Consider the following 116,783-nt stretch of genomic DNA (forward strand, 5'->3'; position numbering starts at 1 on the left):
TTTATTGACAGAATAATTTTGTTTCTCCCGAATGAATCCTATCAGTGAAATGTTTGCCCTATCACTTTTTGATCATCACTTAAATAAGGGGGGCGCACTTTTGAAAGGGCATTAAGTACCAAAATGGTTTTATAAACGTTTTTTAAGATCAGTATTAATGACCAGTATAATGGTTAAGTAAGGTAAGTATAATGGTTATTAGCATAATAGTTATGAAATATCCGTTTTTTTTTGTTTTTTTTTAAATATATGTAAGAAATATACATATGACCAGAGTTTATCGTAAAATTTCAAAGAAAAATAAGTTTTTCAAATGTTGTGATGACGTAAATAAAATCTAGAAATTTGGATAACTAAAGTTCAAAATCGGAGTTTATCTAAAAGGAAATTGTTAAACATTTTGAATACTCCTTTTACTTTATTTTCCTTCCTTAAAAAGGAAAAAAATGAACAAAACGTTATTTATATTGTCTATGTATTTGATCTTAAACTATGTAATGAATCTTAATGCTTAAATATTTCAAGGCCAAAAAATGAAAAACTAGAAGGAAAGAACAAAAATGAAAACTTAAGGATAAAATAAGTAGAACATTGAATTTCAAATAATGATCAATAAAATCATAGGTGCAGTATCGTTTCTTATTTAAAACTATCTTGTTTCAAGCGATTATGCACATTTTATATTCTTTCTTATGTTTCGCATATTCGACATAATTTTTTAAATATCGAAAACAAATTTGTAAATACTTTAATTTTTTCAGTTTTCACACTGTTTCATATTTTTAATTAACCCCTAAGGAGAACATTAACTTAAAGTTTGCATTCGCGCCTCTGACTAAAAATTGAGAACTTCGTTCAGCCATTGGCTAAGACATTTAGTGACGTAAATAGTGGGATGGGCTGACTACAATTTAATTCTGCTCTACTCTTCCTGGAGGTGTTCTGTCTCTTACTTCTTCTTTTCAGAAACAATTTTCCAAGAACATAACAGCTAGGCAATACTAATTATTGCTTGTCTTAAATCATATTAGAGTTTTTAGAATTTTAATTTATCTAGGAGAAAAGGTAAGAAAATATTTCATTTCTAGTCTTCTTTTTTTTTTAAATTTCTTTTTTGAGTTTCAAAAATATACCGAATAATCACATCCAAAAATATTTAGAAACTGAGTAGAATAAGTTCAAGGAAATAAATTATTTGGAAACCATGGTTACAACCTATCAACTGAATTCCTAAAAATGGTGTGTAATTAAAAACTATAAATTTTACAATAACCTCATAAATATTTAAACTTTTTTTCAATTTTTCCTGATTGTGGCCATTTTCAGATATTAAGATTAAGATTAAAAAAGATTTAGATTTAAAACAAAGAGATTCAAAACTTAGAAGAAATTTTTTTTTATTTATCTTCGGTGATTTTTTTTTAAATTGAAAAAAAGAACAGTAACTGATTAAAATATTAAAGAACGATGTAATTTTAAAACTGTTTAAAAGTAACTAAAAACCCTTGATGGATGTCAGATGTTCTATTCCAAATAACCGATGCAGTTTTTTTGTTGAAAAAATTACTGAAACAAATTTAAAAATTATTTTTATATTGTTTCTTTAAGTTACGGTGCCAGACCATATTTTCTAGATAGTGGCTACCTCCCACATTTTGAGAGTCAAGAATCTAAATTCGTCGAAGAGAGGTATGTTTTTTCCTCGAAGGAACGTTTTTGTGTTTCATTTCAGAACTTAAATTATCACCTACAAAAATTAAATACCAGATGTAAGGGTTACCACAAAAAACATTTTTTTTAAATTGAATTTATAAATTGAATTTAGTTGAAAAGTCTTCATTATAGATACTTTTATCTTAACTTGCCCATAAAAATTTAAAGCTGAATTTTTTTGTTACATAGTTTTACATGCTAAAACTTTGACGATGATCACGTGATTTCATTTACCGTCATCCCTATTTCTCTTCAACTGAAATTTTCACTTTATATTCAATTAATTCTTTTACAATTTAGGTACTATCCAAGTTGCCCTAGAAAAAAAGTTAAGCATTAATATAGCTTCGCTATAAGAAAAATTATCTTAATTTAATCTTAATAATTTGAAGCACAAAAAGCTATTTCATTTCTTGAAAGAAGTATGCAGGCTCAATATTAAATGGGATTATAAGATCAAAAATTATTTAATAAAGTTAGCTTGGATTAAGAAATTGGATTACCATATATTTTCTTCTTGAAAAATCTTTCGCGACGCATACAAACGTCTTTTCACCTGTTATTTTACCCACCGTAACGTAAGGATTCCCTTTATGAAAAGAAAGTTTTATCCTTTCCTACTGAAGATTTCACAATTTTTTTTCTTCTTTTGTTTAACTGAAAACGCTATACAAAAAACAATATTTCAATATCTCTTTTCATATCATTTGCAAAGCCCTATCACCACTTTCCCCCTTCGACTTTGAGAAATTTACATGATTTTCTTCATCAAAAATTTCCCAAATAAGTAATTTTTCTAACTATATACATTGCAAAAAAAATTTTTATTGTAATATTGCTCATTAGATATGAAGTAAAATTATCATTTTTATTCTATTCTAGAAATTTTAATCACAAACACCCATCTTTACTATTGCGTCTACGCCTTTTTCAATAAATATTTGCAATATTTTGCTATCATTTTTTGATCAATTGAATATTGATTTCGATCACCAAGATGGTTAAATTTTTATCTTTTTTTATAGGGATTAAACATATAAATTCATGGCTGTCATTACACCTTATGCAAAGCATTTTGCAATTGTAATTTTTTTTTATTTCTATCTTTTTAAACTCATGAATTTAAACGAAATAATTTTATTCAATTATTGTAAAGTACAGATAATTTTTTAATTTTTTTCAAATTATAACTATCTTTCTTAGTACCATTTTTCTGCAGAATTATAAAGGTGTTTAGGTGTGTACTCGTTTCGATATGAAAAAATACAAAAACTAATTTAAAATAAATATTTATTATTCTGATTTTAAATGTTTTTCTTTTAACTAAAATATGTAATGTCACACTTCATCGTACCACTTCTTTCCCCCGTGTCACAGTTTCATGTACCCCTTTCCTCCTCTTTATTGACCGCCAACTGCAATTTTCTTCATCTGCTTTAATACAGTAAGAGAGTACAGCGATGCACATTTTTTTTTTCAATTTCCAAAATTGAATTCATTATCTTATTATTTCTTACTGTAAGTACTTAAAAGAATATTAATGTTTATTCCACAGTATTTGATATATTTTATTAATATTTCGTTTTGTCTATTCTTTCTCAACTGTCACTTAAAATGTCTCCACTTAAAATAATTTAATGAGCATGCTACTGAGAAAAACATAAAACAAAAATGGTTTCTTAAAAAAATAAAAATTGCTAACTTTATTCCGATTGTGATACATATGTGTTCCACATCTTATTCCTTAAACAGCAACTGCAATGTGCACATTTTTCAAATTTGTGTAAAAAATATAAACATTAAGGGTCGCAAATTAACATTTAAGCTAAAAGGAGAGGAAGCAGTTTTGACTGCTGAATCACTTTTAATGAAGAGGGGGAAAAATATTAAAACCTGTTTGATTGCCTGATTTATATTAAAGATGCTTCTTACAATCCCCTTTCAACTTCTTTCTCTTTACCTGAGAGGTTTGATGTTTTTATTCCCATATTCTAAGAGATTTTTTGCATTTATATAGTCGTTTTTTTCCCGAATCATAAATAAGTCTAAATCTGAAAGTGAATATAACCTTTAGAATCAAATTATTTTCACAAAATCACTATCGAAATCTGATATATCTTTATTAAGGAAAGCTGTTGATTCCACCATAACTTATTTATAAGTCTAAATCTGAAACTGAATATAGGCCTTAGAATCGAATTATTTTCACAAAATCACTATTGAAATCTGATAAGTCTTTATTGAGGAAAGCTGTTGAGCAAAACATTAAATAATGTTTGATTGCTGGTTGAATTTTGAAGGTATTTCTAATAAACATGTTTCATAACTCCATCGCCAGCAATCAAAAAGGGTTTTTTTTCTGTTCATGTGCTTTCCATAACAGACATTTGTAATACTTCAATAATATTATTTTTATTACCTAAATATTAATTTATGATCTTCAACATGCTTTTATTTTTGTCTTCTCTTTTTGAAAGGATTAAACGTATAAATTAATGGTGGTCATTTCCGAACACCTTATGTAAAGTCATTTAACAACTGCAATTTTTTTTAGCTTTATTTCTACTTGTTAAATATATGAGTTAATGTGACCGAAATAATTTTATTTTGTTTTCAAAATTATGTTTCAAATGTTTTTGCTTTTCGGTTTTATGTTTCAACTAATAATGTTGAAATGCCATTTAGGAGTGAAGAAAAAGAATTTGATATATATTTCTCTTCCAACATAAATTTAAAAAAGTTTGCTAGGTTTAGACATTTTAACTACTGCAATTTAAGCGGTAATTTTCTTTAATTTTGTGTTTACAATGTCGTAACTATGCTTCTCATGTTTCTTTGATGAAAAAATATTTTGTCACGAATCTTGAAATTTTATTTTTGAAATATGACTTGTAAGAGGTTGAAATTATATGTATCTAGATAAAAAAAAATTTCTTGCAGGTTATAAAAGGAAATATTGAAATTTTTTACCTTTTCATTTTTGCTATTTGTTTAAAATACAACATTTATATTTATATAAATAATATTAATAACCATTTTCTGCATGCAGCGTATCATTTATAAAGCAAAAAAATACTTTTTATTTATTTTATGCGTACAATACAGGATTGTCTAAATGATTCATCCTATTTTAAAGGTTTGAAAAAGAATATGACGTACTAATACGTACAAGAATATGACGTACTAATGGCAAAAAGAAAATGGACGCTGAATAACTTTTGATCGAATGATCGGATTTTCATATACTAAGATTTAATGATTTGAGGGGCTAACCTTAATATGCTAATGAACTAGAGCAGATGCTATTTTAAATTACGAAATCAGACACAAAAACATACCGTTCTTTGAATAAACAGACCTTTATTTCGACGGATTCGGTTTCTTGACCCTTAAATTATGGGAGATAGCCGCTAACTCAAAAATAGAGTCTCAATGTCTCAATAGTTTTGCCTGGACAGCGGTCGAAAGATTGGACTCTTGAATATTAATTTCCCTTTTGCAAATTTCGCCATATCTCGAAAAATCTTTAAACAAATGTAAAAAAAATTTGCACGCAATTATAAATATCATTAAACCAAAAGTGATTTAGTGCAAATATTTATTTTACGTAATTCTATGTTATTTTTCATTGTTTTATTTAATAATAATCGAAACGTATTTTGAATTGTAAGATGTTCAAGCTTTTAGATGATAATTTAAAACAATTTAATTTTTAATGTCAAATTACATAGTTTGAAAGATAGCGATCGATTTCTTTCTGAGCAATAGAATTTAAAAAAAAAAATCAAATATTTAAATTTTGATTTTTCAAGAACATATGTTCAAATCGACCAATTTCCTTCTCAGGGACAACATTGTGTTCTGGGAGATGAGAAATTGGTTTGCCATTGAGTTGCGTGTCTGGTGACCACACACATTGAATATTTGTAGTTTATATCAACAACTTGGTAGCCGTGTGTAGCTTTACATGCACCTTAAAAAGTTTCCCCTCTACTGATTACGGTCATTGATCGGTAACAAGTGTTCCGGTCATTGAGTGCTAACGCCATGCTCGCGAAAGTTATCGTCATTTCGGGCCTTGATGTTGTTTGAGAGTCAGGTGATTATTTATTTATTTATTGTCCATTTAAGGCGAACTGTGGAACGAGACGAAATTTTGCAGCATTTATCCTTGAGTGAGAGAGTGGCGTGTTCGCTGTTTAAGATCACCAATATAGAGGATGTGTGACGAAGATGTTTTGGCGCAGGCTGGGATCGAACCTGGGGCCTTTGTGTTCGTAACCTGAGGCTATTATCACTATTATAAAGGGTGAAACTACCTATTTGAGTTAAAATGCTTTATGTTATGACCATACATATTAACGGTCAACTCTGCTAATTTTGCTGAAGTTCATAGCAGTTGCAAGCATTGGTCTTTTTCTCAAAGAATGGAGTTCTCAGAACAAATTAACGCCCAGCCATCTGAATTTTGCGGAAATTCCTAAGAGTGTGTATTGCCCGTCTTTGTAAGTCGTATATTGGTAAATAAATTGTCTTTTAAACCCGATGAATTATTTAGGCAAACCCTGTCTAATGAAGATTTTCTTTAATATAATTTTGGTTCAGTCAATAAACTTTCAATAATTGCAAAACATTCGGAAATATCGGTTGATTTATTCCTGAGATGTGGGAGTAGCCAAGTTAAATAAAATCTTGTCTTGCGGTGTAGACATATAAAGATCTAATGAAGTGGTTTTTAGATATAACAACTAAGATGATGTTTTAAAGGAGGCGTTTTAATCACTACTAAAGCATTACACTCTCAGAATTATAGTTTAAATATTGAATCATAAATAAAGTAGCTTGACACATTACCATACAAATTTTCTGTCATTTATGAGTTAAATCACACCATGTTTATTTTCAAATTAAACCACATTATTGTGAAACGTATTGGTGATTCATCAAAATTTATGATGCACGGTAAAAAAAATGGATACTCAAATTTCACGAAACTTTCTTCGTTTCTGACGAAACTGTTATCTGATGTATGCTCCGAGCGAACATTTCGTTAAAGAGATGAAATAAAAATCGTCACTTCTTTGAGGAAATTAATTTCGTCAATAGTAAAATATATTTCGCCATTCTATTTCCTTTCCCCCCCAAAAAAAGGGAAAAGAAAAAAAAACTTAATATACCTAACTTTTCTAATAATCAATTAATCGTGGGGACCATATAGTTTGTCATCTATGTCATCTTAATAACACAAGAAAGACAAATAGAACAGAGATATAAATTTGCACCCATACTCGTTGTGGGATTAGAACCCGGGATAGACCAAGCATAGGATGCTACCAAGCTATCATAATTCAGGTCGGTTGGCTTCATTCCTCACTTTATTTTCGATTATCTAGTCCTCATCCCAGTTTAGTCATTACAGTTTAAAATCTACTACAATGCACTACGATGAGGTTTCGAGTTGAGGAAACATTTTCGTCCTATATTTGAGAGTTCCCGTTTCGTCACAAACGTGATTTCGCGACAAAATAATTTTCGAAATTAACTAAATATTGCTACATATTGTTAAATACAAGGATTGCAGAATCGTCAGAAGTGAGAGTTTTACTTTGGAGAGTGTATTCAAGAGTGCAAAACTTGTTCTTTTAAAAAAAACACTTTCTTTCAAAATGACATTAGTAATAACATTTATTTGCATAGTTAATTATCTTGAAGCACATGTCAGCAACATATGTCACACTTCATATGCATTTGATAAAGCAATTAATTATTAAAAACATGAGAAAATATTTATTTTAAGGTAACAGCGTTGGCATTCACAGAAGTGATAACATTTTTTAAAAATAGTATTCTGACCAAGAGTAATTAGGGTTATTAACCTCATTATGAGTTTTGCTCTTAAATTTGCTCTTAGAAGGATTATCATCGATAAATTATAAACTAGTTTTTAGAAACTAAAATTAAACGTAGGATGGTTAAAGAAACGATGACTTATAAAATTATATTTGCTTTTAACCTAATTTGGATGTCTTTAGCCTTTAGTTTTAAAATTCATCGTATTTTACCCTTATATGAAGCATAAGAATTCGTATAAATTATTTATTCCTATTTGATTCAGTATGATGTTTTCTGATGGTTAATTCATAAATATGTATCGTAAAAAACTGAAATGACAATTAAACTGTAAGTTTTTATTCTCCTAATGAATCGTGAAAACATAAAAAGGCTAATGATAAATCTGAAACATATTTATAGAATACTTAACATTTGGCAATAAAAATACTCACAATACATGCAGGCAGGTTTTATTGTCTTTTATTTTAATTACGGAAAAAAAGATATACATTCTAAGTTTATGAAATCACGTGTCTGAAATTAAGTGCAATGACGTCACAAAGGCAAAATGTCCAGTTTTGACGCATCAATGGGTTCGATTTGTCTTTGAATCGCAAACCGTTTTCGGATTCTTCGAATACACTTTGTCTTTAATGGGATGCTATACTAAGGCAGAAGGGCCGGGATAGCCTGGTCGGTCGGGCGCTGGGCCCATGTCCGAGAGTTCGTGGGTTCGAGCCCAGCCGGCCGAAGTAAAGTGACTGATGCACGTTAAATCTGTTGAGTCGCAAAAGTCCTCCATGTTCCCATAACAAATCAAAATATCTGGGCGTACTGGATTGCAGGTCAATCGTTCTCAGATGCAGGTCAAAATTACGATCTGTGGATGAAGGAATGGGTGTAGGAATGGTTCCACCCAATAAACGGTTGTGACGTATGGTGTGGCCGAAGTCGAATTCTTGGCCATAGATAGCGCCACTGGAAAACAAGAACAATCGCAACCCTCTGCCTAGACAGGCATACGACAACAACAACAACACAAATAGGGCAGAAAATTGTCATTGCAAATTCTATTACACCGCCATAGCTAATTGAAAATAAAAATTTTAGAAAAAGTAAGTTCAATCAAACCTAAAGTAAGGAGATGTTCTGTTCCAATAATTTGCTTGCATTTTTATATTTTGAAATTTTTTTCAGCAATTGAAACTTCATGGCTTACTCTAGCTTTGTCTGAACACACTTTTTCTAAAATTTTAATTCTGAATTAGTTAAGGCGGTGTTATAGAATTCGCAATGAAAACTTTCTCCCTCGGTATGGCATCCTCTTAAGATTTTCCCACAGAAACCAGTAAAACCTCAAATTCGTTGAGTTTCATGTTCAAAATTAAGGTGTTTTATTTGTAGTTAAATAAGTGGGAATACTTTTATGTTTATTGTTGTCATTAAACAATGTAAAAATAGCAATGGTCAAAAGTTATAACAATTAGAGTTTGATTACTTAGCATGTTTTGTCTACTATTTTGGTACGATCCCATATTAGGATAATTTTACTAAACTTTTTAGATTTGTTAATATTTTTTTCCTTTTCACTGCGATGCTCTACAATTTTGCAAATTCGGCCGTTTCTCAATAATTTATACCGGTAACATATTCATTGCGGGAAAAAAATATTGAACCACCCTGAATAACTTTGGATCGAATGATTGGATCTTTACGAACTAGCACTCAATCTTAATAGTTTGAGGGGCTGACCTCAAAAATACTAATTAATTAGTGCAGATGACATTTCAAGTTACAAAATTAGATACGAAAATTTACTTTTTCTGAATAAACATTTTATTTTCAAAGGATCCGCATTGTTGACCCTCAACATACAGGGAATAGCCGCAATCTGGGAAATATGGTACCAATAGTTTGGTCAGACGAGAGATCCAAAATTTGAACCCCTTAATGTTAATTTTATTTTTACGTATTTCGCCATATATCGCCATACATAACTTTTTAAACAAAATGAAACATTTTTGCACACAATAATAAAATTCATTTATCCAAAGAAAATTCCATACAAAAAACAACTTTCAGTAAATAGTTATTATTTTTTATAATTTTATTTCCGAATAGTCGAAAACTGTTTGAATTTTAAGGCATACAATTCCTTGCATAATTTAAAAGAATGTAATTTTACATGGCAAAATTCAAAGTGTAAACGAAATCTGTCAAACAAAACCTGATAAATGAAATTTTAAAAATACGACTTCATTTTCAATTTCTCAGAAACTATTCCACCAATTTCGCTGACTTTTGTTTGTAATTTCCCATATAAAATTACATTCTTTGAAATGATTCTTTGAATGCCTTACAATTCAAAACCTTTTCAACTATTTTTAAATAAAATAAGAAAAAATAATGAATATTTACCAAAAAATTATTTTTGCTTGGGATTATCTATGTATAAACAAATTTTATAATTGTCTACAAAGATTCATAAATTCTCTTAAAAAGTTTTCGATACATAGCGAAACACGCAAAAAGTAAAATTAACAAAAAGGGAGCCAGACTTTTGGCGTCTCTTCTGTTCAAAATATGGAAACCATATTTCACAGATAACGGCTATCCCTTGTATTTCGGGGGTCATTAATCCAAATCCATCGAAAGAGAGATATGATTGCTCAGAGAAAGTACGTTTTTGTGTCTAAATTCGTAACTTAAAGAATCGTATGCACATATTAATTAACATATTTGAGATCACCCCCTTAAACCATTAAGATTGAATCCTAGAAAGGGAAAAATCCAATCATTAGATCAAAAGTTAATTAGGGAGGTCCGTTTTTTTTGCTCACTATACATTATATATAGTAATTATGTGTATCATAGCAATTGTTATGTTCTGAACTTAATATTTACATAAGTGTTTCATGTTAGGTACCTTCCTTTATTGTGAAATGTTACCATTTATCGAGAAACTAATATATTTGTGCAAAACTATTATAATAAAAAATTGAAAACCTGAAATTGTTTTATTTTTACAAGAACTTGAAAAAAAAGATATGGTTTTTATGTTTTAAATTCTGATGTATTTAAAATAAAGCTTAAGTATAAATTAATTTCAGTCAAGTGTTCTGATTTCTCGTGTTTGAGAGAGAAATTTGATGCAAATGACATTCGTAAATAGTTCCGGAATTCTTATAAGAGAAAAATCAATCTATGTTCGTGACTCATTCAGGAATTTTCTTCCCACGCACTGCTTTAATTTTTCTTGGACAATAGAGCATCTTCCCCTCCCTCCCTAAATACCTATTAAGTTCTAACCAACTATAGAAAATACTCTTTTAATTAAAAATATGATAATATTTATTATTTTCAAATTAGCGTCTGAAATTTCTCTATCTGAAGTAAAAATTGGTAAATGAAAAATAAATTTTAATATTTTAAGTGTGATGGAAGTGGTCTGGATAGATTTCTTGGAAGATATATTTATTCTTTGAAAATGAAAGTGATAAGTTGGATTTGATGTGTAACTTTCAAAAAATCGATAAAGCTTTAAATCTTAATATCGTGACCTTTAACCGTAATCGATTTTAAATTTGCTGTATCATTAACACTATTCTAAGTTGAACTGTCTTTCTTTTAAATTGGAATCAGAATCTCATGTAATATTGAATTCGATTATAGTTTTGTTTAAAATTGCTAGCGCTAAAATTTTGTTCAGTATTAAAGTTGCAGCAAATTGAACTATTATGATACAAATTGCTTCATTACAAGATCCAACATATAACTACATAATGCCAAATTTAACCGACATTACACATTCATGCAAGAAGCATTACATACAGGCATTATTCAAGTTGCTACACTATCTGGCCAATGATATGGACTTAGAGGTCCTTGAGGCCCATATTAATGTGATGTTGGTCCCACTTTTGCGTCGATGACAACCTACACACGTCTGGAAAGACTGTCTACCTGCTTTTGATAGGTGCAGGGCCGTCTTTAAACTATTTGAGGCCCTGGGCACATTAGGATCATGGGGCCCCTATGACCTTGAGAAAACACTATTTAGTTACAATAGATAAAGAAAGACAAACAAGGTTCTAAATTTATTTTTATTTAGTTACTAGCTATAAAAAAATAGGAAATATAAAAAATAATCTACAAAAGTAACTCGCTTAACTTAAAATCCTTAGATTAATTCTATGTTGATTGCAAAGGTACCCTTCTAGATTTAAGATGAGCAAAATCGTTAATCACTTCTTCAAAATCTATGGTATTGAGAATATCACATTCTATGGACATCAGCGACAAACTATTTAATCTCTCTTGAAGCATTGTACTTCTTAATTCATTTTTTATTCGTTTCAATTTGGAGAAGGAGCGTTCTCCGCTGCAGTTAGTTACCATCATGCTTAAAAATATTCTCAATGCAATTTCTACGTTAGGAAATGTGTCTTCAATTTTGTTTTGCTTTAATAGATTATATACTTCCTGTACACTGTTAGATGCTTCATTTTCACTCTGAACATTTATTAAGTATTCTTTTAAATGTTGACATTCTATTTCTAACTCTTTTTCATTTACATCTTCGTGATAGATTTGAGAAAATTCTTTGCATCCTTGTCGTATCTCTTCGGAATTCAGAGTTTTTAAGTGAAAAAATAAACTAAAACGTTGACTGACGATCTCATATGAACTTTGTCGCTGTTTTAGATGAACACTCAAGGTATCGATTATTGGGAGAAAGGTTTCTACGTTGAATCGCTCTTTTCCATTCAATTGGACTGATGGCGCAGAGCCATCAAAAAAACTCTGCCGTGAGCTTCTACGTCTTGTTCTTTGAGATAGATCCTTGTAGTCAGATTCTGGGTTATTTTCTTTGGCAGATGATTCGAAGTTATCAAATTTATCCCTGAGGTTAGTAATAAAATCATAAAGTGAAGTCAACAAATTGGTTGCAACGTCCAGTGTTATTGTTTCTTTCTGAAGATAATTACTTGTTTTGTCTATTCTTTCCAATATAGTGCTCCAGATTTCCGTCAGTATAATAAATTCTAGATTTCCCATTTTTCTAGACAGACTAAGGGCTTCGTCTCTTGTTTCTCGTGCCTGTTCAGTATCGTTTGCGATGGTGATTAAAGCTTCTAATATTCTTTTATAACCCCCATGCAAAGCACTTACTGCATCAGCTCGGGCTGACCATCTGGTTTGTGAAAGACTCTTAACAACTTTGTTTGAACCTAAATGTTCTGTTAACATATTCCATCTGTGGGTAGAGCCCGAAAAAAAGTTGTACACTTTCTGAACTATTTCAAAAAACTGTGATGCCTCCGGTACACACCCAGCAGCATGGACACCTACCAAGTTTAGTGAATGTCCTGCACATGGTATAAAGGTGGCAAATTCACATTTTTCCTTGATTCTTGTTTGTAGACCACTATACTTTCCCGACATATTTGAAGCATTGTCGTAGCTTTGTCCTCTGCAATCTTTTATGGGAATATCATGTATCTCTAAAAAATTTAAGATGGTCTCCGCTAAATACTTAGATTTATGTTCTTTAATAGGTATAAATTTCAAAAACCTTTCAACAGGAACACAGTCTTTTACGTATCGAATGATGAAAGTTAGCTGGTCAATATGAGACAGATCGGGCGTACTGCCAACGCTTATGGAAAAATATTTTGCTGATTTAACTTCATTTATAATTTTTTTTAGAACCTGTTTTCCCATTACTTCAATAAACTCATTACAGATATTTGCTGATAAATAAGAAATGTTACCCTTTCCAGGATTCCCAAATTTTTTTAAGTGATCTGCAAGAAATGGATCAAATTCACTCAATAATTCCACACAACCCAAATAATTTCCATTGTTTGGAGATCCTAGGATTTCATTGTCGCCGCGAAATGGAAGCCCTCTCGATGCCAAAAATTTTACAACAGCTACAATCCGTTTAAGTACGTTTCTCCAGTAATCCACTTCCTTTTGATTTTGAGATAATAAGTCTATATCTACTTTACCAACCGCTTTACTTCGTGCCAGATAAGTCATCATAGATTGCTTATGCGCTGGGCTATTTTCATGTGTTAAAATTATGTGATTAATATGCTTCCAATCATTACATCCATTCCGAGAGCAAAGATTAACATCAGTTGGGTTAAATAAGCAGCATGAAAAACAAAATACAGAGCATTTGGAAGGCGAATACAGCAACCATTTTCTTTCGACGCTTTCATTGTTCTTTAATTTGCGAATAAATAATGCTTTGTTGAAATATCTCGTTACTAATTTATTACCATCTTTGTATGTTCTGGATGCCTCGGAAAAGTCAGAATCTTTATTTTGAAAATATACTGGTCCCTTACGAATTAAAATTTCGCGATTTATTTCAACAAACTTTTCGTGAAAATAATCGGCGGGATCGTGCGATATTAATTCTTCTGTGTTGGAAAACTGCTGTTCAATTGACACAGTTGGAGTTGTCGGTTTTAGTGAAGTCACTGAAGTCGTTGCACTTTCGTCGTAGGAATAGTCGCTTTCTGATTCAATCTCTTTTTCAAAATTGGAACATGAAGGTTTAGAAATTCCCGCAATTTGTAATTGAGCTGAGTCATCATGTGGAACATTTATGAGTTGATTGCTACTTACAGAAGTTTCTCCAGTAGTAGTAGTAAAATATGATGTTAATTTTGGTAACTTTTCAATTACTTCTTTCTGATGTAGAGCTTTTTTCCTTTTTTCAGATCCACTAGGATATGACCGTTTCGACATTTTATATTATAATTCACTATTTAATTAATTTTATAACGAAAATATTCGCTAACACAAAACAGACAAAACGACGATTTAATCAAACAATACTATTTTTTTATCAGAGCTCGAGCACAGTCAGTAACAAACTAACAACTACAAACAAAACAAACGCCACAACATCGCAGACAAATACTTGAAGGGAATTCCCGTTCGTCAAGTCAAACGACGATCGGGAATCGGGAATTCCCCTTTTTTGTCTTTGGTATTACGAATGACGTTCGAATAGGTTTCTTTAAGACATAAACCACACCGCATCAAATAATTCTTTTTTTAATTTAATAATTTTTTTTAAAATTGTATTCTTATACTTACATATAGGTATTTAAATTAACCTAAACATACTAATATCGGAAAAACTCATTTTTGAGAGAGAGTGGAGTATTATACCCTGTTTATTTATTAGTTTGATCTTTCTTTTTGACAGATGTCAAATCTGAAATCGATATAACTTTGCAACGACGAACAATATCTTCTTATTTTAATAATATTAAAAATTGATAATAATCATAAGAATAGACACACAACATAAAAGTACCTGTTAAGGACTCAAGCATTTTCCGAAAGTCTTAAGTGGTTTTTATTGCTTCGAGGTAAAATTTAAATAGAAAAACTGAAAACAATGGTTTCTTACCTACCCAATGTTTTTATGTCTAGTGCAATAAAATTGATTGACGAATGAATTTATTTATTTTGAATAGTTTAAAACATACATACAGCCACATATTTAGCCAACACATTTTTTACACCAATAGATATTTTCTGTTTCCCATCACTGACCCATCTGTCAAAAAGTTCAAGCTATGTTGTACAAGGTATAGCTATCCGCATGCGGCAAACTAAAGCTAATATAATAAGCGTAGGTATTGTAGTAAGTCATTATCATCAGATTTTTCAAAATTAATGTTTTTCGGTAATAATGTATCGGTTATCATTTGGTAATCTGGCAGGAACTAGGGGGCCCCATTCGATCGCGGGGCCCTGGGCACGTGCCCTTAGTGCCCAGTGGGGAAGAGGGGCCTGGATAGGTGGCCATAGGAACTGACTTCCAGGTTTCCAGCACATCTAAAGTGAGTACTTTCAGTGAGGAGGGTCGATTTGACTGACTACTTAATCTGGGCTCTAATTCCTCCCAAATGTGTTCTATGGTATTTAGAGCGGGGCTCTGCGAAGGCCAGTCCAGTTTTTGAGCACCCATTTTATCAAACCACGTCTGTGCAAGCCTCGATGCATGGATTATCCTGCTGGAAGAGAAACGGGCCATCTTCAATCCATCGACCATCTTCGATCTACAGACTATCTGTTACCACATCAATCTGAATATCGGTGCGCTTGAAGCTATGATCGGGTTTTGAACTCCAGTTCTTAACAGTAACTGCTCAATGCTTAGCATTGAGCAGTTACTGTTAAGAACTGAATTAACACCTAACTGCTAATTCCTTACTAGCTTACTTAATAAGTAACTGTTAAGAATTAACACCTAAACTACAGTGGATCAGAAACAAAAATTTGCAAAATATTGATTATTTAAAAATAAGAAATTACTTTAAGGATTTTTTTAACTTAACAAAACGGTATAAATTAAATAAACGTACAAAGCGCAAAATAAAAAAAGAATCACCCCAGAATAACTTTTGATCTAACGATCGGATCTTCACGTTCTAGAACTCAATCTTAATGATTCGAGGGGATGATATTAAATATTCTAACTAATTAGATGAGACGATACCTTAATTTTCGAAATTAAACCTTTTAAAAAGTTTTATTTTTTAAATTTGATTTCCTAAGAACAATTTTTTATTTCAGCATGAAAAATTGCATTATTTAAGATATTGTAAAAAATTGTATACTGTACAATTCAAGCTTTTTTTTTTACTATTATTAAATAAAATAGTAAAAAGTCATAAATATTTACTAAAAAATATTTTTTGCTATGAAATTATCGTTTGATAAACTAATTTTATAATTGCGTGCAGGCATTTTTCAAATAGCTGAAAAAATTCTCGAGATATGATGAAATATGCTTAATGTATAATTAACATCAAGGGGTTCAAACTTTGGATCACTCTCCGGACCAAACTATAGGGACCATATTCCCCAGATTCTGAGGTCAGAAATCGAAATCCGACGAAAAAAAGGTATGTTTATTTAGAGAAAGTACTCTTTTTGTGTCTGATTTCACAACTTAAAAAATTGTCTGCATTAATTAATTAGCATATTTTGGGTCATTCCATAGAACAATTAATATTGAGTCCTGAAACGAGAAGATCCGTTCATTAGATTAAGAGGGATAGTTATTAAGCGGGATCCTTTTTTGCGGACTGTAATCCATTTTGAGCACTATAATTCCATTAATAATAATTCAATTGTTGTATAGAATTATATAAATGTAATTATTCACAAGTTTTATTCCACAGGTCTGATCTTATCACATATCCTGTATTTCCGCAGGTGATTGCCATAACGAAATGCAGTCGCTATCAGCCCATTATTTTTAGTATAATTTTAGCAGGAAAATATTGGGTTATGTGTTAGAGTAGTATTGGAATTACTGAGAAGAAATTAAAAGAAAAAAATTGAAGGCTTTTCTATTGAATTATTAATTTTTCTTTTTTTGAATACTTTAGTATGTATTTTATTTAAGTTTCAACTGGTAAGTGGAACATACTTTATCAGAATGAAACGTCCAAAACAAATAACATTTTCATCTCATTTCTTAAAAGCCTACGGGTTTCTTAAATTATTGATACTTTGCTCACTGAAAATAAATACAAACAGCACACATTCCAACAAAAATCCAAGACTATAAATAGAAATACCTAAGAATGCTTAGAATAGATTGTAGGCGGCATTCTTTCCTGATTTTTAGCAGAGAAATATTCTATAATGTATAATGCTTCGGAAATATCTTTAAAGTGCATATAATTTATTCACTGCAACTTTTACTCAAAGAAATCGATAGACGCTGATATTAGCTGAAAAGAAAATGAGCAAGGCCCTAAATTGGATGCAATGCATTTGTTTAAATATAAATGCAAAAATAATTTTAACGTGGATATTTTCCATCTCTAAATATTAAATTAGAGTTTGAGCAAACGATATTTTTCTCATATTATCTGTATTTATTAAATAAAATCTTAACTCTAATAGAATCAAGGACATTTAATAGGAATTTTTAATTGAAATTGATTTAATTACTATTTGTATTTTGCCCATTCCAAATCAACCCATGGCCGTTGCCGTTATGTCATACATTTTCATTGAAATTTTTTGTGTGATAAATTTGCACGATAAAACAATTTCTTTCAGATTTTTCGGACCAAGACTACGATTGGAAGTACATTTCATTATTTGAATTAATTTAAGAAAATGGCGTATATTCAGATGATGGCTCGTATGTTAAAAATATCCAAATTTTTTTTATTTATAAGACATTATATTATTTTTTTTATTTATAAGACATATAAGATTTTTTTATTATAAGGAAAAGAGTCAACAATTTGTAATTAAGATTTTAAAATGCTGAAAATACTTAGATATTTTTTTTTAAAAAAAAAGTTTAAAAAGTAAAGAAGTAAGTTTTAAAAAGTAAAACCAATAAATGAATTGAAATTAAGGAGTAATTGTGTAATTAACATTTATGTCTAGTTAAACGGCAAAAAATTTATTTCAAAACCTAAGTCTTCAAATCAAATTAGTTTTAAAAATTGTAGAGAAGCAATTATTCGAAAAAGAGTGTTTAACATTTTGAAATTAAAGTTTGCACAGGTGTTAAACTGTATGTTATTTCAATCTTATTCTCTCATGATTTTTTCAACCATTAAAACATCATTCATTAATCTGGTTAAAAATATTAAAAAGGATTAATTTTTTTATATTGAAATTCGCAAACTAAGTAATGTTTGGTATGCATTGGAAGGTTTTTAAATGTTAGCTGAATACTCATTTTTTGTACGGGGTGAAAAAAAGTAAGTGATCAATAAATTAGTATTAATCAGCACTACAAAACCATACGCAAATCTGAAAGATATATACCAAAACAAGTACTTAAGCTTAAACAATTTCGTTCTTTTATTATTTTTTTACCCTTCCCGGTAGCTTTACGCTATAAGATGAAGCAAAACATGTTTTTAGAAGTTCAATCCTTCAAAATAAACATTAATTACAATCAGTATCATTTGGCAATGTTATTGCTCTAAGTCAACTCTTTGATATTAAAAAATTACCATGATCAACAATTTTCTCTTGTACCGTGGGTCGTAAAAATTAATTCCATTCGGTGAGTCGTAAAAATCTATTTTCAAAGAAGTATCTTAATGCCAATCTTAGTATATTTAGTACTTATTGATAAAAAAAACACAAATTAACATAAAAGCAGTACCTATTGCAAAAATTAACTAAGCGATTTTGGTATATATAGTAATAAGACGGAGTCACTATTAATAATTGTACAAAATTTATTTTTTCATTATATTTTGATCTTTCACTGAAATTAATTAAGCATCATTGACGGCTCAAGGGATAGAGCGCTCGCCTTCCAATGAGATGAACCGGGTTCGAATCCCAAAGATGGCTGGTTGATAAGAATTCCGCATTCGGCTTGCACCGACATCAGTGCAGACGTAAAAGATCCTCAGTGGTAGACGGATCATGGGCTAGAGTCCCCTTGCCGTCAGGCTAACAGTGGGAGGTTTTCGTGGTTTCCCTCTCCGTGAATCGCAAATGCGGGTTAGTTAGCGGGATAAAAAAGTAGTCCACGATGGCAAATTTCTCCCAATACTTGATCCAGGAGTTTCCTTGTCTTCTGGATTGGGTTCAAAATTACAAGGCTATGGAGTACAACATAAGTAGTCGTAAATCCAAAAAATTGGGTCGACTGTTCAACGACTGTTATAAAACGAAATTAAAAAATTAATAACAATATGGTAATTTTTATAGTTTACATAAATTAGGAATAAGTACCTTTTTTCTATTAATTTATCATTTTAATACGAAACTTTTTTTATTTCAATTCGTAACTGCTACAAAAATTAACTAATTTTATTTCTCGAAAATCATTAGTAACGACATTAATAGTTTTATAACCATTTTTGACGATCGAAATAATATCGGTACATATATTTTACTGCTTCAGTTTCTAGGGATTATTTATTTAAGACCCGTACTTATTTTGAATACCGTAAAAAATATCGCCAAACTATTATTGACGCCAGTAATGCTTATTTAGATGTGGTATTAAAATACTTCTGTTGCCGTTCAAGTTCCTTGCCGCTGTAAGTACTGCTGTTATGAGAACCTATTATGCCAAGGTGCATGAAATAAGTACTGTGGAAATTGATTTTATATCACCCTCTTAAATCGATGAATACCATAACATCGTTATTCTACTCATTCCTGGTACCTAATATACAACAACTTTTTTTAAAATTATTTGTAGTATTCTGGCTCGGCTTCATAATATTAGATTTACCATAATCTGAGTTAAACGTTCAACTCACTAAAAGAAAGATTAATTATATATATGGTATAATTTAAAATTTAATATTCAGAAGTTACCAAAATTTTAATATCAACATATAACTTTACTTCTATTTCATTAGTTCTTATTGAGATTTCATTAATCGCAAGTATCAATAAAAGAAACTCGTGATTTCATATACCTTTTACAATACGAAATCGGTGACGTTACCACCTTACATCGTCGTGAAACCAAAGATAAATAATTCAAAAGAACGTGTGATTAAACTAATTTTTGATTGATTCGAAGTTTAATTGGATGGATTAAATTGATTAGTTGTAAGTCAGAAAATATGCATAGCAAAAAAATTCGCCGATTCAGTTTTTCTTCCAAATTTTACAAATAAACGAAAAATTCCGTGCTTCATTTTCCTTACTTATTTAAACACTAATAAGTTTAATCATTACGAGGCAAAATCCGATCATTTGACGTCTGGGTGACTAGTTATATTACATATGTTACTTTTCAGACGATGTCTTCGTATTCAGAATTCTAAACAATATCGTGAATCTAAAAACTGTAAATGCCTACAACTTAAAGTTCCGCAGTGGACTGAATCCCACGGTTCCCAGTGGAACACCAAAACCACGCATCACTGGCAGTGGTCAGTAAGCGGGTGGGTGACCACTTTGATCAGCCTGCATAGTGAACGAGGGTACACCGGTATCGGTTCTCGTTAAACTGTCATACCGTAAAGTGCTCGACTACACACGTAGGTCATCGGGCTACCAAAGCAGGGGAGCCGCTCCTATTGCACAGGATAAAAATTTCGATGGCATGTCTTCGGATCATCCTCAGGGATGTTTCTCAGACCGTCGCCAATAGCCCATTGTACAGCTCTAGTGTGACGTAAATTTAATACCTACCTACCCTACAACGTAAATTTACTACTCCTATTACAATTTTATACCACCCGTGGCAACCTTGTAAGAACAATGGCTGGCTTTTAAAGTCTTTTTTTTTTAATTTTAAAAAAGACTAATTCAGTATACTGTTCCAAGATATTTATGCAAATGATTTATATTTTAAAAAAAGACAATGCTAAAAAAGTTTGAAAAATGGAATTAAATTCTTCGTCAATTTTCTTAAATAGCTGTGTCCATTTTCGTAAGCATTCATTTCGAGTTGTGTCCATTTTTCCCATTTCCTGTTGTGTTAAAACTCACCGATGATGTGCTTATAGCTCTTTTCGTGATTTGTTCCCTGTATAGTCAAAAATATTAAAAATGCCAATTATTTTATTTTAATGTAATTATCTATTTTAATTATTAAGTTAATTAAATATTTTATTTTAATTTTTTTAGCAAAATGTGTCCCGTGACCTTCTTGTATTTTCTATTGGTTTTTACAAGTCTTTCAAATCAAGCTCGCATTTCGGCAGCAGAATATGATGCTGGTCTCGATGTTTTTACGAATGATGAAAGAGAATTCGAAGATGAATATCAGCTACCTCTTGACAAGACTTACTCTAAGATACTGGTGAATGTTCTTAAAGATATGAATGGTTCGAACAAAGAATATCTCTTCGAAGTTCCACAAACAGTTCGGTTTAATAGAAAGGAAAGCGGCGATGATATTAATGATATACACCCCATCATGACAAAAAGAGGATTAAGCACTTTCGCAAAATCGAACCCAACAATATATTTCAAGTATAAACCTGAAGATTCCAAATTTTTTAAAACCTTTGTTCGTGGAAAATTCGGTGCTTCAGGATACTCCTTTGGAAGACCGAGACCACTTCGGTGGGGTTGAAAAATGATGATTAAGTGTTTAAAGAAAATGATGGTTTTCTAAATAAATCATCCTTAACACAAATGTATGGATTTGAGTGTTTTAAATTTTCTCTTTTAAAAACTGCCAACAATAGACTTTTCAGTACTTTGATTACTTCTGAAGTGTTCGAAGTTGTTCATGCTCTAACTAAGATGTAAATGTTCCAACATTTTTCAAATAATGGTTTGTCTTGATATTTTTTCTCATAAACTAGTTTTAGTTAAACATAAATTATTAATCCAATATATTGCATTTTGCATCCAGAAATTCTTGCTTCATCGATGGATTTATTTTAAATGATTTCTGTTTGATTTAAGCAATTATTTTAATAATTTATTTAAACGAATATATGTTTAATATTCAGTTTATTCAGTGTGACAATCTTTGTATCAATGCGCATTAAATAAACTGTATTTTTCATGATAAAATAATACACAATGCTTTTTTTTTAACTAATATTTTTAAGTCACAAGTAAATGTTTTGTCTGCGTGAGTTAAGCAAAGCTAACTTGAACAGTAACTTAACTGTTACATATATGACTTTCTCTCTACACACCATCTATCCTAAAAAAACAACAACAAGCACTTGCTGTCCTCCTCTGATGTTATAGCAGAACGGGATTATTTCTTTTTTTACAGTCTTTCCTCCATAATGCATTCGACGTCGTCTTCAGGAAAATTTAAACATCTTCATTTCAGATAATAAATTAGTACTTCGTCCCACAGTGCATCTAAAAGAGCAACTGCGGCCACTTGGAAGCGCATTGTTCGCCATCGAAAACAACAAAAAAATAAGTCGAAAGATGAAGTAAACTAAAAAAGTAAATAAATAAGTAAATATAATAAACAAATAGAAATCAATGCAGGCGAGTCCTGGAAGTTCAACCTCTGCACATACTGCTCCCTACCGTTGAGAACACGAAATACAGTCTAGAATAAACTCATACTAGACAGGGCCTGATTATCTCCTAAGCCCAATAGGCACGTGCCTAGGACCCACACTTTTTGGAGGACCTCAAAATTTAGTAACCACAATATTACTTTTGGTCCACAATATTACTTTTTAAAAAAGAAATTACTGAAAGAAACAGTTTATCTCAAACAAGGCATTTTTTATTTCAAATTTCTTTATTGTGATAAACCAAACTTGTGTAAACATTGCACTAATCAAATTCGAAAGTACAGTTGAATTTTAATTGTTGCAATTTTTACTCCAGCGGCTTAAGTAAATGCAACGAGAATGCATATTCTCAAAATCTCTTACAAATGATTAGTGTCAACAAGAGCTAAAAGCTTATTCTTAACAAATATGTAAAGCTGCAAATGGAAGGGTACAATCTTTAAAATAATTCAGCTAATCAGTGATTTTAGGCAAAAATCTCTAATTACAATTGTTTGTGGTCACAAAACTATTTTTATTTTCATACAGCATTGCTGTGTTGTTTTATATTTTGCTTAAATATTAGATGCGTAAACTTTATTTTAGAAAAATAATCTTCAATTGTCTGCATTCAAAATTTTCTAGAATGTTTCTCTTGAATCATACAGTTCAATAGATTCTTTTTATTGTTATTACTACTCCTCAGAAATTTATTTTCGAAATATTTTTTTAGGGGCCCGGAAATTTGTGTGGGCTTTTGGGTCTGAATTTGTCTTGATCGGTTCCTGATACTAGAATAAACTGTCATAAAAGGAATACTGTTTGAGATAGGTTGGTAAAGTAGGTTGGTATTTGAAATACAAATTTGATCTGTATGATCAGGGCTGAACTAGATCAGTAACTTAAATATCACATATTACATATAACTGTCACTAAATGTTGCTTCTGTATGATGGTAATGCCCTATAATGTAAACAATGGTTGAAGCTATCTGCTTCAAAACATCGTACTTTTTTCTCACGAAAAGACACCATCATAGTAAAAACGACGCTTTTCAGAATATTGAAATATCAATCAAGTTCATTTTTTAATATACCTCTGGGGGTACTGAATGGGGGATCGATAGTTCTTTGGTTCAGGTCAAAATTACAATCTATGGATGATTGATTAGATTGGAGAATGGGCCAGCCCTATAAACGTGCGTGACGTATGGGTGTGGCAAAAGTCGAATTCTCGGCCATAGATGCGCCACTGGAAAGCACTTTGCCTTAATGGCCTACAAACAACAACAACAACACTTAATTTCCTTAATATGATATTTCTTAATCTTTTGTTACTAAGGGAACTAGGGCGCGTTTATTAATGTAGATGTTTAATATGCTATGTAATAAAAATAATAATTTTTTGTTTGGTTAGTAACACTAGCATTAATACCGTTGAGGTTTTTCCTTAGATAAAATTTAGGTAATGAGCTAGTATGTATAGAAACAATTAAGCAAGCGCAGCTCATGGTTTGAGTAACAATAAAAAGATCTTTTAAATGTCGAGGAAGCCTAGTACAGTTAAGCTCTGATTAAACAAATTAATTCATCAGGATATTAATTGTAATTTATTGGGACATAAATCAACACATTTTAAATGTGTTATTAAAATCGGAATTTTTTTTTTTTAAAAAATGATACTTACCTCATGAAATCTCTCAAAATATAGACTATTTAAAACTTAGAGTTTATATTTTTTTTTCAATGCTTTTGTTCAATGATGCTATAGTTTTCCTCATAAGCATTTTTGTGCTATTTTTTTAAAAGATCATATTATGACTGACCTTAGTAAATGAAGCATACTTGAGCATTTTTGAAAAAAAATTTTTTTTTTTAATTGCAAATCTGAGGATAAGTAAGAAATTTATAGCTAAACAGAATAATTTTTATCGTTTGTACTTTCATAAACTTATCTAAAATCAAAAAGTCTGAAATATATATATATATATATATATATATATATATATATATATATATATATATATATATATATATATATATATATATATATATATATATATATATATATATATATATATATATATATATATATATATATATATATATATATATATATATATATATATATATATATATATATATATATATATATATATATATATATATATATATATATATATATATATATATATATATATATATATATATATATATATATATATATATATATATATATATATATATATATATATTTAAAACTAAATTATTAATTTGTGGTTCACAGAGTTTTTCTTTTCTACTTACAATTTTAAGCTGAACTTAGTTAAAACTGCATTATTTCCAGTTGCGACATTCTTTAAAGCGTCATCCTAGACTTTTTTATTTTCACAATTTAACTGCACAATTTTACAATTTTAGTTTTCGCTTTAGACAGAATTATTTTTGATTGCACAAATCAAAAATCATTTTTGATTACATACAAAGTTTTTGATTGCACAATAAAAAAATCATTTTTGATTACATACAAAGTTTTTGATTGCACAATAAAAAAATCATTTTTGATTGCACAATAAAAAAATCATTTTTAATTACATACAAAGTTTAACTGCGAGATTGAACCATGATTTATTTTAATGTATTTTTGTTTTTTAAACAATTGAAAAAAAATATTCCACGTAAATTAAAAATACATTAATATTTTGCATACTGTAAAGGCTTTGTAAATATCGGGAGAAAATTCACGAAGTTATCGAATCGAACGATAGTAACTTCTCCTATACTACATCATTAATAACACACAGTTTTAGATTCACAGAATTAATTTTAAAAAAAAGAATTCACAATGTATGCAACACTACAGAATTATTATTACATGTTTAATTTTTTGTCTGCTCAAGATATTTTCTTTGAAAAACAAGTGTTTTTCCCACAATTATATTAGTTCTACCCCTCTAACTGATAGTTAATTATTGTATAAATTTAAAACCAGCTGTATAAACTGTCAACCAAAATGTTCGGGCAGCAAATGGTACGACTTCGGAGAGTCTTGAATGAGATAACTATATATTACACACAGTTGACCGGTGACGAAACAGCTCGTCTTACCATGCCCAAACGTTGCTGAGTTAACTCAAGTTAACTGCTGAGTTAACTTGAATCATATATTTCAATTCATGAAACCTAGGGCGATATAGAATATTCTACTTAACTTCCATGTTTAAATACACTATAATAGCCTGTGACATGAGCAAGTTTCTGAATAAAATTGCTACTCAACAAAGTGTTTATATGGAGTTGGTCTCCTTTTTGCATCAATGGCAACCTGCATTTAATCCAGTTTCTGATAAATGACCATAAGAATTGAATTCAGCTTTTCTATCACAACTGAAGTGAGCACTGACATTGAGAATGGTTGATTTAGCTGGGTAATTTGCGTTCTAATTTGTCTCAAAAGTCCAAAATGGTATTTAAGATTGACGCTCTGAGAAAGTTTTAGAACTCCTATTTTTTAAGCACTCATTTCGTCAAACCATGGCTGCGTGAATGAAAAGATGCGTGATGGAACGATTATTCACCAGGAAGTGCAATGAGCCTTTCCCAAAATATTTCTATAGAATTGGATGAGCAGCACTGTCCAGAATGCCCTCACACATTTCTAAATTGATAGATTCCATCCCCTAGAACTAAGGGATTTAGGGCAAACCATGAAAAACACCCCTACATGATGATGCTATAGATGGGATGGATACATTTGACTAGATAGTGTATTAAAAATAATCAATATTTTGAAGGAAAAAATTCACAACTTTATCATTTATTATTCAAATGCAGAAAATGTAAGAAAATTGACAATCAGATTTTTAAAAAAATCAACAAACAATTTCAAGAAACTTTTTCTATAGTAATAATCTAACAGAGTGTTTCAAACGCTAAAATATAAATTTACATTTGCATTCCAAAATTATGAATATTGCATACATTTTAATCAGCTATTGTATTGCTTTTATTTATTAACCCCACCTTAAAGGATGGCCTCGTGGGCGTCCACTTTGGATCATATTACGGAATTTCCTGTTCCTTGATCCATAATTTTTATCTGAAAGGAAGCTATCTCTGTTTGTTAGAAGGGATACTCCTCGCTTTGGATAATCCAGCGTAGCTAGTTTATCGACAGCGTCTTCAGCATCCTGGTTGCGTTGTTTGGATCTTCTGATGGCTGGAAGCAACTGACTGGGTTGGAATACCGATCGTTGATACAGCATAGGGGTGGATTTTTCCATTTCCATATTTCCCATTGACCAGCAGTCGGCTATTGTAAATATCAGTGAACTGCAAATAATCGTGAAGATACAAACAAAAAGCAGCATTTCTGGTGGGTGAATTAAACTTGCTCACAGAATTATGCTGAAATAGAGTAAGAAATATTCAGTAACTAGCTTGTGCGACAACAGAGAATAAACTATCAAGAAATAGGTGTCTGATGCAGCATAAAACTAAATTTTATTTATAAATAAAGCACAGAATTCGAATATGTTTTTTACTTTTATTTTGAGGTCACTTGATTGATTTCTAAGTTATATGCCCCCACAAAAAAAAATAGTTTGATACATATGATGGACAATTATTCAAATTTTTTATTCAGTGACGTAGATAAGTCAACTACTAGCTGAACTTAACCCACTGACGGTTCTCTACGTGAAAAGTTGTATATTAGCCTGCAGTTTTTTCTGCGTAGCAAAGCCAGTCTTTCTATGCTATTGTTGTTGTTGTTGACGTATGCCTGTTTAAGCAGAGGGGGTGCGATTGTTCTTGTTTTCCAGTGGCGCCATCTATGGCCAAGAATTCGACTTCTGCCACACCATACGTCGCATCCGTTTATAGGGCGGACCCATTCATACATCCATTCATTCATCCACAGATCGTAATTTTGACCTGAATCAGAGAACGATCGATCTCCAATCCAGTACCCCCAGAGGTATTGATTTGTTATGGGAACATGGAGGACTTTTGCGACTCGAGAGATTTAACGTGCATCAGTCACTTTACTACACGGGGAGTCTTCGGCCGGCGGGGCTCGAACCCACGAACTCTCGGACATGGGTCCAGTGCCCTACCAACCAGGCTATCTCGGTCCTTTCTATGCTATTAGATAGGGAAATAGTGTGTAGAAGTAAAATATTCTTTCAGTTTCGTTCCATTTGCTGAACCGCCAGTGGGAAGCGTAAATATTTTCATCACAATGCTGCCTCATCATTGCTCTGTATATAAACTAAAAGCGGTTCTAAAGCGTGCGAACAGGTTTTACCCTTTCTTTAACACGCATAAACAGAGCTTGTTACGTTATAGAATCGGTTGAACCTCTTTCATTTCTTCGAAGATCATCTTACTTATGAGGCAAACACACACATTCAAATCCAAGCAGTTTAGAGGCGTTGTGAAAAAGACGCGGCGAATAGAAAGGGCGGAAAGAAATATTAAAGTCATCGCGGTGTGAATAGGACGGAAAAAAATATTAAAGTCATCGATATGAATCAAACGAGAGAAAAAATATTATATAAAGCGGTGTGAATTGGACGGAAAAAAATTATTAAAGTCATCGCGGTTTGGCTGTGACGGAACGGATAAAAACAGGCGTTATTTTTTTTTTTTTTTTTGGTAAGAAATTTTTTGCTTATTATTTTGAAATTATCCCTTTATTTCCTCAAGTATTTAAATTGTTTTAAATTTATATATGTTTATAGTTTTTCAATTTTTTTTTTAAAGCAACCCATAATTGTATTACAAGTTATGACCAAATATCTATATATTGTAGGATATGCAGAGTAATTCGTGACGCAACCTTTTGTTAGTATAATTGTGCAAAGCAATTTTATTTAATAAAACAGAATTTTGTGCAACAGTTTGGAAATTTGTTTCACAAAATTGATGTTAAGTTATTAGGAAAAACGAATAAGTTAAGACGACCAAAAAAGCCAATGAAAACAAAAAAAATCTGAGAATGAGATGAGAAAACTAATGGGAAAAGTAATTAATCTGACAATCAATGAATCAGTGAATCGATGGATGAGAAAATGACGGAATCAGAGAATGAACGAATAAGAATGCCAATAAATCAATAATAACTCAACGAATCAATGGATTAAGCGAATGAATCAGCAACTCAATAAACCAATGAGAAATTAAATCAGTGAATTAATAAATCAGAAAATTATTGAATCAGCGAATAAAAAATCAACAAATGAGCGACAAAACAATGAGGGATATAAACAAAGGATCAGTGAATTGACGTGTTAAAAATCTCTAATTGGAATAATCAAGGAAAAGAAATCATCGATTAATTGTATAAGAAAATAAGCGAATTATTAAATCAACGCATTAGTGATATGACAAATACAATATTATGAGAATCAATGAATCTGCTAATCAGAGCAAAACAGTGAGTCAGGGAATCAATATCTCGCCGAAGTTAAAGAATTAATGAGGCTGGGAATTAATGACTAAGTGAATAAGCAAGTAGAAGAATCAGTTTTATTTTTTTGCTATTTTATTAATGTTGTACATTTACCGATTTGAAAATTTGTCGACTTCCTGATTCCATTTCCTGATTCCTAAAAACATTTATTCATTGGTCATAAGTTGACCGACTTATTCTTTCATTCATCTATTTGGTCAGTCACTAATAAATTCATAAATTTTTTTTTGTTCATTCACTTGCATATTATTTTATTCATGCTTTGATTTCCTGATTCATCAATTCGCTAGTTCATGGATTCAATGATTTATTCATTCATTGCACATGAATTTATTACCTTACTAATTCTGTCATTAATTCGCAATGTGCAGTACGAGACAAAAACAATAAGTTACTTACTACGGATAAGAGGATCGAAGAAAGATGGAGAGAATATTTTGAAGATACGCTTAACGCACACCATGTTGAAAATTCTGAGCAACTCCCAAATGTTACATTAAATGTAGCATCTACTGTAGATTTTTCTTTGGAAGATATCTCGCTGGATGAGGTACAGAGTGCCCTGAGGGCCACAAAACCAAAGAAGGCTGCAGGGAGAGACGGAATCGTGGCAGAGATGCTTAAGGCAGATTTTGAAACCGCTACAAGACAGTTGCAAAAGCTCTTCAATGAAATCTGGAGAAATGAAAGAATACCAGAACAATGGAAAGAAGCAGTAATAGTGAAAATTCCCAAGAAAGGCGATCTAACAAAATGCGAAAATTGGAGGGGCATTGGCCTACTTTCCATACCAGGAAAAATATTTGGAAGAATAGTTTTGAATAGACTAAAACATGAAATTTATGGAATTTTAAGAGAAGAACAGGCAGGTTTCCGCAGTGGAAGTGGAACAATGCAGCAAATCTTCACACTTAGAAATATCATTGAGCAAAGCTTAGAATTTAACACCTCTTTATATTTAAACTTTATTGATTTCAGTAAAGCCTTTGATTCAGTTAAGAGAGAGAAATTATGGGAAATTTTATCACTTTATAATATACCAGAAAAATATATTAACATAATCAAAGATATGTATGATAACAGCAAAGCATGTATAGAAGTAAATGGAGAATTAACTGAATTCTTTTTAGTAAAAACTGGCGTGAGACAGGGATGTGTTTTATCGGGATTTTTATTTATACTGGTGATAGACTGGATTATGCGAAACAGCTTGAAAGATGAAAAAAGAGGAATAAGGTGGAATTTCACAACTACTTTAGAAGACCTTGATTTTGCTGATGACATCGTACTTATTTCATCCAAATGTACAGACCTTCAACTTAAAACAGACAAATTCAACAAATATTCAAATAGTGTAGGTTTATTCATGAACAAGAAGAAAACTAAAGTAATGAGAATAAATCAAAAGAAAAATGACAAAATTAAAATCGAAAATCACGAAATAGATGACATAGAATCATTTAGCTATTTAGGTTCTATTGTAGATAAAAAAGGTGGAAGTAGCGAAGATATTAGACAGAGAATAATCAAAGCAAGAACATGTTTTAAGGGATTACATAAATTTTGGAGAGAGTCAAATATTGAAATAAAGACAAAAATAGTTGTTTACAAAGCTATTGTTAGAGCAGTACTATTATATGGCGCAGAAACCTGGAAACAGACTAAGATCGAAATACAAAAATTAGAAACCTTTCAAAACAAATGTTTAAGATTTATTTTTAAAATTTTCTGGCCTTACAAAGTATCAAATCAAAATCTATTAAAGAAAGCTAAAATAAAAACAATCGAAGATGAAATTAAAAAACGAAGATGGAGCTGGCTCGGACATATCCTTAGAATGCCCAAAGAAAAAATTTCATCTGTTGCGCTTACATGGGCCCCTGATGGTAAGAGAACAAGAGGAAGACCCAGACTTACCATCCAGCGCATGTTTTTGGGCGAATTAAAAGAATGTGGAATATCTGGCTGGGAGGAAGCAAGATCTATTGCTAAAGACAGGAGGCGTTGGAGGGATATGCTGGAGGCCTTAAGTGCCCAAGGCACGTAGAGGATAAGTAAGTAAGTAAGTAATTCTGTCATTTATTATTTCACTAATATTTCGATCTCTCATTAAGTAATTTAAACGATTCATTCAAATATCAAATGAATCTACTATCAGAAGTATGAAAACTTACACGTATACAAATTTCTGAATGAAAATCCGTTTCTTGTCAGTGTATAATCTCAACCAGTTAGGCATAAAATGAAAGTTAGATTAGATTGTATATATTGAAAGTTAGATTAGAATATTTTTAATTTAATTATCAATTCACTCAACTTCAATGATAGTTGTATTTTAAAATAAATGATGCTATAAAATTAATGGGGAGGATGCGCCGTTTTAATTGACTATGTTTCTTTTTTTAAGTTTGTTTAGTTTCCTTTGTTTTCTTCTTTATTTCTTTCATGAGTTTAGATTAGAACGCAGGATTCAAAACCGTTGTGTCTCCAAGCACTGAAATTCAAAAATATGAAGAAGAAAAAAAGAATTTCGTAAATTATTTGCTTGAAATATAATTTCCAAGTTTCATTGAAATTTATATCGATCTACTCGCAAAGCCTATAAATTGAATGACTTTGCATTTTTTTTAAAAATTTCACCTTTTGTATAAAACTAGATGAAAAATACATAAACCAGTGAGAAAGGCAATCTGTAATGAAATGCGAAGGTAGATGACGAACTCAGAGAGAATAAGGTTCGCCCTTTAATTTATATAGTCTACTTAAATTTGAGGCCGGGATAGTCTGGTCGGAAAGCGCTGGGCTCATGTCCGAGAGATCGTGGGATCGAGCCCCGCAGGCCGAAAACTCCCCGAGTAGTAAATGATGACTGATGCACGTTGAATCTGTCGAGTCGCAAAGTCCTCAATGTTCACATAACAAATGAATACCTCTGGGGGTACGGGATTGGAGATCGATCGTTCTCTGATTCAGATCAAAATTACGATGTGTGGATGAATGAATGGATGTATGAATGGGTCCGCCCTATAAACGGGTGTGACGTATGGTGTGGCAGAAGTTGAATTCTTTGCCATAGATGGCGCCACTGGAAAACAAGAACAATCGCACTCCTCTGCCTAAACAGGCATACGAAAGCAAGCAAACAAGCAATTAAATTTGAGAACGAACTAAGGCATAAAAGCATTTGCATATTTCTCTTTACTTTTTGAAACATAAATTCAAAAGAGTATTACTATAGTTAACTACGGTAATTCAGTGATTTTACGATAAATATTACTGTAAAAATTACGGGATGTCAGAGTGTAGGTGCTTTTTACAGCAAATTTGATCCGGATTTTTTTTTTATAGTGTAAGGATAAAAACAGTCGTTATAGTATTTTTGGAACTTTTAACAGAAAGCTTTTTGACAGCGTTTACATTTTTTACCTTGCTAAAATAATGTGACAACGAGTGACCTTTAATGCAATGACTTTTTAAAAGCATGAGTACAAATTTCTTTTATTTTTTATTTAAGAAATTCGTGAAATGTAAAATAGTCAGTCGCCTTTGAAAAGTATAAAAGGTTATAGTGCTTGTAAAGAAACATTCATACAGGGAAAGGGGGGAAATTATATGCGCAAGTTTGTGTCCAAAAGAAAAGTTATAAATCAATCTGCATAAAATTCTGCGTCAGCTTGACTCGTTTGTTTGTGTTAGTAAATATAGTTAAAATTTGACTGTATAATTCGTTCAGTGATCCAATATGGAAGAAGGCTGTTTAAAAGTCTGAGAAAAAGGCAATTGAAAATGTTTTTGCTCTTAAATAATAACCTGAACTTGATTTTTTTTTTAGCACTGCGAATTAGAACAAGAAACAAGACATCAAATGCTTTTGAGAATTTCGAAAGAAAATTTTGTTTTTCCAATTTGAAATGCAATGTTTAAAAAATGCAAATATATAAATAAAATATATAAATTCATCTTATTAGATTATATAGCGTTTCTACAAACAATTATTTCATTTTTTATCTCGTTAGTGACTGCGTAGAATTCAAAAATGTTTTTTTGTATTCAGCGCTACAAAATTGCAATATTAACGTTCGTGCAATGAAAAAATAATAGTAATTGAGCATATTTGCAACAAAAAGTATTTAAAAAAATTTTTATAAAAAAATAATACACGAACTTGATTTGAGCATTTTAACTGTGCCGGTAAATATATATATATATATATATATATATATATATATATATATATATATATATATATATATATATATATATATATATATATATATATATATATATATATATATATATATATATATATATATATATATATATATATATATATATATATATATATATATATATATATATATATATATACATACACCGAAGAGCCATTACATTATGACCACCCGGATAATGCAACATGTCATAAGGGTCGAACAGTCGAGGAACATTCCAGTGACTTTCAAGTCATGTCTTTGCCCTCAAATTCACCTGACCTTGATCCAATAGAGCATTTGTGGTCCTACTTAGAAAACCAAATTCGTGCTGCCACGCTACCCACTCGCAATGAGAGGGAATTGCAGGACCAGTTGGTGAGCGCTTGGTACCAGATACCTCAGACTACCTATCAGCACCTTGTGGAATCAATGCCACGGCGGGTGCTAGCAGTTTTGAAGGCTAAAGGTGATCCTACATGTTATTAGCAGGGTGGGCATAATGTAATGGCTCATCGGTGTATATATGCATATGCATAGAAAAATAATACATGTGCATACCTGCCAACTCTTACGCATTTGGCGTAAAATTTTTTTATATTTATAGAAGTAGTAAATATATACCATTTTTTTTTCCTTTAAGAGCTTAATTTTTAAATCATTTTGACCACCACTATTCTTGAAAAATTTAAGCATATATATTAGTATGTGTTACTATCATGATCTTCAAGTTAAGCTTTTTCAAATCCAACGTATTTTTTGTTTAAAATTGAAAATTTTAATTCCATTTTAATACCACTGGGAAAAATCATAAATGAAGGGATTAAAAGTTGACAGGTATACATGTGTTTGCCTTAAGCGTTTTAACTGTGCTGGTTGATAATTCAAGAACAGAGGAGTGAGGGACCTATTCAATTAATTGTATACTCGTTAAGAATAATTACTATAATTTTATCGGTGTGGTAATTAGGTGAAATCAACCATTGAAAGCATCTAACTAAACAATTATATATTGAACTAAACAAATTATGAAAATTAAAATAACTATAACAAACATATGATATTTACAACGATAATAGGGAAGAAAGGATAAATAAAGGAATGAGGCCATCTTATGTCCCCACCAGAGACATCCTTCCATTTCCCGACATGAAAACTCGACTGATTAGTATTAATTATCCACCCGCAGAATCTGCGTCTTGCTCCAACATTGGCTGGAGAACCTCATGGTCAGCGCCTAACTACAGCACTGTTGATCTTGAAGTTAATTATATTGTGGAAGATAATCTTAAATGAAATCATTTCATTGCAAGTGGGCAAACTTTTATTGAAAGTATGTATTGCAAGTGTGAATAAACAAGTGTGCAAATGTGTTTAGAGCGTGAATAAGAAGTTATGAGAAGTTACATAAGAAGTTATAAGAAGGAAAAATAAAATTTATTTTTTAAAAATATACAACTGAATTAACATTGTTTGATTGCATAGCATATAATGCACAATAAGTAAATTCATTTTTTTAATTACATAAATTTGTTACCCATGTTCTTCAAAAATAGCATCTAATTTCCTATGCATTTTCCTGCCACTGTTCGAGCTGCTTTAACTATAATTTACATAGATTTCAATTTTTTAAGTGAAAATAAAAGCTTTTTTTTGCCATTTAAATGTAATTTAAAATGGCAAAATACAACATTGGTCGAATAGTTCCTGAGAATATTCGAGACATGGTGAAATATGCAAAAAGTAAAATTAACATTAAGGGGTCAAACAAGGGTTTAGCTTACATGCTTAATGAGTGCTGATGTCTATGGTTTTTTTTAAAAGAAAAGCACAGTACAAATAGTCTGATACTGCAGTCTATTGTATATATTTAAAAAATAAACATCATTCTGTGTATGAGAAATAGATTGCTTTCATCTTTTTGACGCGTTCCTTTTGAACACCCCTTCCCCGAAATATCACAGACACGAGAAATAGAGGGCGAAATTTCACCTTGTCATTTTGACGGGAGCAAGAGGGATCATAAAAGCATTAAAAAGTGAAACTATATTTATAATTTATACAACACTTAAATTTAAAAATACTTGTTCTTAATATGAAAAGATAATGAATTATTTAAAAATTAAGCTAATAATGTAATTTTTGTAAGATATTTTGTAGTACTGTTTCATTAAAAGTAAAGCAAAAATAATACTTTTGAGCTAATAATTTAAATAATAAATTGCACAATATTTTTGCATTGTTAATTTTATTTTGAAAGAATTTATAGGTAACAAAAAAATGCAAAAATTGTGAGCTAACATAAAAATTAATTATTTCATCAATTATGTGAGGAGTAGGTGATAAAGTATATTATATGATAGTCAAAAGTGTGTAGATTAACTGTATTAAATATTGGTATTAAAAAAGTATTTCATCAATCATGTTTTAAATATTAAAAAGATGATTAACAGATGTGACATTTTAACTTGCTTTAATTAACAGTACAATAATTATTTCTTCAAATATGCGTGAAATGTTTACTATAGCTTCTTTTGTGATTTAGTGTGCGAAATAATTGCATTGGTAATTAGTATTAAAAATATATTCATAAATAATATTTTACTCATTTTGAATACCACACTTTGTAAGGAATCACTCATATTAAAAAATAATTTGGACCTAAAGCAAGATGCAAAATCTTACCTGTTTAGTCAAAAATTAACGCAGCGATTTAGTCACCTGTTACTTCTTCAAACACACAAATCTTAAAAGGAACAGAGTTCAGAACAGTTGTCATTCCTGAACCAATTATATTAATGCACTTCAGTTTAGCATTTCAGAATTCTTTTGACCCATAAGAAATAATCCTCTGAGAAAAAAAAACATTATGTAAAATCGTCACCCACTCTAGAAAATGGGTTCTTGTCGGTAAAATTTATTGTTTAAAGAAATTAAAAGAAGTATCAAGTTAGGCGCCCCTTAAACCGTTGATGGGTTGAAATGTTCTTTTGCTTACGTCACATGTAGGTTGACCAATCGGAAAAGCTGTTGATGAAACATCCGGAAAAGCTAAAAAGAACAGTGTGAAGCCTTTTCAAATGCTAAATTTATTTGAAGACTAAAAAAAAAAAAAAAAAAGCTTATTTTTCCTGTTGCGAGGTTAAGAAATGTTTTGTTTGTTGTACACATTTAAAATCTTAAGCAATCGTTATTTTTTTGAACCTTAACATCAGTGACAAGATTTAAAATGTTTTGCATTTAATCTGAACGAATATTCTTATTGAGCAAAATTTATTCTAAGCTGTTGCTTTTCTTATAGTCCACAAACTGGTAATTTTTCATTTTATATCACCTAAAAATACTTTAAGAGGAAGACGTTTCCTTTTACATATAAACACTTTAAAATAAATAAATTGACCATTAATAAAATAAATTGAATATAATAAAATAAATTGAATATTATTGTTTGAAGAATTGGTTCATAAGTTTTTTAGAAACAGTCTTAATTATTTAAAATCACTTTGAGTAACTCAATACGGTGCAATTATATTTAATATAATTAAAATATATATATCTGACTTAATATATATATATATAGTATATATATTAAAATATATATATATATATTTGACTTTTAAATACTATTTTAAAAACACATTAACATTTTGAATGTTTTCTTTTAATATAAAATGCATAATTCTTTGGTAGTATGAAAAAATAATATTCATTTATAAATAAATAAATATTTACGATTTAATTGTGTATATTTTTTGCTTTGATATTTTTTGTATAACCTTAAAATATTGTAAAAAACATAATTATTAATTTTTAAGTAATAAGATTCATACGATTTATTTAAGTAAACTATATGCTTGTATGATAAATGAGCTGGAACCTCACAGTGCTGAGTTTCTAGGTTTGGATGTAATTATTGTTATGAAGTTAATTACTGTTTTGTCCTTTGTAATTGTGACTTTTATGCTTCAATCTCATCCGTATGTGAACGGTATGAATGGTATAAGGGTGAACGCTTTGCAGACAAGTTGTTTTACAGTACAAAAAATAATAATATTTTAGTTGACGCAGTTTAATGCATTAGATTTCTCAATAAACATTTCCTTCTTTACAGCGTATTTACTAATTTACCTATCTCAAATGAGCGCCTACATTTAACTGTATAAGTTTCTAATAATTAATAAATAATTATGCAGATCTAATATTTATCTAATATTTATCTTAGATTTCTCAATAAACATTTCCTTCTTTACAGCGTATTTACTAATTTACCTATCTCAAATGAGCGCCTACATTTAACTGTATAAGTTTCTAATAATTAATAAATAATAATGCAGATCTAATATTTATCTACATCATTTGTGTTGATAATCTTAGTATTTTCTTTAAACTTTTCGAAAATTGAATATTACATTTAAATAGATATGATGACATACAATATTTTTATATATATTGGATATAATGTATTATAATATATAGATATTTAGAGTGAAGAAAATAAGAAATGAAACAATTTAAATAAATTCTGAATAAATAATCATGTTTTTACGCACCATTCCATGAAAAATTTATTATTTTTTGTAATTTTTTGTTATTTAATTTAATTATGATAGGAAATGCTTTGAATTGAAAATAGTATAAATATTGACACTACTTTAGCAAAGTAATTTTAAAAATCAAAGTTAAAATTTCTACGAGATTAATTTATAAGTTCTTAAGAAATAAAAGTATAAAAACACAAATATTTTTTTAAAATTTCATAGCACAAAATCAAAAATATTATTAATTAATACGATTTTTTATAATTTATTAATTAGTGTTTTGGTCTAATTTGTCGATTGTTTCTCAAGTATATATTATTTTGCTTCAGCTATTCCGTTTATTCAATGAATTACGAAGTTATACTTGCGTAAACATGCGGGGAAAATTGAGACTAGCTTCAGAAAACGAAACAAATTTCCGGTTTTGAATCATTGTTATTGTTTGAATAAAGTGGAAAATTGACATACACTTTTGTTACATAAATAAATAAGTTCTAATATTTGCGTTTGTACTGTTCCACAAAAGTACTTTTATAGAATATTTTCCTTCTTCATAAATAGAATTAAATTTCTTCATTTATATAAATTCTTCATTTATATCAAAAGAGAATATTTACTTTTTCCTATAATGACTTTAAAATCTTAATCAAGTGTTACATTATATCGAGTCATTAATTAGGTCTAGTATTATATAGTTTTTCTTTTTCATAATTGCTATAATTTCAGTATTTGAAATCCCTTTTGTAAAATTTCCTTCCTAATATAGATATTAGATAAAACAATAATGTACAGGGTGTCCCACGATTATCGGGACAACCTTTAAGAGGAAGTAAGGGACATCACCAAGATTCAGATTTGCATAGCAACCCATAGTCGGAAACGTCATCGTTCGACGCTAAATGTTGTTGTTCACAAAATGGATTAGACATGTTGAACCGGTCCCCTGGCCACCACGATCTTTTATTTGAGTAACATGGATTAACTGGGGTGTTCTGTAAAATGCTGAGTGCCCAACACCTTTGGATTCCGAAAAGTATGTAGTTGCATAAATCACCTGTGCTGCTGCAGAAATCAAACAAGATCCAGGTGTATTTGAGCAAACCTGCCAATTCATGGCTCTATGGTGCAACGCAGTGTTTCCCAAAGTGTGGTACGCTTACCCCCAGGGGTACAGAAAAAGTTCAGCGGGGGAGCGCGTTCTTATGTGAAATATCTGGCAACAAGCGAAAATTTAAAAAAAATTTATTTATAAACAAAGCTAGCTGTGAAAATTTACAATTACGCATTTTTCTATTGGCTATTTTCTGCAGAGTTAACAGTTAATAATTACTGGTGTCAACAACCAGTTATGATTTTTAACTTTCGGTTAATTTTTATAGTAAAAAATGCATTAACTTTTTTTATTAGTGGCACACAGCGGTGCGAAAAATTCAGAAAAGGTACGCAAAAGTCATAAGTAGAGCCCGGATTTTGATGACCTAAAAAATCCCAATTAATGCCCTTAAAAAGTGCAAAAAATGACTTTAAAAAGGGCGAAAAATGCCCTTAAAAATGCAAAAATTGCGCTAAAAATGCCTTATGACATGACTTTAAAGTAAAAATATTGAACTAAAATAATGTTTTACTCTTTAAAATTATTATGAGTCATTTCAAAAAATATAAAGCAATGCAATACTTGTTCTACGTTCATTAAAGTTTGAAAAATATGTTTTTTATCCTAAAATAACAAAAAAAAGGAAAATATATTGACTCCAAAACATTTTCATTTTGTATGGAAACTTTAATGAATATAACAACTTCCATCTCATATTACTAAATATCAGAATTACATTGGATTATTAAATTTTTTTTGATATTTTGAAATGTAAACGAGCGTCTCTTGTCTGAAAGTAAATTTTTATACCTGGAGAAGCTTCTTTCAACGTCTACTGATGTTATTGGTGCGTACTTGAAAAAGACGGTCTCACTTACTGACAATTCTTCTTCAATTTGAAAAGATGTTGCTTCACCTGTTAATATCCTAGAGATTTTCTTCACTGTTTGAAAGACAGTGTAATAATAAAAAATGATAAATAAATAATAAAAATTGGAAAAAATTAACAAAAATTGAAAAAATGTTTTAAAATGCAAAATAAGTCAAAAAATTTAATGAAAAATGCCCTATAAATCTAAAACAATGCTCTAAAGGACAAAAAATTTCCAAAAATGCAAAAAAATGCAAATGTCATCAAAATCCGGGCCTTAGTCATAAGTTTGGGAAACACTGGTGTAACGCATGCATCACCAGCAATGGTGGAAACTTTGAACATCTTTTGTGACATTTTCACATATCATCTAATCTCAGCACATGTAATAGCTTTGATCAATGAATATTTCATATGATCTCAGCCTTGTGTCTCTTAGTTTCTTATACCTGTTATACTATTTTTGTAATTAATTTGCATGCCAATGCTTTTAGTGGTTCTGTCAAAGATATTCAAGCAGTAATAAACTAACTATTAAAGCATATTCCTTGATTCAGCAAATAATATCCAAGCACTATAGATACACTATCCGGCCAAAAATACTAATGTATATATTAATATGTTGATTATCTTTTATATCTATGATAGTCTGATGAACACGCCTGGGAAATTTTTTCACTAATTTTTGATAGGTGGTATGAAGAATTGACTTCCAAATCGCCCATCACTGTTGAGTGATGATGGCCGATTTGGCTGACAACATAATTTGCATTATAATTCATTCTAAAAGTAATTTAAATTGGAAGTCTGAGAAGGCTAATTTAGTTTTAAAACGATCATTTCGTCAAACAGTAATGGCGCAAGTTTTTATGTGTACATAAAAGGGACCTTCCTCAAAATATTGCCATATAGTTGGGAAGTCAGGCATTCTAAACCTACTTCTCAGAGTTTATGTTTCCAGCAACTAAGGGATCCATGCGAATCCCTGACCCCTATACCATGATGGTCAACATGGGTGTCTGAATAATTTTGACCAGATTGTGTATCAAATTTTGATCAGAACACTTCATGATCAGTTTCTAAAAACAAGCAACATATTTTTTTACTTAAAATTTGCTATCTCTTCAATTCATAGGGAACCCTGGCACGCATGTAGTTTAAATAGTGGATGAATAAAAATTATTAGAACTGTGAATTATATCAATAAACTTACACTATATATTCAGTCAATATTTTTTTGATTAAATCTTTAGACAATCTTGCACAACTTAATCATAACTGTGCAAGGCAAGAAAACAGAAATTTTGCTTTTGAAGCTATTGATGGTGTTTCATTATCACCACCCTTAGTGTTTATTTCCAGATTAATTGTCAAAAAATAAAGTCAGAAAAAAGGTATGCACTAGGAGTTTAAAATTAACATTTTGCTGGGAAAATAGTAAAAACGACAAAAAATAAAACAACTCTCTAATGAAGATGGCCGTTATAAAAATTTCAAAACCAGTTTGATTGCCAGTTGATTCTTGAGGACAAGGTACTTCTAACAATTGTTTTTATATCCCCAATTTCTCAGATAAGAGTCTAGAAATTAAACAGGTTTTTGTGTTTTTCCTCTCTCATTTCTATTTTTAGCTTCCATAAAAATTCGTCAAGTTCTGAATTTTTTTCCCTTTTTACCCATTTAGCCAGTTCAGTACCCGCAAAATGAGATTGACACAAATCGCCATTTTGTGTCGTTTAAAAAGTGAAGCAAAGCGTTCCAGATATGCGACAGGTCCTGGGTTCAATCCTCGGGCCGGGCAAGGTTGACTCAGCCTTTCATCCCTTCGGTGGGTCGATAAATGAGCACCAAGCATGCTTGTGAATTAAACACTGGGGGCTTCGCGTTCAACTGACCACCCAACTGGAACATCTGCTTCTGTACTCCAGAGCCCAAGAACAAGGAAACTGAGATGGACACAGTAGGCCTTGGCCCTCAATGGGCTGTCACTCCACTGAGTTTAGTTTAGATAGAAATCACGTTCGTGTGATCATGGTCCGCTGGAGTCGGAAAATCTCGTCTAATATATGATAACATGACCTGATGAATGCTCTTGAACGGATTAAATATTAATGAATTATTCTTGGAGTGTGCATTTCCATAACTTGATTTCTGGGGAGATATTTTGGGGTCTAGATAACTTCGTCATTTCTGCTAGCCTAAAATGCTTTTTTTAATTCATTTTCGATAACAATCCTAAAAATAAATTTTAAAGCTAAAAATTAGTATGGAACAACTTATAGTGTGAAAGCAGGAGTATTCCTTAACCCTTATTATGAGTTTCCTTGTCTTCTGGGTTTGGTTCAAAATTACGTGGCTACGAAGCTGATCATTGAGATTCGTAAACTTGGAATTGTGTCGGCTGTTCAACGCAGGTTATAAAAATTAAAATAGATAACTTTAAATAAAATCAGCTTGAGGAAATCAATATATGTAAAGCAGAACTTAAGGTAAAATTATTTGCACTTCTAAAGTCGTGCTTAAGTTGAAGATACCAGTAAATATGCTATTTTAATATTTCCTATTTTTTTATCATTTAATGTTAGTTTATTTGTATTATTCGACTATATTACTGTTATGCTATTGCGAAAAAAAAGTTTCGAGACTTTCCTGGATTTCTATTCTATGTTTCAGATGGGGTCTTTTAATCCGCATTAAGGTGAAAACGGAAGTCTATTTATCATCTAAGTCTTACTGCTAATCATATCCGTTAAAAAAAGTCATGCACGTTAATCGGAGTATAAACAAAAAATCCATCATGGATGAATATTTAAACACAAGTGTTTCTTTACAATTGATTGAATTATTCTTCTGTGATTGAAAACATTAATATTTTATATAAAAAAAAATTAAATAGGAAGCTAAATTTGTTTTAGAAGATTTATATCATCATTAAAGCGTTAAATAGTATTACAAATGATATAAAATGTCAAGATTTAAAATAATGACTTGCACAAAAATTTCTTATCATCTACTATGAAATGTCTCTTTTATTGATTGGTTGCTTAACATATCATAATTTCAAACATTTTAACTTAATCTTTTACAAAAAAAAATGCAAACTTTTAAAATGATCTTTATCATTAAACTAAACAACTCTTTCAATCACCTGGTCCTGCTTCTTAACTGAATAACATTTCAAGTATTTCAAGATTTAGCATAATATAGACAAAAATGCGGAGAAAAAAATTAGTAATTGAGGCGAAAATGTCATGTAAAATTTTTTTCACTCAGTATTACATAATTTAAATGACTTTTTTAATAGATACCAAAATAAATTAGTATTTTTGTAAATATACGGGTAAGTTTTTAGAAGATCTTTACGAATTACAAATTAGTTACCTTTATAAATGGCAGCATGACATTTAAGATTGTTCCTAGCTTATTTAACAATTTAAACTGTAGAACCGTATACAGTTTCAAAATGTTATAAATCGTAAGGGAATATATTATTCGTAAAGTAATTTTTATCAAGGATTAACTATATATATATATATATATATATATATATATATATATATATATATATATATATATATATATATATATATATATATATATATATATATATATATATATATATATATATATATATATATATATATATATATATATATATATATATATATAAATACAAGAAAACACTAAGAAAGTTAAGAAAAACAATAAGTTTCATTTATTGCACTTAAGCTGCAAGTAAACAGCACTCATTAGATAAGTTCAAAATGAAGAATGAAACAAAGAAAAATTATAGACATATGAAAAAAAGGGGGGTGGGAAATAATAAATAAAAAATAACAAACAGTTTATTTAAAAAAAAATAATAATAATGAAATGTTAATTAAAAAACCGGAAAAAAAGCCGGTAAAAGATATAATCTTAAAAGATAAAAAAGATATAATCTTTTCTTCAGTCCACATATGCCTATAATTTTTCTTTGTTTTTCCTTCATTTTGAGCATTCATTTGATATTATATATATATCTTTATATATATATATATATATATATATATATATATATATATTAAATTTTATATTTCTTTTTATTTTCTATTTGTTATTTTTTATTTTTTCTCATTTTTCTAGTCTTCCAACCTTAACCATTAACCGATAAGGCGCGGGATTAAATGTTGGTGTGTGTTTGTGTGGCTCAGTGATTATTGGCACTAAGTTGCCATTGAGAAGTCCGGGATTCAAACCTCAGTGTTGACATGAAGCCCGCCGAGCATTACATCGATGCATGACAGCTTGTGTGGGAAGTAAAGGTGAGTTATGAGCAATACTGACCTCATGTTCACCGGGATGTCGTTTGTCACCAAATTGCAGAGACTTAACCTCCATAGCCCCATGGTTCACAACGAACTGCTGTGGGAGTGATTTACGTTTTACATTGCACGAAATATCAAGACTGTATTGGAAATATAGGTGATTTTAATTCAGTAGTTGGCAAGCTGAGTGAAATTAAAACGTTTCTGCTATTTTATTAAGACAAACATGTAAATCATGCATTGGCAGGGATTTTCAAAAAAATCGGAGAGACCAATGCAATTTTGTTTATGCTTACTTTTGGCAGCACTTCAATCGAATCGTTAAAAAGAAAAAAAGAAAGAAAAACTATGCTCCGATCCTCTATCTGCGTGGTCAGAGTTTTTGAACCTTTTGATATTTGAGACTTGATTTTCAATCACAATTCTCCTCACCCCCTTATGCAATAATTTTCTCTAAAATCGTGCTGTATATAAAGGTAATATTAGTTTCGATTGTTTCTATTTAATTCAATTTACTTGTACTTTGACGCAAAAGCTACATTACGACTTTGATAAAAAAAAAAACTTGAAAGTTAGTCAAAAATTAGTTTTATACTGAAATATATTGCTATAACATAATTTTACAAATTTTTATAATATTCTTCAATTATCATCATAGTTTATTTAAAAATAAAAAAACTAAATCCAAAGATACATAATGCTTATATGCTTTGAAAACAAACAATAGATCGCAGCAAAATATGGAAAAAAAAGCTTAGATTGTCGATTTCTAATCTTAAATCTTATTTTGAAAAACTTTACTCTCTAAGTCATGCCATATGAGGAAACTAATAAGTAATAATTTTGTTTTTAAAATAACTTAATTATTGTGCAGTACTGGTGCAATCTTAATTCTAAGGGTATTTATACCAGTGTAAAGGTGCATTTTAATATTTATGTCTAACTGTATTATATTTGGGTTTCTTTCAGAAAATTAAATTTTTTAATAATATTCCTCATGGAGTTTTCTTGATTTAGTAACGCCTTCTTTTTAGTTTTTTTCACGTTCTCCTAGGAGAATAGCTAGTTTAGGGAGTTAGAAGAGCTCTGCCGGGGGGACACAGTTTACTAAAATGATCGTTATTCAAGAATCTTTTAAAATAGAGCAAATGCGATAAACATCATTGCACTCAGAAAAATATAGGTTTTACGAAAGGTAAATTACGTCAAAATTATATCGATGCTAGATTATGAGAATAAATTAGTTTTTTTTAATTTACTTTGTTTCAACTGAATCAAGTTTAGTTCAAGATTTAAAGAGGATTGAGCAAATGTGAAACACCTAACGCAATTTTATTTATTATTGTTATTGTTTAAGGCACTGAAGTGTTAAAAAAAATCGAGGCAGTCTTGTCCATCGTGGTCCACGACTTTTAACATGAGACGCAGTTTTCAAAAACGGATATAAGTCGAAGAGCGTATGAGACAGAGAGATGAAAAAAGCATTATTATACTCAGAAAACATAAGCACCAATAAAGGTACGCAGATAAAAGTTTTATTGTTATTGGCTAGTAAAACAATTAGTTTTATTTCAAATTAACCATTTCAATTATTAATTTTTTTCTGTTATACAACTTAATAAAGAGTAAAATTTTATAGATTGTATATCAAATAAAATAGAAGTTGAAGAGTTTAGAACAGACATGGTGCCACCTATAATTTTATTTTAAATATTTCGGAATATATATATATATATATATATATATATATATATATATATATATATATATATATATATATATATATATTCCAAAATATTTAAAATAGAACTGATGATTATATATATATATATATATATATATATATATATATATATATATATATATATATATATATATATATATATATATATATATATATATATATATATATATATATATATATATATATATATATATATATATTCCAAAATACTTATATTTGTACAAATCTGTGTTGAATGATTTCCGCATGTCCCTCACTCCATCCCTTTTTAATCGACTTATCCTTATCCTTGCCCCCATTTTTAAAAAAATTATCTTATGGTATTCCTTCCTTCAAATAAGCGCGATAGGTCAAGAGTACAGGCGGCGAGAATCACTGGTAGTGCTTTTACTATAAATTATGTTACCGGACTTACTTCGATTAAACATTTTTGATGTGATTGTTTTGTTTTTGTTGTGTTTTAATAGTGATGTGAGTCACATTCATTATCAGTATTTGTTTTTATAATAAATAGTAGAATTCTGAAATTTATGCAATTTGGGTATTTTATTTAAAAACAAGTATGATTATCAAAATCTTTTTGTTTGTTTCTTTAAAAAAAAAAAGAAGAAAAAAGCGATGAGTCAAGTGCCCTAGCAGAGGAGGCATGTCCAAATTTTTCGTCGGTACTAAAGTCCTTGAGTAAAAAAAAAGGTTAAAGTGAAGCAAGAGATATCTTCAAAACTGATGATGAATTTGTAGTAAAATGTACAGACACAGCAGCTACTAGAGTTTGAGAGCAGTTGGGTGCAAAGGCTCGAATGAAATTATGATTGGAACATGTAAGGATGTGCTCCATGATAAAGCCTCTCCAACGGTATGCATTTTTTCTATTATGAAGCAAATCATTTGCATGCAAGATAAATATAAATACACTTTAACAACTTATCTTTGAATATCTATTACATTCATTTTATGATTTATTAATGACCAATACAGAGAGGTGAACTCATTCTTTACTTTGTCAGTATGTGACTCCTTTTTACCAATATCTCCGATTCCACGATGCCTATGGACAGGTGATGGTTCGCTTAATGAGATCAGCTGCTTTTTCTGCAACCATTATGGCTGGAATATTCGTGTTTCCTGACGGTACAATGGGCATGATTGAAGCATCAACCACACGAAGTCCTTCTATATTCTTTACTCTAAAAGAGAATCATTTTTAAACAGTATGTCAGAAAAGTATCAAAATGGTCAAATATTTTTAGAAAAACTCATCAGATTAAAAGTCAAAAAGTCAAGATTCATTAAAGATGCATTCATTTGTGACAAACTCCCCCCTTTCAACATCTTAAACAGGAATCTTAAACTTTAAGCAACTTCAAAATCTTAAATGGGAATCTTTTTTTTTTTTTTTTGTATAGCAGGTTTGAGTCTTCCAGAAAAGGCACTCCCATTTGACTTGTTGCCTACTTTGGTTCACAGATGGAGCTTTAATTGTAAAATGAAAACAGGGTGCAGACTATTTAATTTACTTATAATACATGTAAGCTTAAATAAAAGCAGTCGCATTTGACATTTTGAAAATCTATCTAATGACTCATAACTCGACTTCCACCCCATTTTCTGAAGCTGGAGTGATTCCTGGAATTGAGTAGAGTTTAGTATCAGTAGATAGTTGTTTTAAATCTATCTAATGACTCATTTGAAAATCTAATGACTATAAGTCTAATGACTATTTTGAAAATCTATCTAATGACTCATAACTCGACTTCCACCCCATTTTCTGAAGCTGGAGTGATTCCTGGAATTGAGTAGAGTTTAGTATCAGTAGATAGTTGTTTTAAACAGTATGAAACCTGTTTAATAATTTACTTATTTAATCTGACAGGTACTTCTCGAGATTTGAACAATTTGCAGTCCATTTCATAGTGAGATTAGAGCAATGCAACATCCTGCAAACAAAATTGGGATAATTTTTTCTGAAAAATCCAAATCTGCAACATAAAGTGCAGTTTTCTATTTATGACTTTTAAAGTTATATTCAGGAGGGGGGATGATACTGACGAGAGTTGAATCTGGTATCATGGTATGGATATTTTGAAATTATCTTCCATGTTTTTTTTATATCTTGTGTGATGCATATTTAACAATAAATTTGATAGTACCCATACTTTTCGATCACTCCTTATATTTTTACTTTGGTCTAATATGAAATGAATTTACAACAAAAATATAGATTTCATAAAAAATAGAATATAAAACTTCTACATATAATTAATGTAACGTAAACTAGTAAAATTAATATGCTTAGTAATTAAATTAGTAAATATGTTGAGGTTAAAAAAGAATGGGAAAATACGAAGTTAAATAAGCTTTATTTTATTAATGAATAGATTTAATATTTTTAGTTGTGAAGCAAAGTCTGCTTAATAATAGACTACTTCACTACTAGTTTTACATAATTATTTTAATTCATAAGCGCAAAATTAATTTTAATAATATGGGAATTTATTTAAAAAAAATATTCTTTAGTTTATTGCGAAAATTCATTTCAATATTTATAATTGAGAAAGTCGTATTTAAAAACTTTTTAAATATTTATACCAGACAATTTTCACTTTGTGAAAGATTTATCTCTAACTACAAGAAATTCTAATTATGAAAGCATTATAAATTTAGTTCAGATAGAAAACGAATGAAATCAAAAAAATTAACTTCAGCTATTACGAAATATTATTATAAATATACTTATAATTTGAAATAGACTTAACATCATCTCTAGCAAAAAACAACTTCAAATATAGGATGAAGTGTTAGATTTTCCGATACAACGGTTTCATAATTCATGTATCTGGCAAACATATTATTTAACAACACAGTGATCAAAAAAGTTATTACAAGTTACGCATGCGCACACCATCAAAAGAAAGTCTTAAAAAAAGCAACAGATTACTAAATGGGGGACAAAATTGCAAAATAAAAAAATGTAAGGCTCCGTTCTCTTTGTTAACAGCAATGGAATATCTATAGGTATAACTGATAGTATTGATCGGGGATCAAAGTATTAACAATGTGCTTATAGTCTAAAAGTAAGGTCTGGGTGAAAATGAGCACTCAGCATTGATGTAAGAAATAGCAGTGCCTGTCTTAACCAATGAAGTATTATATTACTGTGACACGCACTACAGAGTCCTAATTTCTTTAACAAAGAGATGAAAAGGCCTCGGACACGGTAATTTTAAAAACTCCCTGAATACTTTTAGATAAATAAAAATGTTTTAAAAAAAACAATGGATCTGCCCCTTCAACCTTCAAAATTAGCCTTTTGATTTTACCGAAAGCAATCAGGTTTTACAAAGATACAAAAAATAGCTATATAGAGTGTTAACACGCTTTGCCGCCTTCCCATCTGATAGAAGGAGCAGACAGTCTGACAAAGAGCTCGAACTCTTGATATATGGCTAAGCTGCAGGTGTGCTCATATCTTCTTAAACCAGCCTCGAAATATTAAAGCTTGATAAACAAGACTATCGAAGTTTCACATTTGATCATAAAAGACAAGGTAGAGTGTTACATAGTATTTAATACTACTAAGCTCATATGAGAAAAGATTATCACTTTGATTTAAATAAATATGGGAAGGATGAATGGATTATGAGCCTAACTTGCAATATTTGGTGCAGAACTATAGTTTGTTTACTTTAAGAACTCCCCCAGCCACAAAATCTGAGGCTATCTGCTGCTATGGAAACAAGAATAGCGCATTTCAGGGAGGGTAGTTTCTCTTCACTCTAGGACAAACACAATAGACCGAGAAAAAAAGATTCCCTTTTGGACCCGAGCCTAAATCTGTCCTAAACAGTGATCCCACACCCCTACTTGAAATAGTTATACTTCGTTGCCATAGTCACCTCCACGGGTCCTGATAAATAGCTAGGGGAATTCTTACTTTAGACGAACTATAGAGGGCCGCACATTTTGTCTCCCTCGCAGTCAAAAATAAACAAATACATTGCTGACAAAATTTAGTTTAACCTCTTCATAACCTTGGTCCACATACGTGGTCCTTCGCTTCTTAGCTTCTGAAAACACGCTATAAAAAATTTAAACTTTTACCCCACTGAAACATTCGTAAACGTTTAAGCTTTCTGTGAATTCCAATCGATGCAGAACATGTAATTTATTTGGGTAGAATTTCACTTAAACAGAAGTGGTTTTTGAAAAATGATGCTAAATCCATGAGCTAGAAAACGTAAATAATTTTAAATATTATATAATTTAGTTATTCCAAAAATAATTACTTTTCTTTTTACTTAGTAGTTCTGTGATTTGTATGAAGCTTTTAAATTTATACTTACTTAATACTTAAGAATAATGCAGTCAAGTACATACAGGTTGGCATATGTGTGCGTATGGCGAAATTTATGACTGCGTAGCAGTCAAGTGAAATCTCATAGCAATAGATAATATTTTTAAGTGTATTTTATTTAATTGCTATATATTAAGGTCTTTTGTGTTTCTTTTCCATAATTTTGAAATATTAACCCAAAAGAATTAAATATTTTTTATAATTAATGTTAGATTATTTTCTATAACTAATGTTGCGGGATTTGCATAATTAAAATAGTTTTGAAGCTCAGCAGTATTGCATTGTACTTAGCTCAAACTTTTATCAATTATTATCAATTTATCATTTGAAATATTTCATTATTTAATTAAAACCTGAGGTCCAGGTATTTGTATCTTAAATTATTATCTCCCTGACAGTATAATTTATATTTTGTTTATCTTACTGTGACTTATGATAGTAAAATAGAAATTCAGAACTGTAAGATATTTTTTTACTATATTCTTTTAGTGAATTCTTTTAGTGAATAAGTTAACTTAAGAAAAACTGATCCTCCCTATAATAATAACTTATCTTTCATCTCCCTCTGGTTTCAATTAACTTAACTTTCTCCCTTAAGTTTCAATTAAAACTTTCTTTTAGAAATGTTTGCAATATTTTGTAACATTAGACATGCTTGATTTTTAAAACTTGCTAACCACAAAAGTGTTATATTTGTATTCAAATATTTTACAGCACAATCTGCAGATATTGTTTAGAATTTTTCGATGTTGTTGCGGATCAGTACAGAGGTTCTGCTACTAGACTTGGTCCTATGAGTCGTGTACTGAAAACAAAGATTGTAAATATTTTTATACTCGAGATTTATATAAATAATTATGTGGTTGTTCGTCTTTCGCAAACGCCATGCTTATTTTTCCCGTAATAACTGTATAAACAAGAGTTTAGGCATGCTTACTAGTTGCTTTAATTTTTATTTTGTAACTTTTTATGAAAAATGTTAACTTTACATATCTTCGCTCCGATCAATCCGTTAAAAATCGTGTGAAAAGAAAGGATCTCAGCAAAAAAAGCTGAAACTTTTGTTGTTCTAAAATGTATGCTTTTCTTATTTTCTCTTTTATTTTTTCCCTCTTTTTTTGGAATCTTATGGTTTTTGTTGTTGTAGTTCATTTACATCGCACTAGAGCTGTACAATGGGCTATTGGTGACGGTGTGGAAAGCATCCCTAAGGATGATCCGAGGACATGCCATCACAATTTTGATCCTCTGAAAACAGGGGATGGCACCCCCGTTTCGGCAGCCCAACGACCTGCACGCGAAGTCAAGCACTTTACGGTAGAACAGTTTAACGAGAACCAATACCGCACACCCTCGGTTCCTACGCAAAGTGATCCAAGTGATCACCCACCCGCACACTGACAGCAGCCAGTGATGCTTGACTACAGTGATGTGCTGGGAGCCGTGTCTTAACGATCTTGGAATCTTATAGATACTAAAACAAAAACAAATGTAATTTAGTTTTTTTTTCTGAAAAGAGAGAAAAAATTCTTACGGGGGTCATTTTTAAACTAAGAATCGACTACGCGTCGTGCCTACGCATACTGTTAAGCGACGTCTGCTGAAGATCGAAAACTCTTGACTAGTCTCTGTCGGTGTTGGTTAACACTGCTTCGTTTATCGCCATCTCAATCAGCAATCCCGGAGATGGTGAAGTATGTTCAGTTATTCAGTTTCTAAAGGCAAAAAAAAGTCTGAATTTCACCGGTAGATTATCGAAGGAGAAGGGATGATGGAAATGTGCGTAAAAGGTGAAAGCTTTTTTATGAGGAAAGAACAAATGCTAGTGATGAAGAACAATCTGCTACTCACATGAATGCTAAGTACTGGATCATCCTCCACCCAGCCCTGACTTAGCCCTATCAAACGTCGCTCTATTTCCAAAACTGAAAGAATTTTCTGAAGCAAGTAAAATGACCCCATATTGAATGAAACTATTGTTAACTGCTTTAATGGTACGGTGGCAGAGTTCTTTGATGATGGAATCCAAAAGCTGGTGCCACAACTTGACAAATGTTTCAATGTTAATGGTGGCCATGTTGAAAAGTGAATAAATGTTCTTATTTTGGATTTTGATACAATTTACGTTTAAAAATAAAGTTTCTATTACTCCATCACAAAAACAGTTCTTACTTAAAAAAATATATCCTCATAGATTATCTAAGAAAATTAAACTGAAAGTAGATAATTAAGCCAAATAAAAATGAATTCCAAAGTGAGGGTTATTTACCTTAAATATGGATCTACCACAGTTGATGGATCGCGGGGATCTCCCATTTTGGCTGTGCCAACTTGATGACTTAGAGTTAATACGAAAGATTCAGCCATGCATTTGAAGAGCCTGTTTTGATTTTTGGAGTATCTTTCGCAGCCAGGATAGGTGGTATTGAAGGGTTTAGAGCCTAATTTCTTCATTGCTTTACTTGTTCCGAAGCGATGACATACTTTTAATCCTAAAGGAATAAAACATGAAAATTTGATTTGATGTACTTAAATTAAGTTTCATAGGCGTTAATGCTGTAAAATTTTTAAAAATAATATTTTTAATAATTTTTCAACTTATTATAATTTTGAGAATATATTATGTTGTTAATTCTCTTTCAAATGATTAATTAATTTTATCACTATTAATTTTTCAACTCAGATGTTTCTCAAGTAGAAAGCAAACCAAGATTTATTACCTGATTTAAAATTTCATTTGCTCAAAAAATATACAAAACGGAAATAATAGTCGACATGTTTCAAATGCTTCAAAAATCACCCATTATCAATTTCAAGAGTTGTCAGGTGTGAATGCGAAGAAACAAAAGTGATTTGAAATTGAAAAAAAAATAAAAACATAAAATTGCCAACGAAAAATGGAAAAATAAAGGTGAGAAATAAAATTAGAAAAACCTGAGTAACCGAGAGAGAGAGAGAGAGAGAGAGAGAAATAAAAAACAGAACCTGAAGATTCACAGAGGCAGAAGAAGGGCAAATCAGGGTAAACTGCGTTTCCAAGCGCTATGGAGGTTTAGTGAGGAAGCAAAACCTTTCCATATCGCGTGGAAATGCATTATAAGGCGAGTGTTTGTATTTATATGTTTGAAGTGAAATTAATTGCATGTAATAGTTTTATTTTTCTCACTGTGAAAAAGAGAATTCAAAATATAGTTATTGAAGTTACGTTTTATTTTTTTAAGCATCATAGCATAATGAAGTACTGAGATAAGGGGGTGTTTATTCACTGGATCTCCAAACGATGAAAAACCAGCAAAGGAAAAAGTGCTTCTTTACTGGATTTTTTTCTAAGTTAATGAAAATAAAAGATAAACTTTAATTTTCTTGTACCTTTAGTGATGTTCCGCATCAAAAGTATGTTAAAAATACGAAAAAAAACTTCTAACCAGTGAGGGAACAAGCATGTTCCTTTACTGGGCATAGATTTCCCAGTGAATGAACAGTATGTGTTAATATGTTGACACTTTAATTTTCAATTCCTGATTACAAAAAAAAGTTAACATTTTCCAAGTATTTGTATGTTATAATTTCAAGAATAGGCTTGTTTTTAAATATTTGCATGAGTTATGAATTCATAAAGAGCATTTAAAAATAACCAAAATTAAGTGTTCCTTTACAGGGAAATTTTGTGTTCCTTCACTGGTAAGAGCTGTTCCTTCACTTGGTCTTCTTACTACTTGTTATTTGAACCTCCAAAACTTTAAAACAATATTATGTAAGTTATCTAAAAATTTTTTTACATAATTTGCATTTAGTAGCAAATATGTAGACACTGTCATTTAACTATAATTACGAATTTTGAAATTAATATGATTTTTTAAAAGGCAAGCGAAGCTTAAGTGTTCCTTCACTGGTTAGTTTACCCTATTTAATTTTTCATTTAACATCAATTCCAGAAAGTTTTTTTTTTTCAAAAAATAATTTCAAAAATAGATTGTAGTATAGTTTTATTTAAAGTAAATTAATAGATTTTCTTTCAAAATCAAACTTTTTTCGGTTATATGTAAAACTAGAAGCGTATTTGTTATATATAAATTTGTTATATTCGGTTATATGTAAACTAGGAGCGTGAACATCCATCGAAATACACTCATCGTGCAGTTTTTATTGTATTTCTATCATTTTTAAATATTACCCACATGTAATGAAAAAATTTTATTCATGCGCAAGATGGACGTTAAACGCGTATAAAAACTATGCTTCCATTTTTAATAACATTTCAGATTAAAGTTAATATGTTATAGCTTTTTATCATATTTAATATTTGATTTCATTTTTCAGCAATATAATCCGACTTCTTCAAACATATAGCTATTATTGGCAATCCAAAATCTAATTTGAAATTATCCAACGTAGAGCGTTTTTATAAATCCTTTTTTTATTCAATAAATTGCTAGAGTGATAAAAGATTCCATACCTAGCAGCCCTCAAAACGCTGTTACACAATAATAGCATCTTTCACGCATGCGAAAAATTCGAGGAGGCGAAATTTGAGATGTGAACGAAAACTGATTTCATTGTCTATATATTGTCAATATTGTCTAAAATGAGACCAATATGAACAAGCTAGAATTATTTGCATGCAATAAGAATGGTCCCTATAGGCCGTTACAAGCTTCTTGGTCATCATCAAGTTGCGGATATCTCTGAAAGAGCATTAATCTTAGATGCTACCCTATTGTCCTCTTCATGTTACATTACCTTGTGCATCAGCTACTGATGGAAGATAAGTTATTTTAGCTTTATGTTCTTAAGATTTATCAAAAGTATCTTCTTTTTATAAGCCTTCATTTACTTAACTAAAGTTGATTGAATTAATTTTTTTTATCCCAACTGATGAAACGGACGTGATTCCAAACTTATACCAGTATATAAAAATATTCAATTGTTTATTCAGACGAGGGGTCGGGCCAGGTTAATCTGGCTGGTAAGGCATTGAACTCATGTCCGAGAGGTCATGAGTTCAATCCCTGCCTGCCGAAGACCTTCCAAATGGTGACTGGTGCACACTAAATCTTTCGGGCTCATAAAGACCTCCAAGTTCCCAAAACAAATCAATACCTCTGAGGGTACTAGATCGGAGATTGATCGTGCTCTGGTACAGATAAAAATTACGATCTGCTGATGGATGGCTGATGTGTGAAAGTGTCCTCCCTGTAAAGCGGGATGTGACGGATGTATGTTGTCTCCGGATCATCCTCAGGTATGTTCTCCAGACCATCGCTAATAACCCATTGTGCTTTTCTAGTGCAACGTAAATAAAAGTATTGTACCGCACTGACGTTGCCTTTTTTTAAAATTGCTTTACCAATTTTAAATTACAATTGTATGGTTTCGTCCTGCCAACAAACCTTACTCAGCTTTAATTCTCAACGCTTCACCAGAACAATTATTTTCTCATCTAAAAACTTTCTTCGTCTTCTCCCTCGACTATGCATCTCGGTTTCATCTTCCTTTGTTGTTCGTTCCTCCAAACAACTGAATCATTTAACCCTCATTGAAAAATTATTTTCCCTTCCCTGGATCGTGTTTCAGTAGGCACAGGTTAGAATGATATTTTTTTCAGCTGCCAATACGATACTATCAATTGCTGCATAATTATAATGGGCCACGTTCCTACTGTTACCAATCCCAACTTAAATGACTTAACAAACTACTTAGTCTTAATAGAAAAATATTTACAACCAGTAAACTAACACAAAATGTTAAATTATGGTCTGAAACTATTAAGGGATAATCATATCACTTTAATCCTTTCGGGGGGCCATTTTTTTTGTTGAATTTCTCCCAGTTTTTTAGGTTTTATTAATTAAACAATAGCATTTAGGGAAATATATTTTAATTTGCCAAAGTTTTAACTCATATTTTTCCAAATTTTACAATAAAAGCACATTTACATTTGCTATAAATTAACACATTCACATTTACGAAATTATTTACATTTACAATAGAATCGTAGAATCGTTGAGCAGTACAAATGTCACATCAAAACAGGTATTATAGCAGAACAGATCGCACACGAGGCTTTCAAACTTTTAAAAACAAATGTGATGATTCTATACAATCGATAGAAACATAGACGACAGCACCAAACTCAAACGGAAATAAGTGTTTCCTGTATTTTAATAGCAAGGCAAATGTATTATAATGGGGTTTGAGTTCCCACATGTATTTTATAAGATCATGTAGATGGTAAATAATCTTCAAAGGGCCTAAGAAAGGATTTAGATAGTGTACAATACGGTACTTTTATTTACGTCACCTGCACTATTTGCTATTGGCAACGGTCTGGGAAACATCCCTGAAGATTATCCGGAGACAACAAACATACGTCGCATTCCGTTTTTTCAGGAAGGACACATTTACACACCATCTATCCGCCGATCCTAATTTTGAAATGAATTAGAGCACTATCAATCTGCGATCCAGTACCCTCAGAGGTATTAACCCTTTGTATCACCACGTTACATATCTGCAACATACATGAAAATTCAATTCTATAATGAGCTGGATTTACCTATAAAATCAAACCAAGTTCAGGTTAAGAAAATATTGCAAACTCGGGGGAACCAAGTCTTGGTGCAGCTACCAATATTATAATGCGTTTAGCAAGAATTGTTCCACGACATAATTGCAGGATAAACAATTTTTTTACAACAATCCCCTTGATTGTATATTTGGCTAAGGAGGGATTGAAAAATGTGGTGTGAGACTTTGTTACCATAAAAACAACAGTTTCAAAATTTTTCACATGAAGTTTGAAATATATTGGAATTTTTGTGCTATTTTTCACAATATTGGAGATGTTCAACAAATGCTTTTTATCAATAAATTTTTAATTTTAAGGTCTTAATTTTTTCATTATTTTTTACACGCTTAATATGATGTATTCTAACATCCGCATAAATATTTCTTAAATCACAGTTGTTGAGTTACAAAGGGTTAATTTGTTATGAGAACTTGGAAAACTTTGAGACCCCGACTGATGTAGCATGCACCAGCCACCATTTTGTACACGGTGTGTCTGTGGCCGGAGGGGGTCGAACTAACAACCTCTCGGACATGGATCCAACGCCCTATATGGTGCATGCCCCGCTATATCCAGGTCAATCTGTAACTCAAAGAAACTATATTTTTACTGTCGACTTTCTTTCTGTTAATAGCACTTACCTGAAACAATATCAGCCAAGTCCTTTTTATTGCCATAATAATTAGGATCAATTACTGGCGGTTCATGAGGATCTGATGAACTCAATGTTACAGTCCCTCTGCTCCAAGGCTGAGTGAGTTGAACACCACATGTATAGAATGGTTTATTTTTATATGGGCCATATACTTGCTTGAAAGCCTACATTTGAAAAAGAAAATGAAAACAATATACGTAGTTAGTTATATAAATAATCACAAGAAACTGAAGCTCTAAGATATTACCTGATTGAAAACTTCATATGATTTAAATATAAGTAAAGATATAATAATAATGAAAAAAAGGTAAAGTTTATGTTTATTTTAATCAAATAATTTTTGTTTCGTTACATTCACGTCTGTCAAGTCTTGAAAATGGGCTCCTATTTTTGATGCGCTTTAAACATGTCGACTGTTATTTCATTTTTGTATTATTTTTGACGGGTGTGAAGTTTTTAATCGGATAATATACTCGTACATAGCTATTATTTCCTACAAAGAGTGTGAAAATAAATACAAAAGATGAGTACGAAAATACGAAAACGGGTGTAAAAGGACAAAAAAAAAGTTATAAATGCATTGTAACCAATTGGTGAATAGGCTATCTATAGCTGATGATAGAAAAATAAAACTGTATTCATGGATTTATCCTTTAAATTTCTTCTGAAATTTATACAATTTTCTTCACATACTTTTCTAAACACATTTTTTTATCTACTTTTTATATAAATATCTTTAAAAAGCTTGAAAATGTAAACAAAACTTACAGAATCTATTAGAGACGCTCCTACTTGATCGAGGGATTCCAAGAAATAAAGCTCATAGTTGGGATCATCCACTTTTGGCCTTTTTTTTAATCCTCTTAAAAATGCTACAGTTGTTGTAAATTCCAGACTAGCAAGAGGACCTTTAAAAAGAAAAAAAACAATCATTATTAAATTTTAGACCATAAAATATTCAAAAAACTCAAATAAAAGAGAAAAGTGAAGTGCCTCTTTCATTGGCACACTTGTAGAAAAATTAAAACTTTAATGATTTTTATTTGTGATTTTTATACTCTCGATCTTTATTTAATTTTCGTAATAAGTATTTAAATATTTAATAATGCGTACAAAGAGATTATCACAGAAATATGTGGTTAAACCTTTAGTATCAGATGGGGCACCGGTGAATCTTTAATATATATGTGACGTTTTAATAACAAGCAAAAATATATTTTGTCATTTTTTAAATATAAAAAACAGTCTAATGGTTACTAAAAAAGTTTCTTAGATTATCGGAATCATATTTGTACAAAACATACCATGACACCATATGGGAAGTTTTTATATTAACATATTGATACGCATTAATTGATGATAATATTATTGAATATATCGGGGTATAGCGTTTTATTTTTTGAGTTTTTTTCTAATATGTTATTTGAAATGTTACTCTTTCATATATATTAACATAAAAAATAACAATTTGCGTTTGTTCTAATTCTTAATGAAATATATTTCACTGTCCTGTATAAATTCTAATATATTTTAGATATTAGAATATAATTTATGTGCACACATGAAGCAAAGTCTTCGCATTATAATGTTTGTTTTCGTTTAAACAACAGGGCTCTTCATCAAGAGTTAGGTGTAGTAAAAATAGCAACCTGTTTAAAGTTAGGTAAAATTCTTGAATCACCTGAAGCTCTGGAATAGCGAATCGAATTTCGTTCTCTTTATAAAATTTTTATCCTAGTTTAAAATTTCAACCAGCGACGGTAAATTCAAATGTATTTGTACATACACTTACGCAAAATATTTCGCAAAATTGCGCAAAAATGAGTCAAAATAGCTCCGAAACAAATAATAGTCGAATTTGAAAACATTATGTATCGAAATTTGAAATCAACATTCGCTCAATTTTGAGCAAAACGCATGGGAAAGGAGAAATGCACGAGAAGAATATATGTTGGCTGACGACAGGAAGCGAATCGAGGACCTCCGATTTTGTTAAAGGATGCTCTAATCACCCTGAATAACTTTTGATCTAATGATCGGATCTTCACGTTCTTCTTAATGGCTCAAAAGGATGACCACAAGCATGCTAATTAATTAGTGCCGACGATATTCGGATTTATGTCCCCCAAAATAGAGGTAGTAGCCGCAACCCGGTAAACATGGTTCAATAGGACCGTGTTTCCCAAGCAGCGATTCGGGAGATCTTACTTGGACACTTTAAAATCTTAAAGTGCATGGAAACAATATTTTTTATCACGAAAAACAGCGGTACTAAGCAGAGATGAAGAAAAGACTACTTTTTATATTTAAAATTTATCCGAGATTCAACTCTGGCAATAATGGGAAAGTTGAGAAAATCACAGTGATTTGTATGCAACATCTTGCTTTCTCAGCGTTGAACCAATTCATGTACAAAATATTATGCTAATGTATTTATTAGTTTTTTAATGTGAGAAGCATGTTTCTCTGAGAAATTTTTAGAGTTTTTTATTAAAAGCTTCGAAATTCTGTCCCTGTATCTACAACCGAGAGAGCTGGATATTTGTTCTAACATTATTCTTAGCGCATGTTTTATAATATCATAATGCAAAATATTTTGTACACAAAACTTTATACAAAATATTATTCTGTTATTATAAAAGGTATGTTCTTAAGGGGAGCTTTCCTTTATTAAATTATTTCATAATCACCTTGTATATTACTAAAGTAAGCTCCGTTATCCATGAAACATATTTTAATCCGTTTATAATTAATGAATAATTGATGAATAAAGACTGATTTTACTGACACTCTACCATTCTTTGAAGATTTCAATTATTATTTGAAGAAAAGAGATATAGGAAGTTCTACATTACAATGAAAACTAATAATTTATATAAACTTTATCGGAAAGCGATTTTTGTATAAATTTCTAATTGATTTAAATATTTTTAAACCAAAGTAATGTGAGCTATTTAAAACAAAAGAAGTGTCAAAAGATAATAATATTACAGCTAAATACGTATTTTGTTTTAACACCTTTGCAGAATAAGAAACGTACCTCTATTACAAAAATAAAGAAAATTTTATTATATTTCTTTAAGAAAAATGATATAAACCAATTTTTTTTATTATGTACGTGATATTCAGATAGTATAGCTTTAAACATTTACATTATATGCGATCTGTATTACAGTTTTTTTCCTTCTTATTAGAAGCAGGTTTGCAGGGAGCAGCGTTTCGCATGATAAAGTTTCTTTACATGCATTCTGATAAGATCTAGAACAATCTCAACATTTCATTAAAAATGTGTATTAAAACATTACCTGTGCGATAGTCAATATAATCTCTAATATTTGTTTCATTCGTCAACTTTTCTGCAACAGTTTGGGATTCTGAATTCAATTCAAAATTACTGATTGTAGCACAATGGTCCTGAAAGTTCCTTCCCACGGGTAAGTCACTTACAACAGTAATCTGAAACGAAACATATATTTTTTATTTTTTCTGTGACTATGTGATATCATTTATGACCAACACATTTACACTACAATAAACATAGTAGCTATAATAAATATACCACGCATTGAAGTTATGATACACATCGTATACATTTAAACTCTCCTACGAATTGAGGCTATCATACACATCTTACACTTCGAAATCATTGGTACACGTTGAAGCTATACGCATCATACATTTTGAAATCATAATGCACGTTGAAGCTATAAGCATAATACACTTTGTCACCATAGTACACGTTGAAGCTATAAGCATCATACACTTTGAAACCATAGTACTCGTTGAAGCTTTACACATCATACACTTAGAGGGCACAGTACAAGCTGAAGCTATCATGTAAATCCACACATTGAAGCTATCATACATATCCTACGTATTGAAACTATCATGCACTTCGAGGCAAGCTATGATACACTTTGAAACCATTATATACGTTGAATCTATCATGTTAATTCTACACATTGAATCGATCATACATATTGAAACTATTAAGCACATTAAGGATATACGCATCATATACTTTGAAACCATAGGTACACGTTGAAGCTATACACATCATACACTATGAAACCATAATAAACGTTGAAGCTATCATGTTAATCCCTAAAATCGAAGCTAATATACATAACCCCCATATTGAAACTATCATGCACTTTGAAACTGTCCAACTCATTATACACGTTGAAACTATAGTACACATGTATCATATATATTCTACACATTTTGTATATTGAAATTGTCATATTAATTCAACCAAATTGAAACTATAGTATACATTCAACACATAGAAACTATTTCACACATCCTACTCGTTAAAACTGTAGTACACATCGAAACTATCATACGAATTCTACACATTGAAACTATAACAGAAATTCTACTCAATGAAACTATCACAAATATCAACACATTGTAACTATCATACACATTATGCACATTGAATGTATCATATTGCAATTATTGTGACATTCATACATATGATGCGCATTATTAAAGTTATCATACACTCTCAGAAAAATCAGTTCACCGTTCAAACCTAATTTAGGTACTTTGAACCGCTTGATATGCTGCGAATTCGCTGCAATCCTAATAAGGTGTTAAATTGAAGGATGTTTCCATTCAAATTGAACCATAATCAAGTGTAATAATAGAGTTAGAGAATGCGATAGCATGGTCAAGCTTAGAATCATATTAAGGTTGCAGCAAATTTAAACGATATTATGGTTCAAAAAATCTCCAAATCTTCTAACAGTGTATTCGTTGAAACTTTCTTACCATACAAAATTTCTAGCTACTTAAAAGTTTCTTAATTTGCTTTTCATCAACGTTTCAGATATTATGATGCCGTAGGTGAACACATGGTATTGCGTAATGACTGCCTTTGATGTGTATTTTTACAATCCGTAACAAAATGAAAGTAAAAAAGTGTGCATGTTAGCGGAAGGAAAAAAAATATAAAAGTAAGTAGAGCGAAAAATACGTGACAAAATGAATGACAGTATTCAAAATCTGATGAATAACTAGTTCGGAGGGTGAAATTAAAAATACAATAACCAGTTTGACTGCCGTATGAACTTTTAAGACATTTCTAATAATTACTTTTCTCCTCCTCTCAAATTTCTTTGGCAATCAAATAGATTTCAATGTTTTAAATCTTGCATTTTTCGTAAAAAGTTCCACAGATTTTTTGCATTCAATTTTGACAAGTATTCTGAAAATATACATCAAAGGCAGTAATTACAAAACACCTTGTATAATGCAGTAGATACCGAAGGGAAGAAAATAAATGAACCTATCTTTCCGTCATCAAGTACATGAATTCATAGTTAAAAGTGTTACTAACATTGTGTTTTTTAAGTTCAACCTTTGGTCCGATTCCTGATAACATTAACAACTGAGCTGTATTGACAGTACCGGCTGATAAGATGACTTCTCTTTTGGCTTTGACTTCATAAATTGTACCATTGACATCAAATAATACTCCAACTGCTCTGTTACCTTCTATTATAACCTAAAATGAGAACATGAAAGATATCTAAATTTTTATTTTCTTACCATTTTCTGCAAAACCTTTATTCCATGAAATTAACTGCTCTATTCTCTCCATCATTATGCTTCATAAAGTACGTTTGAAAGAAATTAGAAATAAAATATACCTTTAAAATTTTTACTTGTTTAGTTTTTGAGATTGTACAGGGTTACTCATAATTCCCCCCGCCTGTAAACGCCATTTTTCTTTACTACAACTGTCTTCAGTGTTACATGTTACTGCCATCTACCGGCAACTGCTTAAATTAAAACTTGAATACTTTCAGAATAATTTCATATGTTCTTTTTCGCCATATTCGTCTTCGTTTTTTTGCTTCGAAACCCCGGAAGGAATTATGAATAACCCTGTATTTAGTGCACAGTGCTCCTAAAAAACCCGGTCAACCTTGAATAACTTTTGATTTAATGATCGGATCTCTTCACGTTCTAGGACTCAATCTTCATGGTTCAAACAGGGTGATTTCAATCGTGCTCACTAATTAGAGCAGACGATTTTTATGTTACGAAATCAGATTCAAAAGCGTACTTTCTAAAAAAAAAGAATACTTTTATCTTCAACGGATTAGCATCTCCCAAAATAGAAGGGGGTAGTCCCAATTTGGGAAGGGGGAATGTTCAATTTCTTCTAAATTGACAATTGAGTGGTAGTTTTCGATGTATTTTTTCACTTCAATTTGAATGATACAAACTCCGACTCAATTGGACTAAGAGTTTAGGAGTGTAACGGTGGTGATGGCTTTAAATTAATTAGTGGCTATGTACAGGTAGCATTATTGACTTTTTGGCTGTCACAGATGCATCTTAATTTGGATGCAATAAAATGATAATTGTCTCAAAGAAATAAATAAAATCGTTAAAAAAAATTGATTTATTAATTATTGAAAATGGCCATAGTTTAAAAATATAAAAATAATATAGAACAGAAATCTCTTAAAGAGATCAAGATAAAACATTCTCTTACATCGAGAATTTTATATAGCATTTTATATTCAACGGTTGGGACTGGGAGAGAGGCCTAAAAGGGCACCCGCAGTCACCAAAAATTGAAAATTGAAAGTGAATGAATTGTTCCCAACGGACAGTTAGGAGCATGGGAAGAGATCGAAGATTGGTGATTTATCGAAAGATAATATCGCCAAAAATAAAGCATAATCAATATTCGATTTGAAATAATTTGGCGATCTCGAATCGCCGACAAGACTGTGAGAATTCGTATAACAATGTAACTGAGACATAGTTTTGGTAAGTGTAGGGGAAGTCTTGGTTTATTTGTATTTCTACCAATTCACATAAATAATGAAAGACTAGAAATTATCTAACTCTAAATATTTATTGAAAAGGACAAAACACATAAAAATAAAACAAGGATAAAAAAATACAAGAATTTGGAAGAGGGGGTTTTGGACTCGAATTAAACGTCCGTGCTTAACGGCGGTTCCTGGCAGACTGTCTTAGTTCACCGCCAGAGGCGCTGTAGTGGGGGGGAAGAGGAGCTTGTTACATAAGGAATAAAGAGTTATAAATAAATTTTTGCTTTCGATTAGTCACAACAGTGAATTAATTAGTCTTACATTAATATTGAAATAAAAAGTTAGCCATTATATTGATCGATAAGAAAAGAATAAAATATTAGCTTTTTATAAACTGTAATAAAAATTAAATAATTGATTTAATTTAATTGCAATTCGATTAAGAATGACTTAAAAAAGATTATTTTAAGAGATTAAAGAAATTTTAACGGAAATATGGAATGCCTATTGTGGAAAAATAGGAGGTATAGGGGTTTTAAGTACAAAAAATACAATTTTGAATTTGTACCTATTTAAAAAAAACTAAACTACTATCAAAATAACCAAATATATGCTATCTAAATATATGCTAAACAAAAAAACTAAAAACTGCTATCTAAACAAGTGAGGCATTGTAACTAATCAATTCAGAGTCCATTGAGCGAATAGTTCAAAAATTGCACGTGTTTTATACTTTAAGGATACAACTTTTGACACGCACTGATTTACACTTTTTATTTGAACATGTAAAAGGAATCTCGAATCCTAATGTTTAGTACGAAATTGAATAAAATGGAATTCGAATTAAATTAAACATTAGCTGAATAGTTCTTCACATGGGTCAAAAAAGAAAAAAGTAAATAAGCAATTAATAAGTACTAATCAATATTTCAGAGCTTGAAAAACGTATACCGACACAAGCAAATAATTCTAATTATTTAACATTATTCCCTGTCGTAATTCCCGGTGGCTTTATGTTACTAGATTAAGCAAAAAAAAAATAGAAGTCCAACTTACCAAAATAAAGATTAACTATGATCACGATAAATGTCACGATAAATGGAATGGGGAATCACAGGGGAAAAAATGTTTTTTTTATTTTTTATTATTATTTACGCATATGCTTGATCTTGCCTAATTCGGGTATGAGGATTTCAAACCTGAAATTAGTTTTAATCCTAAAGCTACAAATATTTTTAAAAATGGCATTTTTTGTCCAAATGAACGTGTTTAAAAAATTTTATACGTTATAAAGTTGCGACAAACTTCTAGTGGAGTCAGGGCACATGATTAAAATTAAAATTCCATATAAAACCATACTCGAAATAGTCATCGTACGCGACTAGAGGCATTTCTTTATTATGGCCTGTTCAGGGGCATACGGAGAAGCAGTTTTTAATAGGGGAAGCCCCCTAGTGTCGTACGATAACGTGGCGTATGATAAGTAGCGTATGTTCGGGCATAGGTTCTTATGCAATATTAATTCTGACAAAATACTTGTCGTAACATTTATGCGACCAATTAGATTTGGATCTAGATCTATGTTATCTATAACGTTTTTAAACTTATACATTTTGATAAAATATAGACAAAAACGTCATTAAAAAAACGATAGCTAAGAGAGATAAAACGATTGCACATTTGATACCAACAGCGTAGAAATATCAAAAATCCGTTAAAAAATTTCACGCAACAGAAAACAAATTGCTCCCTAATGTAATTGAATTAGGTAATTACTTCCATTAATTTTGTACTTTAGTACATAACTTAATTTTTTTCACTTCAATTACTGTTTATAGAAATACATTTAAAAAGTATAACCTTCAATATACACACACGTGGTTTCGGATAACTTTAAAATTACCGATTCGGTAAGGTAGGCATCACATGTCATAAACGTTTATCTTTGAGCTCATCACACACATAACGTATAAAAATACTATTACAATAAACTTTCATGGAAACTCGTTTTTGATTAAATAGAGCTGCAACTCAAACAACTGATTTTATCTTTAAACTATTGAAAAAATACAATCCGCATTTTAAAACAATGGAAAACACTACACTTATGAGCCACCTTGTGAGCAGTAGCGACAGTTAGTTTTGGCCTAAATTACGTTTCATTAATTTTTAAATAATACCATTTTTAAAATTAGAGTTCAATGCTTTTGTATACTATACTCCAATACATAGATTAAAAATTATACATTACTTTATGTACAAAAGCATAAGGAAGCAGATGTAAGTTGCTTCGGTTTTCCGCTGGTACCAAATATGCTTTGGCTGTACTACACCTTTGACCATCACGTAGAGTTGCTTGCGGTGCATAGAAACCTACGAAAATTTACCAGCATTGAGTCTTATATATTCAAAGTATATAAAACTTTTAATAAAACAAAGATGCTTTTTCTTAAATTAAGCATTTTAAATTTAATTATTGCCATCACTGTTTTAAAAATCGATAAAGACAATATATAAACACCTTTAAATTAATATATGCAAATAATAATCTATTTGCATATATTAGTTTAAAGGTGTCTATAAATTGCCTTAAAAAATGAAATAATAATCTTTTAATTATGAATAAAATTGGATTTTTAGATTTTAAAATTAATTTGTTTAAATATTAACATCGCAGTAGCGTACCATTAAACGACCGAACATTTATTCTCTCTTGTGTAATTTTTTTGAAAAGATAAAAACCGACGATAAAATTATTTCATTCTTACAAATTTATTACGCTAAAACAAAGGTATACGTTGTAGCAAAAATATATTGAAAATGTGCATAGATATATTTTAATCTGAAATTATTCATTTATAATATTTTCTTACATTAAAGAAGAAGTCACATTTGAAATTATCAGCATAGCTCAGGCTTATTATTGGTAGCAATTTGCTATCGCTTTTATTTTCAAAAATGTACTTTTGCATCACAGCAAAGTGCTAAGCAAACGCAATGCCAGCGAGTAATGGGGTTAAGAGAATAAGTATCGAAATCAAAAATACTTTTAATCCTTAATCACCTAGTATTACTAATAAGCAATACTACTTTGAAGGATTAGTAAATTCCTTTGCTTAGTTTGAGTTTTCTTTTAACAGAACTTCAATAAGCTATCTTTTTTATTATAGTCGTAGCATTTTTTTTACAGTAAACAAAACTTTTTTCAGAAACCAATGGTGTTTATTGGTTGAGTAAGGACAAAAATTGGAGCTACTATAGTGATAGCCTGAATTAATAATAGTAAACCCAAAATCCTTATTTGCTAGAATTTTTTTTTAATTTTATGGCTTGGTAAGATTTTTTCTGTTAACTTGAAATGCATAAGCAATAATTTTTTTTTAATTTTCTGTGAAATAAAAAACAAGTTTTGTTTTAAAAAAGGGCTATTATTAATGACCTGTTAGTTTAGCACCATTAGGATCCACAAACTCATACCCTAATTCATCAACTGCATCAATAAGTCCGTGCTTTAATTTGGAGTCGTAATTTGGTTCTTCAACTGTAACTGGACCTCCTTTGCCATGGTAACCTAAAAATATTTCAATATTGCAACTTTTATTAAGAGAGAGATCATTAACGCAATAAAAATGAACGTATTGCTCGATACCCAACCTTCGTCGAGATATTGAGGACTTCTGTTGTCTTCGAGCTTTATAAAATAAGGCAAAACATCTTTATAGCTCCAGCCTGTTGCTCCTTGTTCTGCCCAATCATCGTAGTTCTTATGACTTCCTCTCACATATAGATTATTATGTAACAAACTTGTTCCTCCAAAGCCTTTTCCACTAGGCCAATCGACTTTCTATGAAGGAAATGGTCAACATTATAATTCTATTAGTATCTTAACACATTGCAAACGCGTAGCTAAAAAATACGTTTTTGAAAAATTACCATATACACAACAGATTCAGTTGTCGAGATAGTGTTATCCTCAATGCTAACCATTATCTATCAAAAGCTTTGAATCGAGTTAACATGTCTTTTATACTAATGAACTGATGTTTAAAATTCGTAGTGGTAGTTACGCCACAATACTTCCCCACCAGATTTTCATTAGGGATGAGATTCAATGAACAGATACCACTAGTTGCGAAAGACGCAGAGAGCTGTATTAAGTTCAACGGATTTTAAGCACTTGTAGTGAGAGCTTTATTAAGTTCACCGTTGTGTGTCATAGACTGAGAAGCAACAGTGTGAGGAGGAGGAGGATGCAGTCATAAAAAGCATGACAACTGTTCAATGTTGACCATCTATCGAAGTGGACTCTCTTTTCGTTGTAAGCTTGTTCATATTACGTCCGCAGGTTATGTATGTGGGAAAAGAGCCTTCTACTTCTTCTGTAAACTTTCATCTATCAAATGATACCCCGAAATTGAATCGAGTTAGCATATCTTATAAACTAATGAATTGATATTTAATACTCGTAGTGGTAATTACGCCTTACCATATACTATATGTAATCAGTACTACAATCTTTCGACGTAAATTTTATCTTAAATTGAAATTGTATCAGTAACGACAAGTTTACTTCAACTTTCATGAAATCTTGCTTACCACTTTTTAAAATTTTTATCTTTAACAGCTGTAATATATTTCTTGGAAAAGTTCTCCGCATGCAATGTATTAGCATCAAGCGTGAATTTGAAACTATTATGTCTTTAAAAATAATATTCATTAACTATTAAATAGTTTATTAGAAATTAGATTCAGTAAGGCGCTTATAAGCCGTGATGGTTAAACGTTAAAAATACTAAGCTTTCATTTGGGATGGGGTTGGATTTATAATGACGGTTTGAAGCCCCAACAGCTTTAGATCGATGGGCACCAAAGAGAAGTTAAGAGAATGCGTTTCTTTAATGAACTATTTACATTTTTTCGTTTAAGGTAATGCTGCCAATGTACTTATATAGTGTGTCTAAAATGTATAGAAATTCATAATTATTTCAAGAAACTCATGATGATACTACAGACTTGAAATATTTTTAAGAGTTCTATTAAATGCTTATACTAAGCTTAACCCTTGAACCTCACATCTTGACTTTAAAATCCTAAATAGAGTTTTAAGGGCAATAGGATTAAAGAATACATATTTTTAAGATTTAATTTCTCAGGAACTATCCGATCGATTTCCCCCAAATTTTGTATTTTGTCATGAAAAATTACAGTCGTTAAAATTATGTAAAAAATTTTAAACCTTACAACCATTTCTAAGTAAAATAAAAAAGATAATAATTAATATTTATTAGAAGTTACATTTTGCATGGAATTATTTTTGAATAAACGAATTTTATAATCGTGTGCAAAAAAATTTTCAATTCGTCAGAAAGTTCTCGAGCTATGGCCAAATACGTAAAAAGTAAAATTAACATTAAGGGGTCCAAACTTTAGATCGCTCTCCTGACCAAACGTTTGGGACCATATTTCCCAGATTGCGGCTACTTTACTTTTAAAGTAGAAAATGAATATGAATTCTTAAAAATTCCTATGGCACACTGAAATCATATACATGAGTCTCATGCATAAAATCACTTAATTGAGTTAAAATAAATGAGGAACTTAATGAGGATTTATTAAATAGTTTATCTATTAATTTATCAGTAAAATTTATTCAGCAAAAATATTGAAACATACTCTTTTTTTCTGGAGTCGGGCAGTGTGTTTTTGGGGAGTAGTTTTATACTTCCAATCGAGATCTGAATTCCAAAACAAGTTGCCAAAAACCGGAACATCATTCAAAAGTGGAGCTCCTCTTCCAGCTTCCAGAAGTAAAACCGTCACGCAGGATACTTCTGATAATCTGCTCGCTAGAGTCGAACCAGCTGAACCAGATCCCACTGAATGAAAACAGTTAAAAAATATTTATTGTTTTGCTACTTTCAAAATATTAACCGAACTAAACTGTTGTTGTTGTCGTCAGCCATTAAAGTAGAGGAGTTGTGATTGTTCTTGTTTTCCAATAGCGCCATCTATGGCCAAGTATTCGACTTCACTCTACCCATACGTCAAACCCGTTTATAAGGTGAACCCATTCATACATCCATTTATTCATCCATAGATTGTAATTTGGACCTGAACCAGAGAGCGACCAATCTCCAATTCAGTACTCCCAGAGGCATAGTTTGTTATGGGAACAAAGAGGACTTTGTGACCCGACGGATTTAACGTCCACCGGCCTGATTCGGACTCCCGTTCTCACGAACGTGAGTCCAGCGCCCTGTCAACCAGGCTATCTCGGCCAACAGATCAGAACTGAATTATTCAAATAAAATTTATTCCACTATTCTTATATGAAGATGCAGAACAAAAAAATCTACACCAATTTGATTTCTCTTTTATTATTTAAAAGAGAATTCTCTTATTTATCTCTCAAAGCGAAAAAAATAGCAGCCCACGGAATTTTCTTAATATATATTTTCTTCTATATTATTATTACTTATAATGCTATATATTATTATTAATACATACCTTCGTTTTACAATTTTATGAAATAGTATAACGAAACAAAATCGAAAATATTTGAGTAGCTTTATAAGCCTTATATTTATTATTAATAATAATATTTCATAGCTATTATACTGCCGACAAATAACATATCACTGGGATTCGAGGTCACAAATTTAAATTCCATGAAGAAGGTGATTTTTTGGAAAGGTTAGCAATCCATTCCTTGAGCTATCATAGAGAAGAAGAAAAAGTTAAGCAGTATTTAAGATGCGTAATAGTTCAAATAAAGAGAGGGGATACGTGATGACTCAGGGGATAGAGCGTTCGCCTTCCAATGAGATGAACCGGGTTCGAATCCCAAAGATGGTCGATACGAATCCGCATCCGGCTTGCATCGACCACAGTGATGACAAGAAATGTCCTCAGTGGTAGATGGATCATGGGTTTGAGTTCCTTTGCCGTCAGGCTAACCGTGGGAGGTTCTCGTGGTCTTCCTCTGAATGTAGCGCAAATGCGGGTTAGTTCCATCAAAAAGTCCTCCACGAAGGCAAATTTCTCCCACTGCTTGATCCAGGAATTCCCTTATCTTCTGTATTGGGCTCAAAACTACAAGGATACGGAGTCGAACATTAGTAGTCGTAAACCCAAAGTTGGGTCGTCTGTTCAACGACGGTTATTAAATAAAATAAAAAGTAAGAGATGGCCGGGATAGCCTAGCTGGTAGGGAGTAAGGACCAAGTCGTGAGTTCATTCCCCGCTTGTCAAAGACAAAATGGTGACTGGTGTAAGTTAAATTTGTCGGGGTTACAAAGTTCTCCTAGATCCCATAAAAAATCAATAACTCTTTGGTACTGAATTGCAGATTAATCGTTCTCGGGTGCAGGTCAAAATTACGATGTATGGATATATGAATAGATCCGCCTGTTAAAACGTTCTGTGACGTGTGTGTATCCTAAGACGTATTCATGGCCATAGATGGCGCCACTGAATAACAAGAACCTCTGCCTTAAATTCACTTGGTGTCATGCTGGTATTTGGCACGTGGCTTAGAAACAGCAACAACTTTTTCATTTAAAATAAAGAGATAAAACTAACCTACGATATAATCATATTCTGAATCAATAGTCGATGGTGTCTGAGTTCGAGTCGGAGCATTCTGTTGTGATGCCAGAGACATCAACATAAGGGGAAGTAGTGTCGAATTGGCCACAGGTGTCGGGTAAGACTGTTCACGGGCTATGTCGTACGACATATTCTCCCAAATTTAAATTATGCTTTCGATTATTATGTTTCTAAAAAATAAAAGTAAATAATTTACATTTAGTATTTACAAACTCAGATCCAAGTAGAAATTTTTTCAAGAAGCAGATACTTGATTTACTGTATAAGCTGTATAAGTCTTTCGTGTCAGCGAACCCTCAGATATAAAACTCTTACTTTTGACGATTCTGCAATCCTTGAGCTGTATTTCGTTAATTTTGAGAATCATTTCGTCACGAAATCACTTGAGTTTTGATGAAATGCGAACTCTCAAATATCCGACATAAAATCAGTCGACCGTTACGTATGATGGTCAAGAAGTTATCCTCATGCTGGAAAGATCACAAGTTCGAATCTCGCTTCGGGCGTGGATATGATTTGTCTCTCTGTTCTGTCTCTCCTTCTTTATTGGGGTGACGTTTATTCACCTATGTGGTCCCCACGAAAAAGTGATCTTCAATGCCACCCACACTTTATTTTTAAAAAAAATAGGTTGATGAGAGATTTCTTTATTTTGACGAAACCCATTTTCTCGAAGAAGTGGAGATAGTTATTTCATCACTTTGACAAGATGTTCGCTCAGAGCCTATACCAGGGAACAGTTTTTCAAAAAAAACGTTTTGTGAGATTTGAGTATCCATTGTCTTACAATGCGAAACTGTAAGGGAGTTTGTACTCATTTTTGAAACTTTTTTTTTTAAAAATGCATGGATTACTCTGATTTTTCTTGCTGTCGAATCGCTTTGAAATTACTCCAAGTTTTGCATGAGACGTCTATTTTTTTTAACGTTTGTAAAAGTTATAAACAGACGCCTTGTAATTTTGCAATAATTGAATATATTATGCTTGTTTTGTTAATATTAAACAGCTATTAAACTATCGATGTGGTAGCTCTGAGGAAACTCAGTATGCTTACAGTTTTGTTTGAATCCTCAACTCAACTGAAATAACTTAAAACCTTCTTTTTTAAATTTAAGAGATTTGAATTTTTTTTTTAAAAATTAAATATTATTTTGCCTAAAAGTTAATTTTGAAATTTTTTTTGTTGCTGCATATCTCCTTTGTTTATCCACGCTAAATCAGGTTAATGAAATCCGTCACTCTAAGAAAGTCTAATACTAGAATTGAGCTTCTGAAAAGATCTTATCTGGAAAGCTTCAGACAATCTAGTACATAATCAGGGGTAGCCTGATGGCCAACAAATTTCACACAGGTTTGGGAAAACCTTTTTCCCATTGGAATAGGTCAAAGATCTCAAATACCCACTGATAAGCCTGGTGAAGATCGTCTGCTATTACCTACAAAACTTGAGTGATAAAGCCCCCCTAGGGCAGATTTTAAAATTAAATATCAATGTCTGAGAAGTTTAACAAAATATCCCCGCTAAATTGAGTTTTATAAAAAGAAAAAAAACTTAAAAATTATCATTCAAGTAATTTTGAAAAATTTCGTACGAATCAAATCTTATAGCTAACTTTGAATATAAGTAAAAATTCAGATTATAAGATTAAAAACGTGTGTTAAAATGTGCACAATAACAGGGAAAATAAAATCAAAGAAAGTTTTTAAAATCCTACTAATTTGAATTTTGCTTTTCGTACAACGAATGAAACATTACTCAATTCAAGTTCGTTATTTGCATTAAGAAAACAGTTGCAACCAAAAATTGCAATTCAGTCAACCAGGAAAATTTAAAGTGTTAGAATTAAGCTTAAATTAACTTTATTTGTTTATCTTTCATTTTGGTTTCAGAACAAAAACTATATTCTGGCTTACAATTTGAAAGCTTTTGAAATATTGAATAGTTGTTTAAATTTTGCTGCTTATAAAATTATTTAAAAAATAATGTATATCAAAACAGAAATATTTCTCGGGATTTTTAATTGAATGAGGAAAAGTGAATCGCGTTAAATTAAAATTAAGATCCCTGGTACATTTTAGCACAAATATGTAATTAAAAAGAAATATCGAGAGAATTTATTTTGAGACCTTAATTTATTTGATTGAAAATAAGAATTAACTATGTCAAAAAAAAGTTTGAAGTAATTTCATTTCCAGTTTCCGGTTAAAAAATTATGTCAAAATTTTTTTTAAAAATAATTTCGTTTCCAGTTCTTAGTTTAAAAACTAAATAAAAAAGTTTCAAATAACAACATTTCCAGTTTCCTAAACAAAATATACAATATAAAAAAATCACAGTCTTATAATAGCTCTTTATCGTTTCTTTTTTTTGTAATTTTCTATTATTTTTGTTAGAATTGTAATTAATATGTTAGATCACTAGTAACCATTCTCCCATTTGACTAGCGAATAAACAAGCATAAAATTTTTTTAAGATAGAAAAATTTAAATTAAAGCATGTTTAGAAAAGAAAATTTAAATAAATAACAATTAAAAGAAGAAGTCATAAGATATATAATTTTATTTTCTCTGTTAATAAACTAAGACTCTGTTAATATTTTTCTCTGTTAGTATTTTCTCTGTTAATATATTTTCTCTGTTATTATATTTTCTCTGTTAATATATTAAACCTTTAGACTTCCCAAGGATTTTACAGTTTAGTTTTCTTTAAAATACTATTTTTAATAATATCGTTTATAATACTTTCTTTAAGCACCTTTAAAAATGAGTTTTATTAAACAAAAACTTAATTTATATCCAAAATTTAGTTTTGATTTTCGAATTAAATTGATTTTTTTTTAAAATTAGTAATTACATAAAATTACTTTAAGTTAATTAAAAGCTTGGTTATGAAATTTCGCCAGTTTAACATTAGAAAGTTACCCCCTAAATTTACATGTTAATAAAAACTTTACCCTTCTTTTAATGCTGTAGATCCAGTTTTAGAAGATATTTAAAATTTCCTCTGTAACAACAACCCCAAAACAAAAAGTTTCATTTACTTTTCTCAGTGAGCAACAACATCATATAATTTAAACGACTTTAGTCAGGAAATTAGTTACGTTTCTTTTTCCTAATTCTAGATTCACGAAAAAGCTGAGTAAGGAAAAAAAAATTAGCTTTCATATTAGGAACGTTAGGTAAAGGTAATTCGAGCAATTGTTTCATTCGAAGTAATATTATAAAGCAAAATCAATGATAAAATGTGGTCTCATTGTATACAGGGTACGCGTAAAAATAATGTAAAGTATTTAGCCCATTAACGCAAGATTTTTATTAAGAAAATTTAATTATACTTTTTTCATTATTTTATAATAATATAAGTGAAAATAAGCGAAAAATAATCTATTTAGCATTTTACTAACATATGTTTATGAAATTCAGTAGGAAACACGGGTGTCTTTTCTTGCGTTAAAGGTGAAATTTTCCAAAAACGGTTCATTTCCAAACAATATTTTTTGAAATTTTCACTTTTTGGTTGCTATTTAGAAGTAAGAGAAAAAGTTATTCATCATCAAATTTCCTTATTTTACAAATTCAATTATTGATAAATTTTTGAACATGAATGAAAAAATTAAATTCAAACTACTTTTTGGAATTTGTATTTTATTACAAATATAACCCCAAAAATCTAACAGGTTTTCTTAGTGCCTGTTGAGCAGTTTTTTATGATTAAGAAATACCAAAATATATTGTTGCTAGTAATAAGAGCGTCAGAAAAAATATATAAAAGGAACACAGGTGTTCCATATACGTCGAAAGGTTAATAAGGCCTTAAAAAATAACTAAAAATTCAAAATATAAAAACAAAACTGGTGTGCATACAAAACAGGGTATGCAATTTCAAATCATAAAAATAAATAAATTTGTGAGAAAAAAGTCGCCGATATGAAAAAAAAAAATGCGTTTCAGGTATATTATACGATTTTGAACATCCAACCGCTATGACACTTAGGGCTAAAGATAATAGAAGGGCTAGTTCACTCCGCTTTTAGAGCTGAAGCTACGATTTCCCTCCTCATGACGTCACTGTGTCCACAGATCTCGGAAGATCGCACGCAAAGATATTATGATAACTTTGCCTCTTTTTCTTTGTAAAAATATGTTAGACTTTTTCTGGTTCTTAGCTTTCAAACTTTAAGTAATTAACACATTATTTCCATTCATAAACATAGTTTAAAAAAACTTTCTTGGCCATTATATTAAAAAAATACCATTTTAAACTTATAAAAATATTTTACTAGTTGGCGAAAATGACATTATAAATACTTTATTTTAAAATGTTCAGTTTTAACTTTAATTATTAAGAAAAATGAAAGCATATATCGACACTTTTTTATCTACTTATTCTTTTATAACAATAAGTTGAGTTAAATTTAGAATCCCCGATTTTAAAATATGCCGTTAATAGCAATTTGTTCATACTTAATCATTAGGAAACATCAACCTTAAACGCTAATTACTGAAACAAAATAATAATTTAGGTTCATAATGACATTCGAAATTTTACAATTGTTTATAGATATTTAGATTTAAGATGATATAATTTATAGATATTTAAATTCAAGAGAATGTAATTTTTAAGAGAATCATAAATATTAGAATAACTACATTAAAAAAATAAGTTATGAAATTAGGAGGATTTCAACTGTACACTATATATTTTATTTATACTTTTTACTTACGTTTTAATTTTCCTTGACTTTATCCATTTTTTAATTTTTTTCACGTGTCTTTCTTTTTGAAGTAATGAGGCGGTTTCTATTTAGATAACGAATCTTTATAAAAATTCTTAACGATAGAAAAAACGTATTGCTGTTTTATATTAACTGTGTCACTTCGGAATAGGAAAATTATATTTTTTCCTTTTGTTTTTCTATCAGATTTTTTGCAAGTTGTAATCGCGCAAACTGGCATTTCGTTAATAGCCTTAAAATTTTGTAAATTCACGGCAAAAACTGAGGAAAGTCATTATAGAAATAACAAATGTCTTAGAAAATGTCACAAAGTAAAAAGAAAAAACATTAAAAACATTATAGTCCCCCCTTTTTAATGTTTTTTCTTTTTATTTTATTTTATTATCTGTTTTTACATGTTATTATCTATCTTATTTGTTGTTATTTTCATAAAAAAAAATTTTGAGTGCTCCTCACACTATTGTATTAATATATTTTGCTTTGGCTTTATTGATACAATATCAGAAAGCACTCTGTTTTGCGGATATAATCGTGTGGGCTGAAGAAAAGATCATATCTTTTTTTTCCGGCTTTTTTTTCGGTTTTTTAATTAACATTTCAATTTTTTTTTTTTTTTTTTTTTTTTTTAAAATAAACTGTTTTTTTTTTTTTTTTTTACTTATTATTTCCCACCCCCCTTTTTTTCATATGTCCATAATTTTTCTTTGTTTTATTCTTCATTTTGAACTTATCTAATGAGTGCTGTTTACTTGCAGCTTAAGCGCAATAAATGAAACTTATTGTTTTTCTTAACTTTCCTAGTGTTTTCTTGTAGTATTTATTTATTTATTTATATATATATATATATATATATATATATATATATATATATATATATATATATATATATATATATATATATATATATATATATATATATATATATATATATATATATATATATATATATATATATATATATATATATATATACACACAAATTAACATGGAAAACATGAATAAAATAAAAAACTAAATGGTAGAGAAACAAGAATGGTAAAAGCAAATAGTCGTTGTCAAGACACATCTAATTGCCATAAATGCGATATTTCTGAATAAAGAATAATTATCCTAAGATAAAAATTATTCTTTATATGTGTCGATATCGCAAAACACCTTATGTTGTAAAAAATCATGAAATAAAAGAAAAATGTAAAAGGAAATCAAACTTACCGGCATGAATTAAAACGCGGTTTAGGTTTAAAAGTACAATAATAAAACAGTTAACAAAAATCGCGAAGATGTAAAATATTGCTTATAGCTTGAATCGAGTATAATAAAATTTAAAAAAAAAACATTTGATCGAAGAAGAAGAAAAAAATGTTTAGGTAAAATATTAGTGCTGCCATCTATGAGAAACAATTAGTAAAAAGGTAATAAAATTGAAATAATAATAAAAAAGTTTAACGGATTGAATAAATTAGCAGTCTTTAAAAAAAAATAAAAAAAATCATTTATAGGGAAATTAATTTAAAAGTCAGCCTGTCAGGATAGAAAGCCGTTTATAGACTTATCCTTCATTCATAAATTCTAACATAATTTTACAGAATACACATATCCATCTTTCATAGGGTGACTTATTTAAAAATCAGAGCCTGCATACAGGAATAGAAAACCGTTTATAGGTTTTATTCTTCATTCATACAACCTTACATAATTTTAAAGTATACACGTATCACCTGCATTCATTTGGGGTGGTTCTTTACGAACCAAAGCCCAATCCACTTATACAAAAATAATAAATAATTAAATAAATAAATAAATAAACTGTTTATTATACTGGACAATTAAAATTAAATTAATTTTAAGAGGCTACAAATATTAAAAAGAAACTAAAAAATATTTAACTAATCCAGTATAAAAGGTCATACATCCAAACTATTCCGTCCAGTGGCTTTAGGAATAGTTTATCATAGTTAGTTCCTACCTTGAAAAAATCAGAGCTTATTCTTAAAACAGAAAAATTAAATAAAAATTAAAAATTAATGTACCAAGTTTTTTAAGATTTTTTTAAAATAGAAATTAAGAAATGAACTAGGAAAATGGCTATTAATTAAATCGTTTTTATATATATCAGTATCTAATAAAAACTCGTTATAGTTAGAATTATTCCTGTAAAATCTATGAATTTGATTGGCAATAATATTAGAAAAAACCTTATTGGCTAAGTTAGAGTTGAAATCTATGCATTTTTTAACTGGAAATTTAAAATCATTTCTTTTGTCAAAAAGTTTAAATGTAATATTTTTATCTGCATTAATATTAAGAGTCAAATCTAAAAAATTTGCTGAAGAATTACTATTATTTGTTTTATTAAGAATTAATTCATTTGGATAAATATGTTTTGCTAGAATATCGAAAGCATTAAAATTAATAACTAATAGATCATCAATGAATCTGAGAAAGAGAGAATCAATTGGAAGATTAACATGTGATTTTACAAATCTATATTCTTGTAGAAAAAGAAAAATATTGCATATATATATATATATAGATATATATATATATGCAGATATATATATATATATATATATATATATATATATATGCAGATATATATATATATATATATATATATATATATATATATATATATATATATATATATATATATATATATATATATATATATATATATATATATATATATATATATATATATATATATATATATATATATATATATATATATATATATATATATATATATATCCATATCAAAATCTCCCAATTCATTTCTTAATGTCCGCGTAAGACTATCTACCTTGCTAATTTATTGCCCACAATCAAATGCTCTTCATTTTGTTTTGATTTAACAAGGAATAGAGAAAAAATAACTCATAATTTATGTAAATATTTAAACATTGCTGCCTTTATGAATGTGTTTTTTTGAAGAAAACAATCATATTTTGCGTTGCACGTAAAGGGAAACCACGAAAATATCATTCATATTGCTTGACGCTTCAAGAGTTTATTTTTATATAATAAATAAATTTTTTTTCGTCCTTGACAGACAGTCAATTATTTCGGTGATTAGCGAGATGCTCTTCATATTTTTTGTAACTTTAAACTCATTCCAAAAATCAAAGTAGCGTGCAATTTAAATATCGGCGTAATACAATGTTTATAAAAGTTATTAAAATAATTTATTTTAACCAAGATTAAGTTGAAATTAAAGTAATCAAATGTTGCGTTAAATGCAAAGGAAAACCACGAAAAATTCTTTTAGATAAAAGAACAATAATAAGATTACAGCTAAATGTTCATTATCGCAATGAATTAGTATTTTTTAACCATTAATTTTTTTATCATCCTTGACAGACAATTTGTCATCTTAGTGGATGTTGTGAAATACTTTTCCGATATTTTTAACTTTTAACACGACCCAGAAATCAAAGTAACTTGCAATTTAAATATCAGAGTAAAATCATGTCTATAAAAGCTTTTGTAGTAATCTACCTATATATTATTTAAAATGAAATTAAAATTTAGACAAATCAAATGTTGCGTTAAATGCAAAGGAAAACCACGAAAATGTCTTTTAGATTGCTGAACAATAATCGCATTGCAGCTAAATGTTCATTATCACAATAAATTGTTTTTTTAATCATTAATTTTTTTATCATCCTTGACAGACAATTTGTCATCTTAGTGGATGTTGTGAAACACTTTCTCATATTTTTAGCTTTTAACACGACCCATATATCAAAGTAACTTGTAATTGAAATAGAGGAGTAAAATCATATTTTGAAAGACTTTTTGAATGAAAATAATTAGAATTTCCATTACACACAAATGAAAACCAAGAAAACATTTTACTGGCAAACTAATTGTACGCTAACAGGCAATAATGAGACTATATCTCACCAATTATTATCATTTTCCTATTTCTTGTGCTTTATAAATATATTTAATGTTTTGACTAGCTTGGAATGCTTACTAAAATGTTCTTTATTTTATTTATTTATTAATTTTCTGTAAATACATGAATTGTGTTTTATTTCATTTGAAATATTTGAATTTCAGAATGATATAAAGAATTAAATTTTAATAACATATTAGTTTGTTTTTTTTTAAGTTTAAAATTTACGAATTATAAATCTTTAAAAAAATCTGAAAAAATATGTGTCATAAAATTTGCGAATTTCAGATTTTTCTGGCAAAAAGACTGAATGTTATCAATTATTATTAATCATTACAACTTATAAAAATCAAATAAAAAGAAAAAATAATTATGAACAGCTGCAATAAACCAGCACCGCAATTCACTAGAGGGCGTGGATATAGAGTACAAACTAGTTACTAGACCAGTGATGTCAACGTTCACCGTGACGTCCGTTTGGTCGAGTGATTGATCTTTTCTGCCTTTATATCTATGCCTGTATAACACTAGGGTTAAAGCACTGAGGTGTCATTGTGTAGGACAGGGTTCCATTCTAGTGGTGGCTTGTAGCTTACCCAGCTTCAGTTCTATGGGCACCGAAATATAAGGGGAGTAATGTTAATATTATCCACAGTGTCACTATCAAACAATCAGTCTCGATAATATGGAGTTTTAACCTCCATGAATCCCTTGGCTAACAACTGGCTGTTACGAAAGGGTTTTAGTTTACTAAAACATCAGTAGCTAGCATCGTTTAATATTATTTATTATTATTTAAAGTATATCTTACGTCTTGCTTGATTAAAAACTTTATTCGTTTCAAAAAATATGCAGATTTGAAAAAACAAATTTCAAGCACTCAGAAATGGGCGCCCATCTTCACGACTTGAAGTGAATGAACAAAAGTGATTTTAGATATCGAGCGTAAAGTTTCCAAACAAAAATTTTAAAAATAAAGGTGAGAAACAAAACTAGAAGACCACAGTAGCCAATAATGTTTTAAAAAAAAGACAGAACAAGAAACACTACAGTGGCTGATGGGGGAAAATCTGGGTAAAATTCATTTCCATGTTCTAGGAAGATTTGGTGTGGAACTAATCTCTTTAACAAGGGAATAAGCATTGATATCAATAAAACAATATTTCAGGGCATCAAGAGGAACTGACGTGACTGAGGTGGAAATAATGTTGGCATTATTGAAATTGAATTTATGTCCAAAATTCCAACAATGTGCAGCAATTGATGATTTTTCGTATTCTTAATAACGGACACATCTATCGTGTTCCTCAAGTCCACATTTTCAAGCACATTTAGTTTGTCTGGTATAGTCGAGGTTACACTGAGAAGGAATGTGGTAAATGCCCCAGTGATTATCAAAAAAATATTATGATTTTTAAGAGACTTAAATTTAATTTTATTAACAGGCTTAAAAATGACTTTAAAACCAAATCGCAAGAGAATATTAAAAAAAAATTTCAAGCTGCAGGAGAAAACTGTAAAGTAACAAGTTCTCTGTAAGGATTAGAGAAAGCTTGCTTGAGTCTTTACATCACTACTCACATCAAGTGATTCAGATCCGTGATTTGAATCAAGCAATTTGGATCTGTGATTTGAATCAAGCAATTTGGATCAGTGATTTGAATAAAAAGATTCAAATCACTATTCAAATTAAGTTATTTGAATCAAGAAATTTGGATCTGTAATCCAAATCAAGTTATTCAGATCGTGGATTCAAATAACTTTTTCAAATCAAGATAATCAGTAGAGTGATGCAAATCACTATTCTGAGTTCTGTTCTCACAGTCAATCATCAAGTTCATTCTTATTTTCATTAAACACATTTTCAATGTATTCGCATATTTAACATATTTAGATTTGTAATAACACAATCCTGGAAAATAACTTTTATTCGCAACATTGACGATTAAATATAATTTTATTTATCGATCTTAAACATTGAGATTCTTCAAATTCTTCTAATTCGATTCTTTTGTCATGCAGCCTCCTAAGCTTTGTTTGATCATATCCGATGCTTTTTCTGCAATCATGATGGTAGGTACATTTGTATTTCCTTGGATTACTTGGGGCATAATTGATGCATCTACAACTCGAAGACCTTTAATGCCTTTCACTCTAAAAGAAAAATAGGAGAAATTTGTTATATTTACAATAAGAGAAAGCGAATTGTTTAAATAATCTCTATTCTTACTGAATGTCACAAATAATATGGCCATATACAGACAACGAATATAATTAATCCCTTACAAAAAACAAGGTGTTTTTGTGGTCGTTTTGAGGTTGACAAATGTAAAAAAAATACACCTGAGATTCAAAATGAGGTTGTGTTTTGCACCAAAAATAAACTAATTAATAAACTTCAATTTCAATCTCATTTACACCTCACAAAATCAACCTCATATATATCTCAGAAATAATTTTAGTTTAGATCCGTGAAATTATTCACTCCTCAAATATACACTTTGCTTTAAGCTTAGAAAAAATTATCCGTACACTTCAGAAACAATCTCCCTAAGCTGGTTGCTCTATAGTAGCTTTCCATCAACCTCAAAACAACCTCTGTGAATAAACAACTTCATACACCTTGATTATACATCTTGAGAAGTTGATCTTTTAAAGTTGTTTTTGAAATCAACCTCCAATATACCTCAAATCAACCTTGACACCTCCAATAAACCTCAAAAATATCTTAAATTTCTGTAAGGGGTATGATTTTTCCTAATGCTTAAAGGAACTTAGCATTAATATCTACCTATGGTCTGTTTTTTCTAAAGAACTCCCCTTGTCAGTCCTCTGGAACACTGGCGGGGACCAGGGTTGCGTGATTAAACTACTTGAATACGGGGTGTGAAGTAAACATTTGAGGCAAGTATTGACATGGGTCGAGGAGAAAAATAAAACAAAACCTCCCCTCTCTTAGATGAACTCTTTCGTTTCCATAGCAGCAGAAAAGTCCAGACTCTGGTGGTAAGAGTTCTTAGGATAGACTAACTCCAATTATTATTTTTATTAAACTAATAGTATCAAATGTGAAGTATACTAGACAATTGAATATTTATCTTCAAAGTCTTAGTCTATCTCCGAAAACTTTAAAAAAATCTCGCTTATACTTGAATACGATGAAATGTTTTTATTGGCTTTAAGTCCAGTTCAGTTAAGTTATAAATTTTCATAATCAGTATTTATATACAAGAACGTTTGATTAATTTGGTGCAAACAAATTTCATTCCCTCAGCACTTAAATATAAAAAAGTGTTAAAGCTTCATGTCAAACACATTGAGAAACTTAAAGAAATATAATTATTATTATAATAGAGCTAACTTATGAGTGATGGCACAAGACACAATTGCTTTGAACGAAATTATTAAGCAAATAGTTCTTAAAATGAGTCCATAAATTGTGTAGAAGCAGAAGCTTATTATTATAAAATCTAACATATAAGACCATTAATATTTATAACTCTAAAAGATAGACAAATTCATTCTATGTTTCGACACTAAAAAAAGGCTCTACATTATTAAATTGTAACTTTATTATGTCTGTTTGTATGGTAATATTTGCGCTCTTTTAGTATTTTTTATCTTTATTCATATTTAGCACAAATTTACACTTTTTTTCCTTCTTCATTGGAAAACTTGTGTGTTTAGACTGGGTGCCTAATTTAGACTGACATTTTTTTCAAAAATTTGTGTTCAGTAAAAGATTTAAATTGGAACCAAAATTATAAAATATTCAGCTTAGTACAGGCAAAGTCATCCCAGCTAGTTGTCTCGATCTGATTCGATCAGACGCTAGGTTTCCCATGGTTTTTAGATTTTTTTTCACAGAATCAATCTATCTGATGTTTGGTCTTTCCCTTTTTCGGTTGCCTCTAAACTTTCCAAAAGTCAGTTTCTTAACTGGGTCACCATCCTGTGACTCACCCAACGCATTCTATAGGATTGAATTTAGCAACTGAAATTCTGTTTAGATGCTTAAATATTCTGTATAATTCATAACTGTACTGAATCAGCCAAACACTGTTTTCTTTAACCGCTCCGAAGACTGCTCCGAGTTTTTGTTCCCTTTAAATATTAGTAGTTTATTTTCCTCAGCCTTACTTAAAGGCCAGCATTCGCTGCTATAAAGGAATAAAATAATACAGGTTTAATTAGATCAAATCATTAAAAACTCAGCTAGCAAAGTAATCCCAAAACTTAAAAAGAGCAAAACAAGACTGGTATGATTCGGAATGTAAAGAAATCACCAACAAGAAAAGTAAAATTTATAAATTGACGGTTCAAAAACACTAGACTAGAAGTGCTTAAAACAGCTAAAAAAAAGAACCAGGAAGACAAGAGAAAAGATTCCACAAAAGAAAAAATTGCCCATCATGGAAGACCAGTATCGAGTTATTTAACATCTAAGTACTGAAAAGGATGCAAGAAAGTTTTACCAACATATTAACTATAATAGAAAAGAATTTGAAATCCAAAATAAAGACGTACAGGAAAAAGATGGTGAACTGACTAGTTATAAAACAGAAATTTTAGATGAATGGAGAAAGCATTTTAAGGAAGTACTCTCTGGAAGTGACAGTCTAGATAAATTCTTGTACACTAGATTTTGAATCTTTATCAGAACAAAAGGAAGAATTTACTCCACCAAGTTTACTTGAAGTGGAACTTACAATGAAACATCAAAATCGTAACCCATCTGCTGAACCAGATGGTATCAAATTTGAACTAATTAATTAAAATATAACAGGTATTTTATTTTGATATATTTAAATTGTTTTGATTGCGGTTGGTTTCGTCGAATATTCAGTATTTCTCGCATTAAATATGTACTTTTATAATCCTTTTCAAAAATAAAGGAGAAATGTATTCAATGGGGTTTAAAATTAATATTTTTTAAATGTGATTAACGTTAAAATAATACAAAAAAAGTTAGGTGACTATCTCAAAAAATCATGTTGTGGTATTAAATATTAGTTTATAGCTATTAATTTATATTTTGATAGTTTTAAATCAGTATTACAGTGTGAAACACATGAAACGCATTTATATTCCGCCATATTACTGCTGAAGTAATTCATAATGAAGCCCACTAGAAAATCTCAAACGTAATTTATAGCTCCTACCCTTTGCTTCGAGGGCTGAAAATTAATATCTAAGTGAAAGGCATATTAAATGCTATCAAACTTTGACGCAGCATTATTGAGATCAATAACAGTGAAGCCTGAGCGAAAATCTCAAAAATTGTTTCATTTGTAAGAAAAAATTAAAACTTATTTTTAAACTTCTCATTTTTATTTAAAAAATAAGATTGGTTTTTAATATCTTAATTTTACCTTTTGGGTAACAGATATCAATAAAAGATTGTCAGATGTTGACAGTATTTCATGTAATGTAATTTAACTATTAATTTGCAACTTCCAACAGGTAGTTTTGTCTTTACTTCATTTCTTCGCATTCACCATTTGTGATCAAAATGGGGCTACAGGTGGAGCAAAGCAAAAATCTTTACCTATGACAACACTTCGCTGGCTTTCACCATTAGCGTGTGGATAGTCATAGGAGAAGAAAGTCGTCAGTTTCGTTTTGATTTGCAAACAGATTTTAAAAAAATTTAAGCTAGTAAAATATATGGAACTTAAATCCGACTTAAACATAGTTCTTAAAGAAAGCATCAGGGAAATTTTAGTAAATATTTTTGACAATTGCAAAAAAATATTATAAAAGTTTGAAAGATCGCAATAGGTTCCCATGCAACTGAGGAGAGGAGAGGGAAGGAGGTAGGGTCAAAGCATGGAACCGGTCTTCACTACAGATGGCGTATTTAAGCGTTGCAATCACGATTTTTGTATATTTAAATATTTATTTGTTGTATTCCAGCAAGTATTCGTAAAATATATTTTAAGGTCAATATTTACCACGTTCTTGTATGTAACTCCTAATCAAATTTCTACAATTGTGTTACGCAATGTTCTATACTTGATTTATTTATTTCATAAATATATCATTTACCTTAATTCTGGATCAACCACAGTTGTGGGATCACTTGGATCTCCCATTTTGGCTGTGCCAACTTCATGACTCATGGTCAGCACGTATCACATAGCCATGCATTTCAGGTATTCATTTTCAGCACCTACGTATTGTTCACATCCAGGATATGTCGTATTAAAAAGGTGGATACCGATTTTCTTCATTGGTTCACTTTCGCCGATTTTTCGACACATTTTCATTCCTAAGAAAATTAGAAATTTGTTAATCTCGAATGAATAGTCCAGATGTAAAAATCCGTTAAAACCCAAATTAAAACGTATACATATTAAAATAGTATGGAAAATCTGAATTTCATTGGACATGTAAATCACATGGTATAATCCACTTTTCCCACTTTAATTTACAGTTTTCTTTTTAGTATAATACCAATAGTATAAATTAATAAAAATTATAAAGGTACTGCTTACCTGTAAATTATTTACGTATCTCTTATTTTAGTCTATTTTTTTAAAAAATTCAGTTCTATTTTGATAATGGATATATTTAATAAATAAAAAGTTTAAAAGTAACAGCTTTGTTAATTTGTTATATTAAAATAAAAAGCCAATATAACCTTACAATGTCACATTTTATGTTACAGTTATTTATTCACCGTTTTACGCTTATTAAACGGTAAATAGTTATAGTTTCTTTTTAATAAGTTGCATTTAGTTTAAAATAAATTTTGTGCAAAACTGTGTTTAATCAATGTATGCCATTAAAATGATAGAGAGATTTCGCAAATTTATGTTAGATTCCGTGTGCTCCAGTAAGTTTTGAAGCAACTGTACATAATTCTCACGGGTGCATTAGCCAGAATTGACGCAAGTGCAATAACTTCAAATCTTACGTGCAGAAACGTACGGAATGTAACTAAAAAGTGCGAAATCTCCCCACTATTCCAAAGCAATATTAAAATTTAACCTTTCATATTATCGCTGTAATTAATATCTTTGGCGAAAAATATTTAATAATTATAGCAAAAATTAAATAAAAATTTAAAACAAATTATGAATAAAGCTGCTATGGTAGACGAACAAAATGATAAGATTTAAATTTTATCTCGTTAGAATCGGAAACATGACTTGTGTTTCCGATTCTAGTGGATATGGATCTTTTATTGTAATAATGTGCCCAATTAAATAAAATTACGAACAATAAAACAACCTGAGTGTGTTTATGAACAAAAAATACAAAGCTTGATTATTCGACATCAAAGACATCAGGGTAAAGGGTTTCGGGAATGTCCTTGAGCAACTTGGCACAGGCCTCTTTCCTTTTAAAGGAATTTCCACGCGCATGGGAATAAGAAAAAGTGACTCTGGGAAAACCATAGAAGAACTCTAGGGTAGTTGGGAAATAACTGGCATCTTTAAATTAGCTAGGAAGGAGGAAATGTGGCTTAACGCATTGTGGTTATCATGATGAAATTTCGAATTATGTAAATTCTGCCCTCGACTTTTTTGAATTTATAATGTCTGCTCCATCAAACGAAAATTCAAACGCTATTCTGAGTTCAAGAGTATGTAAGAGTATTCAAGAGTATGAGTCCAATCGTAATTTTGACGAACGTCATCGTTGATGAGTTTTTAACGCTGAATTCATTGCGAATGTCTTCATAGCTTTGAAAAAATACCACGTTCTATCGGTAAACTTGGTATTCCGGTAGGCAATCTTTATCAAAGATAAAGAATTATTATCATCTAAATCACTGATAAAGTTTCCAATATAATCTGCCGATTTTCTCAGTAAGCCATTGTGTTCTGTATGGCAGTTTCTCGAAAATGTGCCCAGTCCCCGGATGGTCAGAGAGGGCTGAGTAACCCTACAAACATAAGTTACTTGCTATCTTCTCCGATCCCAGCTGATTCACTTCACAGTTAAGTTATTATCATTACTTTTCGTACAAAACCGGTTTATTCACTGCTAACAATGCAGATTCAAATATTTTAGAAACATTTCAAAGATAAGCTTACTGTAATTTAGAGCAGCTACATACTACCAAATGATGCTGCGCGTAACTTTAGGGTTCTGTCGAGGGACTACAGTGTCTTAGAGAGTTGAACTCTCCTTTTTAAACCAGTTATGAATTTTGTACTCTGCAATTGTATTTATACCCAATCCGTGCAAAATTTAACATTTTGATTATTTATATGAAATTACTTAAGTAAAATATTAATAAAAAAAGAAAGAGAAAATTTGGAGAAAAAGAATAGTTTTCTTCAATACCTTGAAATAAATTACGAAAAAGATATGCAGCACGCCGTCCATTTTTTTCATTCAATTCAAATTCAATAACCAAATTTTAGAGTAACAAGTTATACTTCTCTGATGATCCTTTTTAACCCTTCAGATAATCCCTCTCAATCATTTTCTCATATATTTAAGCGTATTTTATTCCTTTTCAGCTTATGCATACCCCTAAGAGATGCCGCTCCTTATCATTGATCAGTCTGGCATAGAACTTAATTTTAATACTGTTATTAATAAAAGGATGAAAATACTGCATTCTGCGCGGCCTTAAAAATGTAGTTTTAATAAGTAGTAGTATAAATAGTTTTTGTTTCGTTGGCATATTCACTGCTGTTAATGATCTATATTTATAAATTTCGATCATTTAGGGTTCCATAGCCGAAAAAATTGAGTTCAATCAATTAGAATTCCATTGCGAAAACAATTTGAGTTCGTCCATTTTGGTTAACAAATTAAATGTGATAATTTAGGGTTCCGTATTAAAAAAATTTGCGAATCAATATTGGCAAAATATTTACTGAAGTAAATATTTAAATATTTTGATTGCACATTATACGGTTATAAGATTTCTTAAGATGAGAAAGTCTCCCCCATTTATCTTAAATGCTTTAATAAATTTACTTATTTCTAAGAAACTAAAGTTTTTTTTAAAAAAAAAAATCGTAAATTGAAGTCAAAACTATGATTCAGTTGGCGTAGATTTCAGGAAAAAAATTTATTGTTATGAAACTGACTTATACAGGGTGTCCCAAAACGACCGCATAAACTCTGCACAGCTAGATTCCTCGTTGGGAGTACATAAAAACTGCCCAAAGAAGCGTTCCTGTACGATCCATAGTTTACGAGAAAAGTACGAAAAACAAGGTACGTCACTGCCAGTGCAAGAGAAAACACTTTATTGAACATATCAACAGCAGTATACTAGGCACGATTTAAAGCAGAATATGCGCAGCGAACGTTTTAAGCATTATCGTCTTGAAAGATATGCAAATGATATGTCCAATAAAGTGTTTTTTTTTTCTTGCACCGGCAGTGACGTCATACTTTGTTTTTCGTACTTTTCTCGTAAACTAGGGATCGTACAGGAACGCTTCTTTGGGCAGTTTTTATGTACTCCCAACGAGGAATCCAGCAGTGCAGAGTTTATGCGGTCGTTTTGGGACACCCTGTATAGAGGTGAAACAAAATAGAGATCATGAAAAAGAAATTGGAATTCTTTTTCATATTAATCGAAATTTCTTTAAATAAAATGAATGTTAAAATAAAAAATGTTTCAGTTAATTTCTAAAAAATTCAAAATTTATTATTATGCAAAGATATGATAAGAAAGATATGATCTACCAACTCAGATTTCTGTGAAATAACATCTAAAATTTTTCTTTTTTAAATACAAAAGGGAATCAAAAAAAGGTAGAGGGAAAATTAAATAAATTTGATAAACTAGATGAAAGAATTAATTCTGCTCTGATAAGTTTGTTATTCATTAATTAATCAATTTTAATTTATTTTGCTGTTCAATAAATAAAAATAAAATTTACTAATTATATGTACTAATATTTGATGAACTTACTGTAATGTAGTAAAAGAACGGTTTACAATTTTTGCTTTACAAAATGGATAATTATAGTTGAGAAATAAATGAAAGGTAAAAAATTAATTTAATTTAGTTATTAAATTACTTGTTCAAAATTACTCCACGTGTTTTTTAAGTTAAGAGCAAGAAGTTATTGAAAACAAAATATCGATTGACTGGGTAAAAGTTCATTATTTTAACCTTCCCCATTGTTTCTGGCATAGATTCAATATTGAATGCGGAGATGTTTATTGAAGTAGCATTTTCTTTTATAGATGAGAGCAGACTATTGTTTGCTCTTGTTATTTAGAACTAATTTGCTCGCAGTTCTTGACTGAATTAGCTTTTAGGGTTAATTTAATATATGCCAATGCTTTTAAGAGCAGTGGCTGTATATTTGGCCATACTCTTAACGGTATCATATCTCAATCGATATATGCTCAAAAGGTTAATTTAATTAAGATTGTTTACCTTCAATCATGTCTTGTAAGTCTGAAGGATCAGAGAAGTAGTTAGGATCAATTAAAGGTTGATCATGTGGATCGGAGGAATTCAACGTAACAGTTCCTTTACTGCTAATTTTAACGAGTTGGGAGAAACAGGTCAAAATTGGTACATTCTGATATGGACCAAATATTTGCTCATAAGCCTAAAAAAATGAAATGTAATTAAGTTTCAAAGAACAACTTGCATTTTCCCCATTCTGAGGAAAATGCAATCTTCCCAAAATCTGGGGGATATGCAATCTTCTCCAACAAATTGCATCTTCCCCAAAGGAGCTATACATTAAAAAAAATATATCGAAAATATTTAATTTAAATAACTTTTTTTCTTATTTTTAGTTTGTTGCTCAAACTATGCACTATTTATTGCTGAAACGTTTCCTGGAAAAAAAAGCATTCAAATTATAAATTTATTTTGAGAAGAGTTTTATTAGCTTACGTTTTGGAGAAAACTTTGTTAGTTTTTCTTCGAAAACAACCTATAATACTAATCATTCATGTTGAATGCCTCTAAATGTGTCTTATTGTATCTCAATAACTTATTAACCTTAAAAAACAAGCTAAAACAATTTCTTTTCGATGACGACAATTTATTTATTTCCAATTGGCACCTCTACTCACGTAGGACTCAGAAAATTGTAAAAATAATTATTTTAGATATTCCTATCTCAATGACTAGAATGATTTATTTTGTATTATTTATTATTACTCAAATAACTTTATAACGTTATAACAAGCTTGATTTCTATTTAATAACATAATTATAACAAATTCATTATGCTTTCTGAATGTAGTACATATTTTTTTAGTTAAAAACAAGTCTTTTACACATTATATTAAAATGTATAAAGATTGATGCGAAAAAGATTCATGCAATTATTTATTAACAATAAATACTATTCATGTATATTAGTTAATATTTTTAATGCATACATTAGTACTCTTAAATTGATATTAATACTACTCACACGAAAAATGATTCAGAAAAATGTTTTAATACCGAAACTGATTTTTAAAACTATTGAGTACTTACACTTGGTAACATTTTAAGAGCTTGAATACCACCTGGAGGGGTTTCTAAAAAGTATAATTGATAATTTGGGTCGTCAATTTTTGGATCCATTTTACCGTTATTTAACCATCCCATAATTGTAACAAATTCCAGGGAACCAAGTGGACCTAAAAAATTCATTAAAATAAGTACCAACACATAAAATCTGCCAAATATTAATCAGAAGATTTTGATGTATTGACCTACTTCCACCAAACACCAGACTCGAGTGTTGGCGACTACTATGGTTAACTAAAATAAATCATTTCAAATAGGGAAATGGTATCAGTTGTTTCGTTTTGGTGTAGGTTGGGTTTTGATGTGGGTGTGTTCCAGTGGCGTACGCAGAATTTTTTCCAGGGGGGTGTTCATAATTTTCTGAAGCTACTAAAAGAAATTCGAGTATGCAATAAAGAACTATTATTTCCCTAATTCAGACAGTTTTAACTTTTTATTTAGACAACATTGTTTAGTTAAATTTTGATTTGATTTTTTAAGTTTAAGAACATAATGTAATATCTTCTCGCATGTAATATCTTCTGAAAAAAGTCCAATGTCATATGGGTGGAAAGTAACACTTTGAGGGCCACTTTCACATTCATCAGATTTTGTTATGCTAGAAACGTTTTCTTCAACGGAAGTATCACATTTCTGTACAACAGAAAAACTTAAATTGTACTCCGTTCCCCCTTTTATATAATTTTTCACCGCATCTCCAAAATTCTCGAATTGTCTCAAAGACGACAGAACGTCTAAGATTCCAGAATCATCGCGTAAAGACCTCGCGAATGACAGCCAGTCTCGAAAACTATCGCGACTGGCAGAACAGAAAGAAACCAGTCCATAACAGTATTACGTGAATTTGGTTTCAAAAGTACAACCCTATTATAGTAAATGTTTTTTTCAGTATTCTGAGAAATACCGTGAGAAAAAAAAGTAGGCATAAGGCAAATAAAAATATATAGTCTTAAAAAATAATACCCGCATAATTTCTACTAAAATTTTTATTTTTGCCATTTTGTCTGAGCTCAAGGGGGTGTTCTAACCCCTAAACCCCTCCCTTGCGTACGCCACTGGTGTGTTCATGTCATTTCTTCAATTTTCCGTATTAGAAATGGTTACGATTTTGTTTCCATAAAAGCAAACAGTCGTAAACTTTCAGTCGAAAGTGATTCTCGTGAAATTTGATTTCCTTTTTATAACTGAGCTTAAAACATAAAGGAGATTTCGCAATTTTATGTTAGCTTCCGAACGCTCAAGTACGCACGATTTGAATCAACAGCGCATTTTAGATGCTATGTATCTTTCCGTTATGTTGCCGAGATAAACATACAAAGACAAAGCTACAAGCACGCTGTTTATAGCTGTTAAATGTTGTTTTCTGTTTAAGCCTACTTTCGAACTAAAAACATGGACATGGAATGTAAATTTGAAGAAATATATTGATGAAATTTAGAAATTAATCGTGTTAGTTGAATTAAGAGATTGTTTACATCCATTGTAAGTCTTAGTTTTGATTTTTTATTCAAATTTCAAACAATATTTCACTAAGTAAACGCTTTTAACTTGCGGATTTTTGCGAAATCTCTTAATTTCATTTACGTAAGTTTGATACTTTTTCACTGGCACATGCGCATTTCATCAGAATTGACTCATGGGCACTCTTAGTGCGCAATTACTTTAAAGCTTTCTTTTCGTAAATTTGTAAACGTAACGTAAATTTGCGAAATCTCCCTATATCACTTACTAGAACGCACAGGTAAATCTCAATTTAAATCATCTTTTTTATTAAAATTGGTCAAACGATGGATGCTAAAAACTCTTTCCTGCAATCTAACAGATTTGAATAGAATTATTACTAATTAATTACCTTTGCGATGGTGTAAATAATCTTTAATGTTCTTAGGATCAGAAATCTTCTTAGCAGCAGGAGTATGGTTTGGGCCCAACACAAAGTTGTTGAGAGTCGATATTTGGTCATGAAAATTTTCTCCCACGGGTAAATCAGCTATCATTTGTATCTGGAAAAAAGTACTCAGTATAATTCGATATATAATTCTAAATACAGTGAAAAAGCGGGAGAGATAGTGCTGGAGTGTCAATACTCAAAAAGTTAAAACGGCTTTCCATTTCGCATCAGATTCATCTGCAGTGGATTCCTTCCCACGTCGATCTTGAAGGAAACGAGATTGCGGGCACCTTGGCTAAAGCTGGTGCTTGCGAGGCCTCTGTGCCGTCGGCACCCCTCACCTTTTTAGAAATCTTCTCAAAAATAAAACACAAAAACAAGACCGCTTGGAATGCTCCCCCAAAGCACCCATGGTATCAGTGTTCTCGACCTGGAGGCTCACTGGCCTAAGGTTTTAATAGACAGGAACAAACTATTCTTGCCCGCTTTCGAAGTGGTCACCTTAAATCAATGAAATTTTCGGAAGGATCTAAGAGCTTTGAAATTTATACCAACTGTTCTTCAGACCAGGCTTCACCTCACCACATCCTCGCCTGCCTGGGGCTCACCAAACAGGATTTAGCAGATTATCCATTGACGGTGTTGGATTTTTTGAGGATGTATAACGTCATTGACCTGGTCTAGCACTGCTGGCCAATGGGGGCGTGCAACAACAACAACAACAAATACAGTGAAACCTCCAGGAAAGATCCCCTCTATTTATGACCACTTTTGGGAGACATTGAATTTTTTCCATAGAGTTTGTGTTGAAGAAAACCTTTAGGAGAGACCATTAAAACCTCTCTCATCGACCAGGAAAACATGTGCACCAACTGCGGAAGAAGTCAAATAAGGAAACACGAAAAAATATCGAAACAAAAAATTTGACAAAATAAATTAGAGGATTAAAATGTATGCTAAATATTTGCGTGAAGCTCTTAATTAAAAAGTTTTTTTTTGACGATTCAACCTCATGTTACAGTCAGACTGCACTAAAGACGATGCTATCAATGATTTAATTTTAGAGTTGAAAATTAAATAAGCAAAGAAGTTGTTTTAGAAAAAACAAGCATCTTAAACAAGCAAACCTCATATCATCTTTTAACGCTAACTAATTGCAAGAAAGCATTGTTGTGCAACACAAGTAAGCATTGATTGGGAATTGAACATAATAAGAATTTAATTTGCATTAATTGTTAATTGGCTGTAAAGGGTGACATCCTCTTCTGAGCACTCCGACTGTAACATGAGGTTGTATCGTCAAAAAGAGCTCTTTAAATAAGTGCTTCACACAAATATTTTGAATACATTTTAATCTACTTATTTCTTTTGTCAATAGACATTGGCTTTAATAGGTTTTGGCTATAATAGATTTTTTTAATAAATATTGGCTTAGCTCCAACAGGCATTGAATGCACAAATGCTTCAAAGAACTGTAAATAAGCATCGGTCTCAGCAAAGTTCTATCCAATATTACCAAACTTTTTTCCTTTTCCCGATATTTTTTTTTCATATCAGCAATGCAAAAAACAAAATGTGAGCAAAAAAATTTTAATAACGATGATTTTTTTTCGCTTCACTGTAAGAAAATCCAGTGCATTCCAGTACTATTCTATATACAAAAGATTATTTTGAAATTAAATAAAATAATGATGAAAACCTGTTCATTTCGTAAAAGTAGAATAATATAGAGACTAGGTTTCGCAGTAATATGTACTGGGAGTTTTTCAGATATTTTACAGCATATCTATATTTTCAGTTGCTGAGCTTTAATACATAAATTTTATGAACATGAACATATTGAATAAGTAATTATATTTTTCAAATACTTACTCCATGTTTATCAAGCTCTTTTTTAGGCCCTATACCTGAAAGCATAAGTATTTGAGCAGTGTTCACTGTACCTGCTGATACGATCACTTCTTTCTTTGCTCTTATTTGGTATGTTGTACCATTTATTTTCACGAGCACCCCAACTGCTCTATGATTTTCTATATTTACCTTAAAATGATAGGAAAATGAGATAGAAAAAATACTAAAACTAAAATTCTCAACAAGTACATCAATATTATGCATTTATATTCTTGGAGTATACTTTTTATTTCTAATTTTCATATTAAGGTTTTTAGTGTTAGGATAAAAATTTAAGGCTTGATAATAAGTAATAAGTACTAGACGTTGCATTTTTAATGGACTTTAAAAAAAAATTAAATTCTCATTATAATGAATATTTTACGAAAAACATAAGCACATAATTATATCTACATAGCTGTTGATATTGCTTGCTTATACATCCTATTATTCTTGAGCATTTTAAACTTAGACAAGTTTCTATCTATCTCCAAATGCCCATTTGTATAACTATCTTTTATCTACAAAATTTATCATTAGTTATAACGGTGTGCTAAAGTGAGCCCACAGACGTATACGATTTCGAACAGTCAGCGATTTTTTTTAACCAACCATTTTTTACTGAGTTCCTTAGTCGGCATAAGTTATATCAGCTAAGTTAACTGATATAACGGGTAATCCGTTCTGACCACTATAATTATATGTTTTTAGAATCCTTTCCACACGGAAGTAAAAAAAACGATAGACATAAAGGATCGCAAATTAACACTTAAACTAGGAAGAGAACAGAACTCTATAGAAATCTAATGAGTCACTACTGAGAAGAGTGAGGCTGAAAATATCATAGCCTGTTTGACTAAATGGATAAAACAGAGGTAAGTTGAAAGGATATTAGTTGATTTACATCGGGCAATCAAACTAGTTTATATTTTCAGACTCGTTCATCTTGATTGTGATTCGTTTGATTTCGGTTGAACATTGATTTCTTTTTTGCCGAAATGTTAATTTGCGACCCCTAATGTGCAATATTTTTTATTTCATTATAGGAAAGGACTCTAATCATACTTATTAAGGGTGATCAATACAGAAAACCCAGTATGTGTGGAAATTTTATCGATGCCACTGGCATCTAAGGACAATCAATCCCGAATTCTGCATTTTTCTCACTTTGTGCTTGAGTGTTTCTTATGTATGTTCCTTATGTTCTTTTCTCAGATTATATTCAAAATTTTTACTTTTTCATATCACTTCATCAGTTTTCATGATATAGCAATCAAAATTGATTATTTAGACAGCATACTATCCCGTACATCCTATGGACACTTCTTAAAAGGTGAATATCATTAATAGCAGATAATTCAGAATATTGATATTTATGTTATATGCTCTAAACATTCACAACTTATACAGCATTCTTTTTAATTTAAACAAAATTAACATTACACTAACTTTTTAACATTGCAACTAACTTTTTTTCATTACAACTAACTTTTCAACATTACAATTAACTTTTTAATATTACGACTAACTTTTTAACATCGAATTTTAATATAAATCATCTTAAACTATAAATGTTTAAGAAAACTATCGGCGCTGAGTAATGTTACACTTCCTTGGACGCGATTCTAAATTTCGCTTGTAAGAAAATAGCGGTTTGTCACAGAAATGTTCCTTAAAAAGATAAGAAAATACTTAAATACTTGAAATATTATTTATATGAAGGAAAAATAAGCTTTTGAAATATTATTTATATGAAGGAAAAATAAGTTTAAAGTACTTTAAAGTTTAATCTATTTTTGGTTAAAATAAAAAAGCTTTTACTTTTTTGCACATAAACCTAAACACTAAATTGATTTTTCTGTAATTCTTTCACACAGAAAAATATAACTTTTCTATTGCCACCATTTGTTAAAGAAGATATTATTAAGTAACTATCCTATTTAAACTTTCTACTCTTATTGATATTTGTAAATATGCAGACATTATTTCTCTCAATATTAAAAAAAATGATAGGGCCACCGCCACTGTCTTGGATGTTTAACTTAACATTACATTTTGAAATTACTCCGCATAGAGGAATGTAGAAGAATTACGATGAAATAAAAATAATTAATATTAGATAATTTGATCGAGAATTTTTAGATGTTATACTTGTTGGAAAAAAGTATCAATAACAAGCAGCTCTACCGGCTCCAAAAATGTAACTTCAGAGTTGAAATATGGCATGCTAAAAAGCCACATTTGTTTAGAAACTTAGCACAGAGTTTTTTCAAAATACCAATTTGCTCGAAAATCATTTCAATTTTAAGTGCTTTTTTCGGCAAATTTTTTGTCCCTTTTTTTTCCTACGTTACATTTTGTTTTTCTGCTTGAAATAACAAAGGTACGTCGAAAAAAGTATAGGGAGAACGACGAAATAAGAAAATTTCAGATTTAACAATTAGTTGGAGAATTATTAACTCTTAAACTTGTAATAAAAAAAACCATGTTGATCGATGTATTGACCGCTGAAGTGCAGATACTGAGTTGAAATTTGACGTGATAATAGGACCATTTCGCAAGAGAGTTATTTTTCTAAATTCTAATTTATTCAAAAGTTATTGCGAATTTAAGTGCCTTTTTGTGAGATTTTTTCAGCTTTTTGCTGAAAATTTTCACTATTTATCCATTATTATAGAAAAATTATTCTTCTCTCATGAGCTCGTCATTTCTTTATTTTATAAACTCGCTCTCGAGTTAAAGTCAATCAAAAGTAACAACATAAAGTGAGTAAAAGAAGATATAAGAAGAGTGTCAGATATAAGTCATAATAAATAGCAATGAATTTCGTTCCCTATTTGAATTATAATAAGTCTCTTCAACGAATAAAATTATTTCGCCTTTATTTCCTTTTATTCAGTTTGACAATCTGAATCAGTTAGGTTAATTTTTTTTTCTAGTACAGATAATTAATTTTTAAATCTAGGAAATTGTTTATTTCGTTGCGACTAACACATTAACAAAATGCTTTTATATAAAACTACAATAATTGTATATTTTGAAACCAAAATGTTCATTGTTTTTGTGGGAACTATTTACGTTTTAGAAGGAAAAAAAATGAGGAAACAGACAAAAATTCGGTGAGCGGAGTGAATTGACGGAGGATCCTTCTTATAGAAAAAAATGTTGGTGTTACATTGGGTTCAGTTCACATTATGCATGACCAAAATTGGTCTATTTAGTTGGATTTTTTAGGTATTAATAGATAACTTTTGACATAATTTAGGCCAATTCCTGTCACTAAATATAATTATGAATTGACTTATAACTGTTTACTATGAATTAAATGTAATCTCTATTGTTCTCAGAGCTTGAAAGTTAGATCTCTGTTATGCTCTAACCTTTTGAGAACCACTCCTATATTACTGCATTCCGACTTGTGCACATAGATTAATGTTAGTCTTATAATAGTCCAATAATATTATATGTTATTATTAGCCGATGCTCGTTCCACTAATAATTCTTACATTTAAAAAATATTATACTTTAAGTTATTGGCAAATTGCTCTAACAAATGAGCTTCAAAATGTTTCAAATTTCTGAAAGCTCACCTTCGTTACAAGTGCATCCGGTACTATGTGTAAATTTCTTCTAAACTGTGCTGGTACTAAATAACTTTTGGCTGTGCTGCATCTCTGATTATTGCGTAGGTCACCTTGAACATCATAAAATCCTACGAAAAGCATAGTACAGATTTTACATAAATGTAGAATCTGGAATTTTGAAAAGTATATTTGTTTAAAGTATTTTGTGACTTAAAAATGCTGTCACACATGTATTTTACAGCAGTCAATTTTACTCAAGATTTTAATTTTTCGCAATTAAAGGGAAAATGTTCTCATCGTAAATCTTAGTTATGGTTTTAATATCTGATTAATAATATCTGATTAATAATTTTTGATTAATCTAATAAATAATTTCTGATTAGTCTGATTAATAATTTTTTATTAATCTGATTAATAATTTTTAACATTGATAAAGATTATATACTTAGTACAATTTTAAAAATATGGAATGTTTCTCGTTTTTCTTCTTTTTAAATTTATATTTAGAGAATTAAGCTTCGAAACTTATTCGCCACATTCTCCTAAGAGGTCATCAAATTTTTTCATTGCTAAATTCAAATAATTTACAGATAATTCAATTATGATGTTTGATACAGCAATAAATCGAATAACTCACTCAGTGCATTCACACAGTTAAATGCCAAGCTGTGTTTCTTGCAAACTGTATTATAAAAGAACTTTTATTATTTCAACTTTTATTATTTTTTCGATCAAGGTACTCGAGCTTTTAATATCAGCAACCAAAGAGTCAGCTGACTACAATGTGTTACCTAAAGTTTTAAAAAAAGTGCATAATGGACGGGATAAGGACTGCTGTGCGGCCCAGTTGTCCTAATTCCAACCACTACTAGGACAGGGATTACATTCATAAATTTGAATAATATTTTCATAGTTTTCTTAGAGAATCATCATACTTATATAAGCAATGAGTGTATTAGTTACAAGATATATTTGAAAATTAAGTTCTGAAAAAAAAGTTCTAATACAGATTTAATAGATCTAAACTTTTCTAAAGGAAAGTAGATCAAAACTTGATTTTACATCTCCGTAAAAATTATCATAATTCATATATAGTTTCTAACTTAAATATTTTTTAAAGTTATTGAAACCAGTTGGTGTTTTTCCAATAGGATGAACATCATTATAACATAAATGCAAATGTTTTCTATACGAAAGCTCTATTTTTTACGATTGTATAAAAATTGTTAAAATTTCTTTGAAGATTAAATCATTATAAAAGTTTGTTGAATCTGTTTGTGTTGATTGAACGAATGGTATCCAAGAACCACACAAATAATTAAAACCTTTACTTTGAGCATTGAGCATTAAAATACTTTGTTAAGTTGAAAACTGATATGGTTTTACCCTTAGAGTCAAGGGATGTGCAACTCTCATAACAGAATAAAAATTATTAAAAACTTTCATTGATCTTTGAATATTGAAATATTTTTTTAAATTGTTGAAATCTGTTTAGGTTTCCCCTTAGAATCAAAGAACCTATAGCTCACACAATTGCATAAAGCTATTAAAACCTTTTCTTTCATATTTGAACATTAAAATATGGTTTTTAAAAATTGTTTAAACCAGTTGGGGTTTCTCTCTCAGAAACTAAAAACTTGTATAACTCACATAATTGCATAAAAATTATTAAAAACTTTCTTTTAATCCTTGAACATAAAATTATTTTTTAAAATTTTTTGAAACCTGTTTGTGTTTCTCCATTGGGATCAACGAACTTGTAACCCATTTTCTTAATAACTTCGACAACTTTAGCCTTATATTCTGGATTATAGTTTGGCTTCTCAACTGACAAAGGACCTCCGACTCCATGGTAACCTTTTGAAATAAAAGCAACTATTAATTTGAAAACCATACTAGAACCATTGTTGTTTTTAACTTGGAATCCATACCATCTGCAAAGAAATCTGGATTCCTGTTGTCTTCCATCTTTTTGAAGTAAGGAAGAACGTCTTTATAGCTCCATCCTTTCGCACCATATTTAGTTTCCCAATCATCGTAGTTTTTTCGATTTCCTCGAACATATAATCCATTGTTTATTAAACTTGATCCACCAAATCCTTTTCCACTGGGCCACACTATTTGCTAAATTAGGAAATGGGAAATTAAATTGATTACACAGGGGCAAATTTTTTTCGTGAGATTTTTTTTAACAGATCTTAAATGCTTTCGTATCACTGATTTCAAATTTGCAATCGGTTTCTGTCTCAAAGATACAGTTCTTTTAATGACATTTTTAGTCAATTTTTGTCGAAATGTACAAATTTAAAACCATTATAACCAAGACAACATTTTTTGATGATTTTACTATGGAGGACAAACATGAACAAGATAGTTACCTTCATAAGCCTCCATCAAAAAACGTCTTATTCATTGATGGTATCATCAAGAGTGACCATCACCCCATATTATGAATTGGAACTGCTTAATGATGGTTGAATCATCGTAATGGTAAAGCAACATCTTCCATCTTATTTTGATAGCCGTTGTTGGTCAAGTATTAATCAGCACAACTTGTTGGAAAACATCAAATTTATCATGCAACAACTTCCATCATATTTTAATGGTTGTTGCCTATCCAACAATTATAAACATACTTTGCTGGTTGACCATCCTTATGGTAAAACATTTGCTATCAAAATATGATGGTTGTTATTGTTCCATTCAAAATCAAACATTATTTGATGGTTTGCCATCATAGCACTAAAGCAAAATTTTCCATTTTGAAAATGATGTAAATTTGTTGGGCCATCAGAAACCATCAAAACTGGGTGGAAAATGTTGTATGAGGGTGACCATCAAGAATCTTATTAAAACCAACATAAATCATCAAAATCCTTTGATTGTACTATCAAGAATTTGTCTTGGGTATATAAGAGGGGTTGCATAAATGTTTCGACAAACTTCTAAGGGAGTTAGGGCGCATCATCAGGATTAAAAATAAAAATGTTGCTAGAGGCACTTTCCTTTTATGGGTTGTTTCTTCACGTGCTCCTGAATAGATCATAATAGAAAAGTGCCCCTAGCCGAGTACGAAAACATTTCTGGGCATGGTTTCCTATGCCATTTTAATCCTAATTATACGCCTGAAACTCCCCTGCAAGTTTGTCTCAACATTTACATGATCACTGCTATAAATAACGTATTTAAACTAGTATATTTCGACAAAAAAAATTGTCAAATAAATTCACTTAAAAAAAATCTGTAGTTTAAGGAGCAAAACTAATTTAAGATTTTAAATCCCCTCACCCGAATTAGGCAATACCAAGCATATTTATAAATGTAACAAACATTTGTTCCTCAGTGTTATCAATGCACGAATAAAATATATTCAGGTATATTTTTTTTAAATAAACAAAAAAAGAAAGAGTTTCAGTGAGGATTTGCTAGTAGCCAGCAGGATCACCCTGAACTTCTAAAACAGTTGGTTCTAGAGGTCATTAATAATATCCCTTCTGGAGCCTTGGCTATCGATGCGGATAGCAGCAAATTTGAAAACGGCAGAGATGGGAGTGATGTTTCCATCTGCAACTCCTAGGAGGAAATTAAATTTATTTAGATTTTGACTAACACTAAATTGCCTGAAAATATATGATAAACCCGACCGAGATTTTCTAGCACTTCTCTCAGAGCTATGCCTGAGAAAATCAGTATGCCTCCATTGGATTCCTTCGTACGTTGGGGTGTACTGTAATGAGATTGCAGATACTCTTGCTAGAAATGGTTGTGATCCTCCGATCGCCAACTCTGTTGAGCTAACTCCTTCGGAAATCCGCTCACTCCACAAAAGTGATTAACTTTCAACTTGGCACCTCAAAACTGGTACGCTGCAAAAAGGGTCCGGGCCTGTCTCTGTTATATGGAGCTGCCCCAGGACTCTACAATCGGCCTTGGCAAGATTCAGAAGTGGTCACTTGAAATGCATGAAATTTCAGAATGGGGAAAAGATTTTTTCCACTCGCTCCTGTTCCCTTCCCGCTAGTCCTGATCACCTTCTTAATTGTTTAGGCACCTACTGGAGGAAGCTGTTGGATGAGCAGGAGAAGATTTTAAATTTTTTCCTTTTGGACCTGGTGTGGGCTTTCCTACACCAGGTGGATGAGTAAAAACAACAAATAAAAAAGAAAAAATACTTAGCATTTCAAATCAAGACAATTTGATTCAAAACAATGCAGATTTACGTGCATTTCAAGTCTATTCTATAAATAAAGAGATAGCAACCAATTGACTAAATAATAACTTCTTATAAAATATTTCTATGATAACAAATCTTACTCTGTTTTCAATTAATCTTGCTGTGTACTTTTGGGGGACTGTTCTGTATGCCCAGTCAATGTCCGAATACCAAAAACTGAATCCGTAAACTGGAATATCACTTAATAGTGGAGCTCCATGTCCAGCTTCAAGCAACAGAACATTTATGCATGGTAATTCAGACAATCGACCTGCAAGAGTTGCTCCCGCAGCTCCTGCTCCCACTAAAAAGGTATTTAGACTTAATAAAGCCTATCGATTTGTATCATCCATATTATAACTATACCAAATAAAGTTTTGATTTAATAGAAGGCGTTGCTATTAATTTCCAGGACTAACGAAATTACTTCTGAAGTTTCCTGATACACCATAATTCAGCGGGATTCACCCTAATCAAACAAGAAAATTGGGATCACGAAAATAAGCCTTAAATCTTAAACATTTAAGACAACGTTTTGAGGAATTTATATTATTAACATCCATTATAAAAGCTAAAGTAATATAAATTTGTGTTTCACGTAATGATACATACATTTTTAATTCTAACCTTTTTAAAATAATTCCTTTTCGTTAAATCACCAATAGACAAATTAATATAACTCCGAGTATTCATTCATATTTAGAACATCTCTCAAAAGATTTCACAACAACGTTTACAGCAGCTAATTCTGAATTTTATTGATATTTATGTTATTGGTACTGAATATTTACTTCCTATGTTATATAATTTTCCACTAAAATAATATTAACTCTTTTTCAGTTCCTACTATTAGTTCGCACTCTCCCTATATCTTGTTCAAATTTTCAATCGTTCATAAAATATTTTTTATTCATCCACGCAAGTTAAAAACATTTTTTTAAACTTGTAGTGGATGACACTTTATGTTAATGCAGTTTTTTCAAATATTAACTCATTAATTTAATTTAATTAATTAATTTGAGTTTTATATGGGAGAAAAAGTTTCAATTATTTAGTAAAAATTTATTGAAAAAAAAAATTCTTTTCTGACCTAAGTAGAAATTTAACTTTAAAAAAAATTTCATAGAACTTGTTTTAATTGAACTTAGGAAGTCAGATTACCTTCAAATATAAATTTATAGGTAAAACTATTGGCGTTGCATACGTTTCATTTTATGAGCAATTCTTTGTTAACAGTTTGTTTCAGAAATATTTCTAAAAAGCATAAGAAAATACCTAAATAGTTTAAAAATGTAAATAAATAAGTTTACAGTACTTACTGAAGTCTATCTATCTATCTATCTATCTATCTATCTATATTATATAAAACGCTAATACATATGTATGTATGTATGTATCAATAAAACCGATGATATTTCTTTTCTCGCGCTGGCAACAGTTTTCATTTTTAATTGATTGGATTCGGCGCGCAAGAGCACGTAGTGAGCAACCAGATAACAATAACCAGAGTGAGCATTATCAGGTTGTTCAATTCAGATTCATGCACTAAAACCGTGACAATATTTAATTTAAACTCAATTGGGTATAATATGAAAAAAACACAACTACTTCGATTTAGTAGGAACAACATATGACGCAATGCTAAACGAATGGAATTTAGTTGTTGTTTATTTAGTTATTGTTATTAGTAGTTGTTGTTATTTGTTTTAGTTGTTGCTGTTTATTTAGTTGTATTTAGTTTCAATAACTTTTCTTTATAATGCAATAAAATCTGGCGAGCAGCTATTTAAACGATCGAACACTTCGTTTGTTTATTTGTGGCTTGAAGTTAGGCTCGCAGAAAATGCCGTTCATGGGTTAAATTTAGTAGGAACAACACAACCTGTGACGTAGGCTATATTATACCCAATTAGGAATTAATTAATTGAAGTGAGAATGCTTTAAAAGGCCGCTGTTGAATTGATATTTTTCTACTGGGAGCTACCTAAGCGTCTAAAAAACGTTTAAGTGTTTGTATTGAATGCATTGAATTTTTTTTATATTTCGCGTTTATTTATGCATTGAATTTTCACGCTTTAAAATGCAGAATATTAGTGAAGCAATATTTGATAATTTATTTTGTTAATATGTTTCTTATTTAGCTAATGTTTTGATTTTTTCACCATGTACAATCTAAGTAGCTAATATACTTTTTTAAAAGCCAATAAGAACATTGGTAGAATTCTTCTACATAAGTACAATACTATGTCCTTGATGATAAAATACTAAGTCTTTGATGATAATATATTATGTCTTTGTGCTAGAACATTGTGTTCATTGGCGAGCGAGCGCAGCGAGCCATGGTTCACGGCGTGAACCACATAGGATTGCGTAGCAATTCTCGGGGGATGGCGAGCGTTAGCGAGCAGGGGGCGGAGCCTCCTAGTCTATATTATATAAAACGCTAATACGTAAGTATGTACGTATGTATCAATAAAACCGATGATATTTCTTTTCTCCCGCTGGCAACAGTTTTCATTTTTAATTGATTGGATTCGGCGCGCAAGAGCACGTAGTGAGCAACCAGATAACAATAACCAGAGTGAGCATTATCAGGTTGTTCAATTCAGATTCATGCACTAAAAACATGACAATATTTAATTTAAACTCAATTGGGTATAATATTAAAAAAACACAACTACTTCCACTTAGTAGGAATAACATTTACCATGACGCAATGCTAAATTCTATGCCACTATCCACATAAATCAATTATTAATCAAAAATCGAATATCAATTACTTTTCTATATAATGCAATAAAATCTGGCGAGCAGCTATTTAAACGATCAAACACTTCGTTTGTTTATTTGTGGCTTGAAGTTAGGCTCGCAGAAAATGCCGTTCATGGGTTAAATTTAGTAGGAATAACACAACCTGTGACGTAGGCTATAGTATACCCAATTAGGAATTAATTAATTAATTGAGGTGAGAATGCTTTAAAAGGCCGCTGTTGAATTGATATTTTTCTACTGGGAGCTATCTAAACGTCTAAAAAAAGTTTAAGTGTTTGTATTGAATGCATTGAATTTTTTTATGTTTCGCGTTTATTTATGCATTGAATTTTCACGCTTTAAAATGCAGAATATTAGTGAAGCAATATTTGATAATTTATTTTGCTAATATGTTTCTTATTTAGCTAATGTTTTGATTTTTTCACCATGTACAATCTAAATAGCTAATATACTTTTTTTAAAAGCCAATAAGAACATTGGTAGAATTCTTCTACATAAGTACAATACTATGTCTTTGATGATAAAATACTATGTCTTTGATGATAATATATTATGTCTTTGTGCTAGAACATTGTGTTCATTGGCGAGCGAGCGCAGCGAGACATGGTTCACGGCGTGAACCATATAGGATTGCGTAGCAATTCTCGGGGGTTGGCGAGCGTTAGCGAGCAGGGGGCGGAGCCTCCTAGTCTATATTATATAAAACGCTAATACGTACGCATGTACGTATGTATCAATAAAACCGATGATATTTCTTTTCTCGTGCTGTCAACAGTTTTCATTTTTAATTGATTGGATTCGGCGCGCAAGAGCACGTAGTGAGCATCATATGGCTAATCCATGTTATATAAATCGCTAATACGTTTTAATTGATAGGCTTCGGCGCGCAAGAGCACGTAGTGAGCAGTAATATGTGAACTGTTTGCAATTTCAAAGCGCCAGCGAGCAGGGGGCGAAGCCTCCTAGTATTATATAAAACGCTAATACGTACGAATGCATCAATAAAACCGATGATATTTCTTTTCTCGCGTTGGCAACAGTTTTCATTTTTAATTGATAGGTTTCGGCGCGCAAGAGCATGTATTGAGCATCATATGGCTAATCTATATTATATAAAACGCTAATACGTTTTAATTGGGTATAATATGAAAAAAGCACAACTACTTCCACTTACTAGGAATAGCATTTACCGTTTAGTTTAATTAATAAACTGAGTTTTAAATATGCTTACTAAATTCATAAACTTCGGTAAAACAACAATATAAATTATTTCCAAAGGAACTAGACTAATACAATTCCAACCTGGCGAGTAGCGACTTATAACAAAACACTTCGTTTGATGCTTTTACTTGTTGCTAGAAATCAGGTTCGCAAAAAATGCTGTTTACTAGTTAAATTTGGTAGGAATAACACGATCTGTGACGTAGGCTATAGTATACCCAATTGATAGGCTTCGGCGCGCAAGAGCACGTAGTGAGCATCATATGTCTAATCGGGTGAATTCTCACCGAATTATCAAAAAAATTATCACAAAATTATCTTCATCGAAGCCGATGCTTCACATCCGGCTTTCAGTACTATTTCATATTGTTTTACAACACATGGTTTTAGCCCTCCGCTGGGAAAGACTTTAAAACAAAACTTACAACAGTTACTTTTCTCAACAACTGAAATTTAGAATAGTGTGATTAAGAAAAATATGTAAACTGTTTGCAATTTCAAATTAATATTGAAATGCACAGGTTTAGAATTTTCTACAGTGAAAAGTTTTCGGAACTTCAGTGTTCAAGAAAGCATACAAAAGCTAGACGTTAAGAATGTATCCAATGAGCGAGCAAAGCGAGCATCGGATTGCGAAGCAATCCGAAATGAACTGCGAAAGCAGTTCTGGGGGTTGGCGAGCTCCAGCGAGCAGGGGGCGAAGCCTCCTAGTTTTTTTAAAATCACAATTGTTAATTTGGGCATTTGGCGATACAACACTTATGAAATTGAAGGATTTGTTACGTCAAGCGCTCAGGTATCTTAATTTTGATCTAGTTGTGCTTCTATGTCATTTTGATTTATGTTGCTAAGTTAACTATCAAAAAATTCTATGGCTGGCAACAGCATTTTTATCTTTTAAGTTGTTTATTTTTATTTCTTTTATAATTCGTTCTTTTTTTAGCGAAATGTTTTTTAGCCTAACAGAATTCTTTGCCGACTGTTTTCTCTATAAATGAAGAAAATAAAGTAAATATTTAAGTGTTGTGAAAAGAATCTTATTTAGCTGTACAAAGTACTTCAGCCAAAATTTGGAGCCACGTAAGAAAATTATATATATTTGATCAGAAACACATCATTAAAAGGCAGAATGCTTTGGTGTTTTCAAAACGTAAACAAAACAAACCAAACGTTGCCACCGGCGGAAAAGAAATACAGCCAAAATTTGGGAGCCACGTAAGAGAATTATATATATTAGATTATATTAATAGTTTTGTTTAAATTCAAGAGCAAAGCGTTTGTAACTATTTTTCAATTTTTTATTCATGATGTCATGCATCATAAAATAGTAGCTGAGTTTTCAACGACATTATCTTGCTTCTAAAATCCATAAAATATCTATATATTTTTTATTTTCATGAGAAAACAATTCTTGCAAAACTACCGTACTGTATTGTAAAGACATTTCTGGTAAAAAAAAATAAGAATTCTAGTCTATATTATATAAAACGCTAATAGGTACGTATGTATGTATCAATAAAACCGATGATATTTCTTTTCTCGCGCTGGCAACAGTTTTCATTTTTAATTGATTGGATTCGGCGCGCAAGAGCACGTAGTGAGCATCAAATGTCTAATCGGGTGAATTCTCGCCAAATTATCAAAAAAATTCTCACAAAATTATCTTAATCGAAGCCGATGCTTTACATCCGGCGTTCAGTACTATTTCATGTTGTTTTACAACACATGGTTTTAGCCCTCTGGTGGGAAAGACTTTAAAACAAAACCTACAACAGTTACTTTTCTCAACAACTGAAATTTAGAACAGTGTGATTAAGAAAAATATGCGAACTGTTTTCAATTTCAAATTAATATTGAAATGTACAGGTTTAGAATATTCTACAGTGAAAAGTTTTCGGAACTTCAGTGTTCAAAAAAGTATACAAAAGCTAGACGTTAAGAACGTATCCAATGAGCGAGCAAAGCGAGCATCGGAGTGCGAAGCAATCCGAAATGAGCTGCGAAAGCAGTTTCGGGGTTGGCGAGCGCCAGCGAGCAGGGGGCGAAGTCTCCTAATATTATATAAAACGCTAATACGTATGTATCAATGAAACCGATGATATTTATTTTCTCGCGTTGGCAACAGTTTTCATTTTTAATTGATGGGCTTCGGCGCGCAAGAGCACGTAGTGAGCATCATATGGCTAATCTATATTAAATAAAACGCTAATACGTTTTAATTGATAGGCTTCGGCGCGCAAGAACACGTAGTGAGCATCATATGTCTAATCGGGTGAATTCTCACCGAATTATCAAAAAAATTCTCACAAAATTATCTTCATCGAAGCCGATGCTTTACATCCGGCGTTCAGTACTATTTCATATTGTTTTACAACACATGGTTTTAGCCCTCCGGTGGGAAAGACTTTAAAACAAAACTTATAACAGTTATTTTTCTCAACAACTGAAATTTAGAATAGTGTGATTAAGAAAAATTTGTAAACTGTTTGCAATTTCAAATTAATATTGAAATGCACAGGTTTAGAATTTTCTACAGTGAAAAGTTTTCGGAACTTCAGTGTTCAAAAAAGTATACAAAAGCTAGACGTTAAGAACGTATCAAATGAGCGAGCAATCCGAAATGAACTGCGAAAGTAGTTCCGGGGGTTGGCGAGCGCTAGCGAGCAGGGGGCGAAGCCTCCTAGTTTTATGTTAAAACAATAACTTGTTTCGTACATTGTTTTGTTTAGGCACACTTAATTGCTTTCTTTAAAAAAAAAATCTTATTTATAGCTTCAATTTCTGAAGAATATTATTAAGTAACCGTTCCATTTATAATTTATATTCTTATTTTTATTTCTAAATATCTAGAAGTTAATTTTTAAAAGAAAGTTTTTCAACGTTGCATTGGCTAAGTTATCATAACGAATTTTCAAAAATTTGTACTTTTTGTTGGAAAAAATATTTTTAGATATTTATAAAAACTTTTGCAATAATATATATTAATTTCTATCATTATATGGAACTATAAATTTACTGTTATTTGAATGAAAAAAAATGGTTTTTTAAAAATTGTTTGAAAATGATCAGAATATAAAATAACTCACCAATGATAACGTCATATTCAGATTTGAGAGTAAATACAGATTGTGTTATAGACGGGGCGTTTCTTTGTGTCAGTAAAGACATCAGCATCAAGGGAAGAATGGAGGAGTTGGCAAGAGGAGTAGGATAAGAATTTTCACGAGCAAGGTCGTACAACATGATTCTGAAAATATTTATTCAAAATTATGATAGTACACAAGAACTATATGATTAACATGACATATATTAGAATAAAATGATAAGAGAAATGATAAGAAGGAACAATGACATCCCCTTTTAATTCGCACGTTTTAATACATTTTTTTACACAAATAATAATTTTTGTACGAATTAAAAAATGTAATGAATTTTATATTAAGTAATCCTATAATTTTGAAAAACAAAGAATACTGAGTAAATGAAGAAAAACAAATAATCTTAAAATGAGTTTAAATCAACCTGTAAGGTATATTTTGTTGAGTTATATATTAAGATAATATGCAAATTTCTAGAAGACACAATTAATTCCACTTATAACATAACGTAACTGTAGCTAAAATAGTATAGGTTTGGATTTGTGTGCACACGTAGCTACATTTAGTATCAAATGTAGCTACTATGAAACGATGTGATTGTCGATCGCAAATAAAAGATACAGATCGAAAACGTGTTTTTTTTTTAATCATTTTTTTCGTAAAACAATATTTGCCGGGTAAAGATATAAATGATCTGGCGTAATATTTAGTCAATAATATTTTCACTAAGAAAACCTTAAAAAAACATCAAAAATAAAGGAACAATTGACAAAGTTCTCCAATATATAAAAATAATTTTAAATATTTTCATTATTTTTATTGTCACTTCTCTTTGCATAAAACATAAAAACAATTTTTTAGAAGAAAAAGGAACTGAAAAAGATTTATTTAAGGTTACTATTCTCTTACTTGAAAGTTTATTTCGAACCTGAATGCGAATATTCTGTGGATAGAAAACAAATTCAGTACAACGTCTATACCTTATTTAAATCCAGAAAAAAAGTGAAAATCCGAAAACGATTTATCCTGAAAGAATCTTTTAGAATCAAATTTTATCTTTGAACAATTGCTTTGAAAAGAAACTAAAAGAAACCGAATAGAGTGACCTATTCCTGAAATAGTGTATTAAAATTCATTTATACTCAAAAAAAAGTTTACAAAAAATAAAGTCACAGTTGATTTTGAAAGACTAGTAGTCTCGTCATCTATGAACGCAAACCTTAATTTCAAGATATCAGATCATTTAAACCAAGAATTAAAATGAAAAAAACATTCACAAATTCTTATAAAAAGACATTTAAATGTATCTTAAGAACATAACTAGCTTTAAAAAAATTACTCATCAATAGGGTGGCCATTTACAGACAAAACTATTAATTTAAAAACAGTTTGTTATGTTAGAAAACACAAATAAGACTCGTCGCTGATAATGAAGACTGCTGACGATTTCTTTCCTTTCAAATATTTTAAAAATTAATTCTATTCTTGCTAGATTATAGCTCTCATTAAGAAAAGGTGTTTTTTGCACGTTCATTAATATTTAATTATTTTCATTCGTTATGTTATATAAACTCAATGATCAGCATGAACATAATAGCACTGGTGGATTAGATCCCCAAATTAGTAATTCTAAATTTAATTGAAACCACATGTTTATTTTGCGTGTAGTTATGCTTTTAAAATGTGAATTTATAAAACTAAATAATTTAAAATCAACAGTATTTGAAATAAAATAATAAAAAGTTGTGTATTGAAGAAGAAAATTAATGGAGAAATAGTACTAATTCGTAAAGACGATGCTTGATCAAAGATGCTTGAAAGATAAATGATGCTTGACTAAATTTGTCCTTAGGTAATAATTTAATCAAAAAATAACCATGTTCTGGAAACCAAAATTGATGGAAAAAAATTATTTTAGGAGAATCGTTAAAAAGCACCATACTATTATGGACTACAATAAGGCTTAATTATTTTTGGTAATAATTACAAATTGAAATAAAAAAATAAGCCGTATACTAAAAAAACATTAATGAAGAAATGGTAATGAGCTTACGGTAATGGGCGTAATTCTAGTAATAAGTACAAATAAAAATGAAAAAATATGTTACGTACTATAAAGCAAAATTAATAGAGAAATAGTACTAAATAGTTGAGGAAAAACGTAAAAAAATTGCCATGTTGTTACTTTCTCATTTCGCCGGAGCAAAATATTGAGTTATTTTTTATTTCTTTAGTTTTTTTATTATTATTATTTTTAAATAGACCTCACTAAAAAAAAAAATTTTTTTTAAATTTGAATTTACATTTACCCGGTGACTTTTCATTGGCAACTTAATAGCCTGCGCCTGCGAAATGGAAAAGTATTGTTATTATTGTCGCTATTAAATGCTTAACGGTAATAATTATAAAATGAAATAAAAAATAAAGTTATGTTAAAAGCAATATTAATGGAGAAATTGTACTAATCCACGTAAAATGCGTAAAAATCGCAAACTATAATTGATGCCAATGATGCGTAGTTATTTCTGGTATTAGGCACTTCTCGTATTATGATAATCAGTTGAGGTTTAATAGTAATAATTCTTTAGTAATATTTTAATTTTGCTTTCTTAATAATAATAACTTAATTATGTATTGTACCTATAAATGTACAATTACAGACCAATGATTACAATGATTATTGGTCTGTAATTGTCATACATTATATTAGCATATTTGAACTCTATAAAAACCACATCAATATTGGGAATCTTCGATGTAGACAAATCAGAAAGCGGTTTTTTACGGTCCCTCTAAAAATATAAGTACGTGATTGTGGTAAATTTGGACAATCATGGGTTGACTTCGAGCACAAACATCATGCGTAATGATTCTTAAGGTAGTTAATTTTTTTTTTTTTTTTTTTGATTTTACGAACTACAAAAACCTCGTTTTTATAAATCTATTAATGCATAGCACCAATAATGTCAAAATATAATAAAAAATATGGAAATATTTTAACTTTCTTAGCTGCGTTGGAATGCTCCTTTTTTTCAGTATTTCGTAGAGCTGTACAATACTGATGTATTAAATGATTACTTTTTTCACCCAGTATACATATATATATATATATATATATATATATATATATATATATATATATATATATATATATATATACAACAAAATAAGTAAATACAAGAAAACACGAAGAAAGTTAAGAAAAACAATAAGTTTCATTTATTGCGCATAAGCTGCAAGTAAACAGAACTCATTAGATAAGTTCAAAAAGAAGATAAAACAAAGGAAAATTATTTTGCGGATATAATCGTGTGGGCTGATAAAAAGATTATAATTCTTATTTTCCGGTTTTTTTTGAAAAATTTCATCCTTTTTTTTTTCTTAATCAGTTGTTTGTTATTTTTTTCATCGATTATTATTCCCCCCCCCCCTTTGCATATGTCTATAATTTTCCTATGTTTTATCTTCTTTTCGGTGGCACCATCTATGGCCAAGAATACCACTTCAGCCAAGCATACCGTCACAGCCGGTTTATAGGGCGGATACAATACATCCAGTTATTTATCCACAGATCTTAATTTTAACCTGAACTAGAGAACGATCATTCTCCAGTTCAGTGCCACCAAAGGTATTGATTTGTTATAGGAACATGGAGGACTTTATGATCCGACGGACTAGTCACAAGCACTAGTCACCATTTACCACACGGGAAGTTTTCGGGTGGCAGGGATCGAACTCACGACCTCTTGGATAAGGCCCAACGCTCTACCAACCACGCACGCTATATATATATATAAAATTTGAATCGTCCTAAATTAGTGTACAAATTGTAAAGCTTCTTCAATCTCATAGAAAGATTTCAAAATTGCGGTTATTAAAGCTGGAAAAAAAATAGTTAATTTCCTCTCCTCACTTTGAGCGATCCGAATTTTGTATGCGTAAAAATTATATTGTTTCAAAAAGCTTCAAGCGAGATATTTCTTACTGTGACAACAGTTTTAACAGGAAAACTTTTCCAAAGCATTTGAGAATATGAATTTTATAGTAAAGAATTAAATTGCTCCAACTTTTAACAGTTTTACCTGCTTTAGGTTCTGAAACCGGAATTCTCTAAAATATAGAAGCTGTAGCAGGGATTGTGGGGAAAAAACGTTTTAATGACTCTGTTACGAGTTCACTAATGAACTATGTTCTCAAATACACATAATTTAAATATAAGTAAAAATATGAAACTTAAAAAATACGGCTATCTACCAGTTTTCCATCAGCAAAATTCTTAAAAATAAGAACATTTCTTAATTTTACATGTATAAATGATTAAAGAAAGCATTTACTCTTTCACCTAAAAGTTAACTCGAATGAGAGTATAATGTAAAGTACAGCAATTTGGTGATGTAATTTCAAAATAGTCATTATTCAATAATTAATTATTAAATTAATTTTTGATATTTTTAATAGATAAAATAGTATGAAAATCTAGGTTTTGGTTTTAGAAAAATCGGAATATTCGAAATATGTAAAAAAAATTTATACCATACAATTCAAAAAATTTTCATATTTAACAAAGTAATTAAGAAAAATTATTTAATTCATCTAAATTCTCCATTATATTAAAAATTTGCCTTTGGGCGTTTAAGCTTATAATTTTAAGTGAAAGAATTATTTATAGTTTACTCAATCATTAAAAAGACATGAAGAGAAACATTACACATTAAAATAATATTAGAGAAACAAATTGTTGATCCATTATAGCGGTTAAACTATATAATCCAGCTTTTCAAAATTTTGGGGCAGATAAATCCGAATTCGATGGGAAAAAATAGATGTTTCTTTTAAAAAAAATACGTTTTTTTGGTCACACTAATCATATTCCATTACGGTAACAGTTAACTGTCATACATATTGTAAAAGATTTCTTTGAGATATCACCAAAGTACTTTACAGAATGAAAGTCCAAATAACAGTTCAAAAGCTATAAAGGTAATCAGTTTTTTTGTTGATTACGTCTCTTAATAAAACTTAAAAGATAATACTTTTTTTGAAAAATCATAACGCTTCTACTTTTCCAAAATATTTTCTATGTGTTTTGAAGAAGATCATGTTTGAAGTTGTGTTGTAAATACGCAACACATTTTATCATCGCTTTTAATTGTTTTACGTATCTTTTTTTACTTCAAGAACCATAAAAAATTATCTTCTGAAAGCGTTTTCATTGATTTATCAATATTTAACTTTATTTAAAAAGTTTATAACATTTCTACGTATCTGTTACATTGTTTTTGCATTTTGCACTTTTATTTGTTTGGCAGCGAAATATTAAATTGTGTTTCGAAATATTTTTGTGTATAAATATATTCGAAACAATTTTGTTGCTTGTGTAACAAATTATCTTAAAAATTAAACTGTTATTTAAGACGGAGAGACTGCAATTAATTAAAGAAAATAAAGTGACAGAGTAAAGTGCAGCAATAAAAGCATATCTAACGCACTATAATTTTAAGACAAAATACATAAGAGAAGACAAGTTCGAAAGGGATATTTTGTTTCATTTATGAACTCAACGAGGAATTTATGTCTAAAGTATCATTACTTTTAAGAGTAAAATCCTGAAATTAATTAGAGATGTAGTGTATCCACCACTACAAAAATGTAATTCCAATTTACTAGTATAGAAGGCATGTTAACTCGATTCTATGGAGGGGTACCTTTTCATAGATGAAGGTTGACATGGTCGATATCTACTTTCCACAGATTGGTGGCCCGGACGTGGTGGGGGAGTACTGTAGTGTATCTACCAATACAAAAATGTAATTCCAATTCACTAGTATGTATTACTGCAGTGTATCTACCACTACGAAATATAAATCCAATTCACTAGAGTATAAGACATGTTAACTCGATTCTAAGGTGGGGTACCTTTTCATAGATGAAGGTTGACATGGTCGATATCTACTTTCCCCAGATTGGTGACCCGGACGTGGTGGGGAGTACTGTAGTGTATCTACCACTACAAAAATATAATTCCAACTCACTAGTATATAGTACTGTAGTGTATCTACCATTACGAAAATATAATTCCAATTCGCTAGTATATAAGACATGTCAACTCGATTCTATGTTGGGGTACCTTTTCATAGATGAAGGTTGATATTGTAGATATCTACTATCCCCACAGAGAAAATAAAAAGGTAAGGACTATTTTGTTTCATGCATGAAATCTACAAGGAACTTATGTCTAAAGTATTATTACTTTAAAGAGTATAAGCC

The 116,783-nt window shown here is 30.3% G+C and overlaps 4 protein-coding genes and 1 long non-coding RNA gene across 6 annotated transcripts; 1 reads left to right on the plus strand and 4 right to left on the minus strand.

Moving 5' to 3' along the window:
- The first annotated feature begins 932 nt into the window (after window positions 1–932).
- Window positions 933–22,071, plus strand: LOC139425510 (uncharacterized). Its single transcript, XM_087164181.1, has 2 exons — window positions 933–1,065; window positions 21,172–22,071. Exon 2 carries the CDS (start codon window positions 21,176–21,178, stop codon window positions 21,620–21,622), a length of 447 nt encoding a protein of 148 aa, XP_087020307.1. The 5' UTR covers window positions 933–1,065; window positions 21,172–21,175; the 3' UTR covers window positions 21,623–22,071.
- Window positions 22,072–26,323: 4,252 nt separating this feature from the next.
- LOC139425509 (uncharacterized) lies at window positions 26,324–36,157 on the minus strand. The gene is made up of 2 exons (XR_011636707.2): window positions 35,891–36,157; window positions 26,324–26,929 (listed from the first exon to the last, which is right to left on the minus strand). It is a non-coding gene; the product is annotated as an uncharacterized LOC139425509 (long non-coding RNA).
- A 3,345-nt stretch (window positions 36,158–39,502) lies between these two features.
- On the minus strand, window positions 39,503–76,660 carry LOC107439535 (glucose dehydrogenase [FAD, quinone]-like). 2 transcript variants are annotated; one of them, XM_087160333.1, is made up of 13 exons: window positions 76,468–76,630; window positions 71,717–71,913; window positions 69,809–70,011; window positions 67,790–67,979; window positions 67,575–67,706; window positions 66,387–66,508; window positions 62,680–62,847; window positions 60,641–60,791; window positions 58,104–58,243; window positions 57,322–57,499; window positions 52,382–52,604; window positions 46,758–46,945; window positions 39,503–39,779 (listed from the first exon to the last, which is right to left on the minus strand). In XM_087160333.1, the coding sequence occupies exons 2-12, from the start codon at window positions 71,871–71,873 to the stop codon at window positions 46,807–46,809; spliced, it is 1,803 nt and encodes a 600-aa protein (XP_087016459.1). In that variant the 5' UTR covers window positions 71,874–71,913; window positions 76,468–76,630; the 3' UTR covers window positions 39,503–39,779; window positions 46,758–46,806. The 2 variants fall into 2 exon arrangements, with proteins under 2 accessions (XP_087016459.1, XP_087016458.1); XM_087160332.1 differs by lacking the exon at window positions 39,503–39,779 and having other exon boundaries at window positions 46,688–46,945; window positions 76,468–76,660.
- Window positions 76,661–82,298: 5,638 nt separating this feature from the next.
- LOC147816320 (choline dehydrogenase, mitochondrial-like) lies at window positions 82,299–93,829 on the minus strand. The gene is made up of 3 exons (XM_087160335.1): window positions 93,700–93,829; window positions 86,429–86,651; window positions 82,299–82,534 (listed from the first exon to the last, which is right to left on the minus strand). Exons 2-3 carry the CDS (start codon window positions 86,500–86,502, stop codon window positions 82,378–82,380), a joined length of 231 nt encoding a protein of 76 aa, XP_087016461.1. The 5' UTR covers window positions 86,503–86,651; window positions 93,700–93,829; the 3' UTR covers window positions 82,299–82,377.
- Window positions 86,515–103,876, minus strand: LOC107439536 (glucose dehydrogenase [FAD, quinone]). Its single transcript, XM_087157684.1, has 10 exons — window positions 103,853–103,876; window positions 103,527–103,757; window positions 101,144–101,336; window positions 100,938–101,069; window positions 99,219–99,340; window positions 95,611–95,778; window positions 93,700–93,850; window positions 91,812–91,957; window positions 90,747–90,924; window positions 86,515–86,651 (listed from the first exon to the last, which is right to left on the minus strand). Exons 1-10 carry the CDS (start codon window positions 103,874–103,876, stop codon window positions 86,515–86,517), a joined length of 1,482 nt encoding a protein of 493 aa, XP_087013810.1.
- Between the last annotated feature and the right edge of the window lie 12,907 nt (window positions 103,877–116,783).

The sequence above is a fragment of the Parasteatoda tepidariorum genome, chromosome 1, assembly GCF_982258835.1.
Source record: "Parasteatoda tepidariorum strain Cologne lab strain chromosome 1, Ptep-v5.0, whole genome shotgun sequence".
Classification (NCBI taxonomy): Eukaryota; Metazoa; Arthropoda; class Arachnida; order Araneae; family Theridiidae; genus Parasteatoda; species Parasteatoda tepidariorum.

Coding starts and splice junctions, on each gene's coding strand:
- LOC139425510 (XM_087164181.1), top strand. CDS start 21,176: ATGTGTCCCGTGACCTTCTTGTATTTTCTATTGGTTTTTACAAGTCTT.
- LOC107439536 (XM_087157684.1), bottom strand. CDS start 103,876: ATGGTGTATCAGGAAACTTCAGAA. Junction 99,341..100,937: donor CAATGGAGAAACACAAACAG/GTTTCAAAAAAT, acceptor TGCTTTTCGTAG/GATTTTATGATGTTCAAGGT. Junction 91,958..93,699: donor TTATTTACACCATCGCAAAG/GTAATTAATTAG, acceptor TGAATTTTTTAG/GTCCACTTGGTTCCCTGGAA.
- LOC147816320 (XM_087160335.1), bottom strand. CDS start 86,502: ATGAGTCATGAAGTTGGCACAGCCAAAATGGGAGATCCAAGTGATCCC. Junction 82,535..86,428: donor GTGGTTGATCCAGAATTAAG/GTAAATGATATA, acceptor TTTTTCTTTTAG/AGTGAAAGGCATTAAAGGTC.
- LOC107439535 (XM_087160333.1), bottom strand. CDS start 71,873: ATGTCGTACGACATAGCCCGTGAACAGTCTTACCCGACACCTGTGGCC. Junction 60,792..62,679: donor TTGAACTTAAAAAACACAAT/GTTAGTAACACT, acceptor GTTTCGTTTCAG/ATTACTGTTGTAAGTGACTT. Junction 57,500..58,103: donor GAGCGTCTCTAATAGATTCT/GTAAGTTTTGTT, acceptor TTTCAAATGTAG/GCTTTCAAGCAAGTATATGG.